The 144,179-nt window shown below is 41.9% G+C and overlaps 1 protein-coding gene, 1 long non-coding RNA gene and 1 pseudogene across 3 annotated transcripts; 2 read left to right on the top strand and 1 right to left on the bottom strand.

The window, feature by feature from the left end:
- Positions 1-15,229: 15,229 nt before the first annotated feature.
- On the bottom strand, positions 15,230-18,871 carry LOC116357683 (uncharacterized). The gene is made up of 3 exons (XR_004205603.1): positions 18,272-18,871; positions 17,029-18,183; positions 15,230-16,937 (listed from the first exon to the last, which is right to left on the bottom strand). It is a non-coding gene; the product is annotated as an uncharacterized LOC116357683 (long non-coding RNA).
- Positions 18,872-56,544: 37,673 nt separating this feature from the next.
- On the top strand, positions 56,545-84,072 carry LOC109871216 (tryptophan--tRNA ligase, mitochondrial-like; annotated as a pseudogene).
- Positions 84,073-91,434: 7,362 nt separating this feature from the next.
- LOC109871257 (T-box transcription factor TBX15-like) lies at positions 91,435-115,711 on the top strand. Of its 2 annotated transcripts, none has more exons than XM_020462069.2 (8): positions 91,435-91,941; positions 98,744-98,951; positions 101,477-101,578; positions 104,506-104,677; positions 106,988-107,155; positions 110,228-110,292; positions 111,560-111,657; positions 113,692-115,711. In XM_020462069.2, the coding sequence occupies exons 1-8, from the start codon at positions 91,740-91,742 to the stop codon at positions 114,507-114,509; spliced, it is 1,833 nt and encodes a 610-aa protein (XP_020317658.1). In that variant the 5' UTR covers positions 91,435-91,739; the 3' UTR covers positions 114,510-115,711. The 2 variants fall into 2 exon arrangements, with proteins under 2 accessions (XP_020317658.1, XP_020317657.1); XM_020462068.2 differs by having other exon boundaries at positions 104,506-104,689.
- The last annotated feature ends 28,468 nt before the right edge of the window (positions 115,712-144,179 follow it).

The raw sequence follows: 144,179 nt of genomic DNA, 5'->3' as shown, positions 1-144,179 counted from the left end.
CGGCGAGCAATTGTAAAAAATATTTTTTTCTTAACTGATTTGCCTAGGTAAATAAAACTTTTTTTAAAATGTGACCAGTGGTCAAATGTGTGGCAGAGTTGCCACCCAACAGATTATGAACTGTACTTGTTGCTTACTACACTGAACAAAAATATCAACGCAACAAGTAAAGCGTTAGTCCCATGCTGAAGTAAGAGATCCCAGAAATGTTCCTTATGAATAAAAATATTATTTCTCTCAAATGTTGTGCACACGTTTGTTTGCATCCCTTTAGTGAGCATTTCTCCTTTGCTAAGATAATACATCCACCTGACAGGTGTGGCATATCAAGAAGCTGATATCAAGAAGCTGAACAGCATGATAATTACACAGGTGCACCTTGTGCTGGGGACAATAAAAGACCAATCTAAAATGTGCAGTTTTGTCACACAACACAATGCCACAGATGTCTCAAGTTTTAATGGAGCGGACAATTTCTATTTATTAGGGATCCCCATTAGCTGCTACCAAGGCAGCAGCTACTCTTCCTGGGGTCCGAAAACATTAAGACACTTACATTACATATAAAACAAAAGGTAAAACCGTACATCATATAACATTATTACACTATAATGCAAAATGTATAATACCACCATACAACAATCTTATAATGTATGTGTTTGTGTTTGTAGAGTGAGTGTGCTAGCGCTTGTGTGCGTATGTGTGTGTCTGTACCTTTGTGTGTGTCTCTTCACAGTCCCCGCTGTTCCATAAAGTGTATTTATACTTGTTTTCTTATCTGATTCTACTGCTTGCATCATTTACCTGATGTAGAATAGAGTTCCATGTAGTCATGGCTCTATGTAATAATGTGTGCATCCCATAGTCTGTTCTGGACTTGGGGATTGTGAAGAGACCTCTGGCGGCATGTCTTGTGGGGTATGCATGGGTGTCTGTGTTACGCCCCTGAAAACAGGGGAGAAATAATCACGAGTGATACGGTGTTGTTTTCTCAATTCAAATTTTAGTTCAATCATTTTACAAAAGTAACACATTACAAAACAGAAAACCCATTATACAAATAACACAGCAAAATATCTTATTAACAACGCACATGTTCATTCACATTAGACATAAAATGGCAGCTACTCTCAATACGTTTCTACCGAGCAGGGCTCATATTACTCTCTTCAAACTTAACTCTACCTTCCTCAAGATGTTACTAAGATACACCTTAAACACTCTTGACATGTTAGCGAGTTATAACATTTAAATGACTATTTTTTATCATCAATAAAGTACCTGAAAACAGGGGAGAAATAATCACGAGAGTGATACGGTGTTGTTTTCTCAATAGTTCAATGAGAAAAGACCGTGATTTCCCCGGGAATATGGGTGGAGACCAGAGCAATCGATCTCCGGCTCATAGATTAAGAGCATTTCGTAGATCACAGATTAACACTTTTAGGCACCACAAAATAAAGTAATCAATATAATGTTTACACATTACTCTCACAATTCGTACCATTTGTACGCTTGACGGATTTTTAACTTTAGCACAATTATATGAATGTTATCAATCTCTATCAACTAATACTGAATGTTTTAAGATCCTCACATACTATGAACTTTCTAATACTTTTTAATGTATAACAGGCTATGAATATTTCCTTTAGCCTGTCACATCTGAGCTGTGTGGTAGTAATTTTATCTCGGTACATTCAGCTTGTCAACACTTCTGACAAAAACATGTAGTGATGAAGTCAATCTATTTTCCTCTTTGAGCCATGAGAGATTGACATGCATATCATTAATGTTAGCTCCCTGTGTACTTTTAAGGGCCAGCCATGCTGCCCTGTTCTGAGCCAATTGTAATTTTCCTAAGTCCCTCTTTGTGGCGCCTGACCACTCTACTGAACAGTAGTCCAGGTGCGACAAAACTACGGTCTGTAGGACCTGCCTTGTTGATAGTGTTGAGAGCAGCGCTTTATTATGGACAGACTTATCCCCATTGTAGCCGCTGTTGTATCAATATGTTTGACCATGACAGTTTTACAGTCCAGAGTTACCCCAAGTCATCTAGTCAACTCAAATTGCCCAATTTCCACATTTTTCATAAACATATTTAGTTGAGGTTGAGGGTTTAGTGAATGATGTGTCCCAAATACAATGTTTGTAGTTTCTGAAATATTTAGGACTAACTTATTCCTTGCCACCCATTCTGAATCTCACTGCAACTCTTTGTTAAGTGTTGCAGTCATTTCAGTTGCTGTAATAGCTGACATGTAAAATGTTGAGTCATACGCATACATAGACACACTGGCTTAACTCAACGCCAGTGGCATGACGTTAGTAAAGATTGAAAAAATGAAGGGGCCTAAACAGCTTCCCTGGGGAATTCCTGATTTGTTTTTTTTATTTAACTATTCAAGTCAGTAAAGAACAAATTCTTATTTACAATGATAGCCTACACCGGCCAAAACCTAACCCAGATGACCCTGGGCCAATTGTGAGCCGCCCTATGGGACTCCCAATCACGGACGGATGTGATACAGCCTGCAATCGAACCAGGGTCTGTAGTGATGCCTCTAGCGCTGAGATGCAGTGCCTTAGATCGCTGCACCACTAAGTTTGTTGCTGGCATGTCATGCCTAAATTTGCTAATCTTGCCAATGAAAAAAAGCATTACAGTAGTTGCCAATATCAGTGGGTTTTGTGATGAATGAGCAATCTAATTCAATGAATGATGGAGCCGAGTTTGCCTTTTCTCCCAAAATTCAATTTAAGGTGCTACAAAGCTTTTTACTATCATTCTTTATATAATTTATTTTAGTTTCATAGTATAGTTCATCTTTATTTTTATTTAGTTTAGTCTCATGATTTCTCAATTTGCAGTACGTTTGCCAATCGGTTGTGTCACGCCTTGGTCATAGTATTTTGTGTTTTCGTTATATATTTGGTCAGGCCAGGGTGTGACATGGGTTTATTTTGTTGTGTTTCGTATTGGGGTTTTGTAGGCACTGGGATTGTGGTTGATTAGGGGTGTGTCTAGTGTAGGCTTGGCTGCCTGAGGCGGTTCTCGATCAGAGTCAGGTGATTCTCGTTGTCTCGGATTGGGAACCGTATTTAGGTAGCCTGAGTTTCACTTTGTATTTCGTGGGTGATTGTTCCTGTCTCTGTGTAGTTTCACCAGATAGGCTGTAATTAGGTTTCACGTTCCGTTTGTTGTTTTGTATTTATCAGTTATTTCATGTATCGTTCCGTTTTTCTTCATTAAAGATCATGATTAACCACCACGCTGCATTTCGGTCCGACTCTCTTTCAACAAACGAAGAACGCCGTTACAGGTTGGGCTGTCAGACATACTTTCCATACCTTTTGCCTCATCCCTCTCAACCATACCATTTTTCAATTCCTCATCAATCAAAGGGGGTTTATCAGTTTTAAGTGCAGTGTCTGGTTGCTCCTCATTACACACTACAGACCAGCAAATATGCTTTACATCATCAACATAAGAATCACTACAAAACCTATTGTATGTCCTATTATACGCTATTTTAGAACTTTGGTTTTCCTAGATATGGCTACTAAATTGTGATCACTACTTCCTATAGATTTGGATACTGCTTTAAAGCTAATTTCAATAGCATTAGTAAAGATGTTATCAATACATGTTGATGATTTAATTCCTGTGCGGTTTGTAACTACCCTGGTAGGTTGACTGACAAAATTAACCAGGTTGCAGGCACTGGTTACAGTTTGAAGTTTGAGTGGGCAGCTTGATGAAAGCCTGTCAATATTTTAATCACCCAGAAAATAAACGTCTCTGTTGATATCACAAAAATTATCCAGCCTTTCACACATATTATCCAGACACTGACTGTTAGCACTTGGTGGTCTATAGCAGCCTCCCACAAGAATGGGCTTTAGGTGAGGCAGATGAACTCGTAGCCATATTACTTCAACAGTATTTAACATGAGATCCTCTCTAAGCTTTACAGGAATGTGGTTCTGAATATAGAGTGCAACACCACCCTCGTTGGCATTTCTGTCTTTTCGGTAGATGTTATAACCATGTATTGCTACCACTGTATCATCAAAGGTATCATCTAAGTGAGTTTCAGAGATAGTCAGAATAAGAATGTAATCTGTTACAAGCAAGTTATTGACTTCATTAACCTTATTTCTTAGGCTACATGAGCTATTTTTAGCACTTTTCTGGGTTGCTTGATTGTTTTTAATGATTTACTGGGAAGCTTATCAGATGTAGACTAGCTCATGTTATTTATATTGGAGCTGGTAAGCTGCACACAGTGGACTTCTGACGTCCAAACACACTAAGACAGTCGTGAACAGGGCACGACAAAGCCTATTCCCCCTCAGGAGACTGAAAAGATTTGGGATGGGTCCTCAGATCCTCAAAAGGTTCTACAGCTGCACCATCGAGAGCCTCCTGACTGGTTGAATCACTGCCTGGTATGGCAACTGCTCGGCCTCCGACCGCAAGGCACTACAGAGGGTTTTGCGTACGGCCCAGTACAGCATTGGGGCCAAGCTTCCTGCAATCCAGGACCTCTATATCAGGCAGTGTCAGAGGAAGGCCCTAAAAATTGTCAAAGACTCCAGCCACCCTAGTCATAGACTGAGACAAAACAGAGGACAAAGGCGTAGGTACCTCCGGATCCGATCTCGAATTGGAAGCACCTAACGAAGAAGGCGCCGGAACCTCTGTATTCAGGGCTGCAAAGCAGTTTCTGGTCTATGTCTGGTCCGGGCTTAACATCTCCAAGGAGGCACCTGTTACCAGAGGACACTTTCTTCGACTTCCACCACAAATTACACATCTCCATGGCTGGTTTGTTGAGTCGAGAACAGGAACATCCCCCAAATCATCCAGCAGCATCCTACTACCTCCATTCTCCAGGGAAGGTGGAGAACCCTTCGGGAAGGGATCCCTGCAGAGTACCAGCCAGTTGGCTGTGTAGAGCCGAAACGGCGGCGACACTTCCACCAGACCAGAGCGGCGTCCGGCTACTGGGGTAGAAGAAAAATAAAAAGTAGGAGGTCGTGAATTTCCCAGTAGCTTGTGTAGGTTTGCTCCTTGTTTGCTAAGAGCAGCCACTTCAACCCTGTAGTCCTCTGCAAGCAAATAGTTGCTACATTAAAAGTCTGGGCGGTCCACATTGTCCCGGAATGAAGAAAAGTAAACACAGCTCCTGCAGTTGAAAATGTTCAATAGCGACCTGCATTTGGGACTGCCGAGCCAGCTAGGCTAGCTGGGTTTCCATGTCTCTCTCTTTACATGGAATCTAGCGTTCACAGCAACTGAGCCCAACTGAGCCGCGGGATCCAAAATGTAAATAAAAAGGTATATAAAATCTTAGGTCTCTCGTTCAGCAACATACAGTACCAGTCAAAAGTTTGGACACACCTACTTATTCAAGGGTTTTTCTTTATATTTACTATTTCTACATTGTAGAATAATAGTAAAGACATCTGTAGCTCCCTTCAGTAACCACGAGCACAACCGTTCCTTGATTTTAACTGGCGGCTTTATTCTGTAGTTTTAGTCAGAATTATCACCTTCCGTGAGAACTATAAAGTAAATGAAAAATACAGTTAAGCACACTCTTACAACCTTATCTTACGAGTGACTTATTAGCTTGGTATAACTCTGAAGTGCTTACAAACATAACAGTTTAACCGGCGTTATTACGGGTTCAGATTAAACACATGAATAAAGGAAAAAATACCTCATTGGCTGCTTATTACAGAAGGGAGGAAATCAAACCTCACACTTATTATTCCTGGCATGAATTCACACTTCATCCTAACATACACTCTTCAACCTTTATGAACTACACCCGATGACATGAAAACTTAGCTAACGCAGCGCAGGATTGCCTTCCCTCCAAAAGTGTGTTGCTACAATAAGGATCCCCGTTACAACAGTATTAGCTACTTAGTTCCGATTGTATTATCATTTCCCCCGCCCAGCGGATACGTGAACAATTCAAACAAAAGACAACGACATAACCTGTAAGTCTAACTGTCAGTTACAACATCAAAACTATGAAATAACACATATGGAATCATATAGTTGTAACGGCTTTCTTCCGCTGAAGGAGAGGAGGACCAAAATGCAGCGTGGTTTGAGTTCAACATGTTTAATCAAGACCATACACGAGAACACTACAAAATACAAAACAACAAATGTGAAAACCGAAGCAGTAATATCTGGTGCAATGACACAAAGACAGAAGACAACTACCCACAAAGTACCCACAGAATATGGCTGCCTAAATATGGTTCCCAATCAGAGACAACGATAGACAGCTGCCTTTAATTGAGAACCAATCTAGGCAACCATAGACCTACAAACTACCTAGAAAGGAAATGCCCCATAAACATACAAAAAACCCTAGACCAGACAAAACACATAAATCCCCTATGTCACACCCTGACCTAACCAAAATAATAAAGAAAACAAAGATAACTAAGGCCAGGGCGTGACAATAGTAACCAAAAAAGGGTTAAACAAATCAAAATATATTTTAGATTTTAGATTATTCAAAGTAACCACCCTTTGCCTTGATGACAGCTTTGCACACTTCTGGCATTCTCTCAAACAGGTTACCTGGAGATACTTTTCCAACAGTCTTGAAGGAATTCCCACATATGCTGCTTTTCCTTCACTCTGCGGTCCAACTCATCCCCAAACATCTCAATTGGGTGGAGGTCGGGTGATTGTGGAGGCCAGGTCATCTGATGCAGCACTCCGTCACTCTCCTTGGTCAGCCTGGAGGAGTGTTGGGTAATTGCCCTGTTGAAAAACAAATGATAGTCACACTAAGTGCAAACCAGATGGGATGGCTTATCGCTGCGGAATGCTGTGGTAGCCATGCTGCTTAGGTGTGCCTTGAATTCTAAATAAATCACAGACAGTGTCACCAGCAAAGCACCCCCACACCATCACACCTCCTACTCTATGCTTCACGGTGGGAACCACACATGTGGAGATCATCCGTTTACCTACTCGTCCAAAGGACAGATTTCCATCAGTCTAATGTCCATTGCTCATGTTTCTTGGCTCATGCAAATCTCTTATTATTATTGGTGTCCTTCAGTAGTGGTTTCTTTGCAGCAATTCGACCATGAAGGCCTGATTCACGCGGTCTCCTCTGAACAGTTGATGTTGAGATGTGTCTGTTACTTGAACTCTGTGAAGCGTTTATTTGGGCTGCAATTTCTGAGGCTGGTAACTCTAATGAACTTATCTTCTGCAGTAGAGGTAACTCTGGGTCTTCCTTTTCTGTGGTGGTCCTCATGAGAGCCAGTTTCATCATAGGGCTTGATGGTTTTTGCGACTGCACTTGAAGACTGCACTTAAAATTTTACTCACCTTATACTCACCTCGGCTGCAGTGAAGGAGAGGCCGCATGTTTTGGTTGCAGGCCGTGTCAGTGGCACTGTATTGTCCTCAAAGCGGGCAAAAAAGTTATTTAGTCTGCCTGGGAGCAAGACATCCTGGTCCGTGACGGGGCTGGCTTTCATTTTGTAATCCGTGATCGACTGTAGACCCTGCCAGATTCTATTTTGTCTCTATACTGACGCTTAGCTTGTTTGATTGCCTTGCGGAGGGAATAGCTACACTGTTTGTATTCGGTCATATTTCAGGTCGCCTTGCCCTGATTAAAAGCAGTGGTTCGCGCTTTCAGTTTCACGCGAATGCTGCCATCAATCCACGGTTTCTGGTTTGGGAATGTTTTAATCGTTGCTATGGGAACGACATCTTCAACGCACGTTCTAATGAACTTGCACAACGAATCAGCGTATTCGTCAATGTTGTTGTCTGACGCAATACGAAACATATCCCAGTCCACGTGATGGTAGCAGTCTTAGAGTGTGGAATCAGATTGGTCGGACCAGCGTTGAACAGACCTCAGCATGGGAGCTTCTTGTTTTAGTTTCTGTCTGTAGGCAGGGATCAACAAAATGGAGTCGTGGTCAGCACGGTCTCAGGAGAGGCAAAGGTCGAGAGCCGTGCGTCCTCCGGAACACAACCCAACCAAGCCGCACTGCTTCTTGACACAATGCCCACTTAACCCGGAAGCCAACCACACCAATGTGTCGGAGGAAACACTGTGCACCAGGCGACCATGTCAGCGTGCACTGCGCACGGCCTGCCACAGGAGTTGCTAGTGCACGATGGGAAAGGACATCCCTGTTGGCCAAACCCTCCCTAAACCGGATGACGCTGGGCCAATTGTGCACCCCCCCATGGGTCTCCCGGTTTCGGGCCGGCTGCGAAAGAGCCTGGACTCTAACCCAGAATCTCTAGTGGCACAGCTAATACTGCCTCCCGGGAGGCCGAGTGGCGCCCTCGGGAGGCCTCTTCTTCACCTGTGGGTACGTCTGAGACCAGTCACCCAGAAAGCTGAGGAAACTGTGGGTTCGTACAACCAAAGAATTTCTGCACAAACTGTCAGAAACCGTCTCAGGGAAGCTCATATGCGTGCTTGTCGTCCTCACCAGGGTCTTCACCTGACTGCAGTTCTGCTTCATAACCAACTTAAGTGGGCAAATGCCAACTTCAAGGGCCACTGGCACGATGGAGAAGTGAATCCCACTTTCAACTGTACTGGGCAGATGACAGACGTTGTGTGGGCGAGCGGTTTGCTGATGTCAACGTTGTGAATAATGCCCCATCATAGCAGTGGGGTTATGGTATGGGCAGACATAAGCTACGGACAACAAACACAATTGCACTTTATTGATGGCAATTTGAATGCACAGAGATACCATGACGAGATCCTAAGGCCCATTGTTATGCAATTCATCCCCCACCATCATGTTTCAGCATGATAATGCACGGCCTCATTTCGCAAGAATCTGTACACAATTCCTGGAAGCTGAAAATGTCCCAGTTCTTCCATGGCCTTGTCACCCATTGAGCATGTTTGGGATGCTCTGGATCGTGTTCCAGTTCCTGCCAATATCCAGCAACTTCACACAGCCATTAAAGTGGTGTGGAACAACATTCACAGGCCACAATCAGCAGCCTGATCAACTCTATGCAAAGGAGATGTGTCGCACTCCAAGAGGCAAAGGGTAGTTACACCAGCTACTGACTGGTTTTCTGATCCGTTTTCTGCCCCAACCTTTTTTTTTAGGTATCAGTGACCAATCAATGGATATCTGTATAGTACCAGTCATATGGATTAGGGCCTAAGGAATTTATTTCCATTTTTGTTTATATTTTTTTTCAGTGTAAATTGTGAGGAGAAAAGTTGGAACTAATGATGGTGAAATTGCAGGACAATAAAAGATCCTACAAGTTTTACTTTAATAAGGTAAATCAAATGGGATTCCTGTTTTCAGAAGGCATCAATCAAAACAAACACGTTATACAGAAATCCACAATGCATTGACAAAAGGTGTAACGCATCTGTTACACAGGCACAGATATACAGTATGTGTTGTTTCTCTTTTTTCTACTGTGAACAGTAGCGTGAAGAAACCCTAAAATGAACACACGAATGGCTGTAAATGTAATGTAGTGGATGAGTGACGGATGTCTCCAGTGTTCGACATTTGGGAGCAACTGGGAGCGAAACTCACAGTTTAACTGACAATGAGCCTTCATGATGCAATTACTTCTCAACTGTATTATCAGGCCTCTCATCTACAGTATGTCTTACTGCAGAGGAAACTTTAAACTGCTCCCTATGCTGTCACCATTTTTAAGGTTAGTTCAGGTTGGTTTCAGGGTTCTTTTCATGTTCTTGTGCTGAGAAAGGTTGATCAGTGGAGTTCAGCACTATGGACAGCTCTCATGTGGGACAAGGGGAAACAAAAATATTGCTCTGGCCAAAAGTAGTACAGCATACAGTGGTTCGTAGTGTGTGTGTGTGTGTGTGTGTTTGTGTGTGTGTGTGTGTGTGTGTTTTCTCAGGACTGTCTGTCTGGTCGGTTTGTGTCCTGTGTGTTAATGCCGTCTGTGGAGACTTCCCTGTCACTTCGGGTAGTTTTACACGAGAGCCAGAAGACCACAGTCAGGGCCAGAATCTCTCTACCCCACCACTCCAGTCTCTATACTGGATATACACTGCTTTTTGGAAATTTTCAGACCCCTTAACTTTTTCCACATTTTGTTAAGTTACAGCTTTATTCTACAATTGATTTAATTATTTTTTCCGCTCTTCAATCTACACACAATACCCCATAATGACAATGAAAAAACAAGTTTTTAGAAATGTTTACTATTACAAATAAAAAACTGAAATGACACATTTCCATAAAAATTCAGACCCTTTACTTTGTACTTTGTTGAAGCACCTTTGGCAGTGCTTACAGCCTCAAGTCTTCTTGGGTATGACACTACAAGCTTGGCACAACTGTATTTGGGGAGTTTCTCCCATTTTTCTGAGCACATCCTCTCAACCTCTTTTCAGGTCTCTCTAGAGATGTTCAATCAAGTTCAAGTCCGGGCTCTGGCTGGGCTACTCAAGGACATTCAGAGACTTGTCCCAAAGCCACTCCTGCATTGTCTTGGCTGTGTGCTTAGGGTTGTTGTCCTATTGGAATGTGAATCTTTGCCCCAGACTGAGGTCCTGAGGTTTTCATCAACGATCTCACTGTACATTGCTCCGTTCATCTTTGCCTCGATCCTAACTAGTCTCCCAGTCCCTGCCGCTGAAAAACATCCTCTCAGCATGATGTTGCCACCCCCATACTTCACCGTAGAGATGGTGCCAGGTTTCCTCCAGACGTGACACTTGGCATTCAGACCAAATAGTTCAATCTTGCTTTCATCAGACCATATAATCTTTAGGTGCCTTTTGGCAAACTCCAGGCTTCAGTCTGGCCACTCTACCATAAAAGCATTATTGGTGGTTTGCTTCAGAGATGGTTGTCTTTCTGGAAGGTTTTTCCATCTCCACAGAGGAACTATTGATCTCTGTCAGAGTGACCATCAGATTCTTAGTCACCTCCCTGACCAAGACCCTTCTCCCCCGATTGCTCAGTTTGGCCGGGGGGCCAGGTCTAGGAAGAGTCTCGGTGGTTCCAAACATCTTCCATTTAAGAATGATGGAGGCCACCGTGTTCTTGGGGAACTTTAATGCTGCAGAAAAGTTTTGGTACCCTTCCCCAGATCTGTGCCTTGACACAATCCTGCCTCGGAGCTCTACGGACAATTCCTTCGACCTTATGCCTTGGTTTTTACTCTGACATGCACTGTCGACTGTGGGACCTTATATAGACAGGTGTGTGCTTTTCCAAATCATGTCCAATCAGTTGAATTCACCACAGGTGGACTCCAATCAAGTTATAGAAAGATCTCAAGGATGATCAATGGAAACAGGATGCACCAGAGCTCAATTTCGAGTGTCATAGCAAAGGGTCTGAATATTTATGTAAATAAGGTATTTATGTTTAAAAAACTGTGTGTAGATTGCTTAGTTTACTTTTTTCTTAAATCCATTTTAGAATAGGGGCTGTAAACGTAACAAAATTTGCAAAAAGTCAAGGGGTCTGAATACTTTCCGAAGGCACTGAATAGACCAGATCTCCCTCATTGTATTCAAAGAAGATCTATTTGTCTGCCTCTCCCTTTCAAAGTGAAAGTCTAAAGCCAACCATAAACCTCACATGACCTCTTACCTTAGTCCACTTTTTTACTGGGGTGAATATTTTTGCTTGCTTCTAGAGACAGACAAAATCAGAGCAGACATGAAAGACATGGAAAAGACATGACAACACGTGACTCATCACAACTTTGTCATTTGTTGTAAATATCCTGGAATGAATCTGTCAGATCATCCAAAATCAATCAAATTTCAACATTATTTTATTTTATTTAGTATGCCTATGAAATAGGAGCCTCTTGGACCTAGACTTGGCACTCCGGTACCGCTTGCCATGCGGTACAGAGTCTTTGACAATTTTTAGGGCCTTCCTCTGACACCGCCTGGTATAGAAGTCCTGGATGGCAGGAAGCTCGGCGCCAGTGATGTACTGGGCCGTACGCAGTACCCTTGGAGGCCGAGCAGTTGCCATACCAGGCAGTGATGCAACCCGTCAGGATGCTCTCGATGGTGCAGCTGTAAAACCTTTTGAGGATCTGAGGACCCATGACAAATCTTCTCAGTCTTTTGAGGGGGAATAGGTTTAGTCCTGCCCTCTTAAAAGACAATGTGCTCCTTAAAAAAGGACTAAAAACTCAATCAAGGTCAGATTGTTATATCCCAGATGTACTTGTACAGGTGACGTGATGTGCTCCGTTTGTCTGAATCTGTCTTTTTTGGTCTTGACCATTGACGCAGTCTCGAGTCAAGGTCTGACTGCATCAACTTTAGTTTTTTTGGCTCAGTATCTTGGCTAGTCTTGGATCTTTAGTGCTTAAGCTGGAGCTGCCAATATTTTCTAAACTCTGACTACATCTGAGAGAACACAGTCATCTGGGATATAACAATCTGACCTTGATTGAGTTTAGTCCTTTTCTAAGCACAGAGCACATTGTCCTTTCATTCTGTCACAGTCTAGTATTTGTATTTCTCTGGCTTTATAATGTATTAATAATATTTTACTGCAGTGGGCTAGATCAGGGTCACACAGAGTGTTTCTTGGTAGTCTTAAACAAATCTACTTTGGAACAAAAGTATATGCCTCACACACATGGTTTTGTTCTTACAAAGAAGAATAAACCTGCACCATGTCAGATATATAGTTGAAAAGTATTACATTGCGTTTGTATCCCAATATTACACTTCATATACATCACAGAAGACTGAAATATAACAAAACTGTTTGACATAGAAACACCAGATTTTCAGCTTTAAAAAAATATATAATTATGAAATTATGAAAAATATTAATAACATTCCACCCATGAGGCCATTGGAGGGCGATTTGGTCATTTGACAGCAGGAAAGGGGTGGAGGTACAAACGCATCAATCTCCAGCGCAGTTCACGTGTTGCGATGTGATGTTGTGTGACAGTAATTCATTTCAGGGCTGAGCAAAAACACAAATGATGAAACTCCACCAGTCAATTTGTTACAGCTGCACACAGAGACAGAGAAACACAATTTTTCAGAGCCCAATCACACCCACGTCTCCAAAAGTATATTTAGCTCAAAGAGGCAAAGGGAAGTAAATATTTTTACTGGGTTTCTCCGTTTAACAATACACAGCAGATGTGGAGGGGAGGGGGGATGCATGGGAACCCCAGCTTTCCTGATGACCTTGTTAGTGACAAACTAATGAGAATGAACCAACTAGACCCGTGACCTTTGCTGACGGGTCATAGAGGCCATGAGCCCACTCTCCGAGGGTGTCTCATTGGGGGGGGTTAGAGTTTTGTCCCCTCTAACTTTCAAAATAAATGAGTTTTGTTATGACGACAAATCTGTTGTGCTGCTTTGGATTCAGTGGTGGAGTCGATGTTTTTGTGTGTGTGTGAACCAAAATGTGCCCAAATCCCACACTCCAGCTTTCACCGAAAGCTGTCAATCACCTTTAATGCTAAAAAGATGATTGCTCACATGCTGCACGCTACTCACTCACACGCTACAGGCCTCGGTACAGCCTCGGAAGCCCACCGATCTCTCCCCTCCGGAAAATAGAACCAGGGTGACAGAGACAAAAGCATATTTGCCAAATAAAAAGTGGCGCCGGATTAGCTTTACACAATTTTCTGTTTTATTCAACAAAGCATAAAATCCCCCAAATCAGCAATATCAGATGGCAAATCGAAAACATGAGCGTTAAAGAGTGTTGGAGGATGGACCTGTGGAAGGATGAAGTGTTGTGGTATGGTTTACTGTACCCAGACAGAGAAGGGGTGTTTCATTTAACCACTGGGTTAGGAACAGGCTTCCCAACGCTGTCACACAGCCAGGAAGGAAGGCTCACCCTCAGCCTTCGCTGTAAAACAGGCAGCCAGCAGCAGCCTGCTTCAGGACCACTGGGGGTGCAAATGAGAGTGGGAGAGAGTTGCTTTGTTGAGACACATCAGCACTCTTGGAATTAATATGAATTTGAGCTTGTTTTGAGTTTCACACTCTAAACATGGTATTGATGAGTACATGAACCCGGATGTGCATTAGCAGAGTGAGAATTACACCGTGACATTCAGGGGGGTCTCAAAACATTTTTATGGGCTTAAGTTACGGCTGGACGTTCCGTTAGCGGAAATTCAAATTCAATTCTTAGAAATATTTAACTTTCATAAAATCACAACTGCAATACACCAAAATAAAGCATAACTTCTTGTTAATCCAGCCACCGTGTCAGATTTGAAAAAGGCTTTACAGCGGGAGAAAACCATGTGATTATCTGAGGACAGCACCCCATCATACAAACACATGACAATCATATTTCAACCCGCCAGGCGCGACACAAAACTCAGAAATAACGATATAAATCATGCCTTACCTTTGAAGATCTTCTTCTGTTGGCACTCCAGAATGTCCCATAAACATCACAAATGGTCCTTTTGTTCGATAAATTCCATTGTTATATCCCCAAAATGTCAATTTATTTGGCGCGTTTGATTCAGAAAAACACCGGTTCCAACTCGCCCAACATGACTACAAATGAGCTAATAAGTTACCTGTAAACTTGGTCCAAACATTTCAAACAACTTTCCTAATCCAACTTTAGGTATTTTAAAACGTAAATAATCGATCAAATTTAAGACGGAATATACTGTGTTCAATAGATAAAAGGAATGTGGAGCGACGCCAGGTCGTGGCCCCCTAACAAAACAGCACACTTGGCTCGACCCTCAGAAAGGAAAGGGCTACTTCTTCATTACTCAAAAGAAAAACATCAACCAATTTATAAAGATTGTTGACATCTAGTGGAAGCCCTAGGAACTGCAACCAGATGCCTCAGAAATCTAGATTCTCATAGAAACCCAATTGAAAACACAGTCACCTCAACAACAAAAAAAATCCTGGATGGTTTGTCCTCGGGGTTTTGCCTGCTAAATACGTTCTGTTATACTCACATACATAATTTTCACAGTTTTAGAAACATTAGTGTGTTTTCTATCCAAGTCTACCAGTTATATGCATATCCTAGCTTCTGGGCCTGAGTAGCAGGCAGTTTACTTTGGGCATGCTTTTCATCCGGATGTGAAAATAGTGCCCCCTAGCCCGAAGAGGTTTAATAATGAAGACAGAATTTAAAGGTGAATTACCATTTAATTTGGTGTGAACACCAGCCACTGTGGCAGGTAGATTTAAAATTAAAATTAAAATGTCACCATAATTACAACAACAAAAAACAAAACAAAACCGATGAGTATGCTTTCTAATGTTTTTAAAACAAGTAAATGCTTATATTGCTTCATTTCATTTCATTTTTGTGCCCTTTTTACCAATAAACAGTATGTTAAAATAAATCATTTAGATACAATAGTAAAAACAGATCAAAACAGATCAACAGTTCTACAACTGAGCATCAAGAATCATCAAAGTGCCTTCCCAGCCACAAAATGCTGAGGGCATATTTATTATTACAGTTCAGGTCTCTAAGCTGACATGTTTTACAAAGAGTAGACTACACGATGTGCTCCTAAGTAGAAATGTCAAAGCACACAAATCTAGTAGAACAATTAAAGTATTTGAGTGTTTTGATAAGAAATTACTAAAAGTTAATGAATCCTTTTTTGGGGGTGTGACAAAAATGATACAAAAATGTTCAGCTGCCCCTTTAAGGGACATGCCATTACCGTGGTAACTTGGCTGTCTGTGATGAAAACAAATCTCAGACTGCCATATCAAATATTTTTATAACTAGCCCAAGATACACCAATGCCTATCATTTCCAATTGGAGCAAATTAAATATGGTGGGCAGAACAATCAAGGAGGTGGGCAGAGCCAAGCACAAGCTAGTGAGATCGTATTGGCATGGTCTAGCATATTGGCATTAGGGAACGACTACTCTGTGAAGTATGCGTGGGCTATAACTCAATTCGCCCTTGCACTCCTAAACAACACCATTTTTTAAAAACTTTGGCAAAGGGTAAAGTCTAGAACTAGAATCTGTTTGTTACAGATTCTAGTTTTGAAAGCAGATAACTGTATGGTGTTCAAATGTTTAATTGATGAGTAAATTAACAGCATGTCGGCTAAAATCCATCTCGCTTCACTCTCCCACTGCTGGCCACTGGGCTTTCTCTCATTACCAAATTTGGTAGTGAGTTGAAATGCCAACTGGATGTTTCACATTTATACATCCGGTGAAATATCTGTCTCATTGTTCTATATGTGGCAATGTCTTCTTAGCAGCAGAAAGTTGCAGAAAACTCAAACTAACATTGAAAAATAACCTAGCGTGTGAACAAAACGATATAACTGGCAAAACGATATAACGTGAACAAAACGATATTCGACCCACTTCTACATAAGGGCTTTGGATGACCACCCTCCACGTGTAACCACCCTCCAATGTGGCTGGTGAAATACATTCTTACAGGCAATGACAAAATGTACCCACATGTAACGTAACACCCAGGTCAGCAGCCAATCATTTATCCCTGTGGAAACGTAGATGCGCTCAGGAGAACAGCTGCTGGCTCCGTCCCCAGAGCCTGGTGAATGTCCACATCTACATCCAAGACCACAGGGGCTACAACTCGAGAGGAAGGGATTATGGATGCACTCTGGACATCACCCTCTCCCGAATCGCAGAGATGGGACAGGGCATCGGCTTTGGTGTTCTTTGAACCTCGGCGATATGGCCGGCGTGAAGTCAAATCTTGCAAAGAAAAGGGCCCACCTTGCTTGCCGTGGATTTAGCATCCTCGCTGTCCGTATGTACCCCAGGTTCCGATGGTCATTGAGAATGACAAAGTGGTCCTTGGCGCCATCCAGCCAGTGTCGCCACTCCTCTAATGCCAACCTAACCGCCAGGAGGTCTTGATCGCCGTCACCGTAATTCCTCTCTGTAGGGGAGAATTGCTTAGAATAATACACAGACGGATACAATTTTTGTGGATTACCTTGTTGTTGAGACAGAACTGCCCCCACGCCCACCTCTGAAGCATCCACCTCCACCACAAAGGGTATCATGGGATCTGGATGTTTGAGCAAAGAGAAGAAGGTGAAACGTCCTTCAGTAGGTGGAAGGCCTCGTCTCCTGATGAAACTGGCACTTCCCAGCCTTGACAAACAGGTGGTTAGCTAGGAGGCGTTCCAGGACTACTCGGATGTGAGCGTTGTGATCCTCCAAGGTAGCCGAGTAGACGAGGATGTCGTCAATATACACGAGCACCTGGCGTCTGATCATGTCTTGGAAGACCTTTGACGAATGCCTGGAAAACTGACGGAGCATTGGCTAAGACAAATGGCATCACCAAGTTCTCGTAGTGACCAGACAAGCGGTCTTCCATTTATCCCCCCCAGATGCGGATGAGATTGTAAGCACTCCGCAGGTCCAATTTGGTAAAGAACCGGGCCCTGTGGAGCTGTTTGATGGCTGCTGGCACCAACAGGAGAGGATAACGATACTTGGTGGCGATCTCATTGAGTCCTCTGTAACCAATACACACACGGGCATAACCCTCCATCCTTCTTGACCACAAAGAAGAAGCCTGCAGATGCAGGAGAAGTGAACGTGCGGATGAAACCTTGTTGGAGAACCTCATGGATGTAGTCCTCCATGGCCTTGGTTTCAGTCACCGATAGAGGGTAGATCCATCTGTGCGGGAGCGCAGAGCCTGCAAGCAGGTCGATGGCACAGTCCCATGGGGCAATAAGGAGGGAGACAGGTAGCGCGGGTTTTGGAAAATACCTCCCGCAGGTCCTGGTATACATTTGAGATGTTGGGCTGAAGGGCAACCACAGGACTCTCAACCGACATGTGAAGGCAGGTCCTCTGGCATACGGGTGCCCAGTCCTTGATTTTTATCCTCGACCATGAGATGGTGGGGTTATGGTGTTGAAGCCAAAGGAGGCAGAGGATGATCTTGTGAGCTGGTGCACTGGAGATTAAGGGAATGTTCTCCTGATGGATGGACTCCATGGTGAGGGTGAATGGTTTGGTGATGTTTGTGATGGCCCCGGAACCTAATGGCCGAGTATCGAGGGCTTGAACCGGGAAAGGAGAGGAGAGCGGGTATGAGGTGATGTTAAGAGACGAGGCAAGGGTCGGGTCAATACATTTCCCCGCGGCACTGGAATCCCCTAACACTGTAGAAACAGTACATGAGGGACAGTCAACTATTGTGATCGACACCAAAAAGCGTTTGGCAGAAAGTGAAGAAGAAGGGATACTCACACCTGCCCCAGGAGGTGGAAGATCACGTGATCGTCTCTCTGCTCTCATGGATCCCGAGCTGGGACGTACCGGACACTGCTGGAGCCCTACTTGACCACAATAGAGACATACCATCTGCGTCGTTCCACTGCGGGTTGGTGTGTGACCTCTACCTCCATGGGTTCAGGCTCTGATCTAAAGTGTTCACTAAGGGAGGGAAAGAAGTGATGAGATGCCGACACTCCCGAAGTAGGTTATCCAGATGGATGGCCATTGCCATGAGTGCATCCAAGGAGAGGTTGTTGTCTCGACAGGCCAGTTCTGTCTGGACCCCCTTCCGCAGTCCTCTTCTGAATAACGTATGAACCACCGTTCATTCCATCTGCTGGATGCTGCTACTGTCTGGAAGGTGAATGCGTACTAGTTGTCCCTAGTTGTGCCAGCTGGTCGTGGTTGGCGACCGTCTGGGAGATGTTCTGATTTCCTGCTGCTTCCATTTTGTGAGGCAGTATTCTGTAACGTACATGCTGGGAGTCGAGAAGCAGGTGCAGGTGGTATGTTTAATATAACAAAGAACATGGAACGATACAACATAGGAGTAGCGTCTTGACATGACACACAGAAACAATACTACTGGAGAAAGCACCTAAGGGAGTGCCAAAAAAAGGGGGAGTTAATAAGTGAGGTAATGGAGTTCAGGTGTGCCTCGTGATGAAGCGCAGGTGCGTGTAATGATGGTTACCAGGACCAGTGGTTAGTAAACCGACGACGTCGAACGCCGGAGGGGAGGAGCGGGAGTAGATATGACACCATGTATTTTCCAACCCTGAAAACAACCAGTCATGATGTTTTCAGCTGATTATCAAACAAATCACTTTTAAAAAGTAGGTTACCTGTGCATGTTCATCCCACTCCAAAATAATCCAAACAGTGCAATGCATGTACACTCGCACCATCTGATGAACAGAAATACACATCTGTTTACAAAATACCAAACAATGAGCATAATGACATTCAGTGATTGCCATTGATTAGACCTACATTAACGCTACATTAATTGATGTGTCTTGGTGACAAATGTACTTTTTTTGTAGCCTGAAAGTAGGGACAGTGTAAAATGCAGCAGAAACTGTCCCGGGAAAAACACCTTATACACATAGACAATTTACTAGAATACAATGTGTAGGCCTATTACCTTGAACTTCAAATAAGCCTACCTGTAGCCAGTGATGTAGTGGTACAAATATCGGTGGGTAAACTCTGATTGCCGGTCGTGGTGGAAAAAGTTATGCTCCCTATACTTTTAATGTTTTTTTTCTGAAAAAAGGTGAGTAAACTGCGTTGGCTTGCGTTTACCCTTTACTATGCCTACACCACTGTCGGTAGCCTACCCTCTCAGCCAAGGCAATTTTACAAACATGAACACACACAGAACAGGTAGCCTACATTCAATATAATACATGAGTTGAATCAAAACATGTTTACACCCTAGTTTTAGAGTTGAATGCTTGGAGTCTTGCCAGATCGTGTGACATAAAACACCACCTTTCTTTCCTTACATTAATTACATTCATGACGGTGTTATTTGTCATTATTAAGTATTTGACAATTGAATTAGAACATTGAACTTAAACCCTGTATGTCACGTATACACAGGGAGTCAGGAAGCAGGTGCAGAAGGAGAGTTTAATAACGAAGGTGCAAGGCAAATGAACAAAACAGGAGATGCGTACTGAACATGTAAACAAACTAATACTAATACTAATGATGAGTGAGGCTACTGAGGGCTAAATAAAGGGAAAGTAATCAAGGTGATGTTGAAGTCCATGTGTGCGTAATGATGGGGAGGAGGTGTGTGTAATAATGGTTGCCAGAGCCGGTGTTTAGTCAACCGGCGATGTCAAGCGCTGGAGAGAGGGGTGACACTGTATGATTCCTGAATCTTGGCGATCTCGGGAAGGGCTCTGTAAGTGTAAGTATGCCTAAATCATTATATTTTGCTGTGAAAACAATACTAATGGGCACACAAATCCCAAATAATGTAGTCCTATGCCATTGCAGAATCGAATCCATCTAACCGAAAGAGTCAACTATAGGACTACTGTCATTTATGATGGATGGATTGGATGCAAATTGGTGTCTGGCTATAGGCTAGTTGTCTAGTGATATTGGTGACCATCATCAGCTGATCCAGCAAAGAAAATAAAGATCGATAGAAAATAATAAAGCTTGTGGCCACGGACATCACGGAGAACACCAATACGCCCTCACACCTGAAAAACAAAGCAGTGAGTTCTCTAAACAGCTGACTGACAAAAGCAAACAATGATAAATCAACAGATAAATCTAATGCGTTGGAATAAAGGCTATTTTTTATCAAGGGCGCATGGCAAACAACTGGCAAAAATGATCAGGTACAAAGGAACATCTATGCGTTTAAAGGAACTCAGCTGATGCCGAAATCCAGAACTACTGAGTGGACAGCACTTTGGACAGGGAGACGGTTTGTGCAGCCACATAGAATAAATGGTTTAAACCATGGCAGAAAGGTGGGGGTGTTCGTTTCATTTGGAAGCTTTTATTTTCATATTTAGCACAGTAAAATATATTTACCACTGCATTTAAACAAATAGAAGATTGGTTAAATTAGCATTATTTAGAGACACCCCCTCCAAGTTGGACTTTTGTTGCATTTAGGGGAGCTAATGTCTCATTCAGGGGAACTGAGCCCCCCCTGGATCCCCCGTAATTCGTACCCTGTGCATTAATGCAGTGTAAAAATATATATATTCTTGACTTATCCCTGAAAAATTGGTATCTGTATTTGATTAAATATCAGTCCCCTGTCAGTGGTCTGGTGTGTAACAGCTGGATAGCGAAAGATGGCGCTGACAGGTTAACACTCAGAAGGGATATTCTCTCTCTCTCTCTCTCTCTCTCTCTCTCTCTCTATCTCTCTCTCTCTCTCCCTCTCTCTCTCTCTCTCGTTCTCGCTCTCTCTTTCGCTCTCTCTGGGGTTTCCTTCTCCTCTCCCTCTGTGTTAAGCAGATCTACCTGGTCAGAACTCCCTTAGGTCTCATACAGTACAGTCCAGTCAATGTCCCCCACCCCTCCATGTCTCACTGACAGGTGAGGACATAGTTCATGCAGAGAGAAAGAGTCTGCACGTGGCATCAGGTTTAACAAGCTGTCACTAGGCCTTAGAAGATGGAGAAATTATGATGATGGTGTGTGTGTGTGTGTGTGTGTGTGTGTGTGTGTGTGTGTGTGTGTGTGTGTGTGTGTGTGTGTGTGTGTGTGTGTGTGTGTGTGTGTGTGTGTGTGTGTGTGTGTGTGTGTGTGGGACGCTCCAGAACACAGGAGAGTGGAGGGAGACCTGTTTCCAGTTAAAATCAGAAGCTCCCACAACAAAGGAATCGGCCGGGGGAGTCGTAGCGAGAGGAATATCATTTTTCTTGGCCTCTGTGATCTGCCACTCTAGTGTTTCACTTTCAAAGCGCTGCTCACTGGCAAACGTCCTCAGCGCTGCATCTCTGGTGGTAGGAAGGAAAGCTCCCATCAACTCCTCCCTGTTTTTACAAAGAAGAGAAGAGTGGAGACATGAAAAAAAATCTAATTTACTCCTCATATTCAGCCTGGCCTGGCTCAGCCAGAGAGGATACTAGGGTAATCCTCAGATGAAGTGTTTAATGCCACTGGGCTCTTTGTCTGGTTAAGACGTCTTAGAAGATTCCCCTCCTCAGACTCAGAACACACAGAGATCAGATAAACAGACAGACGTTGGGTGGTTGTTTGGAGCCCTCCGGGGTTGTAGCCAAAGCTGCAGTAAGTCAGGTGTGACCTCAGCTTCCGTCTGTCAGAGCCCACATCAAGGTTATGTCATTATCATAGAAATAGTATCGCTAGATGAGTCACTAACTTTCACTGTTGCTCTTCGACAGATTCCTTCTTTATACTGTGGGTAAATGTTGAATGTCTTCATGCTCAATCAAATAACTGGACTTCAGTCTCTGTAAGAGGGAGTGGGGAGCTCATGTGTTGACCAGATCTGAGGTTTACCATTGGATTGGTATTTATGAGGAGAAGGAAAGCGTCTTTGATAGAGAGCTTTTTCACTGCTCCTCTAGCGCAGAGATAGTCATGTCCTGAACCTCCTGGCTCTTCCCCTCTTCACCTTTATCTTTATTTTCATTAAACACTTGGTTACCCAGCTAACAATTGTAGGGAGAGGGAACATTTTTGTTGTTACCTGTAGTGCTGAGCAATTAACCAAAATGTTGGTTTCTTTTCAGTTTTTAATAACTAATTGACCAAAGTCGGTTCAATTATTTTAATTCCAAATATTAGCTAGAATGCTAGACAAGCAGTCATCATCATGAATCACTTCTACTGGCAAATCCTATGAAGAGAAATGACAGATAAAACGTATCGGTGCTCATCGGCCATTGGACATAAACATTACACAACAAGTTGGAAATCGCAAATTTAACAATATGTGGTTTGGAAGGAATCGTCGGCTAATAGCAAGCGTGGAAAAGAAATCACTAGCCTGCTATTCAGCGGAGGGGGTGTGTGTGGTCCAAGTCTGGGTTTAAGGGTCTCTTTCCAAGCTTAAAATTCTAAACATTCAACACCATGGGCCTGAATAAGGTTGCATACATTGGCCATGCTGTCAATCCAGCATGATTTCTGCTGCATTCAAAACAACTTGAAACTCAGAACTGGGAAATCTCAGACTTCAGTGAGTTCAAGGCAATGATTTTAGACTGGGAAAATACGTTTTGAACGGTCATCCAACTCAGAATTCCAAGTCGGGAACTCTGGCCTCTTTCCAGAGTTCTGACCTGAAGATCACTGACATCATGATTCGACCTTGTTTTTTCCGAGTTCTCAGTTGTCATGAAAGCAACATAAATCCAGAGAATTACATTATTTGATGACAAAGTTTGATGACAAAATGTGCCCACAGAAGAACCGCCATGCCACCTTCTGTTCAAGTGAGCACAGCACAACAAGGTGAGTCCAAAAATGTATTGTATGCTGCTGCATAAATGATCTAATATGACAAGGAGATATGTATACTGTATCTAAGAAAGTAATACTAAGTGTATGTTGTGTAGTAAGCTGTTAGTAGCCCATGTGCCGCACCCTAATCATTTGGTCCCTTTCCCCCTCATAACTTAGCCTACTGTTCTGACTTCATGGTGCACATATAGCCTATAGCCTGTTTTAGATAAATGCAATAATTTTATATTGTAAGAGCTTTCATTGTCTGCTTATATTCCCCCTTAATTGATCCTACAGCTCTGACTTGGTGTACAGGGAGAATACCTTAAGAACGGCCCATGTTCTGAATTCTGTGCTGAACAAATAGTTATATTGACTACGTCCGTCCTAGCTCACTAAAGCTTGTTGAGGATAGGGGGCAGTATTTTCACTTTGGATGAATTGCGTGCCCATAGTGAACTGCATCAAACTCTGTCCTAGATTGCCAATATATGCATATTATTATTACTATTGGATAGAAAACACTCTGATGTTTCTAAAACTGTTTGAATTATGTCTGTGAGTATAACAAAACTCATAGGGCAGGCAATCTTCCAAACAAGAAGTGAAATTCTGAAAGTTGGGACAACTTTGACGTCATTGCCCCCTCCTTTCCCAACAAGATATGGATCTGGAAGCACTTCCTACGCCTTCCACTTGATGTCCTCATTCAGTAGAATGGAGCATTTGCTGTGAACTTTGACCTAATGGGAGGGGAAATAGTCAGTGTCCCGACAGAATGCCATTTTCCAGTGGCGCATTTCTCTGTGGGTGCTACCGCTGTTCCATTTGGCTCCAGATGAAAACGTATGACCCGGTTGGAACGTTATTGGATATATATGATAATAACATCCTGAAGATTTATTCTCTACTTAGTTTGACCAGTTTATTCGACCTGGAATATATCTTTTGGAAGTTTTCATGCAAGTTATCTTGGACCAGCAGTCAGTTTTTGGGCACGTGAGCTGAAAGTGATAGCAAATGCAGCTACTTGGACACTAGTATTGGACATTATAGAACAAAACAACAATTTTGTTGTGGAACTAGGACTAGGACTCCTTGCACTACATTCTGATGAAAGATCATCAAAGGTAAGGGAATATTTATGTTGTAATTTCGTATTTCTGTTGACTCCAACATGGCGGCGAAATACTGTTACGTCTGAGCGCCGTCTCAGATTATTGCAATGTTAGACTTTTTCCGTAACGTTTTTTAAAAATCTGACACAGTGGTTGCATTAAGAACCAGTGTATCTTTAATTATATGTAGAACATGTATCTTTAGTCAAAGTTTATGATGAGTATTTCTGTTATCTGGCGTAGCTTTCTATAATTCCTCCGGATATTTTGGAGGAATTTCTGAACATGGCGTCAATGTAAACCGAGATTTGTGGATATAAAAATGTATATTATCGAACAAAACATAAATCATATGACTGTCATCTGATGAATATTTTCAAAAGGTTAGTGATTCATTTTATCTCTAATCCTGCTTTTGTGATTTTATCTTTGGCTGGAAAAAATGGCTGCGTTTTTCCTTTGATTTGGTGGTGGTCTAACATAAATATATGTTGTGTTCTCGCTGTGAAACATTTTAAAAATCTGACATGATGGGTAGATGAACAAGATGTTTATCTTTCATTTGAGGTATTGGACTTGTTAATGTGTGAAAGTTTAAATATTTCTAAAGAATATTTTTGAATTCCCTGCGCCACCTTTTCAGCTGAACGGGGGGTGGAGTTCCCTGAAGGGAACACCTTGCCATAACAGGTTTTTAATGTCTTAATAGAAATAACGGATTGCCTCTTATCCGCTCATTGCCCACCTTTTGCCATAGTTTGTACATCTCAATTGTCAGTAGAAACCACATTTGTTTAAAACCTCTATGGGATTGGTGTCCCTCCACCGGGATGGTTGAGCTAATGTGTGCATAGACATGTCTTATATGGGAAGAAAGCTTAAACTCGTGTTAATCTAACTGCACTGTCCAATTTACAGTAGCTATTACAGTGAAGAAATACCATGCTGTTGTTTGAGGAGAGTGCACAACAACAACAACAACAAAAACTATCCTGAGGGTCCCAGAGATAAAATGTAGCATAGTTTTGTTTGATAAAATCAATTTTTATTTTCAAATTTAGGAACTGGGTTCTACAGTTTGAACCCCTGCTGTGTCTGACTCCTCACCCACCTCGCCCAGCCATCTAGATGTGTGAAAGTTAGTGTATAAGCTAATGCTCCATCATGTATGGCATTCCTGGGAGTGTGTAAACTTAAATTTAGTATTACCATATCATTTTTGTATGTTCTCTATAGCTATGTACTTGAAAATGTATCAATCAACCAATTCGGCACATTTGGGCAGACTTGATACAAAATATTGTCCAGTATTGCAATGCTTCACTGGAACAATCTGAAACTTTGCACACACACTGCTGCCATCTAGTGGCCAAAATCTAAATAGGGCATGAACTGCAATATTACATTATGGCCTTTCTTGTGCATTTCAAAGATGACATAAAAAATAAAGGCATGTTTTTTGTATGGTATGTTTTACCAGATCTATATATATTATCATACATTATTTTCACATTTCCACAAACTTCAAGCTGTTTACAAATGGTATCAACAATATGCATATCCTTACTTCAGGTCCTGAGCTAAAGGCAGTTAGACTTGGGGATGTCATTTTAGGTGAAAACTGAAAAAAGGGTCCAATCCTTAAGAGGACAAGTCAGCCATATCAGTTAGTTTTTAAAAAAAGGCAGTAACTTTTTCACTGCCAGACAAGGTTCCACTGATAGCCAGGTGTAGCAGTGGTAAGGATTCACTCCATGATGCTGAAAAGAAAGCACTGCTGTTGGGACAGCTTTATGTAGGCCCTAACAGTTTGTGGGCACCGTTTGTCACCGTAAAAATTAAAATAAATGTCACCTTTACTTAACCCGGTAGGCTAGTTGAGAACAAGTTCTCATTTACAACTGTTTTAGTGCAATTCATGCATTGTTTAGTATTGTGTTGTGTAGTGGCTTTGCTGACATGCATCTATAAATATATATGTTTAGTTTTCCCCACCAAGATTTACATGCTAAATTCCCCACTGCATCTAATTGATTGATAATTGTTATTTAGCAGTCTTAAAAGTATGCCTTATGTACTTTGAAGAACTTCTGAAGTAGTGATTTCGTCAGATGGCTGGCAGCTAGTCAGCTAGACTAGCCTACGAGCCTGAAGGATGACTCTTTGGGGAGAGCAGATATAGATTGCTGGCTGGCTGACTGCTACTGCCTGAGCAGAGATGAGAAGATGACTTGGAATTAAATATTAAGTAATCAAAAAAAAAAAAAAAAAAATATATATATATATATATATATATATACACAAGAACCGAAATATTTTATTAAAGTAAAGTAATGTGAATAAATGATGGTTAGAGCCTAATAAGTGATAGTAATGGGCAGTGACTACCATCAATTGTTTTATTCTGTTTTTACAGCCTTGAACCCCCATAATGCATTTATTGTTCAAAAAAAATCTAAACCGAAATTGAAAACTGTTTTTTATTTTTCAAACATCAATCCGAAACCGACCTCAGAAAGCAGTAGTCGCTCAGCACTAGTTACCCGTAATGTTCCCGTTATGTTTAAGAGTCCAGTTTTCCGTTAGTTAGACAAACCTATTTAGCATGTTTTGGCGTTAGAGTTCCTTTAATGTCAAACAGAACTTACCCAGAATGTGGTTCCCATGTAGTACAATATAAATGTTCAAGACACGTTTCATGGGACGTTGCAAAAACATGAATAGTTTTCTGAGGGTTAGGAAAATATTTCATCAACAGCACACCAAACATACACAGAACATGGTTGCCATGTTCTTACAATATAAGATATTAATGTTCTAGACACGTTTCATTGGAAGCTTGCAAGAACATTCTGTCCTGGTCCCCTGGAGGTTTTTGTCTAGTTCCTGGCTTGTTCCAGGGACGTCCATAAAGATGTTTTTATGTCACCTGATGGTCCCAAAGAAACGTTCTCCCCCCAAAAAAAGTACACATCACCCCTTGTTACTTTTGTCGAGCCCATCAAGGCCCTGATTGGTAAACCACAGATCCATTCACAGCTCTTTGTCTGTTGGCAAGGTTAGGGACATCCACACACACAGTGCTTTTAACATACAACCATGTTCTGTGTATGTTTGGTTTGACGGTGAGGCAGTATGCAAACAAATATTTAATTGTTTGAAAACTGAACGTTTTACATCAAATTATGAGGCATGTTTTACCTTGCATCAAAGTACAATCCAACCATAGAAACATGGAGGCATTTATTTTATAAAGACTTCCATATGCCATTGAACCAGTAGCCTATTTCTCTCATGTTCTATTGGTTTACAAATCAACATTCTTTCATTGTACAGTAGCCAAAGGCACAATCCTAGTCATATTAGCAACCCATGCTAGTTGTTGCATCTTTAGATCTTCCTTCTTTCTAAATTTTAAACTGATATTTTTATCTCTGTCATATGAAACCTCTCGCAGGTGGGGTGTGATTTTGACAACAGTGTTTCCTGTTAACTACATTATGGAATGAAAATTTGTGCGCAGCCTTTTAAGCTAAACGTCCTGATGTGTTGCATCAGACTCATTGCTTTAAACATAAAAAAAACATGTAGCCTAGACCTACTGGTTCTATGAATTTGGGATCTATCATCCCACAACTGTCCTTTCTCGCACAGAATGACAAGCTGACCAGTAGAATGGGTAAACTTTTCTACTATGGGGGATATTAGTATGGAGGATATTAGATTGGTATAGGCTAGTGATTTTGCTGTTCGTTACTAGTCTTGTTGGCTGAGGAAAAGTAAATGTGGACAGTTGTTCTAACATCTTCAAAGTGTGCATTAGAATTCGGTAAGAAGGACACATGCCATTGCAACCTCGAGTTGTACGTTTTGTTAAGATTAATAACAATAATGTAAATGTGATTTCTGTCATTCTGAGCATCGTGGGTGGACACTCTAATCCGGGTATGCACTCAATACATATGGGAAATGCTGCCGGTCAAATGTCCGTGCCCTGACCTGAACGTTCTTTCAATGTTCCCATGAAACGTGTCTAGAACATTACTATTGAATATTCTGAGAACATGGTAACCACGTTCTGGTAAATTCTGTTTGACATTAAGGGAACGGTCTCTTGGAAACAGACCGAACACATCACTGGAACATTCCTATGTAAACCTTAGGTAATGACCTAATGAGACTTAAGGGAACGTTCTCTAAAGAGTGAGAGGTGGTGTGGACTGGACCAGAGAGGGTATGCGAGGATATCTACCAGACTTCAGACTTGTTTCATGTTTTGATCCTCTCTCTCTCTCTCCGATCCTCTCCTTATCTTGGGCTCCATCTCAGTCTGAAACCTTGACGGTAAACCTCACAAAAGTGGCCGATACACCAGTAAAATCTGGCAGCTTCACATTTTTGTTTTTTTCAGTATTCTTAGATATAAATGTGAACACCTCATGCTGTTCTGAATTGGTAACTCTGCTAACACACATCTGTAGAGCACATTGAGTATCGTGGTGCTCGGCTGCGTGTGGACATCGATCTGCCTCAGGAGCCTGTCAGGCATGTGTGTGTCAGTGTGTGAACTGTATTTGGGAATGTGCTGTGTGTGTGTGTGTGTGTGTGTGTGTGTGTGTGTGTGTGTGTGTGTGTGTGTTTTTGTTTAACTATCCTTGTGGGTACCAGAAGTCCTCACAAGGATAGTGAAACAAGACAAGTGGGGACATTTTGCCAGTCCCCACAAGCAAAAATGATATCTTAGGTTTAGGGGTTAGGTTTTGGGTTACAATTAGGGTTAGGGTTAGAATTAAGGTTAGGGTTAGGGTTAAGCATAGTTTTAGGGTTAGGGGTTCAGGTTAGGTTTAGGGTTAGCGTTATGGTTTGGTTAAGGATTTTGGATGGGAATCAATTCTATGGTCCCCACAAGGATAGCAATTTAACTGTTTTGATGTAGCTGTATTCCTACTCCCAGGCATCTCTCTGTTTTTGTAAAAATAAAAGAAGGTCAAATTAACAAGTCAACACGTAACCTAAGACAGGAGACCAATCCCAAATAATTTAGACAGAGAACGAAGGAGAACCACCGTGAGAACCCCTCTCTCTCCCCATTGTCCCCCTCTATCCTCCCCTACTGTATCGCCTCACACCTCCCTTCCCTCCCCTACTGTCCCCCCTCTCCCAAGAGGGTGACCCAGCAGTGGTGAGGAGTAATTGGGGAGATTGGAGCTGGCACCTCACACACTGCGAGAGCTCCATGGGGAAGAGGCCCTGCCCCGGGCGGTCTGTGCCCAGTGAGGGTGAGGGATTGTGGGGGAAAGGGGACCTGGCAGCTCCACTTCCTCTTGGCTCTATGGAGGAGGCCTAATTAGTGCAGAGCCTACTCTCAGCTTTCCCCGGTTCTGGCCTGGCTGGCTTGCTGGCTGGGAAGACGCTGCAGCACTAAGAGACTGAGAGAGAAATTGCAGAGAGAGAAATTAAGACCAGATGAGAACCAAGGAGGAGAGGGAGACAACAAATATCATCAGCGCTGATAATCTGTATCAATTCCCAACAGACACTCCCTAACTGGTCTCTGTCAGCATTTTATGCTGAACATAAATGTAAATGCAACATGCAACAATTTCAACAATTTTAATCAGTTACAGTTCACATAAGAAAATCAGTCAAATGTTAGAGAAATGGACATCAAATTCTCTGGCAACAGCTCTGGTGGATATTCCTGCAGTCAGCATGCCAATTGCGTGCAATTGGCAATTGACAATTTTGAAGATGCTCCAGAGCAACATACAGGAGCAATTAGGGTTAAGTGCCTTGCTCAAGGGCACATAAACATAGCCTTGTCAGCTCGGGGATTCGAACCAGCAACCTTTCCATTACTGGCCCAACTCTCTAACAGCTAGGCTAACTGTGGTATTGTGTGGTGGCTTTTTATTGTGCCCAGCACAAGGTGCACCTGTGTAATGATCATGCTGTTTAATCAGCTTCTTGATATGCCACACCTGTCAGGTGGATGGATTATCTTGGCAAAGGAGAAATACTTACTAAAAGGGATGTAAAACAATTTATGCACAAAATATGAGAGAAATAAGCTTTGTTCATATGGCATATTTCTGGGATCTTTTATTTCAGCTCATGAGACCAATACTTTACATGTTGCGTTTATATTTTTGTTTAGTAGAGATTGATAATTGAAACATCAGCCACACAAATCCAGCCTGCTTTTTGGAGAATTCCAGGCCCGCGTTTAGGGCTTAGTATAGATGTTACACTGATGGTGGTGACATGCTGATCCACTGAGCTGTGTTGTGGACAGGTTCCAAAGACACTGTGCTGACTCTCTCTCTCCATTTCTGTCTCTGTTCCTCTGGTGTTGATTGGAGAGGTAGAGCAGAAGCTATGGAGGGGTGGAGGTGTAGATAGGATGGGGGTGTAGATGCCTCGGTCCAGTTTTTGGTCTCACTTTCTTATCTCCTGTCTGCGATCTGGGCCTGTCATCTCGAGTGTGTGTGTGATAGCTGGCAGTTTTCCCCTCGCTCCCCATCAATGCCCTGATTGGTCTTTCCTGGCGCTGACACACACATGGGGGCTCTGAGGTTGGCGGTCTGCTACAATCAGCAACAAACACAGAGCTGAACTACTCTCCCAAGACTAACGCAGGACTGCAAAGAACATTTGGCCTACTGATCTGCTCGGGGAGAGGATTGAAAATAAAACCCAAGCAGTCTGAAGAGTCAGAAAGAGCAGCAGAGGCCCCAGAGGAGGCTACGCAGAAGAGGTACAGTACAGCACAGCAGGTCTCTGGACATGGCTCGGATGGAAAAAGCATGCAGTGAGCAACTAACAGTAGATAAAGATTCCTCCTGTTCTGTTGATGGAGAGGCCAGAGCCAGTCTTCCCCAACTACAGCTCCCACTGGGGGAAGCGCTTGCTATGGCTGACTGAGAGGTGATTGGGTGTAACACGAGTTTGCTTGTGTTTTTAATCAGTAACAATGACACTGTGATCGGTTGGTACGAGAGGAACACAGAAAAACAGAGTCAACCTGACGATAGACTGGTAGAGTTATTGACCACATATGATAAGAGGAAGAGAGAATGCTAAAGAATGAGACGAGAGAGAGAATGGCGTTTTTCTGAGAACAGGAGTGAGGTATAGAAGGGAGGAGGAAAAATAAGGAATGTAGAATGCTTGAAAGCTTTACTCTCAGAAAAAGTTGGATTGACTCAGAACTTGCTTGTATGGGTGCATACATATATGCTGTAAGTATTCTTTCTCTCTCTCTATCCCTTTTTCTCCATCACATCAGATTTTTAAAGCTATGATAAATACTTTGGCCAGGTCCCTCCCCCTCGCTGTGCACAAAGCAAAGAACTCTCCCTCTCTTTCTCTAGGTCTGGTTTACATTTCTGGAAAATGAAGAGGTTGTGAAAAGGACAAACTCATGACTTGTAAATCCATTATTGTTCGGGATATAACTGAGATCCATCTTTAATAGCTCTGTTTGTTTAGGATATACTCTCAATCCCCCACTACATAATCTCATTCGCCGACCAGGGTTTAGCTGCACAAATAAATACCGTAATGGATCCCTTCATATAGAGAGAGGAAGGCAGCGACGGCACCATGGTCCAATCTATTCCAGATGGCACCAATAGATCGCATTATTTACATGTACTGTATTCGGTTACCACGGCAACCCGGCTCCATTTAGATGGCTGCTGACCCGATTCCTCTTCTTCAAGGGCCCTTGATTAGCGGGATCGAAGATGGTTTTCATGGAGGGATGGGACTGCTGATGCGCAGATGTAGTGTCACACAGACGCACCTTCTCTTGAATACAGTACACCCCTCCTTCCCTCACACATGCAAGCTCACACGCAACTGCACACACACACACACACTTTCCCTCCCTATGATATTCAATCCCCCTGGGTTGAGAACACATTAAAGCCTGATCATTCTGTATCGTTTCCATTAGCGTAGCATGCCTCTGCTTCTCTCACCCGTAAACTGTGGTCAACGTTGGAACTCATTACCCTATCGCTCTCTCAGAGCTGCCATGGATGGTAAACTCTCTTCATGACACTTAATTGTTTCTCTCTGTCTCTTCTGCTCAGGGAAGAGCCCGGTGGATCGGGCCCTGCTCTCTGAGGCACTTCTCAGTCTGGCCACTAGGCGGAGGCCTTCACACAGGAAAGATACCGGCTGCTTGTCCAGTACATAGGCCTACATGTATTGGGAACGCTACATATTGTGTAAAGGTTTTACTCGTGATGTGTTTACTCTGTTCAGCAATCACATTTAATATTTTAGTGAAAATAATGATTTTGTAAAAATGGATGGATGATTGTTTGACATTGCTATAGTTGCAGTAGTGTTCTGCCAAGGCTTGCTGTCTGCCTCTGGCATGGAGTCAAGGCTTCAGCCTGCTGGCACATGCATCTCTCCTAGAGAGGAAACCTGCAGAGGAAATGTGACATTACTGAGGAGAAGACAAGCAGAGAGGACTTAGGTTGTAGAAGTCTGGTAGGCCTACAATATGTCTCTGCTTTTATGACCTGACTATCTCTGTCTGACTCATGCTGCCAGAGAATATATCTGAAAAAGATGTGTGTGTTTGTGTGTATTGAAATATGAAATGGGTAATATCTTTACCTTGCCCTCTGATAGGCTGATAGAACTGAACCTTTAAAGTTTAGGGGTGGAGGTAGTTGGATTTGGGATTGATGCTGTGTTCACTTGCCATTTGGAACTAGGAAACTCAGAAATGTCTGACTTGCTGACTGGTTGTAGTTATACAAGTACAGCATTCAACCAGTTAGCAAGTCGGAAATGTCTGTGTTTCCTAGTTCCGACTAGTACGTGAACACAGCATTAGTGTAGGACTACAACATTCGGACAACCCCAGCCAGTAGTGTCAGGAGAGACCAGCTAACCAATCAGAACCAGTAGAGGTCCCAACCTCCCTCTCCTCTTTAAACTATAACATTTTTAAATATCATACCTCCATGAATCAAATAAATCAACACTCTAAAGACAAATACATTATTCAGCCGTAAGACATGAAGTGACTCGATTAATTGGAAAAATCAGGAAATGTAATTATTGTTAACGTTTTTGCTCAGGCTGCTGTGGGCAGGGTGGACAGGTAGCAAAGGCAGTCTGTTCTGATCCTTGGGCCAGAAGGTTGTGGGTGTGAATCCCTTGTGAGGTGAGAAGCTGTTTAACCTGAGGTAGGACCCAGCTGAACAAACGGCTGGAGGAATGTGGGAGATGTCTGAAATACTAAGTGAAGAGAGTCATTGGGTAACGTATAGTCACATTAGAGGATGTGGGTTACAAAGGCAGGCAGGCTGTTAGGAAGCACCACTGCTGAGACCAGGCAGATGTATAGGATCCATTTCTCTGTTTCCCTTTCTGTGAGAACACGATCCCCCTATCCGTCAGTCGTTTTGAATTGTAAAAGGGCTGGTTTCTTCCACTAGCTGACACTTTCCTGGTTTTAAATAGAGGGACCGTGGCCAGTTATGATTGATAGACAAATCTAAATTATATAATTATTATATAAATTATGAATACATTTTCATTCACTTATCTGAGACCATAATGTAGTTCTTAATCAAGTATTTAGTCAACATATGAAATACTTTTAAGAACATAGCAATAGAAAAATAGATGTTTAGTGTGATCATGCTTTTTCATTAGACTATTTCAGTTTGGTATCTATATTTTGAACAACTAATTTCTGAAAATGAATAATATCTTTGCAAAAATATTAGTGCAAATGCAAATTTGCTCAAATTTGTCCATTTAACTAATTTGAGATGTTTTATTTTCAAAAGAAATGTAATCAATAAATATATAGAGCAACATTTAACAGAAAATTAACAAAGTCAAAGCTTCAGACTGAATTTTAATTGAAAGAACAACAACCTGTGAACTTGTGACTTTTAGACAGAAACATAAACAACAACGTTTGAGTTGATGATCGTGTTAACTAATTTGTTTTAGTTGTTTTAAAAACCTGTTCATCTGGGAGCAGTCATATTTAGGATATGAGTAGAAACTCCAGCTGGGGCAGGTATGCCTGGGCTCCTCTACGCTTCATTATTAGAGAGAGAACCGTAAACTAAGCAGCCTGCAGATCCTGTGTCTCAGAGCCATCTGTTGTGTGCTGTAATTTCTCAGCTAATTACATGCCAGTGCTGGAGGACTGTAGGACTCTTTCTGTTGGTGGCAGTGTTTGTCGGGCCTAAGCCTACTCATTTTCTAGGAGCGATTTATTAGTGATTGTGCACATCAGAAACCTTGAGAGAGAGAAGCAGAGGCAATTGCAGAGAGCGACAAATAAGTGTTCAGACAGTAACCTGAAATTTGACAGAGATTATTGACCTCATATCCAGTGTTAATCATGTCTTTGGGCCTTAATGCAACTTACTGTATTTACTGTCTCCTATACTAGCCCAGCAGGATGTCACACCGTAACAAACATTACCACGAAGGCAGATAAGAGACTGGGTGTTTGGTTCTCGGCAAAGTCAAAATACTTAACACACTTTACTCCCACAAGAATCTGATCATTACGATGTCACTTGACATGAATCACCTGTGCTCCATGCAGCAGTCTCCTAGGACTTGACCCAACAACCATCTGGCCCCATATCCCTGAGCACTGACTGCAGTTGGGCATCCATCTGACAGCTGGTCGGTCCTCACTGGTCCCCCTCGCTCCACTCCCCTCCACACACTAACACCAGGTCTGTTTTCAACATGGAGAATGTAAAGAGATTACACCAAAATTAAATGCAAATTGAAATTACAGGGTTTGGTTCAGAGAGAGGGAGGAGGTTCCAGGGCTATGAGGACTTCAGTGTAAAGCGATACCCTTCCTAGACTGAAGAGCAACGTGCTGACAGCGATGGGCCCCACAGCATATATTACACATACGCGCACAAACACATGTAAACACACGCATGCACGCGTGCACAGACAGACACACGGAAATACACACAAATGTCACTACCTTAAAACAGTCTCCATCTTGATTTGTGCTTACTCATGAAAGTGAACCATGAACCAGATGATGCTAGACTTTTGCACCAGGTGAGCTTGGAGCAGGTAACATTCTAGGGACCAGTTAAAATAATGTAGATATCAAAATCTTGTTAATTAGTTGTTAATTGATCATGAATTAACCATCACTAATTAATATAGATAATTGCAGCTGAATCTTTTCTGTAAACTGACGGAGTGTTTTGAACATCTGTATAGTGACAAAACGTCTGAACTTTCCTTCACTCCCTCTCTGACTTTTAAACTATACAAAATTAGATGTTATAATGTTGAGGGTGTTTGTTTTTAGCAACCCTTGAACATACACATACACACACACACTCCTGCTAGTTCACACTGTATTACTGACACTTGAGGGAACAGTGTTTTCAGTGTTCTGACGCTTCATCAGTCATCAGGTTGTGAGAGAGGCGGGCGATGCTGTCGTCATTGCCGGCCTCCACCATGTGTTAATACAGGGTAATGATTTAATCATCAGAGACATGTAGGCTAAGCCAAAGTAAACCCCATTCTCTAGCTGGGCTCAACCACAGTACCTCGCTCCATGCAGAGTTCATTCACTGTGTGTGAGTTTGTGTGTGTGCCATGCAAGGCTGTTTAGCTACAATCTTGTAAAAACTATTTTCTTTTTCCTCCCACATTATTGAACCCACTGTCACCCAAATTGAGTTTGGCTCTGTGGAACCCAGTCTGAGCGTGGATTCAGGGAGACTTCACATCTAAAGAGACAGTCATTATTTTACTGCATGGACACTAAATTAATAATGTCAGTCTGACTAATCCTGGTCCTCAATTGTGGTCAAATCAGGAGAAGTCTCGTTCTACTAGCATCAGTCGTTTTCTGATAAACCCGAGCATTGATTTATGCAGGAGGCTGGCTTTGATTACACGCTAACTGACATGTAGTTATCCCCAGACCGTTGATATTGTGGAGATGAGCAGCGAACACACACCCTTGTGTGTTGTCTTGATCCGACTTGACAATTCCTCTCTTGTAGAAATAGCTTTCATGGAAATTCACATCTATTAGATAGGCTCATAGTCTTAAAATCCCATTAGAGAAAACCTACTGGACACAAACTGGTTGAATGCCATTTTCACAATATTTCAACAACTAAATATACCTAAGGACGATATATCAATGAGGAAAGGTCTTTGGATTCACGAAATATCACCAATGTAACCTATTTTTCGAACACAATGCAAAACAGGTTGTATGTTTAATTTTCGGTGTAGACATGCTAACATTACAGTACCTGCTCACTCATTGTATAATGAATATATACCTATACAAAATAGATGTTACGGTGCTGTCTAGCAGGGTTCTAGTCCTCTGGACTGAGTAGCAGTGAGTGTCCCCCCTGCCGCTCTGTCAGCACTACAACAGAAAACAAGACAAGGTGCTGAAATAGACCCCCCTCAGGGACCCCCTACCCCCCTCCCTCTTTTTCTTTTTTTTCTCTCTCTCTCAGAGAGAAAGAGAGACTATGACGATCTCTCTTGCTTCATGGCGGTTGGTTGATGTCCAGGCCCAGGTGACCCCTGGTCGTGTGGTTGGTGTTCTGGTGTCAGTCACATCCGATGCTGCCTGTGACAAGAGATAATTCACTTTAAGCCCCTCTCTGTCAGGCCTGGGGGGTTCTAGCCCGGTTGCTCTGCTCTGCCTGTCTCTCTCTGCTGCCTGCCTGCAGGCTACAACAGACAGACAGACATGCTGCTGCTTTAATAAAAGCCAGACCCTCCTCAGGGAAGAAAACATTGCTTTACACAAAATACTTTAGTGCAAAAAATGTTTATTATCCTTCCAGAGACTTTCACTCTAAGAAAATAATAGAAGGAGTTTGGGGAATGTTCCTGCAGGCCTTACGCGGCCGGCCCATAGAGGAACCTTCCATTAAATAAAGCAGTGATATTCATATTTTTTTCTGACCTTCCCAGCCCCCTCCTTTTCCTCAATCCATCCATCCATCCCTCCACTCATCTGTCCATCCACTTGGGTGGCGGATACCCCGTGGTCTCACCCGGCCACAGTGTCAGAGGGGAGGGCCTGTCTTTCAGTCTCAGGATACAGCCGTGTCGGGGATCCGTTGATCCACACTGAGGCCAATACACAGCGCTGCAGAGCCCCAGGCCTCCCAGCCCAGGCCCACGGCGGGCCGCTGCCCCCTGCCTGGCTCTATTATCACAGGTGGGCCGTCGGTCGCCACCACCCTGCCCATTCTTTCCTCAGCTCAGGAGGGGTGGTCAACAGGTCTCTGGCCCAATACATATGCCTGGACAAAGGGGTAGGCCCAAATACATAGCCTTTTGGAAGGGGATAGGGCCACAACGTTGCAAGGTGGTGATGGTCGTGGAGGAGGGTGAGGAGTCGAGTCTTGGAGGATCAAAAATAAATCCCCCAAACGGCTGTGTGGTGAAAGAACAGACAATTAGTAATCTGTGGAGAGTGATGAAGGGGTGAGGCTGTCACTCATCGAGCTGGCAGCTTCGCACCGCTTTTCAGCAGGCTGCTGGACAGGCAGGGGGGGCCTCAGGAGATCCGCTGGCTCCAGCACAAAATGGTCCTTGTTGTTTTTCCCTCCATTTTCCACAGATGGACTGTCTTTCAGAATTAAATTGAAAAGTCTGCAAAAATTCTGTAGATGGCAATGTACAGTACACAGTCAATGAAGGAAGGCCCAACCTCCATACATTTACTTAAACTCAAATTTGACTTGGGTGCTAATTTAACAAACCATGTGTGAGAAGAAGAGAGAGGAGGGCAATAGCAAAAAAGAGGGGATAAAACAAAACCCTCCTTCCCTGTACCAACAGAGATGAAGTGGAAGAACCTGCAGACACACTTTGATACAAGGGGATGAAATTCTTATTAAGTGAGGGAGGAGGAGAGAAGAGGAGAGCAGGAGAGACCAACCTCATGTGGAGGGCCAGGAAACGGGGCTAGAGTGGGAGAAATGGTAGAGCAGGAGAAACCAGCTGACTTACACCGGGCCCATCACACACAAACACATACTGTATACTCTAGCAAAGCGCATGCCCCGCCCACCTGAGGATCTGTATTTTTCACTCATCTATTTCCTGTGTTTGAGGGTTGCAAAATCCACTTGTCACTTAAATCCCGCTGGATTGATTGCTATCATTTTACTCTTGCAACTCTTTCATGCTCCTGCTGTGCCTGTCGTTTTTTCCCATTTACATGACAACTGTGAAAATTGTTTTAATGTCAAACATCTTGGTAATGGCTGAAATGAGAAGATTTTGATGGATGATAATTTATTGTGAAAGTAATCATTTAATACAGTTGAAATGTTTACAAATTAGATGCTCTGAAATTAAAGCAACTTCCAAAAATGAACACTTGGATTATAGTGATATTCGCAAACAATTAAGTATGTATAGAATAGATAGGTGTAATCTAGAGCCAAGCCTGTTGATTTTTAATCTGAAGGTATTCTGCTATTGACACACTTGTTAAATTATGCAAAAGAACGTGACAACAACAGTAATTAATGAGGCAGTCTCGACCGTGCAGGTGAGTGCAGGAGGCCTAAACAGAGCAAGTTGTTGGTGGTTGCAGCCCTGTTCCACCCCTTTATGTTAATTTATTCATATACACAAATTGTGTAAATTAGCCACATATACAGTTGAAGTCGGAAGTTTACATACACCTTAGCCAAATACATTAAACTTAGTTTTTCACAATTGCTGACATTTAATCCTAGTAAAAATCCCCTGTCTTAGGTGGTAGCGTCCCACCTCACCAACAGCCAGTGAAACTGAAGGGCGCCAAATTCAAAACAACAGAAATACCATAATTAAAATACCTCAAAACATACAAGTATTATACACCATTTTAAAGATAAGCTTCTTGTAAATCCAGCCACAGTATCCTATTTCAAATAGGCTTTACGGCGAAAGCACACCAAACTATTATGTTAGGTCAGCACCTAGTAACAGAAAACCATACAGCCATTTTCCAGCCAAAGAGAGCCCTCACAAAAGTCAGAAATAGCGATTAAATTAATCACTAACCTTTGATGATCTTCATCAGATGGCACTCACAGGACTTCATGTTACACAATAAAAGTGTGTTTTGTTCGATAAAGTTAATCTTTATGTCCAAAAACCTCATTTGAAATTGGTGTGTTATGTTCAGAAATGCATTGTCTCAAACAAACATCCGGTGAAAGTGCAGAGAGCCACATCAAATTACAGAAATTCTCATGATAAACATTGATAAAAGATACAAGTGTTATGCATGGAATTATAGATAAACTTCTCCTTAATGCAACCGCTGTGACAGATTTCAAAAAGGCTTTTATGGCGAAAGCACACCTTGAGATTATGTTAGGTCAGCACCTAGCCACAGAAAAACATGCAGCCATTTTCCAAAGGAAAGGTGTCAGAAATAGCAGAAATAGCATTATAAATATTCACTTACCTTTGATGATCTTGATCGAAATGCACTCCCAGGAATCCCAGTTCCACAATAAATGTTTGTTTTGTTCGATAAAGTCCATAATTTATGTCCAAATACCTCCTTTTTGTTTGCGCATTTAGCCAAGTAATCCAAATGCTCAATGCGCAATCACTTAGTTCCGACGAAAAGTTCAAAAAGTTATATTACAGTTCGTAAAAACATGTCAAACGATGTATAGAATCAATCTTTAGGATGTTTTTATCATAAATAAATGTTTCAACCGGACAAATCCTTTGTCTTTAGAAATGAAAAGGAACGCATCGACCTCTCACGACCACGAGCATGATTTAGCTCATGGCATTCTGCCAGACACCTGACTCAAACAGCTCTCATTCGCTCCCCCTTCACAGTAGAAGCCTGAAACAAGGTTCTAAAGACTGTTGACATCTAGTGGAAGCCTTTGGAAGTGCAATATGACCCCATAGACACTGTGTATTGGATAGGCAAAGACTTGAAAACCCTCAGATTTCCCACTTCCTGGTTGGATTTTTTCTCAGGTTTTTGCCTGCCATATGAGTTCTGTTATACTCACAGACATCATTCAAACAGTTTTAGAAACTTCAGAGTGTTTTCTATCCAAATCTACTAATATGCATATTCTAGCATTTGGGCCTGAGTAGCAGGCAGTTTACTCTGGGCACCTTATTATCCAAGCTACTCAATACTGGCCCCCAGTCCCAAAGAAGTTAACCTTTAAAGGCACATTCAACTTAGTGCATGTAAACTTCTGACCCACTGGAATTGTGATACAGTGAATTATAAGTGAAATAATCTGTCTGTAAACAATTGTTGAAAAAATGACTTATGCACAAAGTAGATGCCCTAACCGAACTATAGTTTGTTAACAAGAAATTTGTGGAGTGGTTGAAAAACAAGTTTTAATGACTCCAACCTAAGTGTATGTAAACTTCCGACTTCAACTGTAGCTATATTTTAATACAAAATATATTTTTTAAATACCTGATACCATTAGAAAATGTATATATGAGAGCATTCTAAGATAAAACATGTTTAAAAAAAAATCTATTATAGGTCTACCGCTGTCCAATTGGATGGCTCAGATGACCATGTCTGCACGAATGTAGCTGGCATAAAAGAAAGCTACAGCAAAGTTTAGATCTCAAAACCATGACTTGAGAGAGAATGTCAATGAATACAGCAAAATGGTGGTTTTATGAGGGAGTTCATGTTTAAGTTCTTACTCAGCACTGTCAACACTTTGTATTCAACACTTTTATAAGGCATAAAATGAGAGTTCTTCCTATTTCCAGCGCTACAAGCAGCACTGCAGCAGTAATGAATGAGTAGGAAAGTGTATCTCTAGGATTGCGTTGTTGTTATTATTAGCGGCTTGTGTCTTTTTTAATATGAATGAATATTTCACTTGAGTTTCGCCATCAGCTGGAGGATGGTGTCCCTTTTTGGTCAGAGTCAGTGGAGGAAAGAGAGAGTGGAGGTATGTTGAGAGGCGGACCCTCACTCTGCTGCTCTCTCCCTCCACTGAGACTGACCATCAGATGCAGGCACCATCAGCCCAGCAAAACTATTTGAATGCATGCTCACTCAGCTGTGCTTCACAAGTAATACAACAACGGATCTATTACCGGTGTGATCATATAGCCTACCTCAAAATGGCCCAAACAACAATGAATTCATTGGCAGGGCACCGTGGCCCCATCCGATGACTACTCTGGAAGGTTCTGACTTAGAATATGTGGACAACTACAAATACCTAGGTATCTGGTTAGACTGTAAACTCTCCTTCCAGACTCACATTATTAATGTTGCACAGGCTTACATTTAAAAAAAATCTGAGTGGCAGATCTCAGCAAGTATCACTCTCAGTGATTTTGACTCAGAAAAGGTAAGGTGACCACTGTTCTAGAGTTTCCCCTGTTAACACTATTAACGTTTCCCTTTACTGTGGCAATTGTGATAGAATCAATGTAATATTAGCCACTTTCAATGCAACATACCAAAACAAAACTTTACATAGACCGATGTGGCATAGACCAACAGACAACTACCATATATGGATCTGTGCCATTTACTTTGAAATGGACTGTGTTTACAGCATGAGCAGTCATGAGTACTGTAGAGGTGCTTGTTTTGAGATCAAAACGAAGGCTGCATGTAGCCATGTGTGCACGTTTTGTTCATATCCTTCGCTAGCTAGTGAGTTATTAGTTATAGATCATTTGTAGTCAGCAATAAGGGAGTGATTGCTTCCTACAAGAGCACAAAACATGTATATATCTAGACATCTTTGAAATGCAAGTCAGGTAAAGAGCTTTTATGTCTTAAAGGGGTAGTGTTGTATTTTGAGACAGGCTTGAATAAGCTAAGTGACCAACAGACAGAGGGTAGCAAAATTTGAATGATTCTCTATAATAATGGTATGGGAAAAACAATGCATTTGATTTTGTAAAGTGGTTTCTTGCAACAAACAACACAAATAGCCACAGTAGCCTACATGACCACTGTTAAAACTGTAATTTAAAGCCTAGCACTTCAGTGTTCACAGTAAACACGCGCTGGAAGTTGCACAGAACTTTCACAACATTTAAGTTTGTGCTCAGCAGACCTGAAATTTTCCCCAGTACCAGAAAAAATTTGAGGGAACATTGGTTAGAATTGCTTTTAACATTAGAATTGTTTTTAAAACCTTTTAACCATTTTGATGACCATTACTATACACACATATGCTGCTAGCCACACCAACCTCTAACCCAGATGGGAGAGGATCCCCACAGAGACCTTGTGCATTAGGAGCTCCGCGCCTCAGGAACTAATAATGAATATGGAATGATATTTGTGCAAATACAACCAGATGCAAAGGTGGGGAAAACCAGGAGCAGATGTTGGTTACGGGGACAAAATAAGGGGTCTGAAGTGAACTCTGAGGACTCAGAGGACTGAGCGTGCCCTCCAAACATGTGAAATCCAATCCGCCTCAGTGTATAATCATATCGCCCTAGTAATGAGGGAGGTATGGAGCAGAGTTCTGCAGCTGCTGGGGAAGGTTTAGGATCTGGCCAGACACAACACCAACCAATTAGACATAGGTTTCAGACAGAGAGGAAACCACACGTCTGTCACACAGCTATTCATGTGTGTAAATATGGTAGGAGGATAGCGTAAACTAAAGCATAGCCTATACTGTGCCTACCCAATACACAAGAAAAAGACATGCAAAAGACAAACAACATTTAAAGGAATTAAAAATATTGGGTTTTTACCAAATACACGGTTTTTGTTCATTATCAAATATATATTTTTTTTACCACAGTCATAGGAATCATACAAATAGCCTGTGTTTATTAAAACATTTATCATTAAAGGGCTCAATTGTATTTTTTAACCATGAAATAACTTAATGGCTCAGAAATAATTATATTATTGCCTACAAACATTTGCTGTCTCCCCATTTCAAAGGGATAGACAAATTGAGCGTAGGTTAGCTTTTCTGAGTGATGACTGCGGATTCTCTGTTTTAAGCATACTGGGATTGAGTCTTCATGCCTTTATGATCAAGCACATGGTTTGAAAATGGAGTATAGACCAGAGATCCGGGAATGATTACACCACAGGGCGTAGAATGTCCCTCGAGGAGGCAAGAAAGGGATTTTGAATGGGAAAAGTGGAATATTTTCAGAAGGAGTCGGGTAATTGGTTAAGGGAGGTGGATTGGAGGGAAAGAGAGATGAGGTTGAAAAGACTGAGGAAGGCAGAGGATGAGTGTGAATCTGTTGAAGCTAGCAATAACAAGGGAGAGGGTGTTTTGAGCAATATTGGTGTCAAGTTCAAACAGAGTGAGCCGGACACCAGTTCGAGTTCTGGAGGTAAAATGAGGCGGAAGGTGTGGTGAGGAGCTCGGAGCCTGAGCCTTGCATTGATGGACATGGTTATAATAGAGATTTTTAAAGAGGGTGGATCCAGGCCTTTTGGCTGATCCACGGGTGGTTTTAGGTTGGGTGGAAAACCCAGGTTGGGTGGGTCCTGTTCAGTCGGTAAAGGTAACCTGAAGTGAACTTGTGATTTTTGTTTGTGTTTCTTTAGATCAGAGAGAGCAGGCACTCGGAACGATGCAAATTGGGGAAAGATCTTTGTCTTGCTTTGCGCTTAGGTGCAGGGTACCATTGAAGGGAGTGATTTCTAGGGTAACTCTAAACATTGGGTTGTTATTTTACCTGAAATGCACAAGGTCCTCTACTCTGACAATTAATCCACGGATAAAACGGTAAACCTCATCATCTCTCTTCCTTCCTCAGGCTTCTTTTTTACTTCTTTGGACTTTATATGGCGGTTGGCAACCAACTTTACAGTGTATTTCTACAACTGACTGGAGTGTTGATGTCAGTTCATCTTTCAATCACCCACGTGGGTATATGCTCCTAAACACCAATGAGGAGATGGCACGTGGGTATATGATCTTAAAAACCAATGAGGAGATGGGAGAGGCCAGACTTGCAGCACGTTGAGCATCACAAAAATAGCCTATTTCTATTTTAGCCTGACCATGCAGATGCTCGCTGAGGCGCAGGAGCAGTGTGGGTGCAATGATTGAATAACATGTATGTGTACATTTATTTTGCAACGCGAGCGGTGTGGTCAGCATCTTCGACTTGGCGGTGATGTAGTTTACTCAATAAAACAAAAAAGAGACCATGTTTGTACGCAGCTTTATTAACTCAGTGATAATACACTACACCTACTCATTCAAGGGTTTTTCTTTATTTTTTACTATTTTCTACATTGTATAGAAAATAGTGAAGACATCAAAACCATGAAATAACACATATGGAATCATGTAGTAACCAAAGAAGTGTTAAACAAATCAAAATATAGTTGGCCCAAGCAAGTCTCTTCTTATTATTGGTGTCCTTTAGTAGTGGTTTCTTTGCAGCAATTCGGCCATGAAGGCCTGATTCACATAGTCCCCTCTGAGCAGTTGATGTTGAAACATTTATTTGGGCTGACATTTCTGAGGCTGGTAACTCTAATGAACTTATCCTCTGTAACTCTGGGTATTCCATTCCTGTGGTGGTCCTCATGAGAGCCAGTTTCATCATAGCGCTTGATGGTTTTTGCAACTGCACTTGAAGAAACATTCAAAGTTCTTGAAATGTTCCATATTGACTGACCTTCATGTCTTAAAGTAATGGACTGTCATTTCTCTTTGCCTATTTTGAGCTGTTCTTGCCATAATATGGACTAGGTCTTTTACCAAATAAAATGTTATTAGTAACATAAGCCAATACAAAAGGTGTAGGTAGACCTTATAGTGAAATGCTTACTTTACAGGCTCCTAACCAAGAATGCAGTTCTTGGTTAAAAATTACAAATAAGAATAAGAAATAAAAGCAACAAGTAATTAAAAAGCAGCAGTAAAATAACAATAGCGAGACTATATACAAGGAGGTACTGGTACAGAGTCAATGTGCACTGGTTAGTTGAGGTAATATGTACATGTAGGTAGTGTTATTAAAGTGGCTATGCATAGATGATAACAACAGAGTAGAGGTCGACCGATTATGATTTTTCAACGGCGATACCGATTAATGGAGGACCAAAAAAAGCCGATACCAATTAATCGTCTGATAAAAAATGTATTGGTAATAATGACAATTATTGAATGAACACTTATTTTAACATAATACATAAATAAAATCAATTTAGCCTCAAATAAATAATGAAACTTGTTCAATTTGGTTTAAATAATGCAAAAACAAAGTGTTGGAGAAGAAAGTAAAAGTGCAATATGTGTCATGTAAAAAAACGTTTAAGTTCCTTGCTCAGAACATGAGAACATATGAAAGCTGGTGGTTCCTTTTAACATGAGTCTTCAATATTCCCAGGTAAGAAGTTTTAGGTTGTAGTTATTATAGGACTATTTCTCTCTATACCATTTGTATTTCATATACTTTTGACTATTGGATGTTCTTATAGGCACTATAGTATTGCCAGTGTAACAGTATAGCTTCCGTCCCTCTCCTCGTCCCTACCTGGGCTCGAACCAGGAACACATCGACAACAGCCACCCTCGAAGGATCGTTACCCATCGCTCCACAAAAGCCGCGGCCCTTGCCGAGCAAGGGGAACAATTTCTTCAAGGTCTTAGAGCGAGTTACGTCACCGATTGAAACGCTATTAGTGCGCACCCCGCTAACTAGCTAGCCATTTCACAGCGGTTACACCAGCCTAATCTCGGGAGTTGATAGTCTTGAAGTCATAAACAGCTCAATGCTTGAAGCACATCGAAGAGCTGCTGGCAAACGCAAGAAAGTGCTGTTTGAATGAATGCTTACGAACCTGCTGCTGCCTACCACCGCTCAGTCAGACTGCTCTATCAAATATCAAATCATAGACTTAATTATAGCATAATAATACAAAGAAATATGAGCCTTTCTGGCAAATTAGTTCGCAACGAGCCAGGCGGCCCAAACTGTTGCATATACCCTGACTCTGCGTGCAATGAACGCAAGAGAAGTGACACAATTTCCCTAGTTTAATATTGCCTGCTAACCTGGATTTCTTTTAACTAAATTTGCAGGTTTAAAAATATATACTTCTGTGTATTGATTTTAAGGCATTGATTGATGTTTATGGTTAGGAACATTCGTGCAACGATTGTGCTTTTTTCCACAAATGTGCTTTTGTTATGTCATCCCCCATTTGGCGAAGTTGGTCTTCACACAGTTGGCAACGAGCCAGGCGGCCCAAACTGCTGCATATAACCTGACTCTGATGCACAGAACGCAAGAGATGTGACACAATTTCCCTAGTTAAAAGAAATTCATGTTAGCAGGCAATAATAACTAAATATGCAGGTTTAAAAATATATACTTGTGTATTGATTTTAAGAAAGGCATTGATGTTAATGGTTAGATACACATTGGTGCAACGACAGTGCTTTTTTTCGCGAACGCGCTTGTTAAATAACCGTTTGGCGAAATAGGCTGTGATTCAATGGTAAATTAACAGGCACCGCATCTATTATATGAAACGCAGGACAAGCTAGATAAACTAGTAATATCATCAACCATGTGTAGTTACCTAGTGATTATTTTAAGATTAATTGTTTTTATAAGATAGGTTTAATGCTAGCTAGCACCTTACCGTGGCTCCTTGTTGCACTCGCATAACAGGCAGTCTCCTCGTGGAGTGCAATGTAATCGGCGATGATCGGTGTCCAAAAATGCAGATTACCGATTGTTCTGAAAACTTGAAATCAGCCCTAATTAATCAGACATTCCGAATAATCGGTCGAGCTCTACAACAGAGAGTAGCGGCAGTGTAAAAGAGAGGGGGGGCTACCCCCACCCCGGCCAACACCCCGGGCAACAGCTCTGCACCCCCCGCAGCCACGTACCCAAGCCCCCCCACCCCACTTCTCCTTCACCCAAATCCAGATAGCTGATGTTCTGAAAGAACTGCAAAATCTGGACCACTACAAATCAGCTGGGCTAGACAATCTGGACCCTCTCTTCCTAAAATTATCTGCCACAATTGTTGCAACCCTTATTACTAGCCTGTTCAACCTCTCTTTTGTATCATCTGAGATCCCTAAAGATTGGAAAGCTACCGCGGTCATCCCCCTCTTCAAAGGGGGTGACACTCTAGACCCAAACTGTTACAGATCTTTATCCATCCTGCCCTGGCTTTCTAAAGTCTTCGAAAGCCAAGTTAACAAGCAGATCACCGACCATTTCGAATCCCACCATACCTTCTCCACTTCGCAACCTGGTTTCTGAGCTGGTCATGGGTGCACCTCAGCCACGCTCAAGGTCCTAAACGATATCATCGATAAAAGACAGTACTGTGCAGCCATCTTCATCAACCTGGCCAAGCCTTTCGACTCTGTCAATCCCCGCATTCTTATCGGCAGACTCAACAGCCTTGGTTTCTCAAATGGCTGCCTCGCCTAGTTCAGCAACTACTTCTCAGATAGAGTTCAGTGTGTCAAATCAGAGGGCCTGTTGTCCAGACCTCTGGCAGTCTCTATGGGGGTGCCACAGGGTTCAATTCTCGGGCCGACTCTTTTCTTTGTATACATCAATGATGTCGCTCTTGCTGCTGGTGATTCTCTGATCCACCTCTACGCAGACAACATGATTCTGCATACATCTGGCCCTTCTTTGGGCACTGTGTTAACAAACCTCCAGACGAGCTTCAATGCCATACAACACTCCTGTGGCCTCAAACCGTTCTTAAATGCTAGTAAAACTAAATGCATGCTTTTCAACCGATCACTGGACTCACCCGCTCACCCGACTAGCATCACTAAATCAAATCAAATGTATTTATATAGCCCTTCGTACATCAGCTGATATCTCAATGTGCTGTACAGAAACCCAGCCTAAAACCCCAAACAGCAAGCAATGCAGGTGTAGAAGCACGGTGGCTAGGAAAAACTCCCTAGAAAGGCCAAAACCTAGGAAGAAACCTAGAGAGGAACCAGGCTATGTGGGGTGGCCAGTCCTCTTCTGGCTGTGCCGGGTGGAGATTATAACAGAACATGGCCAAGATGTTAAAATGTTCATAAATGACCAGCATGGTCAAATAATAATAATCACAGGCAGAACAGTTGAAACTGGAGCAGCAGCACGGCCAGGTGGACTTGGGACATCAAGGAGTCATCATGTCAGGTAGTCCTGAGGCATGGTCCTAGGGCTCAGGTCCTCCGAGAGAGAGGAAGAAAGAGAGAATTAGAGAGAGCATACATAAATTCACACAGGACACCGGATAGGACAGGAGAAGTACTCCAGATATAACAAACTGATCCTAGCCCCCGACACATAAACTATTGCAGCATAAATACTGGAGGCTGAGACAGGAGGGGTCAGGAGACACTGTGGCCCCATCCGATGACTACTCTGGAAGGTTCTGACTTAGAATATGTGGACAACTACAAATACCTAGGTATCTGGTTAGACTGTAAACTCTCCTTCCAGACTCACATTAACCTGTTGTGACTAGGGGGCAGTATTTTCATTTTTGGAAAAATAACATACCCAAAGTAAATGGGATATTTTGTTAGGACAAGATGCTAGAATATGCATATAATTGACAGCTTAGGATAGGAAACACTCTAAAGTTTCCAAAACTGTAAAAATACTGTCTGTGAGTATAACATAACTGATATTGCAGGCGAAAGCCTGAGATAAATCCAATCCGGAAGTGCCTCATGTTTTGAAAGCTCTGCGTTCCAATGCGTCCCTATTGAGCAGTGAACGGGCTATCAACCAGATTACTTTTTCTACGTATTCCCCAAGGTGTCTACAGCATTGTGACGTAGTTTTACGCGAGCATATAAGTAGTTTACCTCGTCTGGTAGGCTTGTGTCACTGGGCAGCTCTTGGCTGTGCTTCCCTTTGTAGTCTGTAATGGTTTGTAAGCCCTGCCACATCCAACAAGCATCAGAGCCGATGTAGAACGATAGGGCTATCTGTATACCCCCATACCTTGTCATAACACAACTGATTGGCTCAAACGCATTAAGAAGGAAAGAAATTCCACAAATTAAGTTTTAAGAAGGCACACTTGTTAATTAAAATGTATTTCAGGTGACTACCTCATGAAGCTGGTTGAGAGAATGCCAAGAGTGTGCAAAACTGTCACCAAGGCAAAGGGTGTCTATTTGCAGAATCTCAAATCTCAAATATATTTTCATTTGTTTAGCACTTTAATTACTACATGATTCCATATGTGTTATTTCATAGTTTTGATGTCTTCACTATTATTCTACAATGTAGGAAAACTCTTGAATGAGTAGGTGTTCTTAAACTTTTGACCGGGAGTTTATATTTTATTTACATTCTTTGCAAACTGGTATTTGACACGTATTAATGGCAAAATAACATGCAAAACAGGCAAGCCCCCCCCTTATTTTTGTACTTATTGTGTACAGAATGTTGCTGCTAATGTATTTTATGACCCGAAAATAACTTCTAGACTTCAGAAAAGCGATTACTCACCATGGACTGGAAGAAACTTTTTCCTTTAACGAGTCCGACGAGAAGGATATCCTGCTTTCACAGGAACAGGCCCAGACTTTGCGTGAAGAAAAGACGCCGGAAAAGGGGGCGCAGATCAGGGATCCTTCTGAGAAGCCGGAGGCAAGCGAGGAAACTCCCAATGTCTTCCATTCTCCTTGCTAACGTGAAATCATTCTAAAATAAATTTGATTACCTGTTATTAAGATTATCCTACCAACGGGACATTAAAAACTGTAACATCTTATGTTTCACCGAGACGTGGCTGAACGAAGAAACGTACAATATAGAGCTGGCAGGATTTTCCATTCACCATTAGAACAGAGACGCTACCTCTGGTAAGACAAGGGGTGGGGGAGTGTGTATTTTTTTCAATAACAGTTGGTGCGCGATGTCTAATATTAAAGAATTATTGGTGAGGGGCTGAAGTTCATTGATTGAAATCAAATTGCTAAGGGGCTGGCCCATGTGGGGGAAAATTTAGGGGAAATGGTGCAGCATAGCTTCCAGACAAAGTTGCTTTCAAACTAAGGATTTCATGGCTACTTGAGGTACGAGAATAATTCTGCTCATAGATTATGCATGTATGAACTAAGCTACACATTGACACATCCATCCCAAAGAAGGAGGTTTCAAAATATACATAGTAGTCGCCAATGTTCCGGAACATGTCTTCAATATCATATTTAATGGATGCTCTCAAATAAGTGTTATGTTAGTGTATTTGCTTGAACAGTGGTCAGTCACCAACCCTGGTACTGGTCATGCATGCTTCTAACCTACCAGTACCACTGATGCAAACCCTCAGGTGTATGTGTATTAGTACTAGGCTGGAACAAAATCCTGCACACTGGAGTATGGAGTTTTGAACAGCATGGCCCACTTAACCCACTTAGCTTGTGTTGGTATGCTCAATCTGCTTATATAGTAATGATTTGGACTGTTGCATAAGGACATGTCCTCAGAAAATATGACATTTTTGATAATACATTTTGTCATTAAATTCAGGTCACTAGAATATTACCTAGAGTGGCCAACCTTGACTCAGTAGAGTGAATGGAATACCTGTAAATACTGACCTCCTCAACCCAGGGTTTCCGCCCATGGAACGAGCGCCAGGGACAAGCTAATGGAGTGTTAAATCCAATAGCTAGTACCTCGTTGCAGGTAACAATAGTTAGAGCGTTTTGGCACAGCAAGGACGCTAATTACTGCGGCCCAGTTTTTAAAAAACGTATACCGATATATAAGCCTACTACACGATCCACTTCTCACTCGGTGATGTAAGAACTGCCCGCCTTAATGACTGCCTAGTGGTGCCGAGGAACGGAATGCGCGCTCACCGCCGGTGCTTCTGTGTTTTGTTAAGGCGATATCTCTTGAGATGTTGAGAAGTGTACGTCGAGGCGGGAGGCTAGATGGAAGTGGAGGAACTGAAAGCATCACAGCACTGCTTCATTTCCAGAAATAACATCAGAAATGAAGTGTTGGTTTTCATTTCTTAAAATGTTCTCCAAATGTGAGTGGCTGCGCGCAAACACAGATACACAATGCCCGAGGTGTGATGTGTGTCAAGACATTGAGCTGGAAATAGTCACTGAACCTCAGCAGACCAATAGAGAGATGAACTATAACCTGTATGACGGATATAGAGCAGACCAGACCTTTTAACTTGACCTTCATAAATCAGACTTTAGCCCATTTTGTAGCCATATTGTCTTGATAACCATTTAATTGAAAAACACAACTTATAGTGAGTCTCTTTTTGTGCTTATAGTATGGAATATTGTAGAGCTATTTTCAGTCAACGTGGAAAAGCATGTGGAAAAGCATCCCTAAGGTTGATGTTAAAACGCAGTGACATAGTTTTTATTTCTCTAATTTTTACCACACGTTTAAGTACGTTTTCATTAAGTATATTGCAGCATGAGATTGTGGGCAGTTGATGGACTTGAATATATAACTGGCCTGAGAGAGCCATAATGGTGAATCTATTTTGGGTCAGGATGTGATGTAGGCAGAACTGATATTAAATCAGTTGATAGGGGCAGAGAGACTAACCTGAGTGCAGACTTGCAGCAGCTTTGAGTAGACATGATTCTTCATAGCTCTGCGTAACATGGTGCTCCATCCATTCCTCTCTGTCCACTCCTTAACTTGACTGTGGTCCCAGTGGCTGATATCAGTCATCTCAACCCACTGCTCCAGGAAGGAGGAAGTGACTTCTAATTCATCTCTGTGCTCCGCTCAGTTCCATGTTCACTCACTGTGGTGTCAGCAAAAACCATTAGAACAGCTCACCAGCCCCATATGGGAGGGAGAGGAGAACAGGGAAACATCATGGACTTTAGGTTGAGTATATTCATTAATTGCCCTATTTATTTTAACCTGTCAGAAAAGCCCACTAATTCTCACCAGTCCCCTCCACACAGGATAATTAGGTATGTCACAGTCCTGCTAGGCCCATGAATGCTTTGCACATTAGCTATTTGTCCAAATTTCATTTTTTTACATAACTAAGCTGAATTACAGAATAAGTCTGTCTCTATAATATGTCCATCTTAATACCAAGGGAGCCTTACACGTTTCCCAATCCCATGTCTTACACTGTGGAGACCCAGAGGTTGGACAGAAGGTCTGACACTTTTAATTAAAATTTACCAAGTATCTGGTATCGCACTTTTGGGTCAAGCTCAAGTCAACAGATGCTGCCTGTGCAGGAGGAAATTACTGGACTCTTCAGAGAAAGAGAGAGGGATGGAGAGAGACAGCTGACTGTGGTTGGCCCTGGCCTGAGTGTTACCATAATTATAGATTGAATAATTGATGAAGTGTGTGAAGGTTATTTTTGCTGTGTTGTGATTTATGTTCATATTGTATTATTAGTTCCACTTTCGTTTTCCAGTCTGTGGAGTCAAATTAAACAACTCCATCATTAAGTCATTGAGGGAGGAAATCTTTTTATAGAGAAATTCTAAACCCTCCTTATTTAATGCCTATTAATGTTACCAAATGCTATTGGAAAGGACCTCATTTGTCCAATGTCTTGATTTGTACACGTTGTGCCCAACAAAGCTGTAGCTGTATAAGGTTAGCTAGGCCTGTGCTGTAGCTGTATTAGGTTAGCTAGGCCTGGGCTGTATTAGGTTAGCTAGGCCTGTGCTGTAGCTGTATAAGGTTAGCTAGGCCTGTGCTGTAGCTGTATAAGGTTAGCTAGGCCTGGGCTGTTTCAGGTTAGCTAGGCCTGGGCTGTATATGTACCAGGTAAACTAGGCCTGGGCTGTATCAGGTTAGCTAGGCCTGTGCTGTAGCTGTATAAGGTTAGCTAGGCCTGGGCTGTATCAGGTTAGCTAGACCTGGGCTGTATCAGGTTAGCTAGACCTGGGCTGTAGCTGTATCGGGTTAGCTAGGCCTGGACTGTAGTTGTATAAGGTTAGCTAGGCCTGGGCCATAGTTGTGGCGGGTTAGCTATGCCTGGGTCGTACCTGTAGTGCGTTAGCTAGGCCTGGGCCGTAGCGGTATTGGGTTTGTTAGACCAGGGCTCTAGTTCTGGCAGTATTGGGTAGGCATACGGTTAGGCCTGAGCTCATACTTTAGCTATAGCTTTGTATCGCGGTAGTCTTGGGCCTAGGCTTTAGCCGTAGCTGTAGATATATATTGTGGTAGTCCTGGGCCTAGGCTTTAGCAGTAGCTGTCTGTATATTGGGGCAGTCCTGGGCCCGGGCTTTAGCAGTAGCTGTAGATATATATTGGGGTAGTCCTGGGCCCATGCTTTAGCCGTAGCTGTAGATATATATTGGGGTAGTCCTGGGCTTTAGCAGTAGCTGTAGATATATATTGGGGTAGTCCTGGGCCCATGCTTTAGCCGTAGCTGTAGATAAATATTGGGGCGGTCCTGGGCCTGGGCGTTAGCAGTAGCTGTCTGTATATTGGAGCAGTCCTGGGCCTGGGCGTTAGCAGTAGCTCTAGATATATATTGGGGTAGTCCTGGGCCTAGGCTTTAGCAGTAGCTGCATATATACAGTTGAAGTCGGAAGTTTACATACACCAAAGTTTACATACGCCGTCATTGAAAATAAGAATTTGTTCTTAACTCACTTGCCTGGTTAAATGAAGGTAAAAATATATATATATATATATATTCCCTGTCTTAGGTCAGTTAGGATCACCACATTATTTTAAGAATGTGAAATGTCAGAAAAATAGAAGAGGGTGATTTATTTCAGCTTTTATTTCTTTCATCACATTCACAGTGGGTCAGAAGTTAATTCAATTAGTATTTGGTAGCATTGCCTATACATTTCTGAACTTCTGAATACATTTCTGAACTTGGGTCAAATGTTTCGAGTAGCTTCCCACAATAAGTTGGGTGAATATTGGCCCATTGCTCCTGGCAGAGCTGGTATAACTGAGTCAGGTTAGTAGGCCTCCTTGCTCGCACAAGCATTTTCAGTTCTGCCCACACATTGTCTATAGGATTGAGGTCAGGGCTTTGTGATGGCAACTTCAATACCTTGACTTTGTTGTCCTTAAGCCATTTTTCCACAACTTTGGAAGTATGCTTGGGGTCATTGTCCATTTGGAAGACCCATTTGCGGCCAAGCTTTAACTTCCTGACTGATGTCTTGAGATGTTGCTTCAATATATCCACATAATTTTCCATCCCCATGATGCCATCTATTTTGTGATGTGCACCAGTCCCTCCTGCAGCAAAGCACCCCCAAAACGTGATGCTGCCACCCCCGTGCTTCACGGTTGGGATGGAGTTCTTTGGCTGGCAAGCCACCACCTTTTTCCTCCAATCATAACGATGGTCATTATGGCCAAACAGTTCTATTTTTGTTTCATCAGACCAGAGGACATTTCTCCAAAAAGTACGATCTTTGTCCCCATGTGCAGTTGCAAACCGTAGTCTGGCTTTTTTATGGCGGTTTTGGAGCAGTGGCTTCTTCCTTGCTGAGCAGCCTTTCAGGTTATGTCGATATTGGTCTCGTTTTACTGTGGATATAGATACTTTTGTTCCATCTTCACAAGGTCCTTTGCTGTTGTTCTGGGATTGATTTGCAATTTTCACACCAAAGTACGTTCATCTCTAGGAGACAGAACGCGTCTCCTTCCTGAGCGGTATGACGGCTGTGTGGTCCCCATAGTCTTTATACTTGCGTACTATTGTTTGTACAGATGAACGTGGTACCTTCAGCCGTTTGTAAATTGTTTCCACGGATGAACCAGACTTGTGGAGGTTTACAATTATTGTTCTGAGGTCTTTGCTGATTTCTTTTGATTTTTCCATGATGTCAAGCAAATAGGCACTGAGTTTGAAGCTAGGCCTTGAAATACATCCATAGGAACACCTCCAATTGAGGAATTATGTCAATTAGTCTATCAGAAGCTTCTAAAGCCATGACATACTTTTTTGGAATTTTCCAAGCTGTTTAAAGGCACAGTCAACTTAGTGTATGTAAACTTCTGACCCACTGGAATTGTGATACAGTGAAATAATCTGTCTTTAAACAATTGTTGGAAAAATTACTTGTGTCATGCACAAAGTAGATGTCCTAATCAACTTGCCAAAACTATAGTTTGTTATCAAAAATTTGTGGAGTGGTTGAAAACGAGTTTCAATGACTCAACCTAAGTGTGTGTAAACTAACGACTTCAACTGTATATTGGGGTAGTCCTGGGCCCGGGCTTTAGCCGTAGCTGTAGATATATTGGGGTAGTCCTGGGCCTGCGCTTTAGCAGTATAGCTCTGTATTGGGTTAGCTAGGCCCGGGCTGGGCTGCCTCCTGGTTATTTTTGGAGTGCTCTCGGTCTGTCTGCAGGGAGTACTGTTTTTGAAGGGCCTCCAGTCCCATTAATCAGACAGGGGACCCCACGGCGTGAGCGGGCCCTGTTCCCTGGCTCGCCACACTGCCACGTTCTGTTCCTACCCCCCCCCCCCCCCATCCCAGCTCTCCTCACAGTGTGACGCACAGAGGAACCTCATCAATCTCACCTGTCTCACACGTCAACCACAGATTTAATCAAACGCTCCGTTTGGGCCCCCCGCTCCTGCATCCATACCAGTCACACCAACTTTTCAGAGAAAAATAAACTCTCTCTCTCGCTCACCCTGACCTACTCACTCTTTCTTCCCCTCTAGTTTCTCCATTGCTCTCTTTCATTTTGCCCCTGTGTTTTCTCTGTGGTCATTCACACTTTGTTTCAAGCTGGGGTGTGATCTGAAACGGGCTACACACACACACACTGCTCTATCACCCTCTAAAAGGGAGGATGTACATTAAACACCATTTCCTGCTCAATAGCTCACTGAAGTGGGGCTCTGTTGATCGCCTGCCTTAACAGGTCCTGATGCGCGATAGAGAGAAAGAGGGATGGAGGGGGGAGGGAGATGAGGAAGGCAGTAGTGATAGAGCAGAAGCGGCTAGACCAAGGCCTGTTTTAGGGGTTGGTTCAGCATGGTGTCTGTTTTAATGGGGTTTGAGGGGGAACACTGGAACCTGTGTGTGTGTGTATGTCTCAGTTGGAGAGAAAGGGAGAGAGAGAGAGAGAGAGAGAGAGAGAGACCCAGGCGGACGGACACAAGAAACAGAGAGGGCCTAATCCCCTCTGCTTAGGCCCAGCTCAGTGTTCCCTATGCTGGGTCTGATCTGGATAGCTTCCCTGGGCTCACGAGAGGCTGATGGTACCCTGCAAGGGTGGCCGGTGCCCCCGGTGGCGACTCTGAGAAGTGTTGAAATTGGCATACTGGAGTGGTGGCCACTGCAGCGGCTGGTCTTCTGGAAGCCCTGTGAGGGGGATGTCAGTGAGCCACTCTGATATGATGTATGAGGAGAAAATCCCTGAGAAGAGAAACGGCCTCTTGCCCAATCCAATGACTCAGGTGATTTATGGTGTTGGCTGCCTGGACAGCAGCCAGTCAACTCAAATGACATTGGAAGTCTAGATCTTGCAATGTAGGCCTACACAACATGCTTGGAAAACTGTTAAGAAAGCAGACTTATATTTTTGTGGTAACTTAAGAGCACAAGATTCATCATTCATTAGCTAGGTTTCCAACCAACTGGCGACCAGAATTTAATGCGATTACTCTAAAATCTGCATAAAAACAATATGTACATTTTCCCACCATTGAAGTGTTTCCATCAAATTGACAAAAAGGCTGTGCATGATGATGCACATAAAATACCTTTTGCGGTTAAATTCCCATGAACACAATAAAAAATACAAGTTAAATGGGTTTCTATCGCATTTTTAACTCACAAAATAAATTGCGTTTATATAGCGAGTGTGTCCATTCTGGTATTGGCAGATGTGCTCTAGCCAACAGTTTGCGGATACAATGCAGGTATTGTCTACATGATGAGATTATTATGGACAAAAGAGCAAGATTATTTTACTTTCTCAAACTGCAGCCAACCGTCGATGATCATGTCACCAAAATAAGACCCAAAATATTTATTGGAAAAGAAGGAGCATCATCACCGTGCACTTTTACCACCCTGTGAATTCATCATAACTTATTTCATCTGTAGCCTAATAAACTGCATGCTTTCCAGACGAGTCGTGGTTGGAGGATTGCACATGTCATTACGTTGATATGATGGTTATCAATATTTGTACATGAAAGCGTTACCACCGACATTTCTCGCAAAATTAATTTTACAGACACAAAAAGATCCCACCTTGTCTAGCGTAATTTGTTTTGTCAACATTTGGTAAGTTTACCAACACATTTTCGGTTTCCATCAGGCATGTCATTAATATTTCTTTTTATCCGACACGTACTTTACTCACGTAAAAAGTTGGATGGAAACCTGGTTAGTGAGAAATATTTTCACTCTCTGTCCTTGCAGATCCTCTCATTGTATAGCAATATATTTGACATCTTTACACATTCTAGATGTCACAGCACTTTACTTTGCACTGAAGTTTAAGATCTGTCACTTCTCTTCATCCATATGCTATGATCCACATGTGTTTCAAAGATCTGGGAGAGGGCGGAAAGAGAAGAGACTTGTGCTCCTTCATGGAATTTTGGCCTGAGGTCTTCTCATAATAAAAAATACACAGTTGTTTTCCCAACTAACTGAATCAGTTTAAAAATGTACAATCAACGATTGTTTGTTTTTAAGCCGCTCTGTAGAAGAGCGTCTGCTAATTGACCATTATTTTTTTTAAATATATGCTTAATAGAAGCCTTGCGTTACATTCCTGTGTAATGTCATTAGTGCTGTTTTGATGTCAGATGTGATTGGCTTTTTCCACCTGTGATGAGTTTTGTCATTCCTGCTTCACTCAGGTTGATCAGACACACACACACACACACCTGCAATACCCTCCTACACATAAGGACACATACAGTGGGGCAAAAAAGTATTTAGTCAGCCACCAATTGTGCAAGTTCTCCCACTTAAAAAGATGAGAGAGGCCTGTAATTTTCATCATAGGTACACTTCAACTATGACAGACAAAATGAGAAAAATAAATCCAGAAAATCACATTATAGGATTTTTAAGGAATTTATTTGCAAATTATGGGGGATAAACTTTTGTTTTTGACCAAATTCTTATTTATCTCAATGCTTTGTTATATACACTTTGTTGGCAATGACAGAGGTCAAACGGTTTCTGTAAGTCTTCACAAGGTTTTCACACACTGTTGCTGGTATTTTGGCCCATTCCTCCATGCAGATCTCCTCTAGAGCAGTGATGTTTTGGGGCTGTTGCTGAGCAACACGGACTTTCAACTCCCTCCAAAGATTTTCTATGGGGTTGAGATCTGAAGACTGGCTAAGAAACTCCAGGACCTTGAAATGCTTCTTACGAAGCCACTCCTTCGTTGCCCGGGCGGTGTGTTTGGGATCACTGACATGCTGAAAGACCCAGCCACGTTTCATCTTCAATGCCCTTGCTGATGGAAGGAGGTTTTCACTCAAAATCTCACGATACATGGCCCCATTCATTCTTTCCTTTACACGGATCAGTCGTCCTGGTCCCCTTGCTCTCTAGCAAACTTCAGACGGGCCTGGACATGTACTGGCTTAAGCAGGGGGACACGTCTGGCACTGCAGGATTTGAGTCCCTGGCGGCGTAGTGTGTTACTGATGGTAGGCTTTGTTACTTTGGTCCCAGCTCTCTGCAGGTCATTCACTAGGTCCCCCAGTGTGGTTCTGGGATTTTTGCTCACCGTTCTTGTGATAATTTTGACCCCACGAGGTAAGATCTTGCGTGGAGCCCCAGATCGAGGGAGATTATCAGTGGTCTTGTATGTCTTCCATTTCCTAATAATTGCTCCCACAGTTGATTTCTTCAAACCAAGCTGCTTACCTATTGCAGATTCAGTCTTCCTAACCTGGTGCAGGTCTACAATTTTGTTTCTGGTGTCCTTCGACAGCTCTTTGGTCTTGGCCATAGTGGAGTTTGGAGTGTGACTGTTTGAGGTTGTGGACAGGTGTCTTTTATACAGATAACAAGTTCAAACAGGTGCCATTAATACAGTTAACGAGTGGAGGACAGAGGAGCCTCTTAAAGAAGAAGTTACAGGTCTGTGAGAGCCAGAAATCTTGCTTGTTTGTAGGTGACCAAATACTTATTTTCCACCATAATTTGCAAATAAATTCATTAAAATTCCTACACTGTGATTTTCTGGATTTTTTTTCTTCATTTTGCCTGTCATAGTTGAAGTGTACCTATGATGAAAATTACAGGCCTCTCATCTTTTTAAGTGGGAGAACATTGGTGCCTGACTAAATACTTTTTTGCCCCACTGTATAACATGTGTGTATATATATGAACACACATTCCCGGAAAGTGTCTGCAAGTGTGAAAAAATGTCCTGAAAGTGTTCGTAACCCTTCTAGCTGTTGGCGTTAATGTCACACTCGCACACAGTGTATAATGTATTCACCATATGCTAGATGTGGATGAAGAAACCTTTCGTCACCTAGGCTACACTGTGGTAGGACCGAGACGCACCTGTCAGAGTAAAATATGAGGAGAGAACACCCAAAGTTACCGCTGCTGCTACGTGTCATCAACAGGCCCACATTTGGTGGGAGAGATGGAGTAAGGGAAAATGGAGAGACACAAATGAGTAAGGAGAGAGTGCAGGAAGAGCGAGTGGGGGAGTGAGAAACAGTTGGACAGGTTGAGGGGGTTTGGTCATGAATGGAAGAGTTTCTGCATCGTCTTTTTATCTTTTCTTTTCAGTTAATGGCAATGGCAAACCCTCAAATAACACCACATTCACATTCTATGTTTGCCTTAAAATTACACCAATACTGTCGTGCTGCCAACATTTATCAGATTTTCCAAATGCTCTGTCTCTATCCTCATAACAGTAGTGGCACAAGTTAAAAATAAGTTTATTTTCTCTGACCAAATGCAACACAGAGCAGATGTGTCAGGCAGGCGCTGTGACGTGTGATAGCCTGATTACCCAGTGGCTAGTTAAGAGTTAGCACTGACTCAGTTTGCCTGTTATTGTCTCAAATGACACCATTACCATGTCTGCATGGCTAAAAGCCTCCCCCGGGGCAAGGGGGGAACATGCTTTTGGCGTGTCAACACGAGGTGAGAACACACATGAGCCAGATTCAGGCCGTCCGCACCCAAATCACTCCTGACACCTCTTAAGGGGCCCTCAGCATCAATGGCTCTCTGCTACAATTACCCCCTCAGTAATAATGACATAAGCACCCTGTTCCTTCCTGCCATCACCTTTTACTGACCTGAAATCTGATACCAGAGGGTAGTTATCTGATCCTTTAAGCCCAAAAAACCGAGACAGACAGGACTGTTCTCAGAACAGTGGTTATCTGATCCCAGAGGCCGTAGAAGGCTGTTGGTTCCTCAGATAAACTGATTGGGATTCAGAGTACTATTGCTGTTTGCCAAATTTACAAGAGCGAGAGTATCCGAGTGTTTTCTAATTAGTTATGATAACCTAAAAAAGAAAATACTGTACAATTTCCTGCACAAACTTTGAGATTAAGTTTCTATAGATTTGTAAAGATAAAGAATTTCAAAGATGGCAGCCCAAGTTACACAGCAGGGATTTCAACATGATTTTCTTGGTTGCAAGCAGGGCTCTAAATGAACACTTTTCATTGGTAGCACTGGTGCTCCCAATTTAAAAGTAACAAACACAACATAAAATGTAGGAGCACCCGAAAATATGTTTTTTTTTTATTGATTGAGATATAGCCTATATTGGGCCTAGCCTATATGAATTATAGCTATTTTTGAAGCACATGTTGTGCACTAGAAACCTAAACCCAAATTTTGAACAGTGTAAAGACATTTGTTTATGATAAAAAGCTCAAATATTGATACAAAAACCTGTATTACAAAGTCATTTGTCGAAATATTAAGTTTCTACATTGTGTAAAAGCAGTACCTACTGAGAGGCATTACATTGGAAATTGTACACGGTTTCTTTAAGAGCATCAAGTTTGTGGGTGAAGACATGCAAGAGATCGTCCCACCTTCAAGACAACTCGGAAACTTGCATATGTCCAACTTGGAAACTTGTAGAAAGATGAGGTAGGAGTTTCCCACTTGGAAAGTATCAAAATCAACCAATAGAAAGCTCTATGCAAAAAAAAGTATGTACATGTTACCTCTGAGTTTCTGAGTTGTCTTGTACGTGGCACCACTGGCGTAGCACACACTTCTTCAACCCCTTCAAGGTGGGGGGCCCACGAGTTTTGGGAGCCCAGAACCCAAGAAAAAAAAAATCACAATGGTATTATTTTTTTAAAATTGGGGTTGGGCCCCCCAGATAGCTTATGAACACATCATAAGCCATGAAAATATATTTTGAATAACAGGCAATTAGCTTTAAAACATTTTCTCTCAGCCTCATGGCAAAATGTGCAGAATAGCAGGAAATTAGCTCAGAGATTCATGAGTCGGGACAATCCTTGTCCGGCAAGGAAACTTTTATTTTTATATTCGATTTTGTTGCATTATTTGAGTTTACAAGTTATGTTTTTGGTCATTTAAAGGAAAATATATTTGGAGAAAATATTTGTTTTGGGAATTTTCTAAATGTTTTAAATATGATTCATTTAATAGGCTCTATGCCTGGACATGCCCTTGTCCGGAGCAAAGGGATCTACATTTCAAACTCTCCAAAAAATGACAACAATGGATATTATATGAAAAATTATATTATGTAGTTTCTTGCAATAGGCCTCTGTGACATTAAATAATATTTATCTCAAAACTGTGATTCCTAAAAGATGTCAGATTTGTATAAAATCCTAAATTAATCAGGAATGAGCAGGGTCAGCTATACCATAAGGACCCCTTATTCATGTCCTCATTACATGTAGTGCAACAAGACCACTCATGGTCTGTAAAGTTCTCTACTTTTTATCAAACAATATTGGAATCACCTTGGTCACAACCATACGTATAACCCCATCTGCCTGATAGAATTTGAATTTTGGTTCCAATATGTTAGGCCTACATTTCTTTAGGTTTTAGTCAAATTAATGACTGATTACGAGGAAAACAACATTGCTACTGTGTATACAACTTGAATGAAATATAACATTTTTGTCAACTCCGTGAAAACCAACTTCGTTAGATTTTTGTTTAACGTCAACTCAACCAATGCTTAAAGCTCTGATAGAATGGTTGTTTTTATTGGGGATTTTCAAATGATTAATCGTTTTCAGTGGCTTGTCAACTCGGTCAATTATAGCTTACCCCCTTAAGACCTTAATATTCTGATAAAATATTTTAATCACTGTTCTGTAACATGGGCTTAAACTACTGAAGTATTTGCTGTGCAAGACCTAATGGATAATGTTTGCTTTATAAAATGTATTTAATAGTGCTAACGGCATCAGTCATTCATTAATTGCTAATGATATTGATCTCCTGAAGAAGCTATCCCTTTTTCTCTCTTTCTGTGCCCTGAAATTGTGGGATATAGGTAAAGTAAGCACGATTAACAGATAAACCAAAAATTATCGACACCGACTACAACAATCAGGCATTTTGCTGATATTATTCATTACGATAAGTAGCCTATAGTAGAGAAATGTGAAGTTTGAAATGGAATTAGTTTGCTAATATGGGTGATTGTTAATGGGACAATTGATGGATACAACCATCAAACTAGTAGTAGTTAAAAAGGTCTAAGGATCTGTGGGTTGGGTTTCTACTTGGCTAAAAAATTGAATTGTTTTTAAGATAGTCATACCGAGGATCATTTAGCTATTGATTTTGAACTTTTGGACCCCTGTAAATACAGTGCATTCAGAAAGTATTCAGACCCCTTGTCTTTTTCCACATTTTGTTAGGTTACAGCCTTATTCTAAAATGTATTAAATTGTTTGTTTTTTCTCATCAATCTACAAACAATACCCCTTAATGACAGAGCAAAAACAGGTTTTTGGAAATATTTGCTAGTTTATTACAAATAAAAAACAGATCACATTTACATAAGTATTCAGACCCTTACTCAGTACTTTGTTGAAGCACCTTTGGCTTACAGCCTCAAGTCTTCTTGGGTATGATGCTACAAGCTTGGCACACCTGTATTTGGGGAGTTTATCCTATTTCTCTCTGCAGATCCTCTCAAGCTCTGTCAGGTTGGATGGGGAGCATTGCTGCACAGCTATTTTCAGGTCTCTCCAGAGATGTTCAATCGGGTCAAGTCTGGGCTCTGGCTGGGCCTCTCAAGGACATTGAGGCTTGTCGCGAAGCCACTTCTGCTGTGTCTCGGCAGTGTGCTTAGGGTTGCTGTCCTGTTGGAAGGTGAACCTTCGCCTCAGTCTGAGGTCCTGAGCACTCTGGAGCAGGTTTTCATCAAGGATCTCCCTGTACTTTGCTCCGTTCATCTTTGCCTTGATCCTGACTAGTCTCCCAGTCCCTGCTGCTGAAAAACATCCCCACAGCATGATGCTGCCACCACCATGCTTCATCGTAGGGATGGTGCCAGGTTTCCTCCAGAAGTGACGCTTGGCATTCAGGCCAAAGAGCTCAATCTTGGTTTCATCAGACCAGAGAATCTTGTTTCTCATGGTCTGAGAGTCCTTTAGGTGCCTTTTTTTAGCAAACTCCAAGCAGGCTGGCATGTGCCTTTTACTGAGGAGTGGCTTCCATCAGGCCACTCTACCATACAGGCATGATTGATGGAGTGCTGCAGAGATGGTTGTCCTTCTGGAAGGTTATCCATCCTATAAGAGGAACTCTGGAGCTCTGTCAGAGTGACCATCGGGTTCTTGGTCACCTCCATGACCAAGGACCTTCTCCCCCGATTGCTCAGTTTGGCCGGGTCTTGGTGGTTCCAAACATCTTCCATTTAAGAATGATGGAGGCCACTGTGTTCTTGGGGACCTTCAATGCTGCAGAAATCTTTTGGTACCCTTCCCCAGATCTGTGCCTCAACACAATCCTGTCTCGGAACTCTATGGACAATTCCTTCGACTTTATGTCTTAGTTTTAGCTCTGACATGTACTGTCAACTGCGGGACCTTATATAGACAGGTGTGTGCCTTTCCAAATCATGTCTAATCAATTGAATTTACCACAGGTGGACCAATCAAGTTGTAGAAAGATCTCAAGGATGATCAATGGAAACAGGATGCACCAGAGCTCAATTTCAAGTCTCATAGCAAAGGGTGTGAATACTTTTGTAAATAAGGTATTTCTGTTTGTTTTTTAAAATACATATTTTGATTTTTTTTTGTTGCTTTGTCATTATGGTCATTATGGTCAGTGTGTAGATTGGTAAGGAAAATGTTTTATTTAATCCATTTTAGAATTAGGCTGTAACAAAATGTGGAAAAAGTCAAGGGGTCTGAATACTTTCCGATTGCACTGTATAGCACACTATTTTACATACAGTAGGTTTTTAAAGGACCAAAGAGTTTGGTCTGCTTCGTGTTTTCAATTACGGGGATGCGGCCTCCACAGAAGTCAGAGCATTCATACTTCCTGTGCTTCGGGGCGCTGACATACACATCCAATAAATTGGTTTTCACCGCACTACTCGTAGTGATTCAGGGTTAATCTCTATAGCCATCCAGCTAATTACGAGCAACTGGCTAAATGAAAAGACCTTACTTCTTGTGAGATGTTGGGGAGTCTGTTTCCCGGTGCTCTGCCATGATGGCATGAAGTAAAATGGCTGCACCGTTTTCCCACCTGCATCTCCATCCCGAATCTCCTTAGGAAAATTTGCCTACTATTTATGAGTATTTCACACTATGTTGAGGAAAGAATCGGAGTATAATGCTTGTTCTGATGTCAACCCCAATGCATGTTCATGTCATGGTCATCAGTCATCTGCATTAGAGTTAAACATGAATGATATCTGTATGCTAACTATGCTATTAGCTTATACAAACGGGAGTTAGCATTTAGCTGTCACTTCTTCTAATCCTGAAATGGGACAACTTCTAAATGTTATGCAGCGAAAACAGCCAAATATCCAAATCTTGTTTTGGTAACCACATTTGTGGGCCTGTTGAATGTGCGCCAACCCAGCGTCCTTCAATCCACCATGGTCCTTATTCCATCGACCTCTTTACTGCATCTTCCCCATTACCTCCCCAATCTCTTTCTAGGAGTTCAAGCTCATGTTAGTGTCTTTGAAATCTCTACACAACGTATCATAAAGATTAATTTTATTTGTGAATTTGTTCTGACAGCCTTTCATCAAAGTTCTCCATGTTTTTTTTCAAGGAATTGAGTTTGTGTTTAGGGATAGGCGTCCCGCTAGCGGGACACCAGCCAACAACTTCCGGTGAAATTGGAGGGCGCAATTCAATCGGAATGTTAAACATTCATGAACATATAAGTATCTTATATCATTTAAAAGCTTCAATTTTTGTTAAATCTAACTGCGTTGTCCGGTTTACAATAAGCTTTACTGCAAAAGCATACCATGTGATTGTCTGAGGACGGCACCCCACATCAACATATTTTTCAACCAGCACAGGCTTCATAAAATTACAAATCACTTATTTTTGAAGATCTTCCTCTGTTTGCAATCCCAAGGGTCCCAGCTACAACATGAATGGTTTTTTTTATTTTTATAAAATCCTTCTTTATATTCCAAAAAGTCTGTTTACTTGGCACCATCAATTTCAGTAATCCACTATTTCAACATGCAGACAAAGGAGTCCAAAAAGCTACTGCTAAACTTCGTCAAACAACGTTTCTATTTAATCCTCAGATACTCTAAAATGTAATTAAACTATATAATATTAGGGAAAGTAGTATGTTCAATAGGAAAGCAAAATTAGTAAGTGCGCACCCTCATGCGCCGAAAGACTGATATTTTGCAGGTGCTCTCCTAACCAAAACTCTAAATTCTTGGTTGTTTAAAAAAAACAAGCCTTAAACCTTGAATAAAGACTGTTGACATCTAGTGGAAGCCATATGAATTGCAATCTGGGAGACGAATTTACTTAGGAACAATAGGTTTCAATTATAAGAGCCTGGGACCTCAAAACATAATTATGGTTGGTTTTTCTTCGGATATTCTCCTGCCATTTCAATTCTGTTATAGTCTCAGACATTATTTTAACAGTTTTAGAAACTTCAAAGTGTTTGCTATCCAATGCTACCAATATATACATATTCTGGCTTCTGTGCCTGAGTAACAGGCAGTTTACTTTGGGCACGTCAGTCAGGCGGAAATTCAGGAAACTAGACCCTATCCCAGAGAGGATTTATACAGGATGTGTCCCCCACCTACCATCAACCAATCATGTCATTACGGAGCTATGCAGAGCCCTCCACAATGTTACAAAATTTGGGAGGCACTTGGTATGATGGTGTATTTTTTTTCTAGTCGCACTGGTGCTCCCAGAATAAATGTCAGGTCACACAGCAAAATATTTAGGAGCGTATGCTTATGTATGCATTTTAGAGCCATGGTTGCAAGGTATCCTGACTTCTACCGCATTTTATGACAGCTGTTTTTGCTTGTGGTGTGGAGGGTATTGTGTCGATACAATTTCAAGCACTGTGTATAACTGGCTTTAGAGAAAATATTTAGACAGGCATTGCTGACAGTCTCTTCTAACATATTAAAATGGTTCCAATTGACAATTGTTTACGCTATTTGTTTACGCTGCTTAATAACAGAAGCCTTCCGCTGCTGTTTAATATATTTAGCCAAGAAACCTCTGTAGTCATTAGTAAAGTTCCAGGTCCCCTTTCATGCCACTCCCCTTACCCCCTCAGTAACACAATATTCTAGTACAGGCCAGGAAAAGTGCCATGACTAGTAGGAATGGATCAAGGCCAGAATCAGTATACTTTATCGATGCCAAGGCTCAATGGAGTCGGTCAATGCCAGACTCAAGCCTGCCAGAACCCAGCAGAACCAGAAACACAATATTTACCCACAGATCAGAATGCGAAAAGTGATCTCTCTTTTAGAGTCGAAAGGGCATAGGGATGTAACATTTAAACAACTATTTTCATATCGGCTTTCTGTTAAAATTCAAAAATTCCATGTGAATTCACAATGCTGCTGCCAGCAATGGTTTGGGTCTCACGATGTGTCCCTTTTCAGATGGTTAAGCATTGCACCTGTACTGCCATTACTGTACCCCAATTCGACCTCGCAATGTTTGCATTTCCTTCTCATTTAACTTCTCAAAAGTATTGCCATACAGGATGTTGGTGCTGTTGCTTGCATTTTTCCAAAGTTACTGACGATGACTTGGTGATTGAGAGTTGACTCCAAAATAATTGATTCCTCAACTCCTTGCATGTCCACTGCCATTTCTGAGTGTCAACAGAGATCTGTATATGATGACGAGATGCTCATGTCTCCGCCCTAACAATGGGAGTCGTCCTAAAGGAGAGAAAGCAGGTGACAAGCTCAGGTCCAAAACAAGTCCAAAAAATGCATTGAGCTTATTTTGGTGAGAGTGAAACCTCTCGCTTCACCCCTTCCTCTCTGGTGTCAGGATTAAATTAAAATGCGCCGAATACAACAGGACCTTACAGTGAAATGCTTACTTACAGACTCTAACCAATAGTGCAAAAAATGTATTAGGTGAACAATAGGTAGGTAAAGAAAGAAAAACAACAGTAAAAAGACAGTGAAAAACATTAGCGAGAATATATACAGTAATGAGGCTACATACAGACACCGGTTAGTCAGGCTGATTGGGGTAGTATGTACATGTAGATATGGTTAAAGTGACTATGCATATATGATGAACAGAGAGTAGCAGTAGCGTAAAGAGGGGTTGGCGGGTGGTGGGTGGTGGGACACAATACAGATACCCAGGTTAGCCAATGTGCGGGAGCACTGGTTGGTCTGGCCAATTGAGGTAGTATGTACATATGTACATTTCGCTAATAATCGCCTCCTAAGAGTCAGTATTTTTTAAACAGAGGAGACTGATTTATTTGCCGTACTTCAGAGAAAACAAGCACTCGCATCTTTCATAGTGAGCTAGCAAGGGACAGAGAGAGAGCGGAGGGGCACAGTAAGGGCAGGTTCGGCCACCAGGCAGACGGAGTCAAAACCGTGCACTAGGCCTATCTATCGGCAATCAAAAGCTGTATCTTACAATGAAATGTTGTATATTGCAATTCATTGGCTTGAAATGTCTCGCAATTTCTGTAAAGCAGGGCCTGTCAGTAATGAATAGGCTAGGATATTCTACGCAACAGACTGAAGTCTGAACACGCTCGCATCATTAGCGATGAGCAAGGGCAGGTGGGCAAGCGTGAAGGAGAGAGAAGAGGGGGCAGACAGAAAGGATGTCTTGGTAATCTGTATCGTAATGTCTTGTATGCCTCGCAAAGTAGCCTAAAGTTTGCCTTTTTCTCTTGGTTTAATTTAAATTACACAACTTTCCCCTGGCCTTTATAGCCTACCGTCTAAGTAGGCTATAACACGGAGAATAACATTGTGATAACTGCACTGTGATTTTAAATTTTGTAAAAAAAAAATAAGATATCGGTTGGGGATTTTTCTTAACGTTAAGGATCCCAATTTTAAAAAGAGCCTATTCCCCAACTCCCACCAAGGCTTTAAAATAAGGACTTCATGTAATTGTTTCTGATAGCTGTGGTTTATGATGCTCTTGAGTATAGACTCTCACTCACACACAAACCTACTTTTTTTTCAACTCTTATTGATTTATTTTCCACTGCCCTGTTTTCATTGGCCATTTGTAGTTGTTGCTCTGGCCTCATTGGCTGGCTGGAGAGTGTTCTATATTTTTATTGGACATCTGGGGGTTACGTTCTCCCATTGACTGTTACAGAGGTGCTAGGCATGGATTTTATTAAGCATCTCCATAACAGCAATACAACCATGACCACCGCCTCCCAATCTGCCAGTTGGCAGCATACAGTACAAACACCTCTGCAGGTGACTTCACTTTTTCTTTCTCTCCTTCATTTCTTCTTTTCTTTCTCTTGATGTTGTCTTGAAGTCTGTTACTTTTATTACTCGTTCAAATCATGTCAAACTTTATTTGTCACATGCACCGAATTAAACAAGTGTAGACCTTACTGTGAAATGCTTACTTACAAGCCCTTAACCAACAGTGCTGTTCAAGAAGAGTTAAGAAAATATTTACCAAATTATTAGTAAAAAATGAATTAAAATAAAAAGTAACACAATAACATAACAATAACGAGGCAATATATAGGGGGTTACCGATACCAGTGTGTGGGGCTACAGGTTAGCTGAGGTAATTTGTACATGTCGGTAGGAGTGAAGTGACTATGCATAGATAATAAACAGCGAGTAGCAGCAGTGTATACAACAAATGGAAGGGGGGGTCAATGTAATTGTCCGGTGGCCATTTGCTTAATTGTTCAGCAGTCTTATGGCTTTGGGGTAGAAGCCGTTAAGGAGCCTTTTGGACCTAGACTTGGCACTCCGGTAACGCTTGCTGTGCGGTAGCAGAGAAAACAGTCTATGACTTGGGTGACTGGAGTCTGTGACAATTTTATGGGCTTTTCCTCTGACACCACCTATTATATATAGGTCCTGGATTGCAGGAAGCTTGGCCCCAGTGATGTACTGGGCCTTACGGTCAGATGCTGAGCAGTTGCCTTACCAGGCGGTGATGCAACTGGTCAGGATGCTATCGATGGTGCAGCTGTATAACTTTTGAGGATCTGGGGACCCATGCCAAATCTTTTCAGTCTCCTGAGGGGGAAAAGGTTTTGTCTTGCCCTCTTCACGACTGTCTTGGTGTGTTTGGACTAGAGGTCGACTGATTAATTGGAATGGCCGATTAATTAGAGCCGATTTCAAGTTTTCATAACAATATGATAAAAATATGGTATTTTGGGGCGGCGATTTGCCTTTTTTAAATTATTTTTTTTACACCTTTATTTAATCTTTATTTAACTAGGCAAGTCTAATAGGCAAGTTCAATGACGGCCTAGAAACAGTGGGTTAACCTCCTTGTTCAGGGGCAGAACGACAGATTTGCACCTTGTCAGCTCGGGGGATCCAATCTTGCAACCTTACAGTTAACTAGTCCAACGCAATAACGACCTGCCTCTCTCTCGTTGCACTCCACAAGGAGACTGCCTGTTATGCAAATGCAGTAAGCCAAGGTAAGTTGCTATCTAGCATTAAACTTATCTTATAAAAAACAATCAATCATAATCACTAGTTAACCAGACATGGTTGATGATATTACTAGATATTATCTAGCGTGTCCTGCATTGCATATAATCTGACTAAGCATACAAGTATCTGACTGAGCGGTGGTAGGCAGAAGCAGGCGCGTAAACATTAATTCAAACAGCACTCTCGTGCGTTTTGCCAGCAGCTCTTAGTTGTGCATCAAGCTGTTTGACTTCAAGCCTTTCAACTCCCGAGATGAGGCTGGTGTAACCAAAGTGAAATGGCTAGCTAGTGAGCGAGCGCTACTCGCTCTGAGCCTTGGGGTGGTTGTTTCCCTTGCTCTGCATGGGTAATGCAGCTTCGATGTGGTGGCTGTTGTCGTTGTGTTGCTGGTTCGAGCCCAGGGAGGAGCGAGGAGAGGGACGGAAGCTATACTGTTACACTGGCAATACTAAAGTGACTATAAGAACATCCAATAGTCAAAAGGTTAATTTAATACAAATGGTATAGAGGGAAATAGTCCTATAATTCCTGTAATAACTACAACCTAAAACTTCTTACCTGGGAGTATTGAAGACTCATGTTAAAAGGAACCACCAGCTTTCATATGTTCTCATGTTCTGAGCAAGGAACTGAAACGTTAGCTTTCTTACATGGCACATATTTTACATGGAACATATTGCACTTTTACTTTCTTCTCCAACACTTTGTTTTTGCATTATTTAAACCAAATTGAACAGGTTTCATTATTTACTTGAGGCTAAATTGATCTTATTGATGTATTATATTAAGTTAAAATAAGTGTACATTCAGTATTGTTGTAATTGTCATTATTACAAATACATTTAAAAAAAAGTTGATTTATTTATTCATTTTTTTTATTTTTTATTTTTTAATCGGCCGATTAACTGGTATCGGCTCTTTTGGTCCTCCAATATTCGGTATTGGTCTTGAAAAATCATAATCGGTCGACCTCTAGTTTGGACCATGATAGTACTTTGATGATGTGGACACCAAGGAACTTGAAACTCTCGACCCGCTCCACTACAGCCCCGTTGATGTTAATGGGGACCTGTTCGGCCTGCCTTTTCCTGTGGTCCACGATCAGCTCCTTTTGTCTTGCTCACATTGAGGGAAAGGTTGTTGTCCTGGTACCACTCTGCCAGTTCTCTGACCTCCTCCCTATAGGCAGTCTCATCGTTGTCGGTGATCAGGCCTACCACTGCGGTGTCGTCAGCAAACTTAATGATGGTGTTGGAGTCGTGCTTCGCCATGCAGTAGTGGGTGAACAGGGAGTACAGGAGGGGACTAAGTAAAAACACCCCTGAGGGGCCCCTGTGTTGAGGATCAGCGTGGCAGACGTGTTGTTGCCTACCCTTACCACCTGGGGGCGGCCCATCAGGAAGTTTCTTCTCCCTCTCAAGTTCCATCTCTTTTCAAACCCTTCTCTCTCCACCGCTTCTCAACAGGAGCCTCCAGGAGGTATGTGTTCTCTGGGATCCAGCCCACGTCTGTGCCCCACCTAGGGAATTACCTTGGGCTCTGGAGAGCTGGGTGTCCCTGCAGAGCCAGTTCCCCTCAGTGCTCTACAGCATAGTGGACCTGCACTCCATCACCCAGTCCCAGGACCCCGCCCTTCTGCGGGTCAACATACTGGTCATGGTTGCCAGCCTGCTGGCCTGTGGCATCGACCCAGAGACATCTATCCTCTTCCAGCAGTCACAGGTTAGTCAGACACACATGCAGGCAGGTACACACTCATGCATACACACACACAATCACTGCTCTATTAAAAGAGTTTGAGCCTATTTTCTAATGTGGTGTTGCAAACAGTTGGAAAAGCTGAGAGTGTGTTTGTGACTTGGTGGTCTGAGCAGGCTGCTTTGGATCTGTTTCCCAGCATGTCATCAAGAAAGTCAGCTGAAGTGGTGGCCATATTGGAATGTTTATTTTATCATGGCAAGCTCTGAATGGTTACCTAATGCAGGCAATTTAAAATGCTTATTTTATCACTCCAATCCTTATCTTCACTGTGTGCTCTGCAAATTCACAGGGATTATGAAAACACATACCACCATTTACTTCAGAGGAAGCCACATGAAGGGATGAAGGCGATAAGATTTTTTTTTGTTAAACTCCTGAGTTAGGAAAGGAAGTGTAATCTGAATATACATTTTCTTCTCACTGGACAATTCAAATGTGTGTTTGTATGTGTGTGTGTCAGACTTATCTCAGCAAGTGACGTATGTGTTTTGTTAGTGTGGTCCATCTGTGATATTTCTCTCACACACGCACCAAGGCCTATTTTTATTCCCATTTAGCTTCATGCCACATATCTTAGCAGCGAAGGGGATCTCCTATTGAACAAACAAACCAGAGTCTGTTCCACATGTACAAATACCATTACCGCCCAAAGAAAACACTTGACTTCATTGAAAAAATGGTGACCAGTTGAAATCAAGTGTCTTAAGTGAAGGGCCTTCAGCTTGAAAAGATTGAGCGAGTGTGTGTGTGTGGGCATATGTGTGTCCGAGAGAAAGACCATAGTAAAGTTACACCAATGGAAGCTCCTCAGATGAGGAAGGGGAAAATCATCCTACTCAGTGAACTTCATAAAAGATTAAAAATAGTGAAACGTCTGTTATCCTTTTTAGATAAACCTATACTAAATATATTCACGTCACCAAATAATGAATTAAAACACAATGTTTTGCAATGAAGGTCTACAGTAGCCTCAACAGCACCCTGCACAGAGTGCTACCCTACAGGACAGCTATTTTCCGTCCTCTGGGTGCATTGACTTCAATACAAAACCTAGGAGGCTCACTGTTCTCACCCACTTCCATAGACTTACACAGTAATTATGATGACTTCCAGAGGACACCCTCCGACCCATCAGATCTCTTGCAGCATGAACTGACATGTTGTTCATCCAATCAAAGGATCAGAGCATGGATATAGTACTGAACACATAAGCTGCAGCTAGCTAGCACTGCAGTGCATAACATTTGGTGAGTAGTTGACTCAGAGAGAGAGAAAGACAATAGTTGAAGAGTTTTGAACAAATGTATTTCTTAATAAATGGCTCACTAGTCACTTTAAACAACGCCACCTTTAATGCCACTTTAATAATGTTACATATCTTACATTAATCATATCACATGTATATACTGTATTGAGACCCAATCACTGGACACTTTAATAAATGCCACTTTAATCATGTTTGCATATCTTACATTACTCATATCACATGTATATACTGTATTTTATACCATCTACTGCACCTTGCCTATGCCGCTCTGCCATCGCTCATCCATATACTTATATGTACATATTCTCATTCACCCCTTTAAATGTGTGTGTATTAGGTAGTTGTTGGGGAATTGTTAGATTACTTGTTAGATTTGTGTGTATTAGGTAGTTGTTGGGGAATTGTTAGATTACTTGTTACATATTACTGCACTTTTGGAACTAGAAGCTTAAGCATTTCGCTACACTCGCATAAACATCTGCTAACCAAGTGTATGTGACCAAAATGTTTTTATTTAATTTGATTTGGTAAGTTGCCTAAATGACTACTGCCCCATAGCACTCACATCAGTAGCCATGAAGTGCTTTGAAAGACTGGTGACGGCTCACAACACCATCATCCCGGAAACCCTAGACCAACTCCTATCCACATACCGCCCTAACAGATTCACAGATAACGCAATCTCAATCGCACTCCACACTGTCCTTTTCCTCCTGGACAAAAGGAACACCTATGTGAGAATGCTGTTCATTGACTACAGCTCAGCGTTCAACACCATAGCGCCCACAAAGCTCATCACTAAGCTAAGGACCCTGGGACTAAGCACCTCCCTCTGCAACTGGATCCTTGACTTCCTGACGGGCCGCCCCCAGGTGGTAAGGGTAGGCAACAACACAAATGCCATGCTGATCCTCAACACAGTGGCCCCTCAGGGGTCTGTGCTTAGTCCCCTCCTGTACTACCTGTTCACCCACGACTGCGTGACCATCATTAAGTTTGACGACACAACGGTGGTAGACCTGATCACTGACAACGATGAGACAGCCTATAGGGAGGAAGTCAGAGACCTGGCAGTGTAGTGCCAGGACAACAACCTTCTCCCTCAAAGTGAGCAAGACAAACGAACACACCCCCATTCACGTGACGGGTGAAGGGGGTAAAGAGTTCCTTGGTGTCCACATCACCAAACTATCATGGTCCAAACACCAATAAAGTTGTGAAGAGGGCACAACCACGCCTTTTCCCCCTCAAGAGACTGAAAAGATTTGGCATGGGTCCCCAGATCCTCAAAATATTCTACAGCTGCACCATCGAGAGCATCCTGACCAGTTGCATCACCGTCTGGTATGGCAACTGCTCGGCATCCGACCGTAAGGCGCCACAGAGTAGTGGGTACAGCCCAGTACATCACTGGGGCTAAGATTCCTGCCATCCAGGACCTATATACAAGGAGGTGTCAGAGGAAGGCCTAAATAATTGTCAGAGACTCCAGTCACCCAAGTCATAGACTGTTCTCTCAGCTACCGCACGGCAAGTGGTACCGGAGCGCCAAGTTTAGGTCCAAAAAGCTCCTTAACTTCTTAAGGTATAGGGGGCAGCATTTTCACTTTTGGATAAATAGCGTGCCCAAATTCAACTTCCTGCTACTCATGCCAAGAATATAAGATATGCATATGATTAGTAGATTTGGATAGAAAACACTCTGAAGTTTGAATCATGTCTGTGAGTATAACAGAATTTAGCAAGCAAAACCCTGAGGGCTAACCGTTCAGAATCTTTTTTTTTAGGTCTCTGTCTGTTCAGTGAGTTCTCATTGGGAAACGATATTTCTTAGGCACTTGTTTTAAGTTCCTACCGCTTCCACTGGATGTCACCAGTCTTTGGAATTTGGTTGAGGTTATTCCTTTGTGCAATGTAGAAGTACGGCCATCTTGGAAAAAGGTAACGCTGTTGAGAGTGCGCAAGACTTGAAAAGTAGCGTTAGTTTCCTCTTGTCCTCTATTGAAAACAGATAGACCCGTCTTCAATTTGATTGATTATTAACGTTTAAAAATACCTAAAGTTGTATTACAAAAGTAGTTTGAAATGTTTTGGCAAAGTTTACAGGCAACTTTTGAGATATTTTGTAGTGACGTTGCACAATTTGGAAGCTGTTTTTTTCTGGATCAAACGCGCCAAATAAATTGACATTTTGGATATATATGGACGGAATGAATCGAACAAAGCGACCAATTGTGATGTTTATGGGACATATTGGAGTGCCAACAAAAGAAGCTCATCAAAGGTAAGGAATGTTTTATATTTTATTTCTGCGTTTTGTGTAGCACCTGCAGGGTTGAAATTTGCTACTCTCTTTGTTTACTGTTGTGCTATCATCAGATAATAGCTTCTTATGCTTTCGCTGTAAAGACTTTTTAAAATCTGACATGTTGGCTGGATTCACAACGAGTGTAGCTTTAATTTAGTATTTAGTATTTTCCCCCACCCCCCGTTTTTACACTGCTGCTACTCGCTGTTTATTATCTATGCATAGTCACTTTACCCCTACCTACCCCCGCACATTGGCTCAGTACCGGTACCCAATGTACATAGCCTTAATATTGTAACTTTGTTATTTTTGTAAATATTTTCTTAACTCTATTTCTTGAACTGCATTGTTGGTTAAGGACTTGTTAGGAAGCATTTCAAGGTGAGTTCTACACCTGTTGTATTTGATGCATGTGACAATTACAATTTGATTGAGTATAAATATATGTGTGAGTGAGCAAAGTATGGAGTGAGTGTTTGTATGTGTGTTGGAGTGACAGTGTGTGTGAGTGTGTAAGACCATCTGAGTATGCATAACAACAGTGCAAAGATTGAAATAAAAGGTCAATAAAGAATCAAGGTTAACGCAGATAGTCCGTGTAGCTATTTTGGTAGTTATTTAACAGTCATATTGCTTGGGGATAGAAGCTGTTTAAGAGACTGTTGATGTCAGACTTGATGACCGGTACGTCTTGCCGTGCAGCACCGGTACCTCTTGCCTGCATCTAGCTGATCTGGGGAGTAATCATTAGTCTAAAATGTGTTTCTTTTGGACAAATTCAGGTAGGTCTATCCAGAATCGGTAGAAGGAATACACTCCTGATCACCAGTCACACACAGTTCACTTTCATAGCAGCCACGTACAGCATCATCACTTTGCTCATTGTATAATTTCTTATTGCATCTGCGTGCTCTCCTCCTCTCTCTTTCCCTTAGCTGTTGTGTTGTGCAGTGAAGTCCACAAACAATCTCAAACAACCTCTCCAACAACCTCTCCAAGCCAAACATTCAAACCATAAATGCTAACCTCTACAGAGTCTCCATCGTTGTAACCATATTAGATAATGTCATACTCAACAAACTCAAAATCAAATGAAATTGTATTTGTCACATGCGCCAAATACAACAGGTGTAGACTTACAAGCCCTTAATCAACAATGCAGTTTTATGAAAAAATATATATTTATAGAAATATTTACTAAAATAAACTGAAGTAAAACTAACGCTTTAGTAAACCCACAATCAAATCCATGTGCACAATCAGGCATAACAGTGTACAGTAAGCAGTTTGCAATTACACCTGTGGCAATACATTTACCAAAACCAAAAGCTTACCTTGACTTGGAAGAGATGCAGTGTTGGATGGCCTTAGCCAGCTAGCTAACAGAAATAGCATTCCTCTCTGTTTGAGTCAGGTTGTTGAGTAGGCTAAATTAGCTGCATTAGCTAAGTAAGTGAAAGGTAAAAATAAAAAATATATATATATATATATATATATATAGCTAGCTCTCCCCCTCTGCTGCTTCTCCATATAATTAATATTACACATCGCGCATAAAATGTTATTGACAAATGGACACACCCCCCCAACCCTCGTCTTACCAGACGTAGATGTTCTGTCCTGCCGATGCACCGAAAACCCAGCTAACTGTATATTATCTGTTTCGTCATTCAGCCACGACTCTGTGAAACATAAGATATTACAGTTTTTAATGTCCAGTTAGTAGTATAGTTTCGAATAGAGCTCCTCCAGTTTTATTCTCCAGTGATTGCACGTTACCTAATAGAATGTATGGTAGAGGCAGGTTAACCACTCGCAGACTAATTCTCACAAGACACCCTGATCTACACCCCCTGTATTTCCTCATTTTCTTCATGTGAATTACAGGGATTTGGGCCTTGCCTGGGAGCAATATCATATCCTTTGCATCAGATTCATTATATCATTTTTTTTTGTCCAGTTCGAAGGTGAGTAATCGCTGTTCTGATATCCAGAAGCTATTTTCGGTCAATAGAGATGGTAGAACCAATATTATGCACAAAATAAGTGCGGAAAAAACCACACAAAATGGCACAACTGGTTGGGAGCCCGTAAAACAGCAGCCATCTCCTCCGGCACCATTCTTCCATCTGACTCTACACTCTATACACATGCACACCCATTCACATACAAGCTGCTACTACTCTGTTTATCTTATATCCTGTTGCCTAGTCCCCTTACCCCTATCAATATCTACCTCCATCACTCCAGTATCCCTGCACATGTAAATATGGTAGTGGAACTGGCTTTTTAAATATTTTCTGAAATCAGTATGCTACTTACTTTGTGTCCAAGGCCCTATTGAATGTGTCACTGGCCGTGTCTGAAATCTGTTTTGCCTACTACTTACTTAAACTGCATACTGTCTACTAATTGTACTACATACTATTTAGCATGTACTGTTTAGAAAAAGAATGCAGTATGCCACGCCCGAAACGTCTTACTTTTGGTGCATTCAAGACAACTAGGAATTCGTCAACAAAATTAGCTCAGACTGTGTAAAATCAGGATGTCTGTGATCTTCAGGTCGAAGAAGTGCCTGAGTTTCTGACTATTGGGATGACCGTTCGAAACAAATTTTCCCAGTCGGAGCAGGTTTTTTCCCAGGTCCATCAGTGTCGGCTTCACATATGAACCGGAAAGGATGGTCTGTAGCCCAACCCATTGACCTTTCGTGTTATTGTTGTGGGCTAAGTAGCTAGCATTGGGAATTACGTATTTGGAGTGAACTTGAGTGTACCGTAGGCCTACACATGTATCAATGGCAGTCACCTGGAGCTTGAGAAGAGTGGGAAAAGCAGTAGAGGAATGCAGTGGTGAGGCAAAGGGCTCGTAATGAGGACAACTGGCTACTACTCTGAACTGTGTGCTGAGGTTTCTGGTGCCCAGAGCTGGGTAGGTGCCATATATTGTGAAGGATGCTAGTGGCTACATGACTCAAGCTGGTTCCCAGAGTAGCTATTCCTATACAAGATCATCACCAGACTCCATCTTCATCACCCATCTCCCTGATCACCTTCCTCTGATCAAGCCATGAGCTGTCCCTCTCCATCTTTGGAGGATGTATGCACTCAAAGACTTGGCCTCTATTGGTTGACCTAACTATAGCTAGGCTACTCATGATATTGCTTGTTTGTTTTTTGCTTTTGATGCACTTTGAGATTGTAATGAAAAGCATTATAGAAATTCAATTTATTATTATACCAAAGCGACAGCAGTGTGCAGGGTTTCTTTTCACTTTGAACTTATCTAATTGTTACCATGCACCTGCAACAAGATAGCTCAGATGTGCGAGTGCATTTTTTAATGTTGAAAGTAAAACACACCAACAGTAAATGTACCGGTATCAAATAAATAAAAAACATTACAAACAAGAAACACTTTCAATGAGAACAGAAATCCACTTTGGGTTGAAAAAAAACTAGCTTCACCAAAAACAGTCAAAAATGAATACATTAACAGCTATAAATAAAATGCATACAAAATACATAAAACGACTTCTTAGTCATGGCCTCTAAAATGGCCATAAGGAGTGCTTCACGGGCGGTCACCTCCTTCTCCCACCTCTGGACCCTTTGGGGAGAAAGAGGAGCCAACATTTATTTTTGCTTCGGCCTAAGGTTCTCCCACTTATTTTTCTCGCATGCAGGTGACAGCTTCCCCTCCAGCTCACACTCCTTTATCTAGATCATGAAAAGACATGAGATTAAGTACATTAACCAAAACATGAGTAAAGTAAAGTTGTTTGAACTTTATGTAGCTAGATGGCCACATACTTTATAAAATTGGAGTGCCAAGGTGAAACAGTAGTGAGTGCAGCTTACCATTACTTTTACCTTAACAAGGGTGTATACTCCAAACATTTGCAAAACGTTTTGCAACAAAAACTAGCGTTTCTATTGGAAAGGTTCAGCAAACGAAAGAGTGAAACTGCCTGAATCTGTCCAATAGAAACACTAGTTTTCGTTGCAAAACAGAATATTTTGAAACAGTTTGGGGTAATGATTACACCCATATGTGCTATGAAACTAACCAGCTAGCTAACTGGGCTAAAGTTAAATATGAAGTTGACGGTGAACAGCAAGTAACCATGTAGCTAGCAAACGTTACTGATTGAACAGTTATAACTTCTTGTCCTAGCTAACTACTAAAGCACATAGCTAGTTAAAGGTACAGCAGGCATCTACAAATCAGCTACAAAGCCTAAATGAGTATAACATCCTGGCATTTACAGCATACTCTATTTTTAAAAAGTGACATACTATAAAACATTATATTTTTGTATACTGAGAATGTGTCATGTGTGATTGTGTTGTTTCCCGCTTTTGGTTCATTTCGGTAGTGCATCTCCATATCTAATTGACAGCTTATTATCAGCTGTTGTCAAAGGAGAAATGATTTGACATCTGGGCATCGAAAATGTCACATACTATAAAACATTCTTTTTTTTTGCATATGCCAACGGCCTACTATTTAGGACGCAAGTATGGGTATTCGGACACAACCACTGTCTGCCACCTTGATTACTCCAATTTGTCTCTCGATCTGTGCATCTACGTTATAAACTTTCATTTATAGGCTAGGTTGTAGCATGATGGGTATAGGTCAAATTGGAGTATCATGTAGTAGCCTAAACCGCATCGATGTTATATTGAGCTTGGTGAATGGAATATGAATGACAGTCCTGCCAATATGCTGTAATAGAAATAAGGCCATGCACATAACAACTAGTTTTAAAGTATTAAAACGCCACCGACCGCCACTGAGTTGCTCCATTTCTTACTGGAATAACAGCAGCAGATCCACAAAGCTCGGAGGTTTATAGGAATATTTTGGCTTTCTCCTAAATAAATAAAAAATGAGTCCTATAATCACATAATCCATAACATTACTAGTAGTGTGTTAGTTTCAGATACTATGAAGAAAGATCACATTCAATATGAATGGAGTTGATGTTCATTCTAAAATGTATTTTATTTCACCTAGATCTATATCAGTGTCTCCTTCCTCACTCTGCTGACATCAACATCTGTCCTATTTCACATTCATAGTCTGTCTGTAACAAATCCCCCCCTCTCTAGCTACAAGTATTCAGTGTAAAATGTTTGTTTATGTCCGTGCTGTCTTGAGTTTACGTCACACTCTTTAGAATCCGTTTAAAGCGGAGGGATGGCAGTCACTTCGCCAGCACCCATAAAATCTAAGTCTCTGAAGCAGAAGGATTTTGCGCCTTTTTTTCCCATGTTGGCAAGGCCCAAAGGTTTTAGAGAGACCCATCTTGAGAGAGAGAAAGAAGTATGGGATGGCTGTAGTGTGATGCAGAGAGGGAGTCGTTAAATCCAGCCCTGCTAATGTCTAGGAGATTGGAGTTATTTAATGGCTCTAATGCCTTGTCACTGATGTAGTATAATGGAGTATGGCTATTAGCTATGCATCTGGACAACATTTGTTGTTAGGGCACAGGGAAGATCCAGTATAGTTCCTATCTCTGCCACATGGTGGGGCTGAAGAGTCCCACCATGTGAGGATCTGGAAGGTTTTTACTTATGTTTATTTGAGGTGGTGGAGAAGATACTTGATGTTTAATTTTACATGTGGGCTTAGTTTAAAACCAATAATAATATTTAGGCTTGGACCATGTTGAGTGACTGGTTGTGGTGTCTTCCTCCCTTCCACAGGTCTCTGAACACTCTGAACTGTCCTGGATCCTGGGCTGCCTCGCCAGTATTCCCCCGACTCAGACACCTGCCTCAGTGAAAGGTACAAAACAGCTTGGGAATACTGTAGGATTTGAAATGCAGTGATACAACCACTGAATGAGTTTACATGGGGACTAATCCTGACTTTTTGTGTAAATTATGCATTAATATCAATGGCTGCACAATTGAGTTGATGATCAGTTAAATTGTTAGTCAAGTTACAAATGGTTGAAAGTTCAATGGTATTCTTCCATTTTCCTCTATTTCATTTCTCATGTTCAGCATCCTGACTATTGTTAGTCCTGTTTGTTTCTCATAGCAGCACCTCACCTGCCAGATCTGTTTAAATGTTCTCATAATGACAGTGATTTCCTTGGCCACATGCAGTTTTACTAGGAGGCCAGAGGGAAGGAAAGGACGGCCAGCAGTGCTCTGGTTCTACACTGAAAACACCTTTTGTTTACTCAACAGCTGACTTCACGTCAAACGTGGTGGAAAATGTCCTGTGATTCAGCCATGTTGAGTTTGTATGAGCGAGTGCTCTTCACTCATAAAGAGAACAGGCCGCCTTAAAGAGAAGCTAACCTGTTTTCTTTTTCTTCTTTTTGTCTTTCATTTTCTACTTTTCTCTCCTTGCAATGTTTCTTTTTCTTTCTTCTTGCTACACCCCTCTCCCCTATTTCTCTTGCTCTCTCTCCAGATGAAAAGTAAACAGAAGAATGAGGGGAGTGTGGGGCTGTAGTCTTTCCCCGTCCTGCAGGCTGTGGATATTCTCCTTTACAAGTGAGCTCAGTCTCTATTAAGTGTGGGTGTGCAGCAGCAAATAAATTAAATTAATATTTTTTTAAATACATTTTATGTTGTATGTTGTTACGGGTCCACTCACGTCCCAGTAGGATAAGATCAGGTCCAACATCTGGACTTGGCTCAGGACCTAGCCCGCATCTTCAAGTACACATATGGAGACTTATTCCCTGAGCGACGTGTTCTGCTCAGTAAGTTACTGTGTACCACACAGGGGTTACATCTATGGATGCAGGCAGTGTAGTACATTTTCTCTTACTCAGACACTCACTCATACGTAAACATACTCAAAATCCAACTATTTTTCTAATTTTCTCTCTCTCATACACTACACATAGATATACCCGTATGGATACATACATCCAGATGCACATGCACAAAGACACATGGCCAGCATGTCCTACTGATGGATACTTAACCCCACTCTGATACACTCCGTTTTATACTCCTTCATTATCGCCATCATGAAAGCACAAGATGTAACCAGCCATGCGTGCAATGGAGCTTTGATTAAAGGACCGTTCCCTTCCTCATATATCTGAGAAATAAAGTGATAATAGATTTGGGGAGGCGGGAGGGAGTATGTCCTCAAGACGACTTCAGAGATATGTGTGTGCGCCCGCGTGTTGAGATGGATAGATGAAAGTGTGTGTGTATTACAGGGGCGGGTTAGGGACAGTGGTTGGCTCAGGCTGATTGATGCTGTCTTTTTGTGCTGTCTTTGGCTGTTTACCGATGGACGTTTTGTGGGAAAGAGACCAGAGCAACAGCTTCTGGCAGAACTGCCAGTCATCCGCCACCACTTTGAATCCCAATCAAAGATGTCCTCTTAAATCACCCTGAAACAAAGAGCTCATCAGGAAAGAGACCCTCCCCCATCCATCCTCCAGTGCCACCCCCCATGCACCCCTGACTTCTCTGCTGACAGCATACTGCCAGGACCTGGTTCTTCTTATCGGGATATGATTAACTGATGTAATGATATCCCATGCATACATTCACCTTAATAACAATAATAGCCATATCGCTGCCAAACACAACCCAGCCTTAACAAGGCCTATTCTCTTTTCATCCCAATCAAGTTCCACACGGAAGGTCAAATCCCTCCGCGACCCCTCCAAGATGTCCAAGTCAGACCCCCAGAAGATGGCCACCGTCAACCTCCTTGACTCGCCCGACGACATCGTACTCAAAATCCGCTGTACCGTCAGACTTCACCTTCGTGGTGACCTTTGACCCTGCGGCACGCCTGGGTGTGTCCAACCTGGTGCTGATGCACGCAGCAGGTTGCACGGTGGAGGCGGCGGGGCTAGACACGGGGAAGTACAAACAGCTGGTCGAGGAGGCCATGGTGGTGCGGCTCACCCCGATCAGGGAGGAGATTGAGAGGCTGAGGGGGGACCGGAGGCACCTGGAGAGGCTGCTGGCCCAGGGAGCCCACAGGGCCAGGGAACTGGCTGCACCCATCCTCAAGGAGGTCAGCCACAGAGTAGACTTTTACTGAAGGAGGGGGGGACTTGTTAAACTGTTTAAAAAAGTAGAGACTTGCACTCTGAGTATGGGGAATGGAAGATTCTACTGGTGCTCGACTACGTTGCTTGAGTTACGTATATTCTCGTCATTTATTAATCTCTGCCTTGCTTCAAATGAATGGAAATATATTTTTTACTTAAACAATAAATATATGCATAGGATATGCTATGGGTTTTCTGTGGAAAGTCCAATGAGAACTCTCAAGCTCTAATACAATAAACAGACACACACGCACGTCATCCGACACAGTCTGTGGGTAGTGAGTAATGAGTAGGCCAATGCCCTGTCAATAGTAGGCATTCTGCCTGTTCAGTTCTGGGCTCTTGTCTGCAGATGGAACATAAAGAAGAGCTCAGCCTCACTGTGATACTTGGATAGACTAACCTGGGATCCTGACTGCTTAGGATAATATTTTCACCCTCTTTGCTCCCACCATCCTGGTGATGGAGCAGATCATCTGTGGAAACTGGACTCCGATGTAGTTTTCCAGATCCATATTTACCTGGGAACTAACTAGTCAGATCACATCCAACTGCAGTTTATTTCAACTTTAGTATTTGCAGTGGCATAAGCAGCAGACTGAAAATACAGCCTATTCATATGAGCCAATAATAGCCTACAATGACTAAGGACTATAAGCTACCAAATGTAATTTAATTCTAGACTCAGCGAAATGATGTTGGCACGAGCAGCACCGCAGATACTGAAATGAGCGAGATGCAACACTTATCTGTATCTGTGCAGAGATTCGCTTCACGCTGTTACAGCATGGTAGCCACAGGACTTTCATTTGCATTTATTTTTTTGTAAACGATATACACAAAACCCGCTTAATGTCAAAATGGAAGAAATATTTTAACTTTTTTTTTTTTTAAGATTAAAAATAAAACGGGAATATCATGATTTATATAAGTTGGCCTATTCAACCCCCTCAGTCAATAAATGTTGGAATCACCTTGGGCAGTGATTACAGCTGTGAGTCTTTCTGGGTGAGTGTAAGAGCTGTGGTTGTTGATCATTGCTAAACAAACATTTTCAGATCTTGCCATAGATTTTCAAGCAGATTTAACTCCAAACTGTAACTAAGCCACTCAGGAACATTCAATGTCATCTTGGTAAGCAACTCCAGTGTATATTTGGCCTTGTGTTTTAGGTTATTGTCCTGCTGAAAGGTGAATTTGTCTCCCAGTGTCTGTTGGAAAGCAGACTGAACCAACTTTTCCTGTAGGATTTCGCCTGTGCTTAGCTCTATTCCGTTTCTTTTTACCCTAAAAAAAACTCCCTAGTCCTTGCCGATGACAAGCATACCCATAACATGATACAGCCACCACCATGCTTGAAAATATGATGAGTGGTACTCAGCAATGTATTGAAATTTGACCTAAACATAACACTTTGTATTCAGGACAAAAACTGAATTGCTTTGCCACATTGTTTGCAGTTTTACTTCAGTGCCTTATTGCAAACAGGATTCATGTTTTGGAATATTTTTATTCTGTACAGGGTTTCTCCTTTTCACTGTCAATTAGGTGAGTATTGTGGAGTAACTATGTTGTTGATCCATCCTCAGTTTTCCCCTATCACAGCCATTACACTCTGTTTTAAAGTCAACAGTGGCATGAACGGGCTCCCGAGTGGCGCAGCAGTCTAAGGCACTGCATCTCAGTGCAAGAGGCGTTTACTGCAGTCCCTGGTTTGAATCCAGGCTGCATCACATCCGGACATGATTGAGTGTCCCATAGGGCGGCGCACAATTGGCCCAGCATTGGCCGGGGTGGGCCGTCATTATAAATAAGGATCTGTTTTTAACTGACTTGCCTAGTTAAATAAATTATGAAATTATAGTGAAATCCCTGAGTGATTTCCTTTCTCTCCGGCAACTGAGTTAGGAAGGACACCTGTATATTTTTAGTGACTGGGTGTACTGATACACCAGCCAACGTGTAGTTTAACTTCACCATGCTCAAAGGGATATTCGATGTCTGCTTTTTTTTTACCGATCTACTAAAAAGGTCCTCTTCTTTGTGAGGCACTGGAAAACCTCTGGTCTTTGTGGTTGAATCTGTGTTTGAAATTCACTGCTCGACTGAGGGACCTTACAGATAATTGTATGTGTGGCGTACAGAGATGAGTTAAACACAATTATTGCAACTTATGTGACTTGATACATTTTTACTTACTCCTGAACTTATTTTGGCTTACCATAACAAAGGCTGTGTCTAGACTTGACAGTTCATGCAGTTTTGGTATTCTGATCATAGAGTTCTGATCATGGAATTCCGTACACGTCATGCGTCTACCCCTACATTTAAAATGTGTCTACCTTGTCCACAGTGTGTCCGGATTCTCTTTTCCCGCTCTATATTCAAATGTCAGTATGCATTCTACAAATGGTGGAATAGGCTAAATATGATAACACAACAACTGATGACAGTAGCTAACTACTGTAGCTAATTAGCCAGCTTACCTCTGTAGCCTGCTAAAGGGATTGCAAATGGGTTAGCATAACTCGAGCCTAAGAAACATTGTTTTTCTTCTAAATATTTGCTAGCTGGCTAGCATTTAGGAGGCCAGCAAACACGTTCCTCACAAGCTAGGAATGTATTTCCTCCAACGCTAGTGACAACAAAATCTCAAAGTAATCCATTTCAAATTCAGGCTGTAACAACAGTGGAAAAGGGGTGTGAATACTTTCTGAAGGCACTGTAATATTTTACTAAATCAATCATTTCAAACCTTGCTTACATGTGTATATGTCTCTGATGTGTGTGGGAATACTTGTGAAACGATTTTCAAAATGTAAATCAATTGGAGCTGATTTCCTGGTGTTTAGTATTTTATGTCCAACAATGAAAAAATATATAATAATGATGATAATAAAAAAAAAATTGCTCAGAACTTGGGGAGCCAAATAAGACCACCTGCGGGCCAAATTCAGCACGTGGGCCGCTAATTGAGGAAACCTGATCTCCATCACATGGCTGACTCTATACAGTATGATATGCTATTTTTATAGAATATTAACTTGCAGGATCTTTCCGTAGGCTATAAAACCTTTCATATATGTCAAGGTAATTTGAATATAAATGTAGGCCTAATGGAATCGAGCGTAGTTGAGTACACATATAAAGGTCTCGATTCGAATTTCTAACGTTTTTACGCAGGTCGACTTGATTTATTTTAAAACATATAGGCCTGTTTCGTTTTTGTTGCCTGCCTCGTCTGAATCTCTCTCCTCTCGGTCTTATATTATGTCCAGACTTCATATGTAGCCGAAATGTGTCCGGTTTATAGGCATATGTATAATACACTGAAATGGAGTGTATGCCCAATTTGCCCACCTGAAAAGCTGTACATGTATCTCAATGGAGGCTATATTCCATCCGAGCATAGGCCAAAACTTGGAAAAAGCCTGCACCCCCAGAGCCGCTGAAGTACTCTGACTGGACTATAAGGCACTTTCATTCGCAACACATGTAGCCGGACTCAGATACTTTATGAAGTGTTAGAATCATTTCATTTAAATTGAAAACGTAACGGAGGCAAATGCATTTTCATTTCACCTTTATATAACCAGGTAGGCCAGTTGAGAACAAGTACTCATTTACAACTGCGACCTGGACAAGATAAAGCAAAGCAGTGCGACATACACATGGGATAAACAAACGTACAGTCAATATAACACAATAGAAAAAGTATATGTACAGTGTGTGCAAGTGTAGTAAGATTAGGGAGGTAAGGCAATAAATAGGCCATAGAGGAGAAATAATTACAATTTCGCATGAACACTGGAGTGATAGATGTGCAGATGATGTGCAAGTAGAATACAACGTTTAGGAAATGTAGCCTATTTAAATGTACATTTTTATTTGACGTTAGTCAATGAAACAAAAAACAAACATTGAGGGTTTTATATGCATGTTTGAATTTGTGTTTTAATTTTGTACTATAGTCCAATTGGTAATATATTTATTGATTTACTCATAAGTTTGAAATAACATAAACCTGAAATAACCCACAGGGCAAAACTGTTTGAATCAACGTGGTTTCCACGTCATTTCAACCTCCCAAAAAACGATGACATTGAATCAACGTGGAAAACTAACTGCATTTGCAAAAAGTCATCAAGGTAAGGGCTTTTTTTTTTTTTTATTAACTTTTAACCTAAATCCAATTACATGGTGAAATTGTTTGTTGTATTTCACGTTAGTTGACGACTCAATCAAATTAAATCAAAACTAGATATGTAACTGACATCCGTGCAATTGCATTTTCTTTCCAAACGGAAATATTTGTCGGAGTAAACAATCACGTTCAGAAAATAAACGGATTATTTCCACGCTCCTTAAAATTCCCATGCATGGTCAACTCAAAATATTATTTGTATAGGCCATTCTGCTGTGTTATCTGAAGGCATAGGTCGAAACCAGATAATAGCATTGAACTCCTCCCGATCGGGTTTTCATGTGTTATACCCTGCAGCAGCTCACTGTGTAAACACCGAATCCACTGAAGAGATCTGCGTGATTTCTAGGATTTGGCCCTTAATTCTGAATTTTGCGTTCAGTGTTTGGAAATACCTGACCTGTCAGTTGACGTAGAGGAGACCAGGTCGCCTATAGCCTGAACTGCCAGTTCATTTGGAAGTTTTATAAATAGCCGATGTGTCGTCATTTTGGATGGTTTTACTGCGCCCGGACATGTTTCCTCTGTTGCATGGTTTACTTCCCCGAGGTCACGGGGTCAAACGACTTCTTGCACATATTGAATGTGAACGGTGGGTGTTGAAGTCTTTAGCCACTTCATAATCAACAAAATGATATCCGGCTACAGTGAAAACTGAAAAGTAACCCATATCTTATTCCGCTGATTAGCTCAAATAGGGCCGTTATGAAAAACCCTCATGATCATCTGAAATGGAAATCCTGCATACTTTCTAGTGAGACATTTTTACATTTTCCAGTAACAGAAATTGGGATCTAAATGGTTTTAGAATGGGCGACAGTGCTCGAGTATTTTGATATTATAGGCCCAATTCTTCCCTGAGGCTCTGAGGGATTTACACTCTTTGTCCTGGAATATTGGACATTATGCACACATTTGCCTTGTGCAATTTTAGGGCTATAGGTGTGAAATACTCTACATGGCCACCGTAGGGCGGGAGACACTAAAAATCCAGGCATGATGGCAACATGCTTACCACATTTTAGGTATAAGCGTTAGCACATTGCCAAATGTTGCTAATAGTCCTATCTTAAAGTTTGTTTGATGGTATCATTTCAATATTGTTTTCCTATATGACCATGTTGATGCTGCTACACCCACCGCTTTGTTATACTTCTATTACAAACCTTTCCTCGCTTATTATGCTAGCTATTATTTACTTAACCTCGTTCCCGTTTTTAATTATGGTTGACAAATCATGTTAATTTCACGTGTAGCTCAGTAGGACTGTAGCCTATGCGATAAATTCATATTTGGATGAGAAAGGACCACGACGATTGACTGTTTTTATGGTATTTTTGTATTTTGATATTTTCAATGTTAATGGATTATGAACTTCAAGTTCTACATTGATAGGCATTCAGCAATCACATCTTGAATTACAATGATCTTCGTTTACTACTTTTATTTTCAAATGAATTTCAGGATGAATTAACATTTCCATCTTGTTGTCGTTAATGATCATTTAGACTGCTTATTAATTATTATTTACTCTGAATTAATAGCTGTATTCATGCATCAATAATGTGTCAAGCTCAGGTGGTGATTGAAATTCATTTTATTTAGCCTGACACAAGTAGTCCGGTTTGTTTCGTTGATGCACCAGGTTTGCATTTAGGCTAGGATGATTTCCACAACTCGAAGACTGTTGTTAACATTTTGACATAGACTACGTTGTAGAATAATTAATTTGATTTCTACAGCACTTTTCATTACAGAGGCATCTCAATAGGCTACTATATGCAGAGAAATGCTAAATACATAGTCCTACATTCATTATAATAATAAAATAAAGGTTATGCTTGTTTGAAAATTAATGGTTTACCAAGCGACTTTGTATTTTCTGTAGTGCGGACTTGGCTCAGGGAACGCTCGTTTGATTCAAGTCAAGGGGTCTAATACTACAACTTTCCCAATAAAAAACAGTCATCTAAACGTGTTAATTCATGGTCAATTTTGTGCGCTGTGGTTTTATTTCATACTTAACGTTTGTACAAATGCTGTATAGCGTAGACCTACATCTAGAGAAAGATACTGTATATCACTTCTTAGTTCAACATTTTATTTAGATCATGGCCTATGTATATCATAGGACATATATGTTTCGGTGTTTGCCCAGTCTCTCTTTTTTTCTAAATAGGCGCACTTCTGAAAAATCCTGACTTTATTCATGTCATGATTAATAGAAAAGATGATTAGGTCTACCATAAAACTCAATAATTCCATTTTATATTCCGTTTTGTTACATCTTCTCCACTTTGAAAGATATGATAAGAAAATATTGGCTATCCTTCGTTTTAAACGTGTGAGTGTGTAAACGTTATTCATTAGATAAGCTATTTAGGTTGCTTTACTGAACTGGTTCTAATATTTAGGCTACCAGCGATTGCGCACTGACTGCACCAGCAACATGCACGCGTTAGGATTAAAACAACCGAGGCAAATAAAACTATAAACAAAACATTGTTTTCTGTGTCTTCTGCAATTTAGTGCACAGTGCACAACTAGAGGCTACATATAACCGGTTTCGATTACCTAATAAAGATAATTATTGTCGTCTATATTTTTCCCTCAGTCAAATAGGCTACTATTGGTTCTGACCAGGCCACCTGTCACGGTCTTTGAGCTCGCTCTGTTTTTCAGCTGTTCATGAAGCTGTAATGTAACTTAATTCAATCTGGTAATATTGAAATCAATAAAGCCCTATTTATGCATTAGAGTAGACTATGATACGTGGTGATAAAAAGTAAGTAGACAGTGTTCCGACATTGTATGATCCTAATACAAATTCGGAAACATAGCCAACCTTTGTATAATACCGCATTATAAATGTGGTTAGTTGGAAACATCACTTGTTCTTGGCCCTTTATACATGTCTTCGCACATTCAGTAGCTGTGCGTGGATTCTTTCAGTGACAGTTTATCATTGCACAATGATTTCATACAGGTAATTCAAGTAAATCTTAGTAACATATTTGTAGAGGGGGGTAGGAGGTTCGGATGGGGGGGGCAGGAGGGGGACATGGGAGCAGGTAGCTGACCATAATATTTATAAAATACGTTTAGTTCTATTTTTCCCCCATAAAGCCCTGACGATGTTAATTCGGTGTTGGATGGTCAGTTACAAGGGTCGGGTTTAGGATTCTTGCTTCAGGAGTTGGTGTTTCTCTCATTTGCTATTGGTTAACAGATTTTGGTTCTCTCTCTTTCCAAACTTCTCATTGGACGTGTGCGATTTGACAGTGAGCGAATGGGTTGCCCTTAACGCTTCAAAAAAAAGTTATCCAGAAGTGAGTATCAATCAGAGAGAGGCGAGAAGGACAGAAAGGGGAAGAGAAAGAGGCAGGAGAGCAGGACGGAGAGACAAAAAGCGGTAGATAGCCAGGAATATATTTAATGCTAACTTTCGAGCAATTAAATGCGCCGTGGGGATGGCGTATCATATCTTTAGAGGTTTGAAACACCATTTCTAGACATAGTTTTTGGATTACTTTCGTCATTGGCGACTTTTGCATCGTTTTAAACATTGACGTGTGCATTTTCCTTTTGCTCGCTGCGTGGACGGAGTTTTTGTTTTCCCTCTGGTGGATTTGCCTTGAGAGAAATGAGTGACAGAAGGCGATCTGCTGCTGCTCTGAGCTCAAGAGCGCACGCCTTTTCGGTGGAAGCCCTGATCGGGTCAAATAAGAAGAGAAAGCTCCGGGGCTGGGAGGAAAAGGATCTTGAGTTGTCTATGGAGAGCCTCGCCAACAACGGACAATTAGGAGACGGCGACGACCCTGTGCATTGTCTGGATATCGACCCCGGTCAGTGCATAACCACCATCACTTCATATTTGTTTTTTTTTGTTGAATATTGTTATGCTTCCAAAACAAAACTACGGATTGGCCTATCTCGCGGAAAAGAGGAATACAGAAAAGGCTACTATTTCATCACCATTTCAAAGATAACTAGTTTTGACCTTTTCCTCAGATAGGCCTACTAATGTGGAATAATAACATCTGTAGGCTAATAGTGTCCATAATTAATATGTATGTAGTTTTAAAAAGCGTAACTATTAAACCGAATAGTGGTGTTTTAACTTTGCATAAATTATCAAAGGAGTTAACCAACCCCAAATTATTGATTTTTGTATAAATGCCATCACTTTAACAAATGAATAGGCCTGTCACACCTCGGTCAGATCGACAGGGACAATGCATCAATGGGGCATAATAAATTCTGCAGTCAAACTTTATTCATAAATACATTTTTTTTACTGGATATGTGTGCAACAAAAGTTCAACATTCACCTTTTGCTGCTATACTAAACAAAAATATTAACGCAACATGCAAGAATTTCAAAGATTTTACTAAATTACAGTTCATATGAGGAAGTCAGTCAATTGAAATAAATTCATTAGGCCCTAATCTATGGATTTCACAGACTGGTCACAGATAATAAAAATAAAAAAATGAGCTTCACAATGGTCCTCAGGATCTCATCACAGTATTTTTTTGTGCATTCAAATTGCCATCAATTAAATGCAATTGTGTTCATTGTTCGGAGCTTATGCCTGCCCATACCATAACCCCACCGCCACCATGGGGCACCCTGTTCACAACGGTGACATCAGCAAACGTGGTCTGCGGTTGTGAGCACAATTAGACATACTGCCAAATTCTCTAAAACGATGTTGTAGGTGGCTTATGGTAGATAAATTAACATTAAATTATCTGACAACAGCTCTATTGGACATTCCTGTAGTCAGCATGCCAATTGCATGCTCCCTCAACTTGAGACGTCTATGGCATTGTGTTGTGTGACAAAACTGCACATGTTAGAGTGGCATTTTATTGTACCCAGCACAAGGTGAACCTGTGTAATGATCATGCTGTTATAATCAGCTTTTTGATATGCCAAACCTGTCAGGTGGATGGATTATCTTGGCATGGGGGAAATGCTTACTAATAGGGGTGTAAACAAATTTGTGCGCACAATCTGAGATAAATAAGCTTTTTGTGCATATGGACAATTTCTGGGATATTTTCTTTCGGCTCATGAAACATGGGACCAACAGTTTACATGTTGCGTTCATATTTTTGTTCAGTGTACTTCTGTCACATCTACGCATGCAATTTGATCCATATTTGGATAAATGGAACTGAATGTTCTTCTGGTGTATCAGAATGCAAGGTCACTGTCGGTCTGATCGAGGCGTCACTAAGCCATGACGCACCCAGAAAAACGCAGTAGCCTATTGCAGCGGAGCACGGTTAATTTTCTTTTTGCGCAGTTATATTCCTTAATTTTTTATTTATTTTAATGTATCCTTTATTTAACTAGGCAAGTCAGTTAAGAACATATTCTTATTTACAATGACGGCCTACCCCGGCCAAACCTGGACGACGCTGGGCCAATTGTGCTCCGCCCTATGGGACTCCCAATCACGGCCGGATGTGATACAGCCTATGATCATAAATATCATAAGCGGTTACGTTAAAAGTTATATTACCATTGTTTCACAAATTACTACACATTGGTACAAAATGATGGTTGCATGTGGGGCCATTGTCCCTTCTCCATTTACAGAAGCCTAGATGCATAAAATTGCCCCGGCTCTCTTTCACGCGTGCCTCTCTTGATACAAAACAATTGGCCATGCCAGTGACTTAAGTGGAGACATGGTCAGTTGTAATTCATATTCACTTAAGATGGTTTTGAATTGGGGGAAATGTTTTGCTGAGATTATGAAGGCCTACATTGGTTTCTGTGATTCAATGCAAATTATGCATTTTTGGCGCATGGCACAATATATAGAAATTAGCCATCACAAGCCACACCTGGGTTACTTATACCTGTTTTTGTGTGAGTCCAAATATAATATGAGACAATGCGTGTGTTTTCGTGTGAAGAGAGTTTGTTTGAATGTAGGCCTGTTGTGTGCTTGTTCTTTTCACTTGGTTAGCATGTGTGCCCTGTATTTTCTATTCTAATTTCGTGAAGCATATCTATAGACCTATAGGCTAACTCCATCCCTTTTCCTATGTGGGAAACAATAGGCCAATAAAACGTAGACCTACGTTTAAACTATTTTTATTATTATGTTTTAGTACTTTACTTTTCCAATAATATAGGCTAAACTATTTATCTATATGAAATGGAATGGACACGCAACCTCTGCCATAAGGCTACGGAAAATATCAAATCAGCTTTCAGTCAATTCTTGACAATTTAAGCAATCACCTATAAGGATAGTCTTAAGTAAAATTGGATATCAATGTTTATTTAATTAAAATTGATAATATTATTTTTGTAAATCTGAAATCGCAAAATCAAAAGGCTCAGGCTAATCTTTAAAGCCTATGAATCACGCAGGCTTTTTATTACTGTCAAAACACTTGATATTCCTAAATGCCAATTATATTTAGGTAAACCATTTGTTTTCGCTTTTCTTTGTTGCAAATGTTGTAATAATAAGTAGCCTGGGCTATCCCGATTTTCAAGTCACATTAGATTCAAGATGGGCATATCCTATAATTTTTCATTCTAGATTTTTCCAAATTATTTACAAAGACGTCTATGACTTAATTTTTATACAAATTTAAAACGAACTAATAAGTTATTGAATATGTCACAAAATCAATTGACTCTCGTCTTTTCTAAGTCTTGGGGGATTTGGGTAGGTTTGAATTTAAGAACATTGAACTCATCGCGGAGACTGATGTCAAAAGCTAGCATGAATGACTCAATCTCGAAGCTTTGAGTTTGAATATCCTTACCTTTTTAAATACATCAATGAATGATGATGGATATATTCTATATCCCATTCTAACCCTCCCAGGCCGCAAATATGAATCCTAATCCTAATATGAATTGCTATCTCCTCTCAGCTCAGTATAGCCTACATTGAATTTCAACAGACACGTAAACCAACATCTCAATATTACAATCCCCATTACAATTGGATTCACAATAGGCCTAGTAGCGAAGTGCCACCTGTTTTTTTAATCAAATAGGCTATAGGCCTACATTTTTTTTTTGTATCTAAAAGGATCTCAAACTAATAGCCTACCCCCATTATAGACTATATGCCTATACATAGAAAATATATATCTTATTTGGTTCATTAGAACCTAATTTAGCGTCACGTGCATGGCTTAATGATCTAGGCCTACACATTTATTTTCTAATTGTACAGTTCATTTTAGAACTGCAAAGCTTTGTGGTTTGCCTTCAGCAAACGTGACTTGAACCTCATGCACAGAGGCTCTTGTCTGACGCGTGAAGTGCAGCAGCAAGTGTTGTTCGTTTGGGGGATGCCTCACAAATGCAGAGGACCTAACTAAATTTGTTCACAGCTGAGATGCAGGGTTTCAGTACTACCATTGACTGCGATTCAGTCAGTTAAGGAAATGTTATATATCCTCCACGGTTTTACATTAAGTTAGAGTCGTCGTTGATTGAAAAGGAACGTTGTCTCGCGAGCTCCAAGTAATTTAGGAGCCATATTCCTGGCAGAGTCGCAAGTAGTTTGAGTATCCAATCTTGATTAGCCTCCAGTTGACACTATAGATAGACCAGCCATCACTGATAACAGCTAGTCTTTGTTCAGTTTGTGCGGTTTAGATTTTTTACATAATGATTTTGCCTCCATGTGAGGCTTTCAAACCGACATGGTCAAACAACATTCTAATTGAAAGACACGTAATGGGAAAAAATATCAAGTGTAAGAAAACCACCACTACTCAATAGTTGAAATTGGATTAATAACAATCCCGTTTCCCAGAGAGCCAGCATGTATGACACATTACCTTTGTTTCAGACAAGCACATGTAGGCCTATCTGCAGAATTAACCCCTCCAATATTAAATTGCCTGCCTTAAATGTAAACATCTGCACTGTCAGCAGTTTGTGTGTGTGCACGCGCTTGCTTGTGTCAGAGAGAGAGAGAGACTGCTTTTCTTTTATGGATTTACAAATAAATGTAAATATCCAGACTGTGAAATATATCACTACAGATGATCTTTAATCTCACTCTTAAACCTATTACTGGCCTATAAGGCTTGGACAGTAGTCTGTCTCACTAAGAATCTGTAATTATATTATGGATAACCATGTAGACTGTTTTATGTTTTTAGTCTATGGAGTGACACTGATTTTTAAGTGACAGAATGTTTCATCTTATTCTGTCCGTACTTCATATAGCTCTGAGGTTTCAATATTGTTAACCTATTCTATATAATAATATATGATATAGCCTAATATATGATATATAAATTGTCACTTGGTACTTCTGGGGTGATGATTCCTCTTTCACAAAATGCAAATTGCTGCTGATCATCTCTAAATCATTTTGTATCTTAGAAACCCAACTTTTAAAATGATGCCTCTGAGAAAAGCTTAACTCCAAGCCAACAGATGTTTGTACTATTAAAAGGGTTTAATCCTTATTTTATTGCCTCTCCCTAACATGGGCCTGAATTAATTACAGGCGGAAACAGGTGGTTCTGATTCTTGTGGATTGGGTTACTCTGCAATTTCAAGGTTGGTAGATTGCTACTTACCAACTCTATTAAATGCATTTTCTATTCATAAACTTGTTTCCATAGAAAGGTCTTTGTGATTTTATTCGTAACATTTTTGTCCAAATTAGATAATCACATAGTGAATAAGTTTGTGTATGAATAATTAGCTGAAATCCATCCTCTTCGCACCTACAAGCCGTTATTATTCACATTCAACTAGCTCGATTTCCTGTGTGAACCCAAGCTTTGACAAACAGAAGATGGCATTATTGTTATCTTTTTTAGACTTGGTAGACATATCAGTTGAGGAGATCTATGTTCTCCATTGAGGCTCACCGCAAGTTGATTTCTTTGTGCCTAACCACAAGATAGTTCATTTGGGTTTTGAAAAAGTGGTTGCTGCTCTCCACAGTTTAGCAGAGGTTGGCTACTGTCTATGATTGGCTAGTTAGTCAGCATTAGTCATGCACTTAAGGTTAGTACCAGATTTCTGACTCTGCTTCCACCTTTCTATCTGTAAGCTGCCATGAGGTGCTACTTCCTTCAATATATTTATTTATTTGTCGCTCACTCCAGCTCTGTCATTGTTTCCCCTTCTCTCGAGACATGCGTCTTTCTACCCAGCAATATCCTGTGTAATGTGGGACAGGTGTGTAGTTCTTCTCACACTTTTGTAGCTCTGCTCTGTTCCTGCTGGTTATAGTGGGTGTGACTGAAAGCAGGCTGTCCGTGTGGAGGGGGACAGGGGGATAGCGGTGGAGGACAGGGACTGGTCTGGTGACATGTAAGGGACAGCATGGTGACTCTGAGTGCTAGTGGATGGACGTGGTCTAGCTTGATGACAGTAAAGCACCGAGACAACAGCAGCAGCAGCAGCCATGATGGCTCTGAGCAGGCCCAGATCTCCGGCCTGGCCCGCTGTGTGGTTGATGGCTGCTGGATGCATGATGGCTGTATGGGCCAATCAACAGTTGCACTGTCTTACCATGTTCCTTGGCTCACACAGAGAGAGTCATCACTGCCATCATACTGAAAGGATCTCTCAAGAGGATGATGAAAATGATTTTTTCTCCTCTCACTCTTTCGCTCCCCTTCTATGGACCTCTCTCATCTTCCTCTCTGTCTCTGTGGTAGAGCTGTCCTGCCTGAAGTGTCTTCATGTCTCCACTCCATGCTCTTGTCTCTTGTTTTGGGGTCGTGATCACTTGGTGGTTAGTCCTGGGCCACACTCCAGTCTCTTAGCAGTCCTGAATCTGCATAAAAGCCTGTTTGCATGGTGTGTCCTGCCAAAGCAACCTACTCATGTCAGGGCCCTCAATAAATCATACAATATTACATATTGGCACATAATAACAGAGACAAGTACATTAATAAGAAATTGAAATATACAATTCATAACTTTACTGTGTGCTGTATAGAATAAAAAATATATATATTTATGAGCTGATACATGGCTAAATGTTTTTTTTTCACTGCATAGTGTTGTCAATGTCAAACATAAAATGCTGAAGCCAGTAGTAATGTAAGCCTATAGGTTTATTTGGAAGTTAAGATCTGGAACAGTTATTCTGGAAAAATTCCTTCACTATTCAAGTTCTATATGCAGGTTATACATTTATTTTGCTATTGTTGTTCTTATTGTGTTGCCAGAGATTCCATTGGGGAAAATATAACTTTTTTCCTAACTTTGTTGTGGGTCCTTTTCATAGCCTATGTGACATCGTAATATATGACATTTGTAGACATAGTGATATGAATGATAGTAGTTGGCATGACAATCAGTTGGGCTAAATATAGCTTTTAGAATTTTTGTTGGTGGGCGTTTTTTCATGTAAAATGCGCATTTCATTTGATGCAAGCGTTACTATTGTGGACAATTTATGACATTTCAAACGTAAATGGAATCGTTTTAGAGTCAGATTTATTTTTATTTTTTTGAAATCCAACCAAACCCATATGATTTGAGTGAGTCAGATTCGGTGCTTTCTCGGAGTTCATGCTACAGATGATTTGGCCTCAACGGTCAATACGCAACTAATTTTCCTGAGGTCCCAGTTTTACCGGGGCTACATTTTTTCCTAATCCTGTAAATCTCCACAGATTCTGAGGCGAGCCCGGGTTCAGATGGCGAGGGTCTGGCGGAGAGGACGTCGTGCTCCTTCGGCTCCCCCGAGGACCTAGCCCCGGCGGCCTGCGAGCTGTCTCCCGCTGCCTCAATGGAGGAGATTCAGGTGGAGCTGCAGTGCGCGGACCTCTGGAAGCGCTTCCATGAAATTGGCACGGAGATGATCATCACTAAAGCCGGGAGGTAAAGCAGCTGCTGCATATTTATGATTTAAAGGACTCCGCTGATTAATATATTTTCTTCTTGCACCTACCATGTATGCACTCTTAGAAAAAAGGGTTCCAAAGGGCTCATTCGGCCGTCCCCATAGGATAACTATTTTTGGCTCATGGTGGAACCATTTTTAGTTCCTCTGTGGAAAGGTTTCTACATGAAACCCAAAAGAGTTCTACCTCGAACCAAAAGGGTTCTACCTGTAAAAAGGGTTATTCAAAGGGTTCTCCTATGGGGACAGCCGAATAACCCTTTTAGGTTTGATATCACCTTTTTTCTAAGGTGACACACATGTTGCCTACTTTTGCGCTACGCATTACCCCTCTAGCACGCATGTTTTTGAGGGGTGCTAATGGGTTGCACATGGGGGCAAGGGCTCCGGACGCGAGAGGGCCGCTCTGTAATCACAGGCCATAAATGACGTATGAGGGTATTCCATGGCTGATGTCAGAGAATAGCCGGGGAAGAAAGGAACTGTTTCTAATTAATCTCTTTGAAACATGTTTTCGGTTCTTGCTCTTTTGGGCAGTGTTACGTACTGGGGAACGTAACAGGCAGCAATTACAACCCAAACCAAGCATATAACTTAACCTACACTGTTCTCATGAAGACTTTCCCCCCTCGCAGGAACACCAGGTATTTCCCGTCCATTTTGAATTTAACGATCAAGCAATAGGCGGACGACGAATTTATGTAGTCGACTGATTCACGAAGTAGGCCTAGCAATAAAGCGGTCGAGGTTATGACTTTTTCCTCCATAAAACAAACGAAAAACACTGAAAGCATATGGTCTTCTGTAGGCCTATAGTTTATAATGCATAATTTGTTTATTTCAAAACTAGGTTTAATATAGATGGTGTTCATCTTAAATCTAACCTAACAGGTTTTAGTTTCAAAGGCCACTTTATTTTACTCTGGATTGTGAAATTCGATTTAGCCAGTTGCCCATTTCAAAATAGTTGTAATTAATTAGGAATATTAGGTAGGTGTTTTATGTCAATCAGCATCAAGCCTTTTGATTTTTCCACATTTGTAACCGTGTATGGTCCTGTATTGCTTAGTTGATAGAGCATCTCGCTTGCACCACCAGGGCCGCGAGTTCAATTCCCGGGGCCACCCATACGTAAAATGTATGCACGCATGACTAAGTCGTTTTGGACAAAAGCGTCTGCTAAATGGCTTATTATTATTATTATTATTATTATTATTATTACTTTTAGGCTAATATAGGCCTACTACCTTTAATAACATAACATATTATGAAGTTTAACAACAGAAAATAGTATGATATTAATCACATTTAACAAACATAGGCCTATGATGATTCCTCTGTATATGTGTCATGCATTAGAAGGGAGTGAGGGCAGAGCAGTATAGGCTATATATGGTCTAACACGGGGATGCGGCATATTTCTCTTAGTCTTCTAATTGGAAAAGCATGCTTTCCATTTCCTTAGACTAGATTGGCTATCCACTGATTATTTTCGTCAATGTATCTTAATTTATTTGAAGCTGACCAATTAGTCGACATGTTTTTATGGAGAAATGGCAAGGGCCAAGTTGTTTGCGTGTTTAATTTTCTTTTGGTAGGCCTCTATCAAATGACATAACAAGATTTGAAAGTTGTATTGTAAAGTTGTAGGTTTGTATTTTCGCGTTTGTTCTTCTGTCTTAATAACACATGTACACCAACTTTACAGTTAACCTATACATCTGACTTACCTAAACAATATATGATCAACGTTGTTTTCCTGATATTCAGGAATCAGATTTATGTTGTTAATAGCCCCATATATATAATCCGTGTCTGTTTAAAGGCAGTATCGTTTAAACGACTAGCTGCGTGTATTTCATGTCTCTGCTAATAATAACCCTATAAATTCAGAGGAGAAAGAAAGTAAGAAAACAGAACTTATTTGTCATTATGAGGGCAAAGATTTATGACGTTTAAATGAAAAGAAAAATGCAGCTTTTGAAGTGTAAAACGAGGAATTAACTTGAAAATGTCTCTGTGTATGTAGTCCTACTTTTAATGACATTTTTTGTTTTTCCTGGTTTGGTTTGCATCGAATTACCAAAAAAACATCTCATGATTGGGTGCATATTTTCAAGGAAGAGTGAGTTTGTTGCCAGCTCGTGCATTAAAACAGTTTTAATCTTCTTTGAGGATGAAATGCCCTACTTTATTTAATCTGAATAATATTTATTTAATGAAGACGTGGAATGTTGATACAGACATTTTAAGGAATTATCATAAAATGATGTTTCTAGGCGCTGTTATGGGTGGATGAGGGGTGGAAATTAGCTATATGACTGGCAAGACATTGGTCAAACTTTAAACCATGCCCAATGGCGCACTAGAGTATATTTCTAGTGGCATGAGTGGAATTATACTGAATGTCTACATGGTGCAGGGTTCCATTTGTAATGCTGATGCTCATAATATAATATTAAACTTAAGCTATATTGCTAATCTCTCTCTCGCTCTCTCTCAGGCGGATGTTCCCTGCAATGAGAGTAAAGATTGTGGGTCTGGACCCCCATCAGCAGTATTACATAGCCATGGATATTGTTCCTGTGGACAATAAGAGATACAGGTATGCTCCTATCTTCCTAAGGTATGCTCACACTTATTAGCGCTTCCTAACATTTCCTAACTTCCCGTTACTCATTCAGATGGGTGTGTACTATCGTGTGTGCATGGTGATGTACAGATATATACACAACATGTGCTATTGGAACATTACACTATCCATGTCTGAGATTGATGTTCTTATTCAGTCAAACCAAAATAGGCTCTACCCCCAATTTGGACAACATAGCTGATAAATAGATGTTGTGTATTTTAAGATGGAGAGTCGTCCCCATGAACCCCAAACAACATACACAGATCATTGCAAAATTCAAATGGTATGCTGATATGCACATAAATCTGAATGGAACCTGAAACAATGACCTTTACAGTTGTCCATCTTGGGGATAGGTTTTTATGATGGATATCTCCGGCCAAAGTATCTGAATGAATTTCTGGCATAGAGCACAATGTCTGGAGAGAAAGAGACCATAGGAGAGGAGAATTACAATTATTTATCATATGTGTGTATGGTTAGAGTGAGACCATAATATTGATAGTTTTATTCACTATGGAAATGGCAAAACATCTTTCTTCCCTAAACCTGGTTCTTTGACCATGGCGGAATACAATTTTTATGCCGTAAGATATTGTTTTAATGTACTACCTCAGCTGAAGGAATCAGTTCAATGTGTCATACATTGGTGACGTGGCAAAGTGTCATAGTTGCATTAATGTTATAGCAGCGCTACAGATGGGTTAGAATGCATTTGTTACATTTATTTTCTAATTTTACAGTGTACATCTTCAGTTTATATATCAATAACATGCATTAATGTTCTATTATTGTTACAGATATGTTTACTATGTTTACATTTTATTTGAGAAACAGGACTTGGCTTTCTTGAATGGAACACTGAGGAACCACTTTAACAATGCATTCATATCATTTCCCCCAGTTGTTTTAATTATGTAAGTGTGCCATTGAAGGATCGTAGAACCCTGGCTCTCTCACTGACTGAAGTGTTTGTCTAAGAGGGGATGGTCTAGAGAACCAACATATTATGGAGGATTTTGAGAAGCCAAAAGATCTTGTAAAATTAAATAGGATTTTCTTCCTGGCTGGGGACTTTACCACAGGGCTTTGCAAACTGAGCTCCGAGCTGTCACTGGAATGTCTCATAGTTCTCATAGAGTTGGGGTCTGGAAATAGTCTTTATTGAAATTTACTTGCTTTACTTAGGCTCTCTGCCTCTCTTCAGGAGTGTCTCGTTTATACTGGGCTCTTTAAATCTCCATATTTTACTTGTCTTTTATGTGGACAGTTGGTATGTTCTAAATTTGAATCACAAACGAAAAGTGCAGACACCAGCACTGTCTAGCTCTTCAAATTGACTTTGTCCTCTATATTTGAAAACACTCACTCACACACACACGCACACGCACACACGAAAACACGTTCACATACAAGGACTTTACTTAATGATGTAAACTCTGAACACACACCAGTCAACCCTGTAGGGCAGGAATGATCAACTAGATTCAATCACGGGTCGTTTTGTTTTGAGCGGATGGTCGGGGGGCCAGAACATAATTATAAATAATTTTAGACTGCAAATTGACTGCAAGCCCAAACAGATATAACATTTCACTAAAATATTATAATTTCAAACCTTGCTTACATTTGTAAACAAGCTCGTGTCTCGCTATTATGCAAGGGAATATTTGGGAATATTCCAAACATTAAAATCACTTGGAGGTGATTACCTGGTGTTTTTACATTCTTTTATGTCCCCCCCAAAGTAAAAATAATAATACTTTATTTGGGGGGCCAAATAAAACCACGTGTGGGCCAAATTCAGCCTGCAGACCACCAGTTGGGGAACCTTGCTGTAGGGAAATGTAATAGTGATACTTACTCTGTCAGTTAAGGTAACCCAATATACAGTACAGCCTGGGTTTGGCAAGTGTGTGTGAGAGTATTTTAACGTGTGTCTGTCTGAATTTCTTGTCCATAAAAGTATATATCTGTTTGATGAGTTGTATGCATACATATGTTGTCTGTGGTCTGTGTGTGTGTGTGGGTGTGTGTGTAAATTGTGTGGTGTTGGGTGAGCGGGCTAGGCTACCCCCATCTGTCCGAATGGTGTCACATAAAGTCAGATCTTTATTGATTGTGCTGGAGCCAGATGGCAGATTTATGGAAGATGAAAGGGGGCTAATCAAATTTCCAGTCCTGTTTGGGGCTAAGGTCTCTCTCTTCTTCAACACTTTCCCTGTTACACGGAACTTAACCCTAAACAGCAATCCAAACAGGAAATTACACAAACGCCTGGCATTCTGTGTGTTTGTTTGGTCTGGTGTGTGTTGTGTGTGTGTTCTTGTGTGCTAAAGAGGTGAGAGAGTGTGCATGTGTCTTCAGGGTGCTCAAGGCTCTGTGTGTGAGAGAGAGAGAGAGAGACCGAGAGGGTGGTGTAACGCTGCTAGACAATAACAAAGAGGCCAAATTAGAGTTTTGTCCATGTTTTACCACTGAGTGATGACTATGGAAGAGACGTTGCAGCTAAGCACTTTCAACTGTGCGCATGGCCAGAACTAAAGGCAAACAGCTGTGCTTGGGGCTACAGTGGATTGGAGTCCCTCTCTTGCTTCAGTCAGTCAGTGAGGGGAATGCTCTGTGCTGGGCGGGGCAGTCATATTGTACCCTAACTCGCAATGCAACATAAAATGTTATGACTGAGCTTAGTTGTGAATATGTCGTTAAAAGCATATGTAGTATGTGTGGGGATATTTGATGTCTCTATTGTGAGCAAGCTCTGCATCTGCAACACATGAACTCCCTGACTTCAATGCTTCACAATAACATGTGCAAAACCTGTGGAAAAAACAGAGAACCAAATGTGAAATAAGGTTTGGTGCTGATACGTCTGTCACTGTGTGTCTGTCCTCCAGGTATGTGTACCACAGCTCCAAGTGGATGGTGGCGGGGAACGCGGACTCCCCCGTGCCCCCGCGGGTCTACATCCACCCAGACTCCCTGGCCTCTGGAGACACCTGGATGAGGCAGGTGGTCAGCTTCGACAAACTCAAACTCACCAACAATGAGCTGGACGATCAGGGCCATGTGAGTGAGCCGGTGAGCCGGCTTAACTTGACATACCATATTCTTGCCTCCCTCCTACACCTATACACTGTTACACCTGTACACCTTTACACCTGTACACTAATACAAAGACATAGAAAAATACTGAAACAGTACAATTACTTATAAGTGTTTTACATTGTAATATGGGAATTTACTTCACCCCACCCATGTGTAGATAAGACTATTCTTAGAGAAGAAGAATGCGGCCTTTATTGACTGATGCTGAAATAGTTGATCGGCATTGATGTAGTTCTGGCACAAGATGGATCTCCTCATGACATGAAGTCCGTGCTGTTACAGGCCAGATTGCTTTTATTACGGGGCCTTGACGTTGTTGAAACAGTCAGAAGAGCCAGTGCAAATCCATTTCTCCATAGAGGTCCTGATGTAGGGATGCCAGGTAATGTAATTACTCAAGATGGACCCAACCTCCCTAGCCATGATGGAGAGATACATACGTTTTTAGAATCTTCTCTCAAAATGGATGCCAGTGGCTTCATGTAGCTTAGTGAGGAAATGATGGGCCGGCACATTCTGGTCCTCCTATGGGCCTGTTTTCCAACCAGCCAGCTGATGCTAGCACAGCTCCGTTCTTCTGACAAACGTAATAACAGATGGGTGTTAGATGCAGCAGTGGGTACATATTTCTTTTTGTTTTTTTTTGGGGGGGGGGGGGGGGGGGGGGGGAGTCAGGCAAGGCCCCTTTCTCTCCCACAGCCGCGTTATAAGGCCTTTGTTCCGCTGGAGGCATCGAGGCGAGAGGAAATTAACTTTGGAACTTCATGTGTGGGAAACCTCACCGCAAATAGGCGGGTATCTGTCCCATCACTCTTCTCTTCTTCCTCCGTCTTGCCATAGTATCAAACCTCTCCATTAACAGTGGTTGCTATAATAAAGGGAAAGGGAAAGGGGGATACCTAATCAATTGTGCAGCTGAATGCATTCAACTGAAATGTGTCTTCCGCATTTAACCCAACCCCTCTGAATCACATAAGCAGGGCTATTTGTTCTTAAAAAACTCTAAAAGTCTAAGCCGTTGGAGGGGCTAACATATGGAATTGTTTTAAGATGGTCATACCATGGATCATTTAGCTTTTTGATTTAGAACTTTAGGACCTCTTTAGGTATACATTATTTGGAGATAAAATATTGAATATGGCCTTTACTGCTATAGCCCATAGAAACGCATTGAATAACATGTTAATAAATGTAAAAAAAAAAAAAGACAGACAAAAAAATGTATCATAAGGTTTTGAAGTGTCTGTTCTATGTCTCTAAGAGATATAAGAAAGCTCAGGAAATATTTTAGTTTAACCCCTTATTTTTGTTGTCGCAAAACTACCTCCATACTTCCATTCATTTGTATGGGTTACCTTCAGACGAGTCCCGTGAAACTTGTGGGGGTTGTAGACCAAAACGGAGAGAGTCTCCCCTTTCCATATAGTGGTCACAATAGTATAGATGTTTTCGTGAGGACCAATTTTCTGGGGTGTCTCATGGTCTGACAAACACCGCTATAGCTCAGCCACATTCCACTGCAGATGCAGAAGGCCGACATAGGTGGATGCTGTGAATTGAGACCAGCCCATGCAAAAAGATATCTCTAGTTTAAACTGACGGATTTTGATGGGTATTTTTTTATGTTACTTAGATTGACGCACAGGTGATTAACCAAGCTGATTGGCTTTTGCTTGTTATTCATATAAATAAGTAATACATATGTAACTGAAATCACTTTATTGCGACAGTAGGCCTCTTATTTTAAGGACACTACTAGATGTATTGTTTTTAAAATAGATCCGTCAGATAAGTCCCTTGTCTGCTCTGTGTTGTTGTGAGCTCAGTGTGTGTATGTGTGACTGGGGAGGGTTTGACCTGACCCAGAACCCTGGCCCTGACTTGGGGTCCCCTGGGCTGAGCAGGGGGAAAGGTGAAGAGGATGGGGGTCTGGAATATTACATTTACTGTCAATGTTATTCGTTACTGTTTCACCAATCTGTTTGAAATGACCTCCTTAGTTGTTTGTGGCTCTAGGGAGGCTTCTCACTCGGGCTGTAATCAAGAGCAGACAGAGAGCCGGAGGGAAGGCTGTGCCGCCATAGCCTGAAGCCTCGGCTCTGCTCTCTGGTGTTAAATACTTACCTTACCACCTCTCTTATCATAAGTGTGGACTTGTGTTCCTCTTAATCATACAGCCCTGATATGAACTCAGACTTGCTTAGACACGCATAGGCACATGCACACACATGCACTCACAATGTAACCATTACGATCTCTCTGTCGTTTCAGATCATCCTCCACTCCATGCATAAGTACCAGCCTCGTGTCCATGTGATCAGGAAGGACTTCAGCAGTGACCTGTCCCCCACCAAGCCTGTTCCCAGCGGAGAGGGAGTGAAGACCTTTAGCTTCCCTGAGACTGTCTTCACCACTGTCACCGCCTACCAGAACCAACAGGTCTGAGGCCAGACACTTTTATCTTTGTTGCTACGATGCTGTTGCCACTCAATTGGTTTATCTGCACCAGGCATAGGGTCAATTCAAGTTTAATTGGAGTCAATTCTGGAAGTGAACTTAATGCGGAACTGACACCGTTTTAACTACTTTGCAGATATGAATGAAATAAACAGACAATCATAATATCAGTCCAAAATATCAAATTCACAGTTTATGCCTTAAAACATACTTTGTAAGAGGTTTTTAAAAAAAAAGAGGGGTATATTTGACTCAAAATTCCATTACATATAGTCAGGTATTGTTTGCAGAATAGATGGATGCAATCAATGCATGATTAATATACAGTTGAAGTCGGAAGTTTACATACACTTAGGTTGGAGTCATTAAAACTCATTTTTCAACCACTCTACAAATTTCTTGTTAACAAACTATAGTTTTGGCAAGTCGGTTAGGACATGTACTTTGTGCATGACACAAGTAATTTTTCCAACAATTATTTACAGACAGATTATTTCACTTATAATTCACTGTATCACAATTCCAGTGGGTCAGAAGTTTACATACACAAAGTTGACTGTGCCTTTAACAGCTTGGAAAAGTCCAGAAAATTATGTCATGGCTTTATCAGCTTCTGATAGGCTAATTGACATAAATTGAGTCAATTGGAGGTGTACCCGTGGATGTATTTCAAGGCCTACCTTCAAACACAGTGCCTCTTTGCTTGACATTATGGGAAAATCAAAGGAAATCAGCCAAGACCCCCCCAAAAATTTGTAGACCTCCACAAGTCTGGTTCATCCTTGGGAGCAATTTCCAAACATCTGAAGGTACCACGTTCATCTGTACAAACAATAGTACGCAAGTATAAACACCATGGGACCACGCAGCCATCATACCGCTCAGGAAGGAGACGCGTTCTGTCTCCTAGAGATTAACGTACTTTGGTGCGAAAAGTGCAAATCAATCCCAGAACAACAGCAAAGGACCTTGTGTAGATGCTGGCGGAAACAGGTACAAAGTATCTATATCCACAGTAAAACGAGTCCTATATCGACATAACCTGAAAGGCCGCTCAGCAAGGAAGAAGCCACTGCTCCAAAACTGCCATTAAAAAAGCCAGACTACGGTTTGGCTTGCATGCCGAAGTACTCCATCCCAACCGTGAAGCGGTGGCAGCATCATGTTGTGGGAGTGCTTTGCTGCAGGAGGGACTGGTGCACTTCACAAAATAGATGGCATCCTGAGGATAGAAATTATGTGGATATATTGTAGCAACATCTCCCGACATCAGTCAGGAAGTTAAAGCTTGGTCGCAAATGGGTCTTCTAAATGGACAATGACCCCAAGCATACTTCCAAAGTTGTGGCAAAATGGCTTAAGGACAACACTGTCAAGGTATTGGAGTGGCCATCAAAAAGCCCTGACCTCAATCCTATAGAACATTTGTGGGCAGAACTGTTAAAGTGTGTGCGAGCAAGGAGGCCTACAAATCTGATTCATTTATACCAGCTCTGTCAGGAGGAATGGGCCAAAATTCACCCAACTTATTGTGGGAAGCTTGTGGAAGGCTACCCGAAACATTTGACCCAAGTGCAACAATTTAATGGCAATGTTTCCAAATACTAATGGAGTGTATGTCAACTTCTGACCCACTGGGAATGTGATGAAAGATATAAATGCTGAAATAAATAATTCTCACCACTATTATTCTAACGTTTCACATTCTTAAAATAAAGTGGTGATCCTAACTGACCTAAGACAGGGAATTTTTACTAGGATTAAAGGTCAGGAATTGTGAAAACTGAGTTTAAATGTATTTGGCTAATGTGTATGTAAACTTCTGACTTCAACTGTAATTAACCAATTCAATGCTTGGCAGCTTAATAAAGATTGCTATCAGGTTGTAAATCACAGACCATGCAAAAAGGGTGAAAGTTAGGTGGATATCTCAACACAATCAAACGATCATGGGCAATGATCATAAGTCATAACGTGGCTATATAATGTGGCTAATATTTAGCAAGCTAAAAACCCAGAGCTTTGATGTAGCTAGCTAGCTGCTGGGAGGATGTAATGTCATCATTCGGACGAGTGGGTAAATGGCAGACTTTTCCCCGAAAAGTTTTTAGCAGCTTAGGTGGCTACAGCTAAGTTGCAGGTGTCATTTGATTAGCTAGCTAACAAGAAATGTGACTCGCTTCTGAACTTGAACAACTGTTAACCACAGGAAACTCTTATTTGTCAATCAAATGCATCTGCCATCGATCAAATTGGCAGCCACGCAAGCAAGCTAATAAATCCAATTCAGTTGTCAAAAACACAGGTTATGGGACATAAGCAGGTATTGGAAGGCAGGCTGCAACAGGGCAAGCGAGCAGGCTACTATTCCCCATCATCTCAGTCCAACTACATGCTGAAACATTTGACAGTTTATCCAAAGATACTGGTTTCCCCTTTTGTCTGTACATTTATCCCTCACTAGATTTCATGTTACCTCATCTGGTTCTTTCTAAAGTAGCTGCCTGTAAACATACAGTTAAAAGTGAATGGCATACCCCAGTATGGCAATGAATTATTTGCATATACGCCAACTGTAGCTCTGATTGGTTATGGTGCACCGGTCTGTGTAAAGTCTTGGCCTGGACAAGACAGATACGTTTTTATTTGTTTTTATTTTCTATTAATTGCCCAAATGCACGGCAGCTTTCCCACTCATATTACTGTAGCATTTTCACAAATTCCCAAATATTCTATGAATGTATCAAAGAGTTTTCAAAAATCACCATATTCTTCCCAAGGGAGTACAGTATATAAACATATTTTAAGGAAATGTATGGTGCTAAAACGGTGTGAGTTCCTCTTTAAATTCAGTTTATGAATGGAAAATGACTTATTATTATTATTATTACATTAAAAAAAGATTTTCATGAATTGCTTTATTCATACATTCCTTAATTTCCCCTTTGATTTCTTTGAAATCTTTATATTGATACATTTATCTGCCCTCTCTAACATGTGCATCGGTCATATGTATGACATTTGTTTTGATTGTCATGTTTTTCTTTCCCGCAGATAACTAGACTAAAGATTGATCGCAACCCATTTGCTAAAGGATTTCGGGATTCAGGTAGAAACAGGTATACATTCCTCCACTAACCCGAGGTCCGTGTAATGCAACCTGTCTCAGCGTTTGCCAGGCTGTGTGCCGCAAATCTGTCCTTTTGTCCAATGTGGCCTTTAATATGGAAATAATCCCCTGGAGATGCCTCCTAATCCCATATGCTGCTCCATATAAAATTAGTCACTCTCTCCCCAGCCAAGAAAACCCCACTAGATCTGAGATAGGAACACAGGTTCTGGGTAGGGGAGAGCGCTCTCTCTTTCTCGCTCTCTCTCTAAATCCGGATTATCATATGTAACAGGGGAAACACTGAACCAGACCCTCAGCACATGAAAGCTCCCCTCCCATCTGGAGTGCATTATCGGCACAGTTATTTGAGACATATTTTTTCATTTTTCAAACAATACAGTGCATGATTTATGAACTAGCGTTAGAATTTCATTGCAGAAAACTACAGATGAAAAGATTATGTAGAAATAAGATATTTATAGACAGAAAATGTATTTATCCTCACACATATCCCCCTAACTACTCATACCAATGCATTATAGTAATTTACTACATCACTGTTAAGCTGTCAGTTATTCCACATTATGGCGAACTGAAATGAATTAAAACGAGGACATATGACACAAGCTAATTCGTTAATTAACTACTGAGTTGTTTCCCCTCTATGAATTTATATCTTAATATAGAGCTCTCTCAGGCATTAAATTATGATTGTCATCAATCAGATTTTTTGACTGGTGACATTTGACTTTATGAGGTAAAACAGGGCAGAGCTCATTTGTTGGGTTTTGGTCCTGAGCTCTATGAATGAGCGCACTGATGGCCAGGGCCAGTGTGATTAGCGTAGCGCGCAAATGAGCTGGAATGGCCCTGGAGTTACTGGCCCTAAAATAACATGGTCGGGACAGGCCCTCGTTTCCCTGGGACAGGGCCCAGCGGCGCACACGGGAGTAAATCATGCAGTAAGGAGAACCGTGTACAGATTCTAGATGAAACGTCACTCAGATTTATGATCACAGTAAAAACCTGCACATTTTAATGGCTCCAGTTTCCTCCCAGTCTGACTCTACTCTTCCTCCCTCTTCTCTCATTCTCACTTACGCTCCTTCCTTTCTCTATGTCCCTCTCTCTCTCTTCGACTATCTGTTTTGCCATCACAACTCTTCCTTCCTCTTTCTCCTACCCCGCCTTTGTTATGTTTTATGTATCCGTCCCTCACACTGACCCTTTTTTTTTCTCCACTGTTTCAGTCTCTCGTTCTCTCTCTCACACAGGACTGGTCTAGAGGCGATCATGGAGACCTATGCATTCTGGAGACCGCCTGTGAGGACACTCACCTTTGAGGACTTCACCAACATGCAGAAACAGCAAGGTGTGTACAACTGTCTCTAAACTATGGCCTAATCTCTACAATCTTCTACAATATACACTCTTTCACTGTCACTTCATATCTTTCCTTTACCTCACAACACATCAATTCTCTTCATCAGTCTGGTCATCACCACCTGTTTTGGCACCTAACTTGGAATCTGCTGAACTTTTTATTAAATTAACCCTGTTGCTTTTGGACGGCTTTGTGACACGAGTGGAATCAGTGAAAGCTCAGCGTCTTGGTCATGGCTCGTATCACAGGCCCCGATGCTTTAAAGCAAGCCAATTTCTTCAGCGCTCCTTCCTCCGAGGTTATGATGACGTTACACCACTCAGTATTTTGTCTGTGCCGACATCTGTTTGTTATCACAAACTCCTCCAAACCTATTAGACATTAATTCGAGTCCTCACGCCGCTGATGAACTCAGTAAGTGCTCGGAGCTAGAGCGTGTGTCGTCCCCCCACCTCCACTCCTGTCCCCCCCAGTGGCACCAGATGCCCTTCCAGCGGGGTAATCAACAGCCCTTCCAGCGGGGTAATCGACAGCCCTTCCAGCGGGGTAATCGACAGCCCTTCCAGCGGGGTAATCGACAGCCCTTCCAGCGGGGTAATCGACAGCCCTTCCAGCGGGGTAATCGACAGCCCTTCCAGCGGGGTAATCGACAGCCCTTCCAGCGGGGTAATCGACAGCCCTTCCAGCGGGGTAATCGACAGCCCTTCCAGCGGGGTAATCGACAGCCCTTCCAGCGGGGTAATCGACAGCCCTTCCAGCGGGGTAATCGACAGCCCTTCCAGCGGGGTAATCGACAGCCCTTCCAGCGGGGTAATCGACAGCCCTTCCAGCGGGGTAATCGACAGCCCTTCCAGCGGGGTAATCGACAGCCCTTCCAGCGGGGTAATCGACAGCCCTTCCAGCGGGGTAATCGACAGCCCTTCCAGCGGGGTAATCGACAGCCCTTCCAGCGGGGTAATCGACAGCCCTTCCAGCGGGGTAATCGACAGCCCTTCCAGCGGGGTAATCGACAGCCCTTCCAGCGGGGTAATCGACAGCCCTTCCAGCGGGGTAATCGACAGTCCTTCCAGCGGGGTAATCGACAGTCCTTCCAGCGGGGTAATCGACAGCCCTTCCAGCGGGGTAATCGACAGCCCTTCCAGCGGGGTAATCAACAGTTCCCCTCAGCAACGCTGAAGCTGCTCTAACCTCTGCCCGACCAGAGAGGAAAACATGACATCACTATGATATCCCCCTCTCCTGGCCAACAGAACCCTGCAGAACTGAGCTGAACATTATCGAAGGCATATGGTGCAGTCAGAATCAGAACCCTGGCCAAGAGAGAGTCATGAAGTTTTTCTTTTCTTTAGCTGGTTTCAAACTGAATTTCTCTAACATTAAAATTAATGCGGACCAAATTCTCATCAATAAAGAAATATTTGAGTGATATCCCACAGCTATCCGTCAATTCCAAAAGCTTGACTTATTGCATGTAAACCTGTGCCAAGATTAAAAAACATATTTTTACGTCAATACATGTCTAAATTATGAATGCATGGTTCTTTGAGAAAAGGGGCAAGCTCGGAGCTCTGTTGACCAGACATGTACTGTATCAAACTGAAGCCACATTTATACTCAGAAACAAGTACTGTTATTTTAGGGTTTAGGATCCAATAAATACTACTATTTCAAAGAAGAAATGATGTCATGCAATTAGTCCTTAAAATCAGATGTTGAGCATATGAAAGTGGTAAAGTCAGCTGAAATTGACCAGTAAGTGTAATATCAAATTCTTTAATACATGTGAATTAAGTGGCTTATGTACCAGCCTTAAACAGGGCTCTCATATTTGACCGGTTAAGATCAAACGGCAGCAGTCACTGGAATAAGACATTCTGGCAGCGATAGGTCGAATGGCTGAAATGAGAGATACTCTGAGTGTGATTGTTGGCCAATGCTTCTGTTGTTGTTTCACTCTGTAGCAAGGCTCTGTCTCACTGTCTTTGTGTTGAGTGTGTGTGTGTGTCCCTGTGTGTTTTTCAGGAGGAAGTACGGGCACCTCTCCCACCACCTCCAGCACAGGAGCCCCCTCCCCTTCTGGCACGGCCCACCTCCTGTCCCCCTCCTGCTCCCCGCCCACCTTCCACCTGGCCCCCAACACCTTCAACGTGGGTTGCAGGGAGAGCCAGCTGTGCAGCATGGGCCTGTCTGAGTATCCGGCCTGCGCCCGCAGCAACATGGCGGCCCTGCAGGGCTACGGGGGACTGGCCGACAGCTCCTATGGACGCCTCCAAGCAGCAGGAAGCGCTGTGGCCTCCGCCCAGCAGTCTGAATCCTTCCTGCCCCAGAGGACGTCCTCCCTGATCGCTGCAGGCATGCAAGGGGGTGGTCATGGTCCTCTGTCTGGAAGCAGCGGTGGCGGGAAGATGGATGCCTACGGAGGTCAGCTGACCTCATTTCCGGCATCCCAGCTGCAGTATGTGATGCAGGGTGGAGCTAGCTCTACCTCTGGCTCCTCCTCCTCAGGCTCCTCCCCCTCTTCTGCCCACATGTTCAGCGGGGGCCACCACCACGTGCAGCAGGGATCCTACAACGCCTTCTCACTCCACAACCCCTACAACCTGTATGGATACAACTTCCCCACTTCCCCTCGCCTGGCTTCCAGCCCTGAGAAGACCCAGGGCGGCCTCCTGTGCTCCTCCTCCTCTGCCGGGGTGTTTGCCGAGCGCCAGTACCTGTCCAACGGTGGCATGGACAGCATGCACATGATTGGCAATCCCTCCGCTGGCCAGCAGGTGGCCGGCTCCTGTGATGGCCGTCAGTATGGCTCCTCCTCTCAGATGTCAATGCACATGGTGTAAAAACTGTCCTGTTATTTCAAGAGGTTCTGTCTCTTCTACTAAGATATGCTATTGATGAGTCATTTTACATTTAGCGTTGTTTGTAATACTGAGGTACAAAGTGAACCTTTCAAAAAACAGACTTTTCATCTCATTGTGTTTAAAAAAAAAATAATTCACCTCACATGCTTTAAACAAGGAGGTGGAACTGTTATTTAATTACCACAATAGTGTTAAAAAGGGGAAGTGGAACCATATACCGTGCTCTCAGTGCACATGTGGCTGTTTAGAACACTAACCCCAACCATGGGGACATACAGGGGGATACGTGAAAGAGAGGAGACCACATACTCTTACTGTCGAGGGATTCTCAGGAGTGAACCCATTATGGTGCAATAGTAATGACAGTCTACAGGAACTCAGCCTTGTTGCTATGGACTCTATCCAGTCCCGGACAGGATGTGACAGAGGCTCTGTGTGATCCAGAAACTTCACCTCCACTTCCACTGCTCTAGTTTTAACAAGACATTATGCCATAACATTGTGGCAACATTGGGAGAGAACTGAGAGGGTTGTGGCAGTGCCAGATCAATATGAAGGACTTCAATATTAAGGTTTTCCCCTCTGGCCATTCAGTGGGGATGATGGGAGGATGATGGATGAGGCACAGAGGGTGAATATAATATAATACAGCACATGCTGGAAGGATGAAGTCACAAAACTAAAGGTCAGGGTGAGGGAGGAACTATGTGTGTCTGACAGTGGGGTCCAGTTGTTGACCCTGCACCTCTCAGTGGACACGCTGGACGAGAAGCCATGTTCAAGTGGACACTGAACATATAGTGAAATACAGTGAAATCACCACAATCTTATCAACACCTTTCCTCACAGACTGGAATAGCTTCACTATTTTTGAGTGGATTACCTTTTTAAAAGCATATATAAGATGGCGAATGCAAGCAAAAACCATAAGCTTTACAGTTGTTGTGTGAAAGGTTATAAAGATAGAATAGGAAACAGAGTAATTATAGTATGTTTTGGTGTGTTGTAGATAATTGTATTTAAGTGCCAAGCAATAATACAATTATATGGGCCAATCTATCATGAAAACAAATGTGAGAAAAAATGGAAATAGCAAAATTATTATTTTGAAAGGCCTTTTAAAAAACTGTAAATACAGGTGCCAAGCACACAAAAGTTCAATAAACATTTTAATTCATTTACATGTTTTTGATTCATTTACAGCTGTCATACAAGATGTGCCTATATTCAAAAAAGTGGACCACTAACAAAAACAATCAATAGAGTAAATGCATCCCCTGACATTTTCCCATGCAAATAGAACTATGATATTCTACCATATATATATATATATATGATATACAGTGCCTTCAGAAAGTATTCATACCCCTTTACTTATTCCACATGCTGTTGTGTTACAGCCTAAATTTAAAAAATGGATTAAATATATATTTTTCTCACCCATCTACACAATGCCTCATAATGACAAAGCAAAAACATGTTTTTATCATTTGTAAAATGATTGAAAATTAAATACAAAAATACAGTATCTCATTTAAATAAGTATTCACATTTGACAGAAATTACAGCTGTGAGTCCTTCTGGTGTAAGTCTCTAAGAGCTTTGCACACCTGTACAAAATTTGCACATTCTTCTTTTTTTTTTATTCAAGCTCTGTCAAGTTGGTTGTTGGCCATTGTTAAACAGACATTTTTTATTCTTGCCATAGATTTTCAAGCCGATTTAAGTAAAAACTGTAACTAGGTCACGCAGGAACATTCAACATAGTCTTGGTAAGCAACTCCAGTGTATATTTGGCCTTGTGTTTTAGGTTATTTTCTTGCTGGAAGGTGAATTTGAAATCCCAGGGTCTGTTGGAAAGCAGACTGAACCAGGTTTTCCTATAGGATTTTGCCTGTGTTTAGCTCTTCCGTTTCTTTTTATCCCCAGAATCTCCCTAGTCTCCTCTTGCCAATGACAAGCATACCCATAACATGATGCAGCCACCACCATGCTAAAAAATATGAAGAGTGGTACTCAGTGATTTGTGTTGGATTTGCCCCAAACATATTTGCCCCAAACAACATTACTTTGGTGCCTTATTGCAAACAGGATGCATGTTTTGGATTTTTTAGAATTCTATCCAGGCTGCCTTCTTTTCACTCTGTCATGTAAGTTAGTAGTGTGGAGTAACTACAATGTTGTTGTTTCATCCTCAGTTTCTCTTATCACAGCCATTAAACTCTGTAACTGTTTTAAAGTCACCATTGGCCTAATGGTGAAATCCCTGAGTGGTTTCCTTCCTCTACGGGCAACTGAGTTAGGAATAATGTCTTTATATTTGTAGTGACTGGGTATATTGACACAGTACACCATCCAAAGTGTAATTAATAACTTCACCATGCTCAAAGGGATATTCATTGTCTACTCTCTTTTTTTTTGTATCCATCTACCAATAGGTGCCCTTCTTTGTGAGGCATTGGAAAACCTCCCTGGCCTTTGTGGTTGAATTTGTGTTTGAAATTCACTGCCAGACTGAGGGATTTTACAGATAATTGTAAGTGTGGGGTATCTTAGATGAGGTAGTCATTCATAAATCATGTTAAACAATATTATTGCACACAGAGTGAGTCCATGCAACTTATGTGACTTGTTGACCAAAATTGTACTCCTGAACCTATTTAGGCTTGTCATAACAAAGGGCTTGAATACGTATTGACTCGAGAAATTTCAGCTGTTCATTTTTAATTAATTTGTCAAAAATGTCTTAAATGTAATTCCACTTTTAAATTATGGGGTATTGTGTGTAGGCCAGTGATGCAAAATCTCAATTTATTCTATTTTAAATTCAGGCTGTAACACAACAAAATGTGGAAAAAGTCATGGGGTACTTTCTGAAGGCACTGAATATACAGCATGATATATTATTCAAAATCAAGCAGGTTTATTTCATTAGTTGAAATAACAGGACATCTTACTAACATCTTACTTAACATAGGAAATCTGCAATACTATATAACTATACAAGTATGGAACAGTAAAGATAGAGAAAATTATTAACCAGTATATCATGTATTTAAGAAACAGTATTCAAGAATGATCTTATTCTCACAAGCTTAAGGCCCTGTAAACAGACATCTGCTCTCGTTGGTTTTAATCAATGACTCAACAACACATCTATCAAACTGAAAAAACAGCCCAGTCCTGCTGGTTCTGTCTGCCAGAGAAAAGTAGCTCGTAATCATTTGAACATTTGAGAGAGAGAGCGAGAGAGAAGGAAACCCTACAGTATTTATGATGATTCTATTCTTGATCTGTGCTGTCCCTCATTAGAGCCTTACAGACCACAGTGATTTAGCAGGCCAATCAGCATCCATTACATAGATGTCCTCAGAGGAGAACGTTCCTGCCCAATCACTTCCTATCATGAGTACGGTTCTACCCATGAAATATCATATCTGAACCATCATCAGAAAATGAAGGGGGTCTGGGACCGTGGAGACAGGGCTCTATTGGAAACACCTGTTTTCCAACCGTGACCACAGTAATGAGTAGATGTACTGGAGAGAAGAGCAGCAATGATTTCATAATTTGGCATAACTCCATGTATCTGAATATTATTTGCAATAATTATTCACGTTATTTGTCTGATATCCCCCTACTCGGTTCCAGGAGCATTTAAAATCAACTTCTCTTCACCGCAAACTTACCTTAGCTTCACAGAGGAAAGGCACGTACATGGTAAGAAGAACACAGAGTAGAAATCTACAAAGCATAGGATATTATACACCGCAGTCTGTTATAGCACAGCACTACCGTATCAAAACATTGTCTTCCAAAGTCAGATCAGTTCTGAAGTGGAAAAGAATGGCTTGAATAACAACCCCCTCACATCCTTTCATCTAGGCTTCTTTCATTAGCAGTAGAATATGCAAACAATCTGATTGATTGATTAATAGATGTATGCCTGCCATATAGTAAAATATGAAACTGGAACAATTTAAGATTCCAAAACCACTTCTGACAGGCTGGATATTTTACGAGACACTCTAGCAAAGTTGAGAGGGTTCCAGTGCCTGCTGGGCTTTGAGGCCCTTTTTGAGTGACAGCACGCTGACTGGAAGGTATCCCATAATGCTCTCTGCAGTCATTGATCTTTCTCTCAGAGCAGATTTCAGAAGTTTTACATACTCCCAAAACGTGCAATCTGTCCCCAGGGAACCCTACTGGGCAAGTCTGGCTGAAGACCATTATTGAAACTGTGCAAAAAAATGGATTAAAAAAATGTCGCTTTGATTGAGGACACTAGGATAGTTTTTATTTTTTATCGTCCGCACTGCTGGTTGGGTATATAAGACAGTATGCTAAGATTTCTGGTAAACTATTGCCCTCTTGTGTTTATTCTCCTCTTTGCCGTGGATTGTTAAGTATTACTGGCCCATCATGAGTCACTAACTGTCAGCAGATTCACTATCTCAATGTGTTACTGTACAACTGACAAGTGTATTACAAAACTAAATCACCTATATGTCACAACTGAGATTCCAATGCCTTCAAATACCTTGTATACCTTATTTATTTTACATATTGACTGTATTTTGAGAGTAACACCTCAAGATGCAGATCTGAGCACTGAGTGTCCAACTAAAGCAACACGTTGATTTATTGCCAACTGCGACACATTAAATGACACATTAAACGCTTTAAATACTTTTAAAAAATCTCATTTCATTAAGGAATGTAAAGTTACAGCCGGCTATCAAATTTGACTTACGAACTTTACTGGAAGTATGAGAAAATAATTCCTCTCTGTTTCTAGTTTTTAGTCCATATTCAGGGAGGAGAGGAGGAGGGGGAGGAAAGGAGATGAGAAGGAGGAGGAGAGGGGGAGGAGAAGAGGAGGGGAGGAGAGGAGAAGGAGGACAGAATGTGTTCTGGATCCAACTGGTTGGTGATTCATGGTTTCCCTTTGCTCTGTGTGAGAAAAACAGCATAGAGCAGCTCATATGTCTATGAGGTAACACACACACACACACACACACACACACACACACACACACACACAACCCTTCTCTGAAATGTGGATGCACAGATCAACAGGAAATTCTTTAAATTATTATTTTTCTCTTCTGGAGGGAACAGAGATGTTTGAGATACCATCACCCCAGAGGCAGGTGTTTCTGATCAACCTGAGGGCCTAGATGGGAGCGGCCGGAGGTCTCATGTGGCGGGTGGCCTGCTGAGTACATAGACGACCCACCGGGTCACCTCCCTGGCTTAATGAAAGAGGTCCGGTCCAGAGCGGCCTGGACGGCTGACCCGGAACTGACCTGGACGGCTGTGTGGGAATAGGAATGGCCAGGGTTTGAGAAAAGGTATGAACGCAGAGGGGAGAGCGAAGCGAAGTTGAGCGATTAAAAGTTATGGGTTTCAAATTGCCTTCAGAGCTGAGCAAAACCTGCACTTGAGTAAGAGGCCTGGTTGAGGAAAAAGCCTGATGTTGGGGTGGTTTGGTGGTGGTGGTGGAATAGCACACATATGTTGATTCGTTGGTGGGGTGGGATGTACGGTGTGCTGGGAAGGCGGGTTGGAGGGTGCCCAGATACAGCGAAACAGGTGTCCCTGTGCCTCCACCAGGAGAAAATAAAATTAGGAAAGGCAGCTCATTTTGTCTGGAGCCTGCGCAGCTCAAACATGATCTGAATACGATGATTGGTGACAATAAAATGAGAGATTTCTTAGGGATATCCTTTAATGCCATCACTGATCTCCTCAAGATTGTGATGACAATGTGTGAGTGTGAGTATGGTAGTAGACAGTGTTACTGCACAGGTGTAAATAGCAACTTCATGTAAAGTGTTATCTAGGACACTGAGTCTACATTGAGAAATCTCAGGGGTGATCATGGGGTAAATAATACAAGTGGTTCTTGATGTATAACCAGCATTATAGGGGTATAGCAAAGTTCCGTGCCATAAATAAAAAGGCCCGTAAAACAACACAATGCTTTTAATTGGCACATTTCCCAGCGCTGGCACGGAATGCATCTCTTGTCCTTGACTGGCCTTCAGAATAGGCATTCTGAGTCGCTATTCGCTGCGCTCGTTATTTTCAGATGAAGTTTGTTTAACAGTCGATAGATGGACGCGGTGGACAACCATCATTCAAGCATTTGAAAATGCCCAGCTAATCCCCCCCATCTAAATATTCTGGAAAATATTCTGCCAACACACATGCATACTGTAAATCACCTTTATAATGCTTGTCACATAAAATGTTACTGGGACTGTGGGCTTAAGAGCGTGTCTGTTGTGTTAAGACCAACATGGCTGGCTGGGGCTGATTTTGGGACTGTCATGCGGCGCTCGCTCAGCTCCCCCACCATCAATCTATCTATGGAGGCTGGATATGCCATGGGTGCGTGTCTGAATGCAGGTTTGTGGCTGGCAGCTGCATTCCATCATGACCCTCACCTGGATCTATTGGACAGAAACGAGACAAAGATGGTTTCACAGAAATTTCACGGCGACCTTTCCCTAACAGCTCTTCAGCAAAGCACAGGTCTGACTGATAACTTGGATAAACTGCGTTCTATTCTGGTAACGATAGCGCTATTAAACAACACAGACATAATCCCCGGTAACAGGGCCGCTGAAAGCTGTCTCGCCACCCGTGCTCATCATGCTTGTCGGAGGGCTTGGCCCGGGTCACATTGCGACGTGTGTTGGTTTCGGAAAACAGGAAGCTGGGTTAGCTCGCTCCTTCCCCTGATGGAATTTGGCATTGCTGCACACGGTCAGTAAGTGCCTGAAACCCACGTCTTTCTGAGGACTGTGACCCTGACCAACTGCTTTCCCTCAACCAAAGCCCATTTTAAGTCCTTGACATGCAGATAGTTGGAAAACAAAGGTTGTCAGTGCTTGTGTGTGAGTGTCAGTACTTAGTTACTGATATTGATACACACACCAGTCCGAGGCCGAGCATGTGAAAGGATGTGTATTTGTGTGTTCTTTTGTGTGTGTGTGTGTGGTGATATGTCAAAGGCAGTGATAGTGTGAAAAAGAATAGGGAGGCTTGGATTCTCGGATTCTCAATATCTTACTGAGGCTTTTGTTTCACAGCCAATAGGCTTTTAAAGGAAACAAGAGGTTACAACAGGCTTAGGCTGTTCACAAGCAACACTTGTCTTCTCAGTATAGATGGCAGGTGCTGAGAGGGATGGAGGAGCAGGGAGTCAGGTGGGAGAGGTGTGGCAGGTGGGGCTCCAGCATAACACACAACCAGCGCTACACAGGGCAAAGAGTATGGACTATTTTTAGAGAAAGGATTCAATTAATATGGGTGAAGGATAATGTTTGCTCTTTGAACTCTTGTCCTGGTCACATTGCTCTCTTCCTGTGTGATGTATGTTTCATGCATTCCTTTCAAAGCAATGCCTCTAGAAGAAAATAAGAGGACCTTACTTTGTAGGAAAAAACAGGCTTAACATAGGATAGACACAAAGTTGAAATTCAGATGTCCTACCACAACTGTACCCTGCAGTCTTGTTTTTTACACATCCTTGCCAATGCCCCATCCCCCTCTCTCCTCAGACCAAGCAGTTTGCTTCATAATCCCCAACACCTGCTTCACAAAGGAATGCCAAGTTAAATTTACAACAGCAAGGAAGGAGAGACACACTGGAAAGCGGAGGTGTCATGCCCATAGAGGGCACAGGGGCACGTGCCCCCTCAATATACACATTTTGTTTTTACATTGAATTAAGTATAATGATTATGGCTCTAAATTGCAGGGAAAAGCTGTTTCAAAAAGCTGTTCCAGCCATCCTCACATACTTTGTGCCCCCTCAGATTTTTGGGGGGCATGACGCCCCTGCTAGAAAGAGCCTGTTGATAAACAGGGTTCTCTAATCAATGAAGTAAGCTGTATTTAACTTGATGAGAGAAAATTGCATGCAGTCAGGGGCCTTAGGCTTCTGGGTTGATTTAATGTTAATAGAGAGATAAACAGGGCTCAATGTTGAAGACATCATTCAGCCCAGTTCAGTGTTGAGGTCAATGTAGTTTTCAATTCACTTAATTTAGGAAGTTAATACAAATGTAATTAAGGAATAAAAAAATCCCTAAAGAAAACAAATCTTCAATTCACTTCCTGAATTGACTGAATTGAAATATTAATTGACCCCAACCCATGCCTTAGTAATAGCTAGGTGCCGACTGCCGACTGAGGCCTAAACGGTCTCAGTAGCACCTCTTGTCTCCTAGAGCAATGTCCCCAAATTGGCGGCCAGCGGGTTAAATTTAGTTTTATTTGTCCCCTCCCAAGTTTTCTGAGCAAATTATTAATTTTAATTTTTTTGTTGGACAAAAGATTGTAAAAATACCAGGAAATCGGCACCAAGTTAATTTTGGAAATCTGTTCCCAAGTATTCCCAACCATAACAGAGAGACACATGATGGTATACAAATGTAAGTAAGGTTTAAAATGATTATGTTTTAGTCAAATATTCTATCTGTTTGGGCTTATTGCGGTCAATTTGCAGTCTACAAATGATTTGTAATTATGTTGCGGCCCCCCGACCATCCGCTCAAGAAGAAATCGTCCCGTGACTGAATTTAGCTGATGATCCCTCTCCTAGGGGCTAGTTCCCCCAGACCTCATACTCATTCACCACAGCACAGATCGTCCCAGCTCAGTCCAGTCCAGCCAAGGCAGCAGGCTGTCTCACCCTCCAGGCCAGAGCAGCTCTGCCTGCCATGCCTCTGGCCTAATCCACTTAAAGCCAATTACAAGGCTATTACTGTGATCACCCTCCTGAAAATGACAATGGAGCCAGTTGGGGAGCACAAGAACAATCACAGCTACTCAGGCCCTTTTTCTCTTGCCTTTGGAAATCCCCTGGCGCTGGTATCTCTATCACTAAGAGCGACGATTGACACAATTTGTGTTTGGGCAAGAGGTGTCGACTGACGGGTCCCGGGGCTGGAGAGGCAGTTCAGTGCTTTAGATGGTGTTTTTGGAGCTGTTTGGGGTCATGGGACCAAGGGCCAGACAAACATCCGTACTATACACACACACGGCCTCTCACACTTTAATTGGCATACATTTTCATATTGGAAGCTAGGCCGTTTGGAATGTGCAGTAGTCCTACCTTATTCAACGTAAATATTTATGTCAAGCATATTTCAGGTGCTGCTGCCTGTTCATATAGACTAAACTATTCATGTAATTACAATGTGACTGTTTGAAATGACAAACAGTGGTCGGATATTTTCCATTACCAGTCCACTCAAAATGCATTATCATGCATGATTATTCTGTGGTCAGAGCTTATTCTCTCCTCTTGGCTGAGTCTACTGGCTCCAGTCAAGTCTTTATTAAGTTTTCCTCATTCATTATTTCTTGAAGGCCATAATATAATAAAGGCCTATCCATAACGGGGAAAGCAGCCACCCACACTAAATTCAGCCAGTGTTAAAGCAGCTCACTGCCATGACTGGTAAAGCCCTTTTCCTCCCCAAATGCGGTCAAGTGCCATTTATAAAACCAGACTGGAGCTGGAGCTCTGCCTTCAGCCCTCAGCCTTCCCTATTAAGAGATCAGGAAACTGCTTTATGTTCATTCATACAAACACATTCATGCATGTGTGGAGGCGAGAGAGAGAAAGTGTGTGTGCGTGTGTGTATCAAACATACATATGGTGCACACACACAACAGCAGGCATTCAAAGCATCACACGCAGCACGTTTCTTTAATTATACAGGAAGTTGGCCTGCTACATTCTTCCTCTTATTTATGACCTGTGGCGGCCATCACTCCATCCAAACAGCCCGACAGGGGGACGCCCCCAGTTTGTTAGCTACACATTTATTCAGAGTCATAATTCTTTGTAACATTATTGTTCAACTAGATATTGGACCTGCAGGCGCAATTAGTGAGGAATTTCAACCACTTGTAGGTGGGTGTAAAACAGTGATTCACTGTGAAGTCTGAACCATAGAAATAAAAGATAATAGTTCTGATGGATTTTTATTCTCAGTCGTTTGTTTATGATGTTTTACCAACTGGTTGTCAATTAACCAAGCTGGGCTCTTTTTTTACAATCAACATCACTCCATCAAGGGAAATATAGTATTCTTTCTAACAAAGATAACTACACATATTTCAGGATGTTGTGCATCCCTGGAAATAATAAGATTTCATTACAGTTTTGAAAACTTAGCTTTTCCCAAAAAAAGTTGTCTCTTGGCACAACTTATTCCGGGTATGGAAAAATTTGAGCCACAGGACCGGGTAAGTTAAGCCGCCTACAAATATATATTCTGAATGAAATACAGTGCCTTCAGAAAGCATTCACATCCCTTGACTTATTCCACATTTTGTCTCCGGGATACTGGCCTTGAGGCAGAGTTGCAAAGAAAAAGCCAGACTGTCCAATAAAAAGAAAATATTAAGGTGGGCAAAAGAACACAGACACTGGACAGGGGAACTCTGCCAAGAAGGTCAGCATCCCAGAGTCGCCTCTTCACTGTTGACGTTGAGATGGGTGTTTTGCGGGTACTATTTAATGAAGCTGCCAGTTGAGGACTTATGAGGCATCTGTTTCTCAAACTAGATACTCTAATGGTACTTGTCCTCTTGATCAGTTGTGCACCGGGGCCTCCCACTCCTCTTTCTATTCTGGTTAGGGCCAGTTTGCTCTGTTCTGTGAAGGTAGTACACAGCGTTGTACGAGATCTTCAGTTTCTTGCCAATTTCTCACATGGAATAGCCTTCATTTCTCAGAACAAGAATAGACTGATGAGTTTCAGAAGAAAGTTATTTGTTTCTGGCCATTTTGAGCCTCTAATCAAACCCACAAATGCTGATGCTCCAGATACTCAACTAGTCTAAAGAAGATATGGTAGATATTGTAGATATTGTAGATTTAAAAAATAAAAAATAAAAAATCAAAGTCATTTACAACATTAACAATGTCTACACTGTATTTCGGATCAATTTGATGTTATTTTAATGGACAAAAAGGTTTGACGCCAAACTTTTGAACGGTAGTGTAAGTATTCACACCTCTGAGTCAATACTTTGTAGAAGCAGCTTTGGCAGTGATTAAAAATTCTTAAAGATCCGTCAAATTGGTTGTTGATCATTGCTAGACAACCATATTCAGGCCCTGCCATAGATTTTCAAGTAGATTTAAGGCAAAACTGTAACTTGGCCACTCAGGAACATTCACTCTCTTCTTGATAAGCAACTCCAGTGTGGATTTGGTTTTAAGTTACTTTCCTGCTGAAAGGTGAATGAATCTCCCAGTGTCTGGTGGAAAGCAGACTGAACCAGGCTTTCCTCTAGGAATTTGCTTGTGCTTAGCTCCAACCCGTTTCTTTTTTTATTATGAAATAATCCCCAGTCCTTAAAGATTAGAAGGATACCCATAACATGATGCAGCCACCACAATGCTTAAAACTGGCTGAAATCCCGTTAACGGGATCGATATGACAACAGCCAGTGAAAGTGCAGGGCGCCAAATTCAAACAACAGAAATCTCATAATTAAAATTCCTCAAACATACAAGTATTATACACCATTTTAAAGATAAACTTGTTGTTAATCCTACCACAGTGTCCGATTTCAAAAAGGCTTTACGACGAAAGCATACCATGCGATTATGTTAGGTCAGCACCTAGTCACAGAAAAACACAGCCATTTTCCAGCCAAAGAGAGGAGTCCCATAAAGCAGAAATAGAGATAAAATGAATCACTAACCTTTGATGATCTTCATCAGATGGCATTCATAGGACTTCATGTTACACAATACATGTATGTTTTGTTCGATAAAGTTAATATTTATATCCAAAAATCTCAGTTTACATTGGCGCGTTATGTTCAGAAATGCATTGTCTCAAACAAACATCCAGTGGAAGTGCAGAGAGCCACATAAAATTACAGAAATACTCATCATAAATGTTGATCAAAATACAAGTGTTATGCATGGAATTGAAGATATACTTCTCCTTAATGCAACCGCTGTGTCAGATTTCAAAAAAGCTTTACCGCGAAAGCACACCATGCAATAATCTGAGTACAGCGCTCAGGCACCAAAACAAGCCATACAGCTACCCGCGATGTTGTGGAGTCAACAGAAATCAGAAATGGCATTATAAATATTCACTTACCTTTGATGATCTTGATCGGAATGCACTCCCAGAAATCCCAGTTCCACAATAAATGTTTGTTATGTTGGATAAAGTCCATTTATGTCCAAATACCTCCTTTTTGTTTGCGCGTTTAGTTCACAAATCCAAATTCACAAGGCGCGAGTACTAGGTCCAGACAAAAAGTCAAAAAGTTCCATTACAGTTCGTAGAAACATGTCAAACGATGTATAGAATCAATCTTTAGGATGTTTTTATCATAAATCTTCAAGAATGTTCCAACCGGACAATTCCTTTGTCTTTATAAATGAAAGGGAACGCAGCTCACTTTCACGGCCGCGTGCGTGACTTAGCTCATGGCATTCTGCCAGACCTCTTAGTCAAACTCTTATTCGCTCCCCCTTCACAGTAGAAGCCTGAAACAAGGTTCCAAAGACGGTTGACATCTAGTGGAAGCCTTAGGAAGTGCAATCGGACCAAATGTATACTGTATCTTGGATAGGCAAAGACTTGAAAACCTACAAACCTCAGATTTCCCACTTCCTGGTTGGATTTTGTCTCATGTTTTTGCCTGCCATATGAGTTCTGTTATACTCACAGACATCATTCAAACAGTTTTAGAAACCTCAGAGTGTTTTCTATCCATATCTACTAATAATATGCATATCCTAGCTTCTGGGCCTGAGGAGCAGGCAGTTTACTCTGGGCACCTTATTCATCCAAGCTACTCAATACTGCCCCCCAGCCATAAGAAGTTTTAAAAATATGAGGAGTGCAGTGGTGCAAAGTACTTAAGTAAAACATACTTTAAAGTAATACTTAAGTAGTAGTTCTACTTTTGAGATATCTGTACTTTACCATTTATGTTTTTGACAACTTCTACTTTTAATTCACTGCATTTCTAATATTGTACTTTTTACTCCATACATTTTCCCTGACATTTTCCCTGACACCCAAAAGTACATTTTGACAGGAAAATGGTCCAATTTCCGCACATATCAAGAGAGCACCCCGTTCATTCCTACTGCCTCTGATCTGGCGGACTCACTAAACACAAATGCTTTGTTTGTAAATTAATGTCAGAGTGTTGTAATGTGCCCCTGGCTATCCACAAATAAAACATTAAAAAATTAATTGTGCTGTCTGGTTTGCATAGTATAAGGAATTTGAAATTATTAATACTTTTACTTTTGATACTTAATGACATTTTAGCAATTCCAGTTACTTTTCATACTTAAGTATATTTAAAATCAAATACCTTTAGACTTTTACACAAGTAATATTTTACTGGGTGACTTTCACTTTTAGTTGAGTCATTTTCTATTGAGGTATTTTTACTTTCACTCAAGTATGACTTTTGAGCACGTTTTCCACCAGTGGAGGAGTGATACTCTGTAATGCTCTGGGTGTCGTGGGTGTGGAGTCAAACGCAGGAGACAGAGAGTGCAATGCTGTGCTCTTTAATTGCACCAACAGGGTGCTCACAATAATCACGGCTCCAAACACAGGGAATGAAAAATGTACAACTGAAAAATGCACGACCAGGAACTAACACGTTCCTCTACTACAGAGCCGAAGGTTACAATGATTAATCCCGCACAACAAACAGGCGGGCTGGCTGTCTAAAGAAGCCCAACTAATCATCACAAACAGGTGCTGCCAATAAACATACAAGGAGGGGGAGGAAAGACAATCAGTGGCAGCTAATAGGCCGGTGACGACGACCGCCGAGCGCCACCCGACCGGGAAGGGAAGCCACCCTCGGTCGGACTCGTGACATACTCATTAATTTGTTGTATTGGATAACACTTTTGTATTGAGGACAAACAGTGAATAGCTTTGAAGTATTACTTTAGTGTCTTGTTGCAAACAGGATGGATGTTTTGGAATATTTATTTTCTGTACAGGCTTCCTTTTTTCCACTCTGTCAATTAGGTTAGTATTGTGGAGTAACTGCAATGTTGTTAATCCATCCTCAGTTTTCTCCTATATATACTGTATATATGTCACAGCCATTAAACACTGTAACTGTTTTAAAGTCACCATTGGCCTCATGGTGAAATCCCTGAGCGGTTTCCTTCCTCTACGGCAACTGAGTTAGGAAGGATGGCTATATTTTTGTAGTGACTGGGTGTATTGATACACCATCCAAAGTGTAATTAATAACCTCACCATGCATAAAGGGATATTCAATGTCTGCTTTTGATATTTTTACCCATCAACCAATATGTGCTCTTCTTTGCGAGGCATTGGAAAACCTCCCTGGTCTTTGTGGTTGAATCTGAATTTGAAATTCGTTGCTCGACTGAGGGACTTTACAGATCATTGTATGTATGGGGTACAGAGATGGGGGAGTCATTCAAAATCATGTTAAGCACTGTTACTGAACACGGAATAAGTCCATGAAACCTATTACGTGACTAGTTTTTACTCCTAAACTTATTTAGGCTTGCCATAACAAAGAGGTTGAATAGTTGTTGACTCAAGACATTTCAGCTGTTCCTTTTTAATGAATTCCACTTTGACATGGGGTTTTGTGTTTAGGCCAGTGACAAAAAAAAATCTCAATTTAATCCATTTTGAAATTCAGACTGTAACACAACAAAATGTGAAAAAAGTCCAAGTGTATGAATACTTTCTTAAGGCACTATAGTACCACAACCTTTTTAAAACCATGTATATCTTTATCTTATCTTTAGACAGTACTGTGCAGCCGTCTTCATCGACCTCGCCAAGGCTTTCGACTCTGTCAATCACCATATTCTTATCGGCAGACTCAGTAGCCTCGGTTTTTCGGATGACTGCCTTGCCTGGTTCACCAATTACTTTGCAGACAGAGTTCAGTGTGTCAAATCGGAGGGCATGCTGTCCGGTCCTCTGGCAGTCTCTATGGGGGTGCCACAGGGTTCAATTCTCGGGCCGACTCTTTTCTCTGTGTATATCAATGATGTTGCTCTTGCTGCGGGCGATTCCCTGATCCACCTCTACGCAGACGACACCATTCTATATACTTTCGGCCCGTCTTTGGACACTGTGCTATCTAACCTCCAAACAAGCTTCAATGCCATACAACACTCCTTCCGTGGCCTCCAACTGCTCTTAAACGCTAGTAAAACCAAATGCATGCTTTTCAACCGGTCGCTGCCTGCACCTGCATGCCCGACTAGCATCACCACCCTGGATGGTTCCGACCTAGAATATGTGGACGTCTATAAGTACCTAGGTGTCTGGCTAGACTGCAAACTCTCCTTCCAGACTCATATCAAACATCTCCAATCGAAAATCAAATCAAGAGTCGGCTTTCTATTCCGCAACAAAGCCTCCTTCACTCAAGCCGCCAAGCTTACCCTAGTAAAACTGACTATCCTACCGATCCTCGACTTCGGCGATGTCATCTACAAAATGGCTTCCAACACTCTACTCAGCAAACTGGATGCAGTCTATCACAGTGCCATCCGTTTTGTCACTAAAGCACCTTATACTACCCACCACTGCGACTTGTATGCTCTAGTCGGCTGGCCCTCGCTACATATTCGTCGCCAGACCCACTGGCTCCAGGTCATCTACAAGTCTATGCTAGGTAAAGCTCCGCCTTATCTCAGCTCACTGGTCACGATGGCAACACCCATCCGTAGCACGCGCTCCAGCAGGTGTATCTCACTGATCATCCCTAAAGCCAACACCTCATTTGGCCGCCTTTCGTTCCAGTACTCTGCTGCCTGTGACTGGAACGAATTGCAAAAATCGCTGAAGTTGGAGACTTTTATCTCCCTCACCAACTTCAAACATCAGCTATCTGAGCAGCTAACCGATCGCTGCAGCTGTACATAGTCTATTGGTAAATAGCCCACCCTTTTCACCTACCTCATCCCCGTACTGTTTCTATTTATTTACTTTTCTGCTCTTCTGCACACCAATATCTCTACCTGTACATGACCATCTGATCTTTTATCACTCCAGTGTTAATCTGCAAAATTGTAATTATTTGCCTACCTCCTCATGCCTTTTGCACACACTGTATATAGACCCCCCCTTCGTTTTCTACTGTGTTATTGACTTGTTAATTGTTTACTCCATGTGTAACTCTTTGTTGTATGCTCACACTGCTATGCTTTATCTTGGCCAGGTCGCAGTTGCAAATGAGAACTTGTTCTCAACTAGCCTACCTGGTTAAATAAAGGTGAAATAAAATAAATAAAAAAATCTCCCAAGCAGATTCAACACAATCACGATTGCTTTTTTTGGTCTTTAATAAATTTAAGCATATTTTAGCACAGGCTTAACACCTAACAAACACTTTGTACCTTTTTTTAAAAAGCTTTTAACATAGGCCAAGCCATTTTGTTACCTCATATTCTAGCAATAATAACTTCTATTATGCCTGGGAGCAAAACACTTCAATTTGCTCAACTTGCATTTGACTCAACCATTGGCTGAACTGTTTGATTATATTAGCCCACACAGCTACAAGGACAGACTTTCATTCTAGGTTTAGGACCTCATATTGAAGCTTATAGAGACTCCAACTGATGTATAGAACAATCTTTAAATGATCTATTTTTGTTTAGATACAAGCATCATGAAACCTCTAACACAATCAATTAATTTGATTTGGTGAAAATCAGTTTTTTGGACCTAACTTGCTTACAACTTTTTCCATGTGGTTTCTCCATCTTCACAGACTCCATGAGATGATGACCTCTTCCTAAATATGATGTATTCACAATTTACCTGGTAACTATTATACTAGTATACATTAACTATTTCATAATGACTTCTCTTTAGTCTCTTTGGAATTCTAGATCAAGTGTCACTATTTACCATTTTCTACATCCACTTTTAATTGGAATAGTTTTGTCTTTCAGAGAAGTCGGCAGTGCTGATTTTAATGACCTGGGGATATATAAACGCTATAGAGAGTACTCTGCATTTGTTCCGGCGTATTTTGTGTTATAGACTGGTATAGTGCTCATCTTGCACTTAGAGGTTTAAGTAAACACTACAGTTTTGGAACATTGAGACATGCTCTCAGGATGATTGGACATCTCTGTGTCATTTTATATCAATTTTTTTCTACAACGACTGAGTTGCCAGCTTGAGTAGTATAGGTTACAGACCAGACACGCTGAGGCCTATTTAGTTACAACTGCGCGCAAACTTGTGTGTATGGTGTGTTGTGTGTGTGTATGTGTATTCGTGAGTTAGGCGCTTTAGTTGAGTGGAAAATGGCCTCTAAAGCTCCTCTACTCACCTTTCACAGTAGCAACATTTAGCAAGGTGCACCCCTCTCCACCTCCTCCTACCACTCACCACCCTTCTGCCGTCCCCTCACCCCACATTCACCCCTATTTCCATATACATTTTTCACGACCTGTTTTAGGAGCGATAGAAGGATAAAGTGATTTTACATGAGGAATTCCCCTTGAACAGATGGTCCGACACGAAGGAGAATGGGGTTGGGGGGAGCGGGCGGTGGGGCGGTGGGTGGGGTGGGGGTGGAGGGGTGGAGATGGAGGAGGGGATCTGGGAGGGAGGGGGGGGGGTGAATGTGACAAAATGCAAAGTGGAATTCGCCAGCCACTCCAATCCAGAATTGGCTCACAGAAAGAGCATGCGAGATGTGCGATGGCATGTCCTTGGCGGTCCAGGCGAGCTTGGGTGACAGCTGCGATGTTCATAGGCCGGCTTCGATGACAGTCAGGAGGGGATGGCTCGGCTCTTTTCAGACAGGAATGAGGTTTTGTCATTAGATTCTAAAATCTGTGTGATTTATGATATTTCCACCCCCCCCCCCCCCCCCCCCCCCCCAGAGAACCCTTGTTGGGGGGCCATGACATTTACCGGAGTTGTTGTTGTTTGTTTACTTCTAACTTTCACCAGAAAGATAATCTGCTCCCATCAGAACACTCAGTTGTTATCTCAGGGTGCAGAAATGTGAGATAGAAGCGGTGATATGTTGCTTGATTTAAACACTAAATCCAGTGTTTATATATATATACTCCCACCCCACTCTATTATCCCTACCCTGATAGTGCTCACAAAGCTCATCACTAAGCTAAGGACCCTGGAACTGAACACCTCCCTCTGCAACTGGATCCTGGACTTCCTGACGGGCCGCCCCAGGTGGTAAGGGAAGGCAACAACACATCTGCCGTGCTGATCCCTCAGGGATGCATGCTTAGTCTCCTCCTGTAGTCCCTGTTCACCCACGACTGCGTGTCCAAACACGACTCCAACACCATCATTAAGTTTGCTGATGACACAACAGTGTTAGGCCTGATCACTGACAACGATGAGACAGCCTATAGGGAGGAGGTCAGAGACCTGGCAGTGTGGTGCCAGGACAACAACCTCTCCCTCAGTGTGAACAAGACAAAGGAGCTGATCGTGGACTACAGGAAAAGGAGGGTCGAACTGGCCCCCATTAACATTGGCAAGGCTGTAGTGGAGCGGGTCGAGAGTTTCAAGTTAATTGGTGTCCAAATCACCAACAAACTGTGATGGCCCAAACACACCAAGACATTAATGAAGAGGGCACGACAACACCTTTTTCCCCTCAGGAGACTGAAAAGATTGGGAATGGGTCACCAGATATTCAAAACGTTCTACAGCTGCAACATCGAGAGCATCTTGACCGGTTGCATTACCGCCTGGTATGGCAACTGCTCGGTATCTGACCATAAGGCTCTATGGAGTGTACAGCCAAGCTTCCTGCCACCCAGGACCTACAGTTGAAGTCGGAAGTTTACATACACTTAGGTTGGAGTCATTAAAACTCGTTTTTCAACCACTCCACACATTTCTTGTTAACAAACTATAGTTTTGGCAAGACGGTTAGGACATCTCCTTTGTGCATGACACAAGTAATTTTCCCAACATTTGTTTACAGAGAGATTATTTCACTTATAATTCACTGTATCACAATTCCAGTGGGTCTGAAGTTTACATACAAGAAGTTGACTGTGCCTTTAACAGCTTGGAAAATTCCTGAAAATGATGTCATGGCTTTAGCAGATTCTGACAGGCTAATTGACATAGTTTGAGTCAATTGGAGGTGTACCTGTGGATGTACTTCAAGGCCTACATTCAAACTCAGTGCCTCTTTGCTTGACATCATGGGAAAATAAAAAGAAATCAGCCAAGACCTCAGGAAAAAATAGTAGACCTCAAGTCTGATTCATCCTTGGGAGCAATTTCCAAACGCCTGAAGGTACCACGTTCATCTGTACAAACAATAGTACGCAAGTATAAACGCCATGGGACCACGCAGCCATCATACCGCTCAGAAAGGAGACGCGTTCTGTCTCCTAGAGATGAACGTACTTTGGTGCAAAAAGTGCAAATCAATCCCAGAACAACAGCAAAGGACCCTGTGAAGATGCAGGAGGAAACGGGTACAAAAGTATCTATATCCACGGTTAAACAAGTCCTATATCGACATTACCTGAAAGGCGTCTCAGAAAAGAAGAAGCCACTGCTCCAAAATCGCCATAAAAAAGCCAGACTATGGTTTGCAACTGCACATGGGGACAAAGATTGTACTTTTTGGAGAAATGTCCTCTGGTCTGATGAAACAAAAATAGAACTGTTTGGCCATAATGACCATCATTATGTTTGGAGGAAAAAGGGGGAGGCTTGCAAGCCGAAGAACACCATCCCAACCGTGAAGCACGGGGGTGGCAGCATCATGTTGTGGGGGTGCTTTGCTGCAGGAGGGACTGGTGCACTTCACAATATAGATGGCATCATGACGATGGAAAATTATGTGGATATATTGAAGCAACATCTCAAGACATCAGTCAGGAAGTTAAAGTTGGTCGCAAACGGGTCTTCCAAATGGACAATGACCCCAAGCATACTTCAAAAGTTGTGGCAAAATGGCTTAAGGACAACACTGTCAAGGTATTGGAGTGGCCATCACTAAGCCCTGACCTCAATCCTATAGAGCATTTCTTAGCAGAACTGAAAAAGTGTCTGTGAGGAAGTAGGCCTATAAACAGAGATAGCCTACAGAGTTCTGTCTTACTATCCAGGTATGTTCCCAAACAATTTGAGCTTCTACTTATAAAAATCCACCTTTCCAGAAACAAGTCTCTCACCGTTGCGGCTTGTTTTAGAACACCTTCAGCCCCCAGCTGTGCCCTGGACACCATATGTGAATTGATTGCCCCCATCTATTTTCAGAGCTCGTGCTGTTAGGTTACCTAAACTGGGACATGCTTAACACCCCGGCCATCCTCCAATCTAAGCTTGATGCCCTCAATCTCACAAAAATGATCAATGAATCTACCAGGTACAACCCCAAATCTGTAAACTCAGGCCCCCTCATAGATATCATCATAACCAACCTGCCTTCCTAATACACTGTCAAAAGCTCCCTAAAACACTTCAGCGAGCAGGCCTTTCTAATCGACCTGGCCCGGGTATCCTGGAAGGATATTGACCTCATTCCGTCAGTGGAGGATGCCTGGTTATTCTTTAAAAGTGCTTTCCTCACCATCTTAAATAAGCATGCTCCATTCAAAAAATGTTGAACCAGGAATAGATATAGCCCTTGGTTCACTCCAGACTTGACTGCCCTTGACCAGCACAAAAACATCCTGTGGCGTTCTGCATTATTATTGAATAGCCCCCGCGAAATGCAACTTTTCGGGGAAGTTAGGAACCAATATACACAGGCAGTTAGGAAAGCAAAGGCTAGCTTTTTCAAACAGAAATTTGCATCCTGTAGTACAAACTCCCAAAAGTTCTGGGACACTGTAAAGTCCATGGAGAATAAGAGAACCTCCTCCCAGCTGCCCACTGCACTGAGGCTAGGAAACACTGTCACCACCGATAAATCCGCGATAATTGAGAATTTCAATAAGCATTTTTCCACAGCTGGCCATGCTTTCCACCTGGCTACCCCTACCCCGGTCAACAGCCCTGCACATCCTGCAGCATCTTGCCCAAGCCTCTCCATGTCTCCTTCACCCAAATCCAGATAGCTGATGTTCTGAAAAAGGTGAAAAATCTGGACCCCTACAAACCAGCCGGTCTAGACAATCTGGACCCTCTCTTTCTTAAATTAGGGGGAGACACTCTAGACCCAAACTGCTACAGACCGGTCCTATCCTACCCTGCCTTTCTAAGGTCTTCGAAAACCAAGTTAACAAACAGATCACTGACCATTTCGAATCCCACCATACCTTCTCCGCTATGCAATCTGGTTTCCGAGCTGGTCATGTGTGATCCTCAGCCACGCTCAAGGTCCTAAAAGATATCATAACCACCATTGATAAGAGACAATACTGTGCAGTTGTATTCATCGACCTGGCCAAGGCTTTCGACTCTGTCAATCACCACATTCTTATTGGCAGAGTCAACAGCCTTGGTTTCTCAAATGACTGCCTCGCCTGTTTCACCAACTACTTCTCAGACAGAGCTCAGTGTGTCAAATCGGAGGGCCTGTTGTCCGGACCTCTGGCAGTCTCTATGGGGGTGCCACAGGGTACAATCCTCGGGCAGACTCTTTTCTCTGTATACATCAATGACGTCGCTCTTGCTGCTAGTGATTCTCTGATCCATCTCTACGCAGACGACACCATTCTGCATACGTCTGGCCCTTCTTTGGACACTGTGTTAACCAACCTCCAGACGAGCTTCAATGCCATACAACTCCCCTCCAACTCCCCGCTCCAGCAGGTATATTTCACGGGTCACCCCCAAAGCCAATATCTCCTTTGGCCACCTTTCCTTCCAGTCCTCTGCTGCCAATGACTGGAGCGAACTGCAAAAATCACAGAAGCTGGAGACATATATCTCCCTCACTAGCTTTAAGCACCAGCTGTCAGAGCAGCTCACAGATCACTGCACCTGTACAGTGAGGGAAAAAATTATTTGATCCCCTGCTGATTTTATATGTTTGCCCACTGACAAAGAAATGATCAGTCTATAATTTTAATGGTAGGTTTATTTGAACAGTGAGAGACAGAATAACAACAAAGAAATCCTGAAAAACGCATGTAAAAAATGTTATAAATTGATTTGCATTTTAATGAGGGAAATAAGTATCTGACCCCCTCTCAATCAGAATAAAATCTGACTCCCAGGTGTCTTTTATACAGGTAATGAGCTGCACATAGACCATCTGTAAATAGCCCATCCAACTACCTCATCCCCATACTGTTATTTATTTTATTTATTTTGCTCCTTTTCACCCCAGTATCTCTACTTGCACATTCATCTTCATTCATCTATCACTCCAGTGTTTAATTGCTATATTGTAATTATTTCGCCACTATGGCCTATTTATTGCCTTACCTCCCTTATCCTACCTCATTTGCACACACTGTATATAGACTTTTTTCTATTGTATTATTGACTGTATGTTTGTTTATTCCATGTGTAACTCTGTGTTGTTGTTTGTGTCGCACTGCTTTGCTTTATCTTGGCCAGGTCGCAGATGTGAATGAGAACTTGTTCTCAACTAGACTACCTGGTTAAATAAAGGTGAAATAAAATAAATAAAACCTGACTCAGTTACACCAGCTCTGTCAGCAGGAATGGGCCAAAATTCACCCAACTTATTGTGGGAAGCTTGTGGAAGGCTACCCGAAATGTTTGACCCAATGCTACCAAATACTAATTGAGTGTATGTAAACTTCTGACCCACTGGGAATGTGATGAAAGAAATAAAAGCTGAAATAAATCATTCTTTACTATTATTCTGACATTTCACATTCTTAAAATAAAGCGGTGTCCTATCTGACCCAAAACAGGGAATTTTTACTAGGATTAAATGTCAGGAATTGTGATAAACTGAGTTTAAATGTATTTGGCTAAGGTGTATGTAAACTTCCGACTTCAACTGTAGAGAGCATGACAAAAACCTTCCCCCCTCAGGAGACTGAAAAGATCTGGCATAGGTCCCCAGATCCTCAAAAGGTTCTACAGCTGCACCATCGAGAGCATCCTGACCAGTTGCATCACCGCCTGGTATGGCAACTGCTCGGCATCTGACCATAAGGCACTACAGAGGATAGTGCGAATGGCCCAGTACATCACTGGGGCCAAGCTTCCTGCCATCCAGGACCTATAAAATAGGCGGTGTCAGAGGAAAACCAATAAAATTGTCAGAGACTCTAGTCGCCCAAGTTATAGACTGTTTTCTCTGCTACCGCAAGGCAAGTGGTACCAGAGCGCCAAGTCTAGGACCAAAAGGCTCCTCAACAGCTTCTACCCCCAAGCCATTAGACTGCTGAACAATTCATTCACCGAACGATTCACCGAACCCCCCCCACCTGTTTGGGCACTGCTGCTACTCACTATTTGTTTGTTACCTGTGCATAGTCACTTCGCCCCCATGTACAGATGACCTCAACGAGTCTGTACCCCCACACAGTGATTCAGTACCGGTGCCCCCTGTATATAGCCTCGTTACTGTTATTCTTATTGTGTTCGTTTTTATTATAACTTTTTATTTTAGCATACTTGGTAAATATTTTCTTGTTCTTGAACTGCACTGTTGCTTAAGGGCTTGTAAGTAAGCATTTCACAGTCAATTCTACACTTGTTGTATTCGGCGCATGTGGCAAATAAAGTTTGATTTGATTTATTTCTGATTTTTAAGTTCAATGGACATAATACATAGAGGTATGGTGACAGAGGGCAACCCTGTTTTGTCATGCGTCCTCCGATACACAACCCAACCAAGCCGCACTGCTTCTTAACACAGCGCGCATCCAACCTGGAAGCCAGCCGCACCAATGTGTCGGAGGAAACACTGTGCACCTGGAAACCTGGTTAGCGCGCACTGCGACTGGCCCGCCACAGGAGTCGCTGGTGTGCGATGAGACAAGGATATCCCTACCGGCCAACCCCTCCCTAACCCGGGCGACGCTAGGCCAATTGTGCATCGCCCCACGGACCTACCGGTCGTGGCCGGTTACGACAGAGCCTGGGCGCAAACCCAGAGTCTCTGGTCGCACAGCTGGCGCTGCAGTATAGCACCCATAACCACTGCCCCACCCGGGAGGCCCTTATAAAGGATTCTTGTACATTACTTATACCCATGAGAGATTCTCTCTCTCTCTGTTCTAGATTTACTGAATCAAAGGCTTTCTCAAAATCTGCTATAAAGATTATTCCTGGTTTTCCAGCATTCTCATTATTTCTCCCCAATTTTATGATATCCAATTGTCTCATTGCTGAAACTCCTGTACAGACTCAGTAGGCAAAGGTCAAGAAACACAGCCCAACCAAGTCAATGTGCCAAGTTTTCAGTCACAGTACACTGCTTCTTGACACACCGCAGAGGAAACATCATACACCAGCATGCACAGCCCACCACAGGAGTCACTAGTGCACAATGAGACAAGGATATCCCTGCCAGCCAAGCCCTCCCTAACCCAGGGTCAAACGTGTATCGCCCCATGAGCCTCTCGGTCACGGCAGAGGCTGGGCTCGAACCTAGAATCTCTGGTGGCACTGCTATGTAGTGCCTTAGACCACTGCACCACCCAAGAGGCCCTTAAAAAGGTAATTTAAACTATCTAGGTAGTCAAATTAAACCAGTGCTTGAGTTGTAGTGGTTCTCTACTGTGACTGAAAACTTGGCACATTACATTTCTGAAATTTGATTTTGTCTAAGTGTGTGGAGGTACTTTTCTTCAGTGATTAGCTTCCACAGCTTAAGGTAACCTTTTCTCCACCGTGTAAAATATTGCTATGTTTAGTCAGGTTTAGTAATATACAAAAGTTTGTTTTGCTGATAGGCTTAAGGAAAAAAGGAAAAGTGAAGGGTCAATGTCAATCATTGGTTTAACCAGCAGGACAGATGGACACAGGTTCTGCTGCCTCCATAAAAGTGTATGCAGCGCATCAGGTATTGTTGTATTTCAAAAAGAAATCAAGCCCAGTGGAATTTCCTCACATCTTAAAAGAATGACACCCAGCTATGCGACACTTCCCCTCTCCTTATTGGAGGAATTTATACGCTCCTCCCTAGACCAGGTGCAACAGCCTTCTCTCTCTCTCTCTCTGTCTCTCTCTCTCTCTCTCTCTCAAATTCTTGGTTCCTACTCCTGCAGGACAGATCCATTGTTTCTGTGTGCCCCCAACCCCCCACACACCCTAAGTTCTCCCGTCTGCTGTTAACTGAGAGTATTTCACAAGCTGTAAATTCAGAGCAGATATATAAATCACAAAGGGCACAGTGGGCTTAGGGGGTTCAGTAACGGGATCTGCAGACTTTCGCCCCGGGGGTAGCCGGTGCTATTCCAAACCTGGCCATATGGATGGAAGAGGGGGCACCACTCATATGGACTGGGGGTCAACGCTTTGCCCCCATATGGACCACAACTTTGGGGAGACGGGGACTTGTGATGTGGGGTTAGATATATAGTGCCAGTCAAAAAGTTTGGACACACCTACTCATTCAAAGGTTTTTCTTTATTTTTAATATTTTCTACATTGTGGAATAATAGTGAAGACATCAAAACTATGCAATAACACAAAAAAAGTGATCAACAAATCAAAAAAGATTTTAGATTCTTCAAAGTAGCCACCCTTTGCCATGATGACAGCTTTGCACACTCTTGGCATTCTCTCAACCTGCTTCGCCTGGAATGCTTTTCCAACAGTCTTGAAGGAGTTCCCACATATGCTGAGCACCTGGCTGATTTTTCTTCACTCTGCAGTCCAACACATCCCAAACCATCTCAATCTGATGCATCTGATGCAGCACTCCATCACTCTCCTTCTCGGTCAAATACACCTTACACAGCCTGGAGGGGTGTTTTGGGTCATTGTCCTGTTGAAAAACAAATGATGGTCCACTAAGCTTAAACCAGATGGAATGGCCTATCACTGCACAATGCTGTGGTAGCCATGCTGGCTAAGTCTGCCTTGAATTCTAAATCAATTCATGACAGTGTCACTAGCAAAGCACCCCCACACCATCACACCTCCTCCTCTTTTCTGCATGGTGGGAACCACACACGTGGAGATCATCTGTTCACCTACTCTACATCTCACAGACACAGAGGTTGGAACCAAAAATCTCAAATTTGGACTCATCAGACCAAAGGACAGATTTCCACCAGTCTAATGTCCATTGCTCATGTTTCTTGGCTCAAGTAAGTCTCTTATTATTATTTGTGTCCTTTAGTAGTGGTTTCTTTGCAGCAATTCGACCATGAAGGCCTGATTCACACAGTCTCCTCTGAACAGTTGATGTTGAATTGTGTCTGTTACTTGAACTCTGTGAAGCATTTATTTGGACTGTAATCTGAGGTGCAGTTAACTAATGAATTTATCCTCTGCAGCAGAGGTAACTCTGGGTCTTCCCTTCCTGTGGCGGTCCTCACGAGAGCCAGTTTCATCATAGTGCTTGATGGTTTTTGCGACTGCACTTGAATAAACTTTTAAAAGTTCTTGAAATGTTTCATATTGACTGACCTTCATGTCTTAAAGTAATGATGGACTGTCATTTCTCTTTGCTTATTTGAGCTGTTCTTGCCATAATATGGACTTGGTCTTTTACCAATTAGGGATAACATCTGTATCCACCCCTACCTTGTCACAACACAAATTAAGAAGGAAAGAGATTCCACAAATGAACTTTTAACAAGGAACACCTGTTAATTGAAATGCATTCCAGGTGACTACCTCATGAAGCTGGTTGAGAGAATGCCAAGAGTGTGCAAAGCTGTCATCAAGGCAAAGGGTGGCTACTTTGAAGAATCTCAAATATAACATTTATTTTGTTTAACATTTGTTTGGTTACTACATGATTCCATATGTGTTATTTCATGGTTTTGATGTCTTCACTATTATTCTACAATGTAGAAAATAGTAAAAATAAAGAAAAACCCTTGAATGAGTAGGTGTGTCCAAACTTTTTACTGGTACTGTGTATTGTGGTGGAATCATTGGTTTACAGTCCATGGCAGTGCTGGAGGTCAGGTATATTGTTATGGTAAATAACGCCAAAGGGCACCTGCAAATGGGATATTTAGAGTAAAATGGGCATGACACATTGGAAACCAAGTGTGCATGGAAACTAAGCTTATTATCTGGATCTCATGATTAGAAACATTATGATTAGAAACATTATTTGTAAAAAAAACATGTATAGACGAGGTGTTACTCATTGTTGACAGGAACATTGTGGCCTAAGTTAGGACATTTAGAGTTGTAGGTATGCATTGGGGCATTGTGGACTTTAATGAACTTCTCAACTCTGACAGACAGATCTGAGGTCAGTGATTTTCCAGACATGATTCACTGTTGCAACAGGTCTCATGTCAGGCAAAATGTTTCCCCCCAAAACCCCAGTGTTGCATTAAGCTGCCCTATCCCCCCTCCCTTGCTCCACTTCTCCCCTTGTCCCCTGTCACACCCTCTCCTCTGCCCTGCTTCCATGCTTCTCTCTATCCCACTGATCCATCATGGGATGACAGTCTGTGTCAGTGGCTGAATTTCTGCTCCACAAATAGCTCTGCCAGACGAGCCTCTCTTTTTGGTCCCTCCCGCAATGGTCTGCTATCCCTGTCATGCGTCCCGTGTGCTGGCCTGTGAACACACATCTCCAGCAGCCAGCACGACCCCTGAGCAGCCCTGACCATCCCCACGCCAGGTTTATTTTAGACTTCCTCTCTCTCTCTCTCTCTCTCTCTCTCTCGCTCTCTCTCTCTGCAGTCAACCATCATCAATCACAGGCCTGTTGGAGGTGAAAAAAACTAACAATACCCCTTGAAGACACGAGGGTCGATTTTCGAGTGGTGGCAACAACTTTGCAACTTTTCAAAAATATTCCGTCCCCAGCAGGGTTTCAGCCCAATGAATCTGCCAGCTGATTAATGTTTGCACTCAGCGGAGACTGTCAGTAACCCACCCCAATCTGCATGAGAGACATTCACACCAACAATTAGTACTTAATAAATCAGGGTCTTGTTTTAACACCTTTATTCTCCACACCAAGGGGTGCCTCAGGACAATGGAGAGGTCTTGGAGATATACATTATCCTCTCATCAACAGCACCATGTTTATTGACTGGTATCCTAATGGAAAGGTGGTTATCAAAGTGATATGACCTTTTAGGGAGGATTTACATTAGTAAAATATGTGTAGTAAGATCTATCTCTCTTCAACATCAGATTTGCAATTTGTCTGTTTACACTATCCTTACTTTAGCCTTGGATGTGATGTGGCCAAAGCCATATGCATGCTTCATGTGCGAGTGCAGTTATTAGCATACTGCAAATATAGTATATAGACAAACAAAATAAGGATAGCAATTCAAACTATACAAGAGCTCCTCATCTAAACCATATTGCACACTTGATTAATGCAACAATTCACAAATGCATGGATATTTTCAATTTGGCTAACAGAGCAAAAATGCAGTCTACTGGTATTAAAGTAACTGTCCAGTGTTCCCAGGTTTCTATGAAATATGACCTATAAGTAATTACAGTATGAGTAAAACATATAAATAATAATTGAGTATGCTAAAAAGAATATTTTCTGTTTTGGAATGGTGTGGACATACCTCAACAAAAGAATGGTGTGGGCGTGTACCGATCATAAAAAATATTATTGCGAGTAGACAGCTGATTGGCCAGCTCCGTCAATGAGCCAACATGACACCATGTTCTATGAGGAAACAGCAAGCATTTTTTAAACGGTCTGTTTGAGATACAGGTGTTTTTTTTTAATCCAATATATGATTTGGCCACAAATATGAGTATTTAAAAAAAAACTTATTTCACCTTTATTTAACCAGGTAGACCAGTTGAGAACAAGTTCTCATTTACAACTGCGACCTGGCCAAGATAAAGCAAAGCAGTGCGACACAAACAACACAGAGTTACACATGGGATAAACAAACATACATTCAATAACACAATAGAAAAATCTATATACAGTGTGTGCAAATGAAGTAAGATTAGGGAGGTAAGGCAATAAATAGGCCATAGTGGCAAAATAATTACAATTTAGCAAGGCAATAAATAGGCCATAGTGGTGAAATAATTACAATTAAACAATGGAGTGATAGATGTGCAGAAGATGAATGTGCAAGTAGCGATACCGGGGTGCAAAGGAGCAGAAAAATAAATAACAATATGGGGATGAGGTAGTTGGGTGGGCTATTTACAGATAGGCAATGTACAGGTTCAATGATCTGTAAGCTGAGTCTCCAGCTTCAGTGATTTTTGCTATTCGTTCCAGTCATTGGCAGCAGAGAACTGGAAGGAAAGGCGGCCAAAGAGGAGTTGGCTTTGGGGGTGACCAGTGAAATATACCTGCTGGAGCATGTGCTATGGGTGTGTGCTGCTATGGTGACCAGTGAGCTGAGATAAGGCGGGGCTTTACAGAGCAAAACTTATAGATGACCTGGAGCCAGTGGGTTTGGCGACGAATATGAAGTGAGGGCCAGCCAACTAGAGCATACAGGCTAGTATATGGGGCTTTGGTGACAAAACAGATGGCACTGTGATAGACTGCATCCAATTTGCTGAGTGTAGGACTAGA

This window comes from Oncorhynchus kisutch, linkage group LG26, assembly GCF_002021735.2.
Source record: "Oncorhynchus kisutch isolate 150728-3 linkage group LG26, Okis_V2, whole genome shotgun sequence".
In the NCBI taxonomy this organism is placed as follows: Eukaryota; Metazoa; Chordata; class Actinopteri; order Salmoniformes; family Salmonidae; genus Oncorhynchus; species Oncorhynchus kisutch.
This window is presented reverse-complemented; position numbering and strand designations above follow the sequence as displayed.

Coding starts and splice junctions, on each gene's coding strand:
- LOC109871257 (XM_020462068.2), top strand. CDS start 91,740: ATGAGTGACAGAAGGCGATCTGCTGCTGCTCTGAGCTCAAGAGCGCAC. Junction 98,952..101,476: donor ATCATCACTAAAGCCGGGAG/GTAAAGCAGCTG, acceptor GCTCTCTCTCAG/GCGGATGTTCCCTGCAATGA. Junction 104,690..106,987: donor AGGGCCATGTGAGTGAGCCG/GTGAGCCGGCTT, acceptor CTGTCGTTTCAG/ATCATCCTCCACTCCATGCA.